Source organism: Lissotriton vulgaris, chromosome 3_2 (assembly GCF_964263255.1).
Source record: "Lissotriton vulgaris chromosome 3_2, aLisVul1.2, whole genome shotgun sequence".
NCBI lineage: Eukaryota > Metazoa > Chordata > Amphibia > Caudata > Salamandridae > Lissotriton > Lissotriton vulgaris.
In genome coordinates, this window is record NC_141690.1 from 205,122,150 (window position 1) to 205,266,328 (window position 144,179).

The 144,179-nt window shown below is 44.8% G+C and overlaps 1 protein-coding gene across 1 annotated transcript; it reads left to right on the forward strand.

Moving 5' to 3' along the window:
• Positions 1-22,560: 22,560 nt before the first annotated feature.
• TMEM129 (transmembrane protein 129, E3 ubiquitin ligase) lies at positions 22,561-93,274 on the forward strand. The gene is made up of 4 exons (XM_086964228.1): positions 22,561-22,815; positions 31,585-32,059; positions 76,185-76,344; positions 90,137-93,274. The coding sequence occupies exons 1-4, from the start codon at positions 22,611-22,613 to the stop codon at positions 90,383-90,385; spliced, it is 1,089 nt and encodes a 362-aa protein (XP_086820354.1). The 5' UTR covers positions 22,561-22,610; the 3' UTR covers positions 90,386-93,274.
• Positions 93,275-144,179: the final 50,905 nt, after the last annotated feature.

Sequence of the window (144,179 nt, forward strand, 5' to 3'; positions counted from 1 at the left end):
TAGAACCTTTACAGGTAGAAGAGAACACATTTCTGAAAAAATTATTGTGCCTCCCGACATCCACTGCTAATAGTCTGGTTCACAAAGAATTAGGACTACAACATCTAAATGATCTGTTATTGTTGAGACCTTTGATGTTATGGCGTTCGGTCTGGATGAAAGACGAAACCTCATTTATTAGGGCTATTATTGAGGATTGTCTACGTCTAGACTATTTTCTCAAAATCCCATGGATTAAATACATAATTGAATCCTTTTCCAGTGTGTTTGGATTAAACGTTACATTAGATCACTGTTCTGCCTCGGATTTCTCTAAAGAGAGTCTGAAATTAACTTTTTTAAATCATTGTACAGAAAGACGAGCCACGGATGATCTTAAACTTTCCACCTGTATACGTTACAATCAACTGAACGAATTTGAGGGCCTACACCCCTACCTCCCCCAGGTGACCAAAGGGCAACATCGGTTTGTCCTCACCAGGATGAGGATGGGTACGGTCCACTTATTGGTTGCATTTCCTGAGATTAAGATGCGCCCTATAGGTCCATGTCGGTGCGACAATTTTTCAGAACAAAGCACAGAGCACTTTCTACTTGTATGTAACCTCTACGGTGAATATCGTAAATTCTTTTTAAAACCTTTATTTATTAAATTTGGAGCAAGAAGTATCAAAGCGGCAATGAAGTTACTTTTTAATTTGCAACACCCTGACATCTGTTTTTATACGGCTAGTTATATACTCAGGGCCATCAGCTCTAGGAAAAGCATGATTTTTTAAGCTATTAATTTTAAAGTAATTTATTTATTGGAAACCTTTTTAAAAAGAGCATTATTTGACACGTCATATGTATTTTACTGTATTCTTAGCGGATTGCGATTGTCATGTGTATTTTTTCTTTTAATATGTATTGTATGTATGTACTTTTATGGACATGATTTACATGTTTCCGAATAAAGTTTTTGACTTAAAGTTTTTGACTTGACTTGCCTAATCCAGTCCAGTTCCTGAGCACTTTGTTTTGGAGACTCTGGCTTCTTCTTTCAGTGAGCAGGGCAGAGACATCAGACACTCCCCAGGAGGTGGAGCCAGCATTGTGGTGGCAGAGCACAGCCCTATGGAACAAGTATCTATGACTGGTTAGGTAGTGACTGGGGACTGGCAATCTTCAGAAGTGATCTTAAAAGAAAATGGGTACCCAGGTGTGATGAGGTTATTTTTTTCTGTATATGATTAGTCATATCCTCTTTTCTTCTTTGGCTGTGTTGATCACTGAGCTGACATAGCTGCTTGAAGGAAGACTGGAATTTCTCCTTGTATTGCCCGCTGTCCTCTGTGGATGGGGTAACGTCCCCTGCATGTGCAAGAAGATGAAAGAAATTGAAAATCACCCAACACATTTTAGTGACAATACCTGCATAAACTACATCAATAAATGTATGTGGATCAAATGATTGATAACTCCCAATCTTATTCCATCTTTGCCACACAAATGATCTCTGTGAATTCCTTCACTAAGTAGCCTATTGATCCTCTCCACTAAATCATTATATTTTGGAGAATGTACGTTTGTTTTCCATATTGTGTCCAAACAAAAAAGAGTTCATTTTGTGGGAAACAAACTGTACAGCGTTATCTGAAATTATGATTTTAGGAAAATCTTCCCTGTAAAACCATTCCTTAAAGAAATGTATCACCATTTCGGAATTACGCTCTTTGACAATTTGCCAATCAGCCAATATAGAATAATTATCAACTAACAAAACAATCAGCCCGATTCATGAAATGAAATTGCGCTCGCAAACGGCCAGATTCTGAGAATCTGGCCCTTTGCGAGTGCGATTTTTGCATTTGGGATTCATCATCCCCATTGCAAAAATTGCTATTTGCGAAGTCGCATATTTGCGAGGAATTGGATTTAATGAATCTCTAATAGAGATTCCTTAAATGTAATTCATCACCCAATTTGAAATTGCGAATTCGCAATATTTGGTCGCAATTTACCACGAAATCTGACTTCGTGGTAAATTGCGAAAAAAGAGTAAAAAGCACTTTAGTGCATTTCTTTTGCATGTTACACACACACATGTCCTTTGGACATGTGTGTGCGCAACACCTGTTTGAATTTGCATTTAAGGGGTGCTACAGGGTGTCCTTTGGACACCCCTGGCACCCTTTAAATCGCTATCTTATTTGCGATTAGCAAATTGCTAATCGCAAATAAGGAATACTCCCCATTCATTCCTATGGGCCTTTTGGCCCATAGGAATGAATGGGGAGTTATTCCTTATTTGCGATTAGCAATTTGCTAATCGCAAATAAGGAATGTGTAGGAATCGCATTTAATTTTGCGATTCCTACATGAATCCCGTTTTGCGGGTCTGTAATAGCGATTCCTTATGAATCGCTATTACAGACTCGCAAAACGGGTCTTTGATGAATCTACCTGCAAGTGTTTATTTTCATTTCTCAGACAAATAAATAGCCCCTAAAGTTTAACTCCTATCAATTACCAAGCTGTAGTTGGGTACTTAGCAGTATGCAAAGAAGATCTGGCTTTAGAGTTGTACTGCCATACTGGGCGCTAAACTGGAGTGGGGCACTGACCTCAGGGGTTGGGGGGGCTGTGTTTAGCAATAAATTATTATTTCAAAGCACCTGATGCAGTGTTCCGTGTGCTTCCAGCTTTCAGGCAGCAATAAAAATGTAAAGATAACTTGTGATTAATGTTCCTGCTAAAAAGAGAAATCTGAGCTTTTTCTAGTGGCAGTTTTGACTCACCATTAAGTAGCACAGAGGGTTGCCTGCTGAAAAGAATAGATTTTTATTTTATGAGGATAGCTGAGTTTATTTGTAAAGCCAGCCTTTACCAGCACCTTAAAAAAAATGAATGTATTTGAGAGAGGGGCTATGGAGAGATGAGGGGCACTTTTTCTGGGTGATACTGAGGGAATCTGAGGAGGAGGCCTTGAGGGGGCACCAAAAAGGATTGTTGCACTGGGCGTCACCAGTGCTAAACCGGCCCTGATGCAAAAGAGTATGACTAATCTTCAAGGACTTGTCGGAATTGAAACAAATGGTAAATTCTTCTACAACATTGTTCATCATACCATCTAGATATGGCCACCAAAATCTAGATCTGACTAATTTTCTTGTAGGTCTTTCCCCTAGATGTCCAAAATTCACCTGTCTAATGATTTTAGGCTTGATATATCCTAGTGGAATAAACTTGTCATTTCCAAATTAACGAGAGAGGCCCGAAGTGTCCAAGGGACAGGGTGCCAACACAAACAGTGTAAGAAAAAGAATTCCCTTCGATCAATGTTGCTAAAAGTCACCTTTCATGCCATCCGTTCATATCTCATCCACACTGGTACCAAAATAAAAGGACCCCCACAGTTATCAGTGTAAACACACGATGAAGAGAGCATACAGATATGAAAAAGGATATACAAATGTATTGGTAAAAAGAGGTTAAAAACATGGTCATAATAATCACATTCATGATCAACAATCTATTATAAAAACAAATTGTAAACAAGAGACAAATTTGTGTGAATCATATTGAAAACATCCAAGAAATTAATTATTTGGGATCAATTAACATAGTCAGGCAAATATCAAAAGTACTCAGCACAAAGGTCCCTCGAATTTAATTTAAAAACACTGGCGTCGAGGCGTTTCGGTGTGCTGCGTGATAATCTCCACCTTTCTTAAGACAAAAGAAGCTTATGTGTCTCTTAATTTCTTTTCACGACATAAAAAGACCAGAGTTATCTAGAAAAATAGAAATACAAACACATGTAAATCAGTTATCCTCATGAGACATCATTAAAACATTGCGATAAGTTTACCCTTATTTATCAACTCAAAACATAAGAAGAAATCGTTGCAATCAACTTCACAATGAATCAAATTAATAATGTTGCCCACTATTTCTGTTGAAAACGTAGCACTAGGCACAGTTATACAATAAGAAAGATACATTGCCCTAGGCATAGTACCAAGATCGTCACACCGTGTCCCATGTAACGCTCCTACATGTTTACACTCATAACTATGTAAACGGTGATCCTATGGGCACCCAATGTTGTCACCTCTTAAAACAAAATCTCCCTTGGTTGTTAATAATTCCAGAAAGGTTGCAATTCACTTATAAGGACATTTCTTAACAGTAGATCCTTAACTAAAGTCAAAACTACTTCAACCAACTTTCATGTTCACAAGGGATTTCTTACTGGCATAGAATGTGGAACACAAACCATACAGAGACAGGAACACATGCATGATACAACACTTAATGGGGACAACAGCCATAGAATACAGGAACAGTAATTAGGACACAGGAAAAAGCAAGGGATGAAATCTCAATTAATGGTCTAGATGTAATACCTAGGCAGAGTGCGCAACGTGATTGCTGACACCCTACTGCATGCGAGCACTTTGGAAGAACATAATGAAAGACTAACATACCTAACGAACAAATTTGAGACAGTGAACTTCTACTCAACAAAAGGATATGTAAATACCTTCAACCAGACATAGAATTATTCAGGTATAATTTTTTTTGTGAAGTAATTGTATTTGTAAATAGTATTTTTAAAGCACTTACTATTCCTGACGAGGCATTAAAGCCCTTCGCGACAAATAGCACGTTACTCCAGAGCTCAAGATTAGAAGTGACCCCTGACCTCAAGAGAGTGAGAAACCAACTATGAGGGAGAAAGGCCCCCCCTGAGTTACTTTTAGGTCCAAGAGGAAGGGGAAAAACATCAACTACTAGCACAAAATACCTCTTTTTCTGACCTGTATTACTTTCTGTGTGACCTGAACAGGTTCTAATATGCCAATACGCCCACCGATATTATGCAACACCTTCAAGGTTAAGACAAGCAATGATTTGTTCTATATTTTATTACATTATTAACATGTTTTCTTTGTGCATTAAAAACATTTTTCAGTTTACATTACATTATTTTTGTCTTTTTGTATATATTTTTAATAGGGAAAATACAAACATACATACATATATACAATACAGTGATAATCTCTGCAAACAGTTGCATCAAAACTCATGGCTTACTCAAGCCTAATTACTTTAGGTATCAATATTTCTTAAATCCGCAACAACCTATAGTTGGTTCATTCTCACCACACACTCACACTCATTCTATCTACAGTCATACTATAAATACATTTCACAGAGACACAGAAAGCAATATAGGTCAGAAAAAGAGGTATTTTGTGCTAGTAGCTCATGAAGTGAGAAATATTAAACAACAAGAGCACCCTGGAATATCTTGCAGGATGGAAGCTTTTTGTGAATAGTCACATATTGGTGAAAGTATATTCAACATCTCACATCACTCACAAACCCCTTTGGAGGCCCTTGGACAGGGGTCACTAACAGAGATTGTGTTCCACAAGACTAAGGATGCGCTGTGCCCTGAAACGACTATGACCGAAATAAACCTCAGTATTCTCCACTTGAACCAGTGCCACCAGACTAGGAGGGTTTTCGCTCATAAAATATGCCAGTAGAGCAATCAGTGAGACAGCACAGGTACTCACACGTTAAAAAGGAAGCAACAACCCTCCTATGGAGATGCAGACATTTTCATACGTACCTGTATAGGAGCCATTTGTATGTGAGTACTGAACATAAATAGCTGATTCCACCTTTCAAAAGCACAGCATCCAAACCACCCAGTTGAAATGAGAAGTGGGTTCTTCAGTTATAAAAATACTTGATGACATCATCTGCAAACCGGGACAAGAATAAAATGATGGACTACCTCTCGCGCCATCCAGAAGAGGCAACCAGCGATGAGACACAAACAGAGGAATATGTAAGACTTGTCATCATCCAATCCCTGCCTAAACCACTGATGCTTCAAGAAATGTCAAAATGCAACTTCATGTGTTGTTCAACATTCTAGAAGAACTGTCAGTGACAGAAGAGGGATCTTACTGAGAGGAAGCCGAATAATCACCCCGACAGCAGTGACATCACAGATACTGTAATTAGCACACTCAGTACACCAAGGTGTGCTTAAAACAAAAATGCAAATCAGGCATACGTTCTGGTTCCCAGAGTTTGGCAAACAAGCAGAACAAATGGTGTCCTAAAGTCTAGCATGCCAGGACACCTTGTGATGTGTGGGGTGCCGCCCTAACCATCCTACACCCATCCAGCCAGAGGAGATGCTATGGTGGACCTTAGGTTTGATTTTGTGAGTCTGTCCAATGGCCTAGTGAACATTTAGTATTGGTGTTGGGCTACTACAGCAAATATACTGAAATGTAAGTTTTAGATCAAATTCAGCTGAGGAAGTAATTCCTAAATTGGGAAAAAATGATAGTCCAAAGGACAATCAGGAAGCCAATGGCCCTTCTTTCAAAGGCAAAGAGTTTGAAAGGTGCCTCAATTCCATTAACATCAGTCATCAAAAGGTTCGGTCACAATGGATGGAAGCCAACAGCAAAGCCATGTGCTTTCGGTGAACATTCACCAAATGTATACCAAACGCAGAGATGGAGAAGAACAATGAAAAGTGGGCTTTCTACATATTCATTTGAGATAACAGGAATACTCCACAGCAACTCAAAGCACACATGCCGCCATGCTGTTAGGGTATCACCCAGTCAACACTATTCAACACATTGAGTCTCATGAAGCCACACAAGAGAGACAACCTAACGCATCCCCCAAAAATAAACCCTTCCTACATGTGAAAACAGCAGCAAGACAGAACCCACATAAATTGGAAGGAGAGGTTGTGTGCATAGAGAGGGGTAAACGTCGTTTACAACGCAGTGTTTACACCGCACAACCTTTACCACGCTGCCATTACAACGCAAGTCGTTACTACGACTTGCGCTGGATGGCGCTGTTGGTTAAGGAATATTGTAATTTTATATTCCAACACCTTCCCTACTGTTACGTGGACTGGTGTTGGATTATAAAATTATAATATTCCTCAATCCGCGCCCTCCAATGCAAGTCGTTGTAACGACTTGCGTTGTAAAATCCGCGATGTCAAGTACCGCGATCAAAATGATCGCGTTGTACTGACATACATCCATGGAGAGGAGAGAATGCATTCTAATGATTACTGGTAACTTGTTCCAGAGTAAACTGAGAAACTTACATTAGAGCAATGTATTATGCGACCGATTATAAATTATGATTTCATGTGAGTATTTGTAATTCTGTGGGAGGAAACCCAAAGAGGCCATTTACAACAAGCCTATAATTGAATCCCATGCTGGAATATTCTGAGCGAGGCGCACAAGATTTCCAAAATCTCTGCAGCCATTTTGAAAAGCAATCCCATAAATTCCACGCCCAGCAGCACTGCGCCCTTTGATAGACAATTGCAGTGGAGACTAAAGCTTCCAGAGTAGCCAAAAGCTTCACTTATCTGAATCACATTTGGCCACTCCAGTTGAGCGATCTCCCCCAAGACCTGTGGAAAAAACAAGAAACAAGATAGGTGCACTTCAGTTGTTATGTGCAGAGACAAAAGGCTAAGAGGCGCTTGATAAAATAACAATCGTGTGCTAATTCACTTCACTAATATCAGGTAGGTATAAAAGCAGTAACTATAATCATTAATCTGAATAGAAGTACTGTACAGAGTAAAGATAGAATTTCTTGTGATATTTACTTGGAAAAGGTAACCAAGTTAACAAGTAGGAAAACTCTTGAAAAGAAGTAAAATGATAAGAATTGAAACAACAACTGTGTTATAGCAAACAAATGATGGACGGAATGCTGACAATGCAAACATTCTCCCCCAGTCAAAATATCTGGGTTAAATCCATTGTTCTTTTGCCCACTATGCCACCCCAGTTTGGACCCAGCCATATGCAAATCAGCCTTTACCATGTGCCCACTACGCCACCCCAGTTTGGACCCAGCCATATGCAAATCAGCCTTTACCATGTGCCCCATGGGAACAGTCCAGACCGAACTGCCTGGCCAGGTCCTCCCTGGACCGGAAACAAGCATCCTGGAACCGGTTTCAGGGGTTTCAGGGTATGTCACCCTTCTTCAGCCAGGCTAGCTTGAATCCAGTGGTACAGTGAGCAAGGGACCCATGTCTGGGAATACCCATCCCACTTAAGGCAAACAGTGTTATAGCAAACAAATAATGGGTGGATTGCTGACAATGCAAACATTCTCCCCGAGTCAAAAGATCTGGGTTAAATCCATTGTTCTTTTGCCCACTAAGCCACCCCAGTTTGGACCCAGCCATATGCAAATCAGTCTTGAACCAGTGCCCCATGGGAACAGTCCAGACTGAACTACCAGGCCAGGTCCTCGCTGGACCTGGCCTCCCTGGACCGGAAACAAGGTTTAAGGGTATGTCACCCTTCTTCAGCCAGACTAGCTTTAATCCAATGGCACAGTGAGCAAGGGGCCCACGTCTGGGCATACCCATCCCACTTAGGGCAAAAAGTGTTATAGCAAACAAATGATGGCCGGAATGCTGACAATGCAAACATTCTCCCCTAGTCAAAAGATCTGGGTTAAATCCATCTTTCTTTTGCCCACTACGCCACCCCAGTTTGGACCCAGCCATATGTAAATCAGTCTTTACTCTGTGCCCCATGGGAACAGTCCAGACCGAACTGCCAGGCCAGGTCCTCCGCGGACCAAAAACAAGCATCCTGGGACCGGTTTCATGGTATGCCACCCTTCATCAGCCAAGCTAGATTGAATCCAGTGGCACAGTGAGCAAGGGACCCACGGCCAGGCATACCCATCCCACTTAGGGCAAAAAGTGTTATGGTAACAAATGATGGACGGAATGCTGACAATGCAAACATTCTTCCCCAGTCAAAAGATCTGAGTTAAATCCATCATTCCTTTGCCCACTACGCCACCCCAGTTTGGACCCCGCCATATGCAAAACAGTCTTGACCCTGTGCCCATGGGAACAGTCCAGTCCGAACTGCCAGGCCAGGTCCTCCCTGGACCGGAAACAAGCTTCCTGGGACGGGTTTCAGGGTATGTCACCCTTCTTCAGCCAGGGTAGCTTGAGCTTGAATCCAGTGGCACAGTGAGCAAGGGACCCACGTCTGGGCATACCCATCCCACTTACGGCAATATGTGTTATAGCAAACAAATGAGGGACGGAATGCTGACAACGCAAACATTCTCCCCTAGTCAAAAGATCTGGGTTAAATCCATTATTATTCTGCCCACTACACCACCTCTGTTTGGACCCAGCCATATGTAAATCAGTCTTGACAATGTTCCCCATGGGAACAGTCCAGACCGAACTGCCAGGTCAGGTCCTCCCTGGACCGTAAACACGCATCCTGGGACCAGTTTCAGGGTATGTCACCCTTCTTCAGCCATGCTAGATTGAACCCAGTGGCTTTTTTCCAGTCCAGGGAGGACCTGGCTTGGCAGTTCGGGCTGGACTGTTCCCATTGGGCGCAGGGTCAAGACTGATTAGCATATGGCTGGTTCTAAACTGGAATGGCATGGGGAGCAAAAAAACGATGGATTTAGGCCCAGATCTCTGTACTGAGTTGAATGTATGACATTGTTCTGCATTCCGTCCATCAACTGTTCTTTTTGCATTTGAAACAACAACTAGCCTAGACTCTGTGAATATCCAATAGAGTGTTTTCAAGAGACTAACAAGTTAACAAGTTAAAGAAGTCATGTTTCAGAACACGTTTGATGACTGTAACAGCAAGAGTGCAAACAAGCATCTCAATTATAATGCACCTAACGACTTTGGCTACTTAAGAGTCCCAAACAAGGACAATCTGCTTATAAGGTAATAACAGAGACAAGTATGTAAGATTTAGCAACCTGAATAATTTAATATTGAGTAAATAAGTGAGGTCTTAAGTATGTTATCCTTTCCTGCCATTATTATTATTATTATTATTATTATATTTGGATTTATAGAGCGCACAGCTACCCGGAGGTTTCCCGGCGCTAGGGACCTAATGGGTGAGTGTACCAGCCAAGAGACTCAAGAAGAGAGCAGATTATTGGTTAAATAGCCAAGTTTTAACCTCCCTGCGAAACTTAAGATAGCAGGGTTCAGTTCGCAGGGCAAGAGGAAGGGAGTTCCATAAGGAAGGGGCCAAGCAGGAGAAGGAGCGACCACCCACTCTGACTCTTTTGATCCGAGGGACCTGGAATCTATGCTGATTGGATGAACAAAGGGTGCTGGGCGGGCAGTACTGGTGAACTAGTGATCTCAGATAGAGTGGAGCCCTGCCAGCATTGACTCTGTGCATAAAACAGAGGGCCTTGAATTTGGAGCGGCTTTCTATACGGAGCCAATGCAGGCTTCGTAGAGAAGTGGAAGTGGGAAATTTGTTAGGAAGTTTGCAGAGCAGTCGGACCGCCATATTCTGGACTGTCTGTAGTTTACGGGTCACTTCCTTGCATGCCCCCAGTAAGAGAACTTTGCCGTAGTCCAGTCTGGAAGTAATTAAGGCCTGGACCACAGTTTTCTGAGTCTCCTGATGGAGCATCCAGATAATCTTTCTAAGCCACTTGATGATAGTGATGCATGTAGAAAAGGTTTTGATCACATGCTGCTTCATGGACAGTTGATCGTCAAAGATGATGCCGAGATTTCGTGCTGTTCTAGAAGGGACGGGAGGTGGGCCCATTTGCGCCGGCCAGTGGTGGGGACCCCATAAGGAAGTATTGTGGCCAAACAGAAGAAGCTCTGTTTTCCCCCGTTCAATTTTAATTTGTTTTCATGCATCCATGTGGCGATGTTACTGAGTCCTACACAGAGGGATGATGGAGAGAGTAGATGATCGGAGTGTCGTCGGCATACGAGTAAATGGAGAGCCCAGCTTGCTCCGCGATGGTGGCCAATGGTCTGACATATAAGTTAAAAAGTAGGGGGCTCAAAATAGAGCCTTGAGGGACGCCATGAGCAGATTTATGAATTTGAGAAGCAGATGAAGAAGAAAAAGCTTGAAAAGTGCAGTCGGAGAGAAAGCTCGCAAGCCAGTTGAGGGCTGAGCCATTGATGTCAGATGACTTAAGAGCTTTCAAAAGGATGGAATGGGAAACCGTGTCAAACGCGGCACTTAAGTCTAGCAATATAAGTGCCACGGTTTCCCCTTTGTCCACTCGGCATCAAATGGTCTCAGAGACCCCCAGCAAAGTTGATTCAGTCGAGAAGCCAGTCCTAAAGCCGGACTGGGAGTAGTGAAGAAAGTTACTAGATTCCACATGATGAGTAAGCTGTGTGTTAATGTGTTTCTCAAACATTTTTGAGAAAATCGGGAGGAGTGAAATGGGACGAAAGTTGGATGGGTTATTAGGGTCAGCATTCGCCTTTTTTAATAGGGGCACTATCATCGCATGTTTCCATGCAGAGGGCACTATGGCTTCGCTGAAAGAGGTATTGAGTAATTCCAGGATGAGGTTAAAAGAGGAAGTGTCCAAGGTTTGTAGAATTTGTGGGGGGAAAGGATCCAGTGGGGAGCCAGATTTGATATTACCAATAATGTCAAGAAGTGTAAGGCTGGTAAGGGGGTCCCAGGTACAGATCTGCTGTGAGGGGTGTGCGTCCTCTGATGACTTGGATACAAAGGAGATTGCAGGATCCGGCGATACAAAGGAAGGGTGGAGGGGGATCGGGCCTCCAAAATCAGTATAAATGGTGTCAATTTTGGAAATGAAATATTCTGCCAAGGAGTTGCATTGTGATTTGTCAAGGCATGGGGCTTTGGGTTGACATGATGCACCCGAAAGTTCCTGTACAACCTTAAAAAGAGCTTTTGGGCGATTTTGTGTCTTGAGTATAGTTAAGTTAACATATTCGGCTTTGGCTGTATAGCAGAGTGAGTGATATTTGGCTAAGGCAGTTTTATAGATCTGCTTAGCATCTGCGTCATAATGTATACACCACTTGCGCTCAAGGTTTTTGCAGGTGGTTTTCTCTTTTTTCAGCGAGTCTGTAAACCATGGGGCAGGCGGGTGGTGCAGATTATACTTATGCTTACGCTGAGGTAGACACGCGTTAGCAGCAGAAGTTAGCCAATGATGAATTACAGCCTCCTCCTTGATACTGGTAACATTTGTGAAGGGCCTAGTGTCCTCAAGACAGGAGTTACATTTATTAACATCCAATTTTTTCCAGTTTCTGGATATTTTTGGTTCAGTGGGGATTACTGGGTTTTTAGAAAAACGATCAGTAGTAACGGAAAAATCTACCTTATAGTGGTCTGACCATGAGATGGGTAAGGACGGCCTACATGTTATCGTATCTAAGTTGGAGAATATAGGGTCAAGTAGGTTCCCAACCTTGTGAGTAGGGCCAGAGTTATGTAGAGTGATGTTCAATGCCGCTAAGTCCTGCATAAGATTGGTGCTAATGGAGCAGGATGTATCGTTCAAATGTATATTCAAATCCCCAATGATCAAGAAGTTGCTGGCATTCAGGAGTAAAGGTGCTACGTGCTCAGGGAAGGCAGTGGCCCAGGTACAGGCTGGGCCAGGTGGGCGGTAGATAAGAACGCCAGAGAGGGTGAAGTTAGGAGATATCAAGAATTTAAACAAGCCAGCTTCACTGTTTGGCATATCCAGATCCTCCCATTTACAAGAATATGTTCTGTTGAAGACTATAGCTATCACACCACCCTCTTTTCCCACTTGATTTTTACCTATATAGGTATAGTTATCGGGGAGGGCAGATGCTATGTCGGGGCCAGAGCTGTCATTTAGCCAAGTCTCTGTAAGAAATAGAGCAGCTGGTTGGGAGGAAGTGAGTAGGTCAAAGATGTCTCTCTTATGTTTGGGTAATGACCTACAATTTAAGCTGACGAAAGAAAATTCTTGAAGGGGGTCTAGATGTTTAAACATTAACTGACGCCGCGGAAAGTTACATGTGGCTATGTTGATTTGGGAGGGAAGAGATAAGAGGGAAAGGTTGCAGTCTGGGCAAGTGGTTGGAGCCTGATAACAACACAGGGGTGGGCTCCGTAGGCAATGTGGTGGCCTAAGGCTTAATAGAGCATCTTTAGAGTATGTAAGAGTTAACATAAGATGTTTAACGGGAGAGGGATTGGCCCCTGTTCCAGGCCTGTCGCGGATTAAAAGATGAAGACCTACCTCAAGCATAGTCAGGTAGCAAATGTTCTACAAATGAGTTTGAGGAATTTGACAGCTGTGATCACCTACGTGTCGGATATCTCTCACTATTATTTTTCTAATCCTAGTACCCTTTCCCCTTCAGCACCATCCATGAGCGCATGTATAGTTGTCAATGCTGTAGACTATAGTTGGGTAAAAGTGGTGTAGTTTCGTACATCTCTCCTTGTAGGTGTGGTGTTGGGCCTCAGGCCCACATGACGCTGAAATGAGGAACGCAGATACTGGATCGGTAGTATGGTAAACTGGCCACGAGCACGTGCACCCGGGCCTTTTTATTAGCGGGGCCACGTCACTCGTGACACCCGTGATGGATGGGTGTGGGGGTGCAGTGTGTCCAGACCTCAAGGGAGTGGCTGGAAGTCTAGCTTCCTGTGGAACACCAGAATTCGTCCCGCAGGACATTACATTCCTCCCCAACTTTATTGAGGAACAAACAAAGTGCTAGTCCAACCTGTGGTGATAAAACAAACAGTTAACTAGATACCACAGGGTCCATCGGTCTCTAGAGTCAGGCGGCAGGACGACAGCAGAACTGGGCTGGTGACATTGCTTGCGGCAGAACCTTCTCTGCGGCATCCGTAGTTTAACCTAAGGGCGCAGGACACAACCTCTGGCTTGGAGACATCCACTGCATACCGTTTGTTCGCTGAAGATGACATGTCTTGCATGGCTTTCGCTTTGCTGACGTCGGTGATGGTCTGTGGTGAGTTCTAACAGTTCCTTTTAGTGGGTTGCGTCGTGAACATGGATGGAGTCCCAAGTGAGAATTCATAGAGGTGTTGCTGGGACGACTGTCCCTGTTGAACTGCTTGGCTGTGACCGGTAACCTGTCGGTGGGGCAATGTCTCTTCTTGCTCTCCCACCAGTCTACAGGAATACAATATATACTGGGGCATTATCGTCTATTTCATGTACTAGTTGGAAACGGAGGTCATATTAGTCCACGAACACCTACCTATGTAAGGTGATATCCAACTCCTTACTACTCGTGGAACAGTTCTTAACGATTTTTCGGGATCACGGATTGGACTACATACCATATGAATTTATATTGACTGTTTTATAAATTGAGACTGCGTGGCGACATTGTACGCCACTCAAGTGACATTGGAGACTGAATTCAATCATCCGGACACTTGGATACACATTACATTTAGTTTTGCTGCCTTGAAAAAGTATATGTAAGTTGAAACACGTGTCGGCAAGCTGTGTGCTGGGAACTTTTAATGAAGTATTTTGAATAAAAGAATATCAAGATCATCGCATGTCTTGGATCCCCTTATATAAAAATATACTTTGCCTATCTCTATGTTCTGTTCTAATGTAACTACATTGATTACAATAGGTTATTAATACTATAACGAGAGGTGTGCTGTTAAAACCCTTATTGATTGTGTAGATGTTGTAACTTGTCACTTGGTTCCTCCCACTTCTCCCTCTTTCCCCCCTCCCGCTTCCCTCCCGTTGGTATGACCCGTGCTGTCACTTGAAGGCAGCTGTGGAATGTTGGTGAATTACGATCCTGTCAAGCAGGGAGCACCCATGAGGAATTGAACTTAATAAATGGTATTGAACCCTACAACGTGTGGACCTCGTTACTACATTTTGGCGACGACGGAAACGGAGCTGAGCCAGGGTCAGTGGGGTGCTCTCCCCTGGAATTTTTCAGCTTGAACAAGGAAAAAGAAATGATTTGAGGATTTAGCTCGGGCGCTCTTGTAATTGTGATAGTGAAGAGGTGTAAGACCCGAGTTTATGAGCTTCGGAAGATACTAATGTTCATGAGTTGAGCAGCTGAAGCTCATGAGGAGAGCTCGCTATCGCCGCGCTTTGAAGGTGAAAATATGAGCCTGGGTGACTGACTTGGAAAAACGAGCTCTGGGAAAAAGTCGAAAGTCTGTGTGGAAATGAAATGGTGAGAGGAGCAAGAGCCAAGTTAATTGTGAAAGTTCACGAGGTGAGCAGTTTCAGCTTAGTGAGGAGAGCTGAGCGGAGCGGGGAACGGATTCGGAATCGTTGACGGCGTTTTGTGAAATTTACAGGCATGAAATCTGTGAAGGAAGAAAGTGAAGAAGTTAGAAAAAATGAAAATGAGTTTGGTAGTAAAGGAAAATGTAAAGTTACTCCAACTAAAAGACTAAAGGAGGAAAAGTGTAAGCCTATTCGACACCACTTTTGGAGAGAGTGGCATGAAGTTACATGGTGTGAACCCATGACCAGAGGTTCAGGTGCTGAGTATGGAAAGAGATCCGAAGGGGGAGGATGGTCTAGACCAGACAACGATTATGATAAGGTGTATGAGGTCTGTGTGGTTACAAGGCGCAGACGCAGTGCGGTCTGGTCCAGGAAACTACCCAAGGAAAAGATCTTAAAGTTTTGATCTCTCACCTGCATGGAAGGTGAAGATACGTTGGAGAGTAGCCTGGAGCATAATTGTAAAGTCTTCCCAGGTGTTTGGGAAGTTAAGAGGAGACTGTGGAGGAGGGTAAAGAGGCACACCACAAGGTGCAACGCTCCTCCTCGAGGTAAAACTTAGGAACTGACTGGTGGCTTACTGGCATAGCGGAAAAGCAGCTATTCTAGGAATCATTTACTCTGCAGCATCCGCCAGGGAAAATCTGTTTTCCACTTGGGATATGGCCTGGACTTTTGGTTGGCCATCACAGAACTGATAACTCTCTTTAACACCAATACCTCCTGGGTAATATTAGAACTGAGGATTATTATAACTTTGACTTTGGGTTGGCCATCACAGAACTAATAACCCTTGTTTACAGTAGTACCACATGTGAAATATTAACTGAGTTTATCTAGAAGCCTGAAGTGTTGGCCCCGGGACATGACGATGGGGTAGTTATTTTCTACCAGTGTCTACATTATTTCCTTGAGGACAGACACATGTTTCATTAGTAGCATTATGCCTTACTGTTTCTCGTTAGTATTTTAGGGGCTCGGGGTGGACGGGAATTGTGGGTGTTAATCTCACGCCTTACCCTTCCCTATCAGATTCTACCGGGATATTCTGGGGATTCATTGTCTTCTCACGGTTGATAAGAAAGGGAGGGGAAGAGTAGTTAGAGGCTCAGGAATCTTCCCTGTTCCTGACCTCCTCCACCCCGCCCTCACACAGACTGTTTTCTGGTTTAAAGTGGCTCTCTGCCAAAGCTTTGGCAGAGGCCTTTGGTTCATCCTTCTCTATGTTCCAGGATCGTACAGGGGATGAGGTCTTCCTTGCAGGACCCGCTTTTAGGCCTCTTTGTGTAGTCGCAGTTATCTTCTCTTTTCTTGTTTCTGTCTTTCTCTCTCCTTCTTTCTCTCTTTCTCTCTCTCTCTCTCTCTCTCTCTCTTCTATCCACTCCGCTCCCCATTACATATGCCCCCTGCCTTTTCCCCTTTGTCTCCCTAGGGAGGATGATGTGTTGTAACTTGTCACTTGGTTCCTCCCACTTCTCCCTCTTTCCCCCCTCCCGCTTCCCTCCCGTTGGTATGACCCGTGCTGTCACTTGAAGGCAGCTGTGGAATGTTGGTGAATGAGAAATTTCCTAGTTACCACAAAGGAAAGTTTCAATTCTATTAAGGAGGCGGAGGCGAGGATTTTGCTAGTCCTTTCTCCATTTTATTGGACAGCAAGTTAGAAGTAAAGAAAAAACATCACATCCAGGACTACCCAAACCAACATGGCAGCGGTAGCCCTGGTAACGTAACAACCAATCAGTGTCCAACAGTTCGTATATATGGAGTCCCAGCTGTTAGTCCTTCCTCTTTCGTGGAAGCTGCCGCAGGGAAGAAGTCATCTAGCCGCTAGTCCGTCTTTTGATCGGAGCCTAGGGAAGAGAACAAATAATAATATCTCGTCCAGAACAATGTCGAAGAATACAAGAACATTGCAATGGAGTAACATAACGAAATACCGATAGAGCTTAATCAACATTGCACATTTTTTATCAATGAGAACATTAAGAAACTCAGAAACAGGTATACTCCCTTAGACGAAGGTACAAATCACATTCCAGTTACGGGAGGGCGGCTCGATAAGCCTGGGTGGGAAAATCCTCGCCTCCGCCTCCTTAATAGAATTGAAACTTTCCTTTGTGGTAACTAGGAAATTTCTCATTCTATGTCAGGGAGCGGAGGCGAGGATTTTGCTTGTTCAAAGCTTACTCACCACCAACGATGCAGCCTCATGGATTGGCTTAAAGTAGAACTTTTTGAAAGTCGAATCTGAGGACCAATCCGCTGCATTCATGATATCCTCCAGGCGTCCACCTACCTGAACGGCCTTGGAAGCCATTGCACCTCTAGTGGAATGAGCCCCAAAGTCTGTGACGCTAATTCCAGCCTCAGCCATTATCCACCTGACCCATCTGGCAATGGTGGGAGAGGAGACTGCCTTGAATGGTTTCTTGACCGCTATAAGTAATTGCCTTTCGCCCGGAGGGCGGAGTTCAAGAGTAACATCCTCATATGTCTTAAGGCAACGAACAACACAGAGTTTTGGCGAATCTGGGAAAGCCGGGTAAGTTACTGACCTGGTATTACATTTAGTCCTCCTAGAAACAGTAAATGTAACCCCTTCTGGGGTAAAAACCCTGGCTGACACGTCCAGTGCACGAACATCTGAAGCCCGCTTACATGAGATCAAGCAGAGGAGAATCGCTAATTTGGCCGAAAGCTCCTTGCGGGAGAGGTATTGATTATCCTGCCAGGACTTTAGGAAATTCAAGACCACATTAACATCCCACAGACCTGAATAACGAGGTTCTGGGGGACGCGAAAGGCGAATACCTTTAAGGAGTTTACAAACCCAAGGGTGCTCCCCAACCGGAGAGCCATCGACGAGGGCATGCCCAGCAGAGATTGCCGACCTGAAAGAATTAATGGTGCTATACGCCAATTTCTTTTTGAAAAGATCAGCGAGGAAGTTAATCACGTCAGTGACCGAGGAGCCCATGGGATCCAGGTGTATTCCCACACACCAACGAACCCATCCGTTCCATGCTGATCTATACCGCTTAGTGGTGTTAGGAGCCCATGCTCCTCGAAGGAGGAGCTCAGCGTCTCTCGAAAGCGAGTCACAAGACCAACGTCCCCTGAAATCCTCCATGCCATGAGATGTAGATGGCCCTGGAGAACCAGTGGATGTGGGTGACCCAATGGATCCGTTAGAATGAGGTCGAACGACGGAAGTCGAAGAGGTTTGTCCCAGGACAGTTCCAGAAGAGAAGGGAACCAGCATTGAGCTCTCCAGATTGGCGTTATCAGAATCAGAGAAGCCTTCTGCCGGCGGACCTGAGCCGCCACCCTCTGAATGAAAAGGAAAGGGGGAAACGCATAAGCTGGAAACAGGGACCAGTCCTGTAGGAAGGCATCCACTGCTTCCGCCCCCGGATCCGGTTTCCAGCTGTAGAAACGGGGAAGCTGGGCGTTCCACCTGGACGCAAACAAGTCCATTACTGGAAGACCCCAAAGGTCCGAAATTCTCTGAAAAACAGAAGGATCCAGTCTCCAGTCGCTGGCGTCCCGGAAATTCCTGGATTGCCAATCCGCAACCGTGTTGAGATCGCCCGGGAGATACTCCGCCGTGACAGAGATCTGGCGAAGAAGGCAGTAGTTCCAAAAGTCCTTCGCAAGATCCGCTAGGACCTTGGAATGCGTGCCTCCCAACCGATTGATGTACCTGACCGCAGTCGTGTTGTCCATCCGAAGAAGCACACAACACGAGACCTTGGTCGAGGTGAAGGATCGGATCGCAAACGAGCCCGCAAGAAGCTCCAGACAGTTGATATGGAGGTGAAGTTCCTCCTCCGTCCATCTGCCGCCCACCGAGAGGGAGCCGCAACGAGCGCCCCAACCCTGGCGACTGGCGTCTGACTCGATCACCAGATCCGGACGGGAACCGAAAATCGCCTTCCCGTTCCAGGCATCCATGTGATCTAACCACCAGAGGAGTTCCGAACGGGCCTCCAGATTCAAGGAAATCAGTTCCGAGTAAGTAAGACCCTTGCGGAGGTGAAAAGCTTTCAGTCTCTGAAGAGCCCTGTAGTGAAGAGGGCCTGGAAAAATGGCCTGGATCGATGAGGAGAGTAAGCCCACAATCCTGGCCAGCTGACGGAGGGATATTCGATCCCGCCGAAGAACCTTGCGAATCTCCTTCTTGATCTTGGAGATCTTTTCGGAAGGAAGGTGAAGAGTCGCATCCGTAGTTATGATCATAAAGCCAAGAAAAGACATTTCCTGACGGGGAAAGAGGTCCGACTTCTGGGCATTGATGATGAATCCCAGAGACTGAAGGAGGGTTATAGTAACCTGAAGATGATGAAGCAGGAGGTCCTTGGACTGACACATCAAAAGAATGTCGTCCAGATAGACAATTAGACGAATCCCTAGGGTCCGGAGATGCTCTACTACAGGGCGCAGGAGCTTGGTAAAGCACCAAGGTGCTGAGGAGAGACCAAAGGGAAGCGTAAGAAACTCGTAAACCTGATTCCTCCACAGAAACTGGAGGAATCGACGATGAGGAGGAAAGATTGGAACCGAGAGATAAGCATCTTTCAGGTCCAAGCGAACCAACCAATCGTTCTGTAACAAAAGGTCCCTCAGAAGATGGATGCCCTCCATCTTGAAGTGTCTGTAAACCAACCACTCGTTGAAGGAGCGGAGGTTGATTACTGGTCTGAATCCTTTGCCTTTCTTTTCCACCAGGAAGATGTTGCTGAGGAAACCGTTTGGATGAAGCGCCGTGGGAATAATGGCGCCCTTTTGCAACATCGCCTGAACCTCTAAATCGACAAGTTCTTGGTCTGATACAGAAAACACTAGAGGACGAGGACGTGAAAGCTGAACAGGGGAACCGTAGAATTCGATGTGAAACCCCTGAACTGTTTCCAGCACCCAAGGATCTGAAGTTAATGACGCCCAGGCCTGAGGAAACAACGCTAACCTTCCCCCCATTTGAACTAGAGAGATTATTTGAAATCTTACCATTAAATCCTCTGGAGTTGGACTGGGATCCACCACGTCCTTTGCCTTGGCCTCTGCCTCCTCTGGAGGGGTAAAAGGTACCCTGTCGTCCATCGTTCCAGCCATTATTACGTTTGAACTGGCCTCTATTGGGGCCTTGCTGGACCTGACGGCCGGAAGAGCGACCCCTGCCTCTGCCGGCCCCGCCAAAAACCTTTCTGGGGAAGAATTTTTTCATAGAAGCCTGCGCCTTGTCCAGAGCCGAAAAGGTTGCTACAAACTTCCCCAACTCCTTAACAAAGGGGTCACCAAACAGAGCACCCTGTGCTATAGGACCTGCCTCTGAAGACGACAATTCCCCTAATTTCGGGTCAATCTTAAGCAGTAAGGAACGTCGTCGTTCTGCAGAAAGCGCGCAATTTGCATTGCCAAGAAGGCACATCGCCCGTTGCGACCAACCAGCCACGTCATCAACGGACATCGGTAAGCCCGACTCCTTAGAACGTTGGGCCGTTTCAATAATTTTTGTGAGAGGGCCCACCACATCTAGAAGCTTGTCTTGACAGGCTTTCCATGACCTATCAATACCCTTTTTAGGATCTTTAATATATTTTGCAAAGAAGGTACACAACTTGGGGTCAATCTCGGGGGTGCAAGCCACTCTAAAGGGGAGGGAAGGGCGAAGGCACTCGGAGCGTAGAAGGAGTCGGACATCCTGAGGCAAAGGCTGTCGAAGCTTAGCTGCGACATAATCAGCAGTAGTCTGCTCAGGAAACCACTCCGATGACCTAGGTCTTACAATGGTGGATGGGTCAAACATATTAGGGGGTGCAAGATCCCCTTCCGAAAGACTAGGAGCACTGGGCTTAGGGCGCCAAGATCTGCTCGCATCAGAAAAATCGTCTGAGGAAGCATCCTCATCCTCATCCACGTATTCGTCCTCCTCATCATCTCCCTCAATAGGGGACCCTTCCTCCGGGTCAAGGTCCTGGGTGGTAAAACCACCAGTCTCTCCGGGTGAGTCATCCCCCCGGTAGGGTGCGCTTCTAAGCGTGCGCGCACTCTTACGGAATACCTCAGAAAGTTTACTGAAGCCCTCCAGGTGCCCCGCGTCACGCTTCCTGGCCTTACGTGGTAGAGCACACGGAACACCACTGGGCCCTGCCCCACTGTCCCCAAAGACACCAGCGTCCGTCTTAAAAACATGGGCCGACAGTCTGTTTACACTGTCCTGCAGAGGTGCCAGAGCTTGGGCTATCGCCGAAGAGAGAAGCCTGTCAACCTCTGCAGGAGGGTGTAAAGGGGTCAGTTGTGGCTGAACAGTAGGAGCCACCATCTCCACGGTTGAAGGACCGGACTGCATATTAGCAGAAAAACTGGTACCCATACACAAACACCCCAACTAATTACAAGGGGAAATCCCTTCACACAGGTACCAAGCAGGCTAACACCAAAGAAAACCTGAAACACCAAAATTCTGACAGAAATTATAATCAAATTTACAAATTTTTTAGTCAGAAAATACTTCTTGCCGACAAAAACGGCGTCAGTGTGAGGGAAGAGGCCGAAAAATGACAGAAGCGCAGTGCCTCAGCGCGTTTCTACTCAAGCGCGAAGAGCGCTGAGGAGAACAGCTGATCGGCGTCAGAAGCCGACACCAAGATCGCGCACGCGCGAAGAATGAACGCTCGGGCTTAAAGCCTACCGCGTTAAAGAAACACAGCCTACAATAAGGCGCAGTCAAAACTAAACAATCGCTATCAAATAAAGCTGTCAACAATCACACAAAATAACTGCCACGACAAAGATATGAAGAGCGTGACTTATCTTGCCGAGGCAGCAATGGAGAAAGAGGAAGGACTAACAGCTGGGACTCCATATATACGAACTGTTGGACACTGATTGGTTGTTACGTTACCAGGGCTACCGCTGCCATGTTGGTTTGGGTAGTCCTGGATGTGATGTTTTTTCTTTACTTCTAACTTGCTGTCCAATAAAATGGAGAAAGGACTAGCAAAATCCTCGCCTCCGCTCCCTGACATAGAATTACGATCCTGTCAAGCAGGGAGCACCCATGAGGAATTGAACTTAATAAATGGTATTGAACCCTACAACGTGTGGACCTCGTTACTACAGTAGACTCGGAAGAAACCTTGACTGGGACTCTTTTCTCTCTTCTTCAGGGCAAGAGAGGCAGCTATAAAATATTTTCCTACTATGAACAGTAAAGAATTCGTTTATAGAAAAACTAGCGAAAACCACAACCAGACACCAATCCTAGTTTATTCATGGTGAAATACTTCTTGTTTGAATCCATGGGCACTATGTTGTTTTTAAACCATTTGGAAGATGGCGGCCGCGTTTACGATTTTAGGTATATGCTCCTGCGCCTGGTCTGTGCTTTGGTGCCACAGCGGAGACTACAAATCCCGACGTGCTGAGGGCGGTTGCCCCTGCTGGCCGGAAGTTTGTTGGCTGTTTGTGGGACCGTAGAGATGGAGAGCCCTGAACTTACCTTCACTTTAGCATACGTGGTTTTCAGCGTCTGCTTCGTCTTCACACCCAACGAGTTTCACACGGCGGGGATAAGCGCCCAGAGCTTGCTGTCAGCCTGGTTAGGCTCCGAGGACCTGTGTTTTGTGCTGTATCACATGCGGCGCACAGCAGCTGTCCGTCTTCTGCACTCATTAATACCGCTGGGTGAGCACCCTTATTAGCAATCGCCTCTATTACAGAGGCTCAAGACTATGGCATTGCGTTTCTGTCAGAACCTGTGTTAAATTAGTTTCGAAAGAAAAAGTAAGGAAGTTGATAGTTTGGTAGGTACATTGTGTTTGGCCACTCCTAGTGTTTTTTCGACAGCCCTTAAGATTACTTGTAACTATTGTAGCCAGTCCTTCCAAGTTTCCCAGGCGTTCGTCTGATTAGCACTCCGATGCTTCATTTTCTTTGCATTCTGGAACGTGTAGTCATGTTTAATCCCACTAGACAACTAAGACTGCAAGACCCACAACGACAGAAAACTTGGGACTGCAGTAGGTGGTCACACATGGATCCGGGAAACTTGGCAGTTTGTGATAAAAAATGCTAATTAGAAGCTGTATTCTAACCCTCTAAGTCAGCTTTGTACCCGTGATTCACAGTGACCACTTGTACTCCAGTTCTTTGGCTATCTCTAGTGATCGAAATTTTCACCAAGCATCTGATCAAAAGCCTATCACGATCCGTCTGATCAAGGGCGTCCCATACCATTAATTACCATTCGTTACCGGTGACGCCATGTAACGCGGATTGAGAACCTCCACTATTTCTTGTAGCATCCAGCACTACTTACTTTCTATTTAACAAACTGGTGAACTAGAGGTTCCTTCCCAGTCCCATTAATTAAGAGCCTCTCCTCAAGAGATCCGCTTTCAAATATTTTCTGTTACTATCCCTATATTCTATTGAATGTCAATGCTATGTAACGGCTACTCTCTTGTATGCTGTTATTCATTTACTTTATCAATCTACCTGACAACAAGAGTAATTCCACTGATCCAAAACTTTTGCCATTTCTGCTGAACCTGTGCTTTCCAACAAACCTTACTGAAAATATCCTTAGTGTCACTGATTCAGTACCCTCCAATACTGGTATTCTAGAACCTTTCCTCAGTACTGCTGAATGAGAAACCCTGTGTAATACTATAGATTTAGCTCCGCCTCTTAATTAGCTGATTGGAATACCACTGATCAAAAGCCGTGTACAACACCAGTTTTTGTCACTCCAGTACTTCTGAAATAGTATTGCAATACTATTGATCAAAAGTTCTTTCTCATAAGTGTGAAGGATAGCCAGTTTCAGTACTGCTGATTTCCCAACATAAGATCAATTGCCTCCTCCCTGCTCAGTACTACTGATTGAGAGGCTTACACCGTGCTGCTGGTGAATAGGCTCCAAAAATACTACCCCTAAAGAGGTAGTTCATCCAGCAGTCCTAAACCGTGAGCATGTTAATGATATTCCTGCAGGTTACTTTTTTTAACAAGAGCTAACCCATAATCATTTTATTGGGCTCTACCGAGTAAGTAGCACTTTAAATTTCAGGGCATCAAACCTCAAAATAGATATAAAACATTTGGAACTCTTCAGAAATCCTGCCTTGAAGAAACTAAGACCTAGAAGACCATGAACAAACCGTGTGTGTGAGAAACACAGAATCCTTCTTTGTGCGCTGTTTGAATTATATTTAAATTAGTGTGGAGGTTTGTCTTCTGGTGCATACAAAACTTGGTTCTTCCAGTACAGCAGATATATATTATCAATATCGGGGCATAAACCTGACCTCAAAGCAGTCAATAGTTAAGAGGTGAAAGGTACGTTGTTAGCTGAAGCAGAGATCCAGGAGTTGCGTTTTACTCCTAGTGCCACTACCTTTTATGAGCAACACTAAAACACATTTTGTTGAAATATGAAAGTTGCTCATTAGCTGGAGGAATGTGGCAAAGACAGCAACTACACACTTAAGTCGGAAATGCAGAGCAATTGCAGAATTTTTGTGGCACTGCATGCAGACATGTCAGAAGTTCGTGCGGTGCCTGGGCCATCAAACTGAAGTGGGGTTGACTTTTTTAGCGGTATTCTGTTGTCTCAGGGCAGGATGCCTCAGGGCAGGATAGATCAGCAGAGAGGCCAGCGAAAAGTGTGGTGTGCCACCGTGGTGTAGCACCGCTTCTTCCATACTGCCATCATCCTCGAGCTAGATGAAGATTACAACCCATTGTGTCTCCCAAGTGCCTCTCATACCATATATCAGTTTTTTTTACAGAGATTTTCCAATCCTGTTTATCGAGGGACATTGCTTTGCGACTGATCTATAGCCTCTCTCTAATACGGACCATGAACTGTCCCCATACTTCTGATCAGGCACTACATCACCCAGTATTGGTGATCGAATGTCCCCTGATTTTGCTGATTGAAAATAGTCCTTCAATACACTGGTCAAGTGCATCTCCATGTGGCTAATGAATGCCTTGCACAACTGGTGAGCACAGTTGCCTTTTTCATGTAAGCTCCTTTAGGAATTCCAGACATCACTTGTTTGCTGTAGAGGAAATATGTTCATATAAAAATCTGGTATGGTAAAGAGCTGTAGGCAAATGAAGGCTAAAAGTAGGGCACTCGATCAGTGCTTGAGTTTAGAAGAAAAGAAATAGTGCTGATATCTGTCCAAGCGGGTGACGTGTCAAATTCTTAATTTAAGTGCATTGCACGCTATTCATTTATTAAAATTATTTCTATGGCACACAATCAAATACAGATTTTACATTATACGCTATAAAAGTTAACGTTGGCATTTGGTTAGCAGAAAAGTACGGCTTATCTCCGCTTTTCTCTACATCCTTCCGAGGTTTTGTGGTTTTCAGGTCAATGATAACAGAAAATAAAAATCCCTAAGGGATCTCTCAGCTGTCTTTATTACCAGTGCATGTAAATCCCTCATTGTCAATGCTCACAGTGCCACAGTACCAGTCTCTTATACAAAACATATAACCTGCTCACTTTCTTGCCTGCCTACAGGAATTTCCACTACCTCACACTGCTCTTGGTAGAGAGCAGTCATTGATGCCTCCCTGAAGATCAAGGGTGCTTCTTCAAATGCACTGGGACAGACATACCTCTTCAAGTCAATCTTATTCTGAGACACTGTCATCCATTGCTTCCCAGTTCATAGCTGTGTTAGTATGCTTCATTCATGTCGCTATAAGGTAGGAGTTGTGTCGGTGCTCGGCAGAAAGATACTCTACTTCCTTTACCCACACACTAGTGGTTTTTTAGGTCGAGCCTTGGAAGCGCATGCACTTTAAGGCATGCTGTATTGAGATATGGCATAGAACCTGCCCATCTTTTCATTTGGCTCCTGTTACTGTCGTTTTATAATTGTTGCTTCTCATTCTTGAATAGGATTACTAGTCCCTCCTTGGTACCACCTTGTCTGCATTTGTACCCTCCCATTGTGACTGGACTTTTCACTTGTGGTGTTACACGGTCTGCTTGATCTAGTGGGTGAGAACTATTTTCTTTAATGATCTTCCCTATTCCACCCATGACGTTACAGCGCACCGACACCTTGTATATTAGTCATGTATTTTTACATTTCCAGCACGGTCCACTTTAACTATAGCGACCACACTTCTTTGATTTATGGCGCGGTCCGCATTCACTATAGCTGCTGGGCCTATTTAATTTACAGTGCGGCCGCTTGCACTTTAGCGGCCGTGCTACAAAGGCTTTGATATTTATTTTTACACTTGGTATATGTGCTTTCGCTCTAATGGTGGCAGCGCCCCTTTCTTTAGATGCTGATCACTGCAACCTGAATATGACGAAAAGCATCTAAAGAAAGTTGTGTGGCCACCATTGAAGTGGTCTCGTGTTTGCAAGAGTTTAAGCTATTGTCATTAGAAATGACAGTCCCTTTCATATGTGTTGCTTTAAAAAACGTATAAATAAAAGGTATTATTTACAATGCCAATAGCTTAAAATATCGCAAGACCTATTGCATTGAAAATGTTTAAACTAGTGACACTGGACAATGTAAGGAATATGCTGGTTTACGGAAATGTGAAGTATGTTCTAGGCGTGTAGTTTTTTACAGCCCTTTTGGTGGTTTACTGTAGAGTGGATGATTTCCTTATTGGAGTTGTTGAAACTTAATCTTCTCAATGTGTCACTCAGTTGATTAGGTACAGTTTACATTGAGACCTCTCTAGAACGCCATGGAGTTACCAGTAAAAGTGAGAGGCACGTTTTTTTTGTTCGTAAGGATAGAACATGCTATCCTTTTAAAATTATATATTGTATATACACACATCTTTGGAAATAGACCAATCTATAGGGAAGCTGATGATGAGAATGGGCAATATTTTTAATGTGTATAAATATGGCAATTCCACAAAACCGGGTGAGACACACTAAACCGCCTAAAGGGACACGGTAGAGATGTATCTGAAAAAAGGGGTTCCCTTTTGTGCTACTGTCTAAAGTAGACTATGGGTTTACTTGTCAAGAGCAAATAACGCGCACTAATGCTTTACACGAGTCGTATTGCAAAAAGCCATTTACAATCTGTTGCTGTATGTAGGAATATATGTATCTTTATTTAATGCAATCAAATTATTCGGAGTTCAATCAAAACTAAAGACAAATATACAAAAGTGGGTTAGCTAGAATATCAAGGACTCTGTGCTTTACAGTCCATTGTTGTATAATGCCCTCTACATATACTCCCTGCTTGAAGCTTCTTACTTCCTTGCCTATATTCTTTTTAGTTAGGCCTTGGCTAGACCTGCTTTTCACTGCTTTGCCCACTATGTTTAGTATATTTCTAACAGGACCGTCTTCCTTGCGTTCCAGTTCTCTTTGTGAATGACCATATAGGCAGCTTGTCGCTTAAGCTTGATTGAAATCAAATTGTGCATGCTGAGACCACTGGATTTACCCCGATTGTTCAGGACCTTAAAGTGTAGAAAGGTCAAGGCACTTTAGACTGAATTACAGAGCGTGAACAAAATTCTGTTCACAAGCTAAGTTCATGTGAGTAGTATTAATTACAACCACACCGGGCTATAGGGCGCCATGTTAAGTGCCCTTACTTTCATATGCAGAAATGTAGTCTGACAAGGTAGCAGAACGTATGTACTAGCACATCTCCGCATTGCTTCAATAAGGTTCTTTCTTAATATAAGCATGCATTCTGTATTAGAATTTGGGACTGGATTAATAATTAAAACAGGTTTTTATGTTGGTCAAATAATTGGTACCTGGAAGTTGAGGCGGCTCTTTGCAGTGCAAAAAGATTGATTGATGGGCAGAATGCCAAACAATGTCATACATTCACCCCAGTCGAGAGATCTGGGCCTAAATCCATCGTTTTTTTGCTCACGATGCTATTCCAGTTTGGACCCAGCCATATCAGTCGACCCTGCGCCTAATGGGAACCGTATAGCCCGAACTGCCAGGCCAGGTCCTCCCTGCACTGGAAACAAGCATACTAGGACTGGTTTCGGGCTTTCAGCCCTCATCAGGCAGGCTAGCTTGACTCCAGTGGCATGGAAAGCATGGGACCCATCTGGACTTTCCTGTCCCACTCGGAGTGACCGATGCAAAATAGAACAGTTGATGGACAAAATGCAGAACAATGTCATACATTCACCCTAGTACAGAGATCTGGGCCTAAATCCGTTGTTTTTTTGCTCACCATGCAATTCCCGTTTGGACCCAGCCATATGCAAATCAGTCGACCCTGCGCCCAATGGAAACAGTCCAGCCCGAACTGCCAGGCCAGGTTCTCCCTGGACTGGAAACAAGCATCTTATGACCAGTCTGGAGCTTTAAGACCTCCTCAGCCAGGATGCTTGTTTCTGGTCCAGGAAGGACCTAGCTTGGCAGTTCGGGCTGGACTGTTCCCACAAGGAACAGGGTCAAGACTGATTTGCATATGGCTGGGTCCAAGCTGGGGTGTTGTGGTGAGCAAAATAATGATGGATTAAACCCAGATCCTTGTGACTGGGGGTGCACTATCCAGTATTCCGTCCATCAATTGTTTATTTTACATATGTCACCCTAAGTGGGAAGGGTATACCCAGACGTGAGTCCCGTGCTCACTACACCACTAGATTCAAGCTAGTCTGGCTGATAAAGGGTGATGCCCTGAAACCGGTCCCAAGATGCTTGTTGCCGGTCCAGGGAAGACCTGGCTTGGCAGTTTGGACTGCACTGTTCCCACAAGGAACCGGGTCAAGACTGATTTGAATATGGCTGGGTCCAACCGGGGAACATCCTTTACAACGAAACCCTTACAACGCTCTACCATTACAACGCAGGTTTAACAATGAAAGTAGTTACAACTACTTTCGCTGGAGGGCGCTCTAGGATAGGGAATAGTTTAATTTACTATCCTACACCTTCCCTACTATCCACGGGGACTGGAGTTAGAATAGTAAATGAAACTATTCACTATCCAGCACCCCCCCAACGCAAGTCGTTGTAACGACTTGCGTTTTAAAACCTGCGTTGTAACGGTACGCGTGGTAATACCACGTGTGGTACCGTCATACATCCGTCCAAACTGGGGTGGTGTTGTGAGCAGAAGAATGATGGATTAAACACAGATCCTTGTGACTGGGGGTGAATGCATTGTCCAGCATTCCGTCCATCAATTGTTTCTTTTGTGGTTCTTGCAGTAACTGACATTCTTGAAAAATATTTTTTTATCAATCTCAAGCTCCATAAAAAATGATTGAGGAGTTTGTGGGCTCAAAAGGTTGGATGAGGAATTTTATGACCATATGGCTCTATTAGTTGGACAAGATTTTCTCAGTGTATAATGTTGAAATAAAGTTTATGAATCCCGTAATTAATGGTGGGATTAATTTGGAGCGATTATTGCTCTGGTTTTGCTGGATCGAAGGCATGGCAAGCAAATTTGAGGCTCCCAGGAAGTATACTTGGATGCAAGTATAGCGTATTACATGGGTAGTTGTTTAAGAGTAATGATTTGCACGAATACACAATTGAGCCGTAGCAATTTAACATGTTGATTGTTTGGTAATGAAATTGGGAACGGAATCTGATTTTTTTTTTTTGGTCTTTTAGAAATTATGCATGATATACTATGTCTTGAAGATGGGTTTGAACCATCCTAGGTACCACAGGAGCACCGCATCGACAGCATTTCAATTTTGTTTGCAATCAAACATTTTTTTAAGTTTGTTTTTATGTATGGTTTTTAATTGTATGAGTATCTGGTTTTTAAATTTTAGTTGTGTGAATCTTAGGATACAATGAAAATGTGATGTTTTAAATAAACGCATATGACTTCTGTATGAAATATATAATTTGAGTTATGTTAAATATAGAACTCTTTCTATATACAGCAACAGTATGTTTTTTTTTTAAATACGGTTCTCTATTGTAAAACATTAGTGCTTTTTATTTGCTCTTAAGTAAACCCAGCCTACTTAAGACGGTTGCACAAAAGGAATCCCCTTTTTCAGATACTTATGGCATTTGACATTGAATATTCTGTAAAATAAGTGTAAATTCTGAGACCGTTTTTAAAAATGTGGTAGTTGAAAGTTGATTGTGAGCTTGTAGCAAGTTTGCAATGTTTGCAAGCTAACCAAGTGGTCCGTTGGAGAACCGGGCCTTATGGGCCTGGCGGCGCAGGGCACGCCTTAAATCCCAGAGTTCACCTGCCTTGTCGAACAGAGACACAAGACACTCTGTTGGGCGTAGAAAACCAGGTTTATTAGCTGCGGCTAAGCACAGTTGTCACAGAAGTACAGTGTATATTCTCAGGAGACTGCCACTTTAGTCCGTGGCGCACAATCTTTTATAGCACACATATTTACAATGTATACTCCCAGATTGATAAAACACATTCCTTTTAAACATCATATCTCTCCGCATCTGCACGAGATGCACTGGCTCCCAGTGGCGAGCAGAATAAAATTCAAAGCGCTCACTCTGGCGTTTAGAGCACAAAAAGGGACATGTCCCAACTATCTTAAACTTCGACTTCCCCGTTACCATCAAGATAGACACCTGCGATCAAACTCTCGGCTCCAACTAGCTGTACCACGAGTTAGAAGGGCTAGACTTGGGGGCAGGTCTTTCTCTGTTGGCACGGCGAAACTCTGGAATTCCCTCCCTTCTGCCATCCAATCCGCCACGTCAGAAGCTAATTAAAAAAAATTCCTAAAGACTTGGCTTTTTTTGCAGAAAGCTTAGAACGTCACCTTGCATTCCACTCTGCTGCTGTAGTTTCTTTCAGCGCCGGGACACCTCCTTGTGAGGTAGCTGTTCGCGCTCTACAAGAATCTGTATTATTATTATTATTATTATATACAAAGCAAGCCAATAGGAAAAGTTGGAAAACAAACTATCAGGTGTCCCAAATACGCCCCTCTTTCAAACCCTATGTGTCACCCCTCCCCACAAATTAATCAGTGCTGGTGCCGACAATCCAATTTGCAGGTGGCAGGATGTATTTGTGTGCCTCAAAGGATAGTTGTGTAACAAGAGAATACAAGGAGAGAATAGCGAAGGCCAGTCGAATAAGATAATGTAAGGAAAGAATAGGAGAAGCCAAATAGTCAGTCGAGACTCGGCCAGACCCTGACATCGGTTTCGTAAACAAGGGCAGGGGGTTATTTTTTAACAGAAGAGACACGTAGCAGCTGGGAAAAGCAAAAACACTCCGTTCGCTGTGCTGCCTGAGTGCGGGCAACACAAAATGGCGTCGGACACAAAATGGCGGCTAAATACGGGACGAAGTCGGAAACCGAAGAACCTCACCTGTTCGCTGTAAATTGTTTGCTCTAATGATATCAAAGGTGAAATGTAATTGGCATAAACATGGGTTTAATAGTTGTTTATGATGGTACAAATCTTACTCTTACTGAACCTGATTTCTTTTCTTCTAGGATATTTCATCGGAATGTGCTTTGCAGCCCCTGAAAAACAATTGTATAATGTTTACATTGCTTCTGAAGGTTGGCTACTCTTTATTCTGCTTGCTATGCTGTTACCAGCAATCACCAGTATGTTTGCACTATATTGGTTACATAACCATTGGGATAACCACCCTCTTGCCCGAAAACTTGCCCATCATGCTCTTGCCCATTCAGATTGGAGGGCAGTGGCTTCCTCAGTTAATACGGAATTCCGGAGAATAGACAAGTTTGCAACTGGTTCTCCCACGTCAAGGATTATTGTCACTGATAACTGGGTGATGAAAGTGACCACATACCATGTCTACATTGCACAACAGCAGGATATACATCTGACAGTGACCAATTCCAGTCACCATGAAATCTCAGCAGAAACGGGCACTCCTGTGCAGCTCCTCACTATCCGGGTGTCTAGCATTAATCCCAGTGTGAAGCCTTTCGATATCAGGTAGATACCTTATTATATGCCTTTTATGCTTATTAATGCAAATAAACACTCGTAACTCCATGTACTATGGAATTCACAGCAGCACACTGTTACTAGTATAACTGTATTCTTGCCAAACTATTGGTTTATGTTAATTCGTTTGTAAAATATTTGATGACTAGGTAGGTCTCTTGGCTGTAGAACTACTAATAACTTGAGATGCTGAAAACATGTTCCACGTGGACCTTGAAAACGGCCCCTATTTCGTATTGTTTTTATTTTGGAATTTTTTTTTTCTGAAGGTACTTAAGGAGGATTGTGACCGAAAATGGGGCAAACACTGATGCCAATGACTACACGATTGGCCTTAAACGCACCATGGTCAAAACAAATATTTCGTAACTCTGACAATTACACAGCCAATGACTTTGAGTTGGCTTTTTGGGAGATACTGATGATGCGATTGCATGGCCAAATGATGTTTTGAATGTATTGCTCTCCTTTGTTAGACAATAGAGATTGTATTGTAGACGATGTACAGGACTGAGTCAAATGGTTCCCAAACCCAGGCCATGAAGGTACTGAATGTATTGAATAAGATAGTTTGGTAGAAATATATATATATTGAATTGGTGTATCCTAAATGTGATTGAATAATTCTAGTTATTGCAAGACATTGCCCTTCATCAGTACGAAAGTTAAAAACCTTCCTTGTGATGGCAACGCGTTTAACAAAGAACCTATATTTGGGATGATTGGACAACTTGGCCTCAAGTTTGAATCCAAATTTATGAGTAGATTTGGAGTGGATCACAATCCACCTCTCGGGCCAGTAGTCTTTTCCCACAGGTCACCCTAATACCAAGTTTGGTTTCATCCAAGTTAAATTTGAGCCATTGTCTGCCCTTCCTGTTCAGCTGGGAATCGTATGTTGTAGTGTAGTCCCAAAAGTACCCTCTCATGCAGGCCCTACGATGATTACGGATAACATATACTGTGGGTCTGGTGGCAGATTGACTCTGTGTACACCCCGCCGCATATATTAGCCTATGGTTCGCATTAGCTAGCTCACAGTGCTACTAGAATCTCCTGTCATCAGAGAGATTAGTTTGTAAAACATTAGAACACAGTAACCTCAGACTTGTGGAAAAAATGTATTCCTTTTCACCCAATCATGCTTGCTTGTTTTTGCTCTTCGAGAGATACAGAGAAGAAACAGTCGAACCTGTTTACAATAAGAATTTATTGTATGGTAGTTCTTCTCATGTAGAATAAGTGCGCTGTTACAGCTGTAATAGCTATAGAGCCAGCAGTACAGTGAATAATAAGAAATAGTATCGTTCTACCATTTTGCAACAGTCGTGAACCTATACATGAATATAGGATGCATTTATAAAATAAAGTGCATGCTCCTAAGATGCCTGACTAGATGTACCTGAGTGTACCTAGCATGTGAATAGGTTCCCAAGAGCTAATGAGCCTAATAGCCTGCTTCCTGATAGCAAGAGGTGCTGTATTTATACAGTCTGTGCGTGTGTTGCTCATTGTTCAGTATGAGGATGACGTTTGGGTATTAAACCTTGTGTGTCAGTGGGAGAGGAAGTGTACCTCCTGGAGAGTGTACTCATTAATTATTCAAATGTGCAAAGGATGACGTTTTAGCAGGATCGATCGGGCAGAACCCACCCTCGTCATGAATTCGGTGAATGGTTTACTCCATAAAAGGCTGCAGACCTTAGAAGGCGTTACGTCCATACTAGGCAGGCTTTCCTTATTTGGAGTTATGTCCTTATAAGGTTCGTTCATATGAAATGACTGGAGCTGATGTAGGGAAAGTGTACCATGTTCCCTGGACCTATATTAGGGTACCGATATCGCATAACACCCACTCCACCTAATACTTAACAATAATAATACACATTGTCGAAATACACATTGATAAGTGTCAGTGCATAAAATTAATAAAAAAAGTTATTTAAAATGTTTAAAAAATGTTCATTAAAAAAGTTTAAAAAAAACAAGGAAAAAGGTTCTTTGGTTTTGTTTGATATTGTGGTGAAGTTCCGCAAATTACAGTTCTAAATGAGTTTGACCATACAAGTTGAACTACTGCAAGCGTACTTAGAAGGCAATGCTTCTAGAAAGTGTCAATTTGCAAAGTTATTTTGAAAAGGGGAAAGAAATTACTGAATTTGTTCCCAGCACACGGCGAGCCAAATTTAGATTAGAAGTCCTGACTGGGAGTCATAACATTATGGCTGCCTGCTACAGCAGGGGACAAACACTGCAGTACCTCGTATAGCACGTGAAGTGTGCATAGATGTCACTCCTTGGTGCCGGCAGCTTGCATGTGGGCTTTCCTTGTTGAATTCAAAACATCGTTGTCAATGTTGGAGCTGAAATGTAATTGCGGTTCCTCAAGGAAGGCATGCGCCAAGATGGGAATATGCTGGGGACAGTCTAGCATGGGACCGCAGTGGTTCCACCCTGGAGTCTTAGTCAGCTGGCGTATGTGTTAGATGTCAGACAGATGTTCAACTCTCATTCGCTTCTGCAGAACAGGCACCGGAAAACAAGTCCAGTCCTCAAAGACTGGTCTGAAGGATAAGAACCAAGAAGCATTTAGTTCTCGTAAGCAAGGTGCACCCAGATGTTGTACCATGTGCTCACGGTAATATCTCTCCAGGAGAGCGTTTGCAATCTCGCTGGCGGATGGTTTTGCAGCAGGTAGACGATAATCCGGATACCAGCTACAGCGAGCATGATCAGAGGTAGACCCCGAAAATGCCTCCAAATACGGAGTGTATAAAGTTAGCAATAACTCTGAGGATCGTCTGGAAGGTGTTAAGGAATCCTAACCCTATGGTCTTAAATAGGTATATAATGCTGTTCGTATCGGACATGTTAAAGATAGGTCCCACCATTTCTATGAAATGTAGGGGGCAGTAGGTACGAATTAGTGCTTGTATCTGGTGAGGTCCTTGCAATTTGGAGTTCAAAGGTTTCTCGAGAGGAGCTATAAAACCATGGTTTTCATTCTGCTCAAAGCATCAAACTGTATAAAAACATTCAGTGCAGGCCATACTAGCGCCTCCCTGACTGTATTTGTCGGAGAAAACAATACTTGCACACAGCAAGTAATGCTGGTGTTCATGGTGACCAGATATGCAATGCCTGGAAGCATGCCACACCAACTTGATTGCCCAGAAACTAGCTCAAACTCTGGCATTCTCACTGCAGGCGGTGTTCCTTTCATGTGGCAAGACATATTCGGAACTGAACCATTACAGGCTCCGTGTAAAACAATGTCTTGGCATATGAGAGAACAGCTTAAAGCGTTCTTGCAGTTTGTACCACTAAGAAATACTTCTCAATCCCCACTTCGGCATTGAAATTTATATGGTAAATACCAAGATTTCTTAAAGTAAAGCTAAGAGTTGTTTTACCTCTAAGTGTTGAGGTTTCTTGCCAGTCTAGGCACAATTTCCCAGCACTATAGGATGTCACTACCCCTGGGTCTTCTCTCTGTACATATTGTGGGTCTGGTCTACATAAAGGAAGTCCCTTGGTGATGTGCAAGAACCGTTTGTGACATGTGTTTTTGTCTAAGGGCCAAACCACCCATTCCTTTCAATTGGGGTCTGATCTATTGTACTTCAGTAGTTGATAACATTATAATTTATGATAGTCTGATGAACCCTCCAACATTTCAGCATTAGAAAATGCAGCAGTTTTTTCCAGATCAGATAACATGTTAACTGTGTCGGTGTCCCAATCATCAGAAAATGTACTGGAAGTAATGAAATCACTTAATAAAATTTTAAATACATGATTAATTTTTAAAAGTTTGGTCGGTCCGAATATGTTAAAATCAACTTTGTCCCATGCTATACCATGAGGTATAGGAACAGCTGTGATGTTCACTGATGACAAGTCTCTTTGTTCACGATGTGACAATGTGTCTGCCTTCAGGAGGATGTTGACCTTTCGGGCTGTGGCATCTTATTGAAGATAATGTCCCTTAATAAGCATTCTAAAAGTCAATACTAAATCTAGCCATAAAAGAAAAACATTATCCCAGAAATTAGCCAGAGTTCAATCCCAGGTGATACCAGGTATGTCTTTTGAAGAAAGAGAAGTAAGTTCTTTAATTCTTGCTTGAATGGTGTTTTGGCTGGCGTCGTTTCCGGCTCTGCTTGGATCCAGTGAAAACATATCAAAATTAATTAAATAGCCAGATGCTGTTTGATCAATTGTGGGAATTGCATCGGATTGGTTGAAATGTTGTAATCCTCTTGATGAGGCAAGTTAATGTAGACATCTGCATTTGGTCGAAATGCGAATTGTGAATTCTGATTTTCAACTTGAATGTTCGGTTCAAGTGGAACAAGTTTCATAGCATTGTTGCTCAGTCCTTTATTCCCTACAGGTGGCTCTTTAAACATGATGAGTCTTTGTTTGAACAACTTAGATTGTAGCTAGATGAGGACGTCTGCTACATCGTAGTCCACTGGGCCTACTGTTTAGTATCGGGCACATAGTGTGGTTTGATTTAAGTCCATTGAGACATATCTTTTCTCCTTTTTTCCGGTAAGAGATGAGCAGCACAGTTCTTGTTTCGTGTACTGCAGGGACTGGTACAGGTTTTCTGTAAGAGGGTCCGAATTCCTTTTTGTCTGTAATTTTCTCTGACCAAATCCCCGACTTTTGGGATCCAGACCGGTTTTGCCGTGACTACCATGACTTCTTCAGTGGGGGTCTGTTTTAGATGGACATTGCTTTGTTTCGCCCTGGATTCTTTTAGATCCTGTAAAATAGCTAAACGATCATGGATAACAAATGATTTTTCATCCGCCACTGCGCCTTCTCAATCCAGCTCAGGTACCCACATTTGTGTCCCAAATCCAGCTCAGGTACCCACATTTGTGTCCCAAAGAGTACCTCATATGGAGTGACACATCCTAGTAAGTTTCTTGGCTGCTTGTTTAATGCCCGCTGGACCACATAAGGGTGTATGAACCAAATACCGCCATAGCCTAATACTCTAGCTGTTAAAGACTACTTTAAGTCCTGTTTTTTTTCACTCCACAACAGAATTTCCCTCGGGAAGATACGGAGAACCGCAATGCTATGCCCATTCCTTCCATGGCCTCTTTGCAGCCCCAGAGATAAAAGCAGGGCCGCGGTCAGAGTGTGACGTGCTTGTATGTACCAATAAAAACTCGCAAATCTTTTATAACAGTACGAGCGTCAGCAGAACGCCGGGGACAAACCCATAGGAATCTTGTGCAGGTATCCACTGCCACCATGATATATCTTAGACGCCTCATATGTTTGTAAGGGGCCGCATTGGTCCATGTACATATGGCGTGCATTGGTGGAGCCTTTCATCTACTGGCAGATGTCGATTTTCAAGACGGTCTTTAGTTTGCTTGGTGTGGACTAGGGGTTGCTGCGGACCGGAATAACAGGCGTGGAGGCCGTATATACTTGGCTATGGTAGCTGTTTTTATTGTTCTGAATGACAAAACCGGAGTAAGTACAGAGTTCAGGGTGTGAAGCTGTAGTCTGTTCCCAGGTATCCGCCGGCCGATGGATCTTCCGGAGGTCTTCACGTCTTCCGGGGTGTCGGGATAACCTCGGAGGGAAACAGAGAAGCAGGGGTTTAGTCCTTTTCAGCACGGACCTTCGGAGTACCAGTACCAACACCAGGGTCGTGAGGGAACAGAGATGACCGTGAGGAGGGGGAACGGACAGGGGGTTGTAGACGGAGGGGGAAGAGGTGTGGGAAGGGTAGAAGAGAGGTGCTCTCGTGACGGGCCGGGGTGTAAGGACTATGGTACACCTTATAGGTGCAGTGTCTCTAATATATATCTATATACAGTGCAAGGGTGTGCTATCAGTGCGTTCTATCTCTATACAAGTATTTACAGTTATTCACAAGGGGACACGGAGAAGGTAACAAGGTACTCGCGTGCCCCGCCGTAACTCTCCAGCGAGTTACGGCCGCTCTCCAGCCACCTCCAGAGGACTCCACCACTCCTCGGTCCAGACGTCCTCCAACTCTCCGTCTTCGATCCTCTCACTCCGTCCGCTCTCCTTCACTGGTTCGCTGCGCGCTGTCTCCTGCCACGAGTCAGCTATCTGGAACGCTCTCCTCTCTTCGTCGCCGGCTTTTATAGTTCCTGGTCCGGGGTAGGGGGCGGAACTTCCGGTTTCCCGGCAGGCTGCTTCCGGTTCGGCACTTCCGGGTTCTTGGTGCTCGGGATTCTCCGCTTCCGGGTAGGGTCTTTGTCCGGTCACCTGGTCGGGTTCCTGTAGGGGGAAAAAGAGAGAAGGATTCCTGGTCGTCAGAGACGCAGGAGGGTTAGAGGTCGTGGTATCCCCACTCGGGTGTCGCCCGGTTGAGGTGAGTGGCGTCCCCCTTCCACACTTAGTTAACTCTGGCCACCAATAGCGCTGTTTCCGTAAAGAAATAGTCGCTGTAACTCCTGTGAGCGCAGAGCCCAAACCCTTGTGTGCAGCTAGTATTAACCCTTGCCTAGGCTCCATATTTGGCATTACTCTATCCCTCACTCCAGGAATCTGAGCATATGGAGTGTTTTGTTAATCTAACTTGTAGGAGTATTTGAGTGAAAGTTTTTTAGGTACTGCTGTGCTGCCTTTGCGTGATGCGATGACAGCTATCACTATATCTCCATTTATTCTCTTCTTTGAACGAGCCAGAGCAGACACGAAAGCTGTTCGAACAGCTCCCTTTGCAGCTTCATCAGCCAATAAATTCCCTTAAACGTGCACGCCATCACGTTGATGACTGAGTGTATGGATCACGTGAGTCCTCAGTAGCTCGAATTTCAATTCCGCTACCTGTTCCCATTGCTTTTTGTGCTTTATTGTGCCACCTTTTGCATCTTTAAACCCGTTCTCCTCCCAATGTTGTAAGTACTCATTGTACGACTGACATAGTAAAAGGAATCACACACGATTAGTGTGGGGAATTCGTGATCACATTTACAAGTGCCCGTATCGGTGCTTTTAATTCTGCCAACTGAGCCATGCAGTCTACTAGAGATTGCGTCTTTGTGCAATTAGGATGGAACATGCCATCATGCATGCAACCTTTTACGATTGCATATGCTGAAAAAATATTGCTGCCTACTCCCTATCGCTTGCTGAGAAGATCAGTCAGTGTAAATTATATATTCATACTGATCTAGAGGCAAGATTTCATTTGGTAGAGGATATTCTTGTTCATATTGCAGGAATGCCTGCGTTCAACTGGAATTAAATCTGTATTAATCATCTGTTGCAGTAAGGGAATTAGCCTATTGTATCCATCTTGGATATAACGCTTTCGTATTTGGGATGCTGACTTTTGTAACCGCTTCTAAAGCTGGTACCGGAGTTACGACAATGTGTTTCTCCTGAGCCAGTGCTCTTTTTCTGACTACATCAGTCTGAACGGCTGTCAGAATTTGTTCTTGTGAAGTGAAACACATTTTAGCATTTGTGTACAGGTGTGCTTTGTATTTTTTCTTTTCTTTCGCACAGTGTTATTAATTAATGCGGTACTATGTGCATTTTGGACAGCAAATGTCTGTAGATGAGTTTAAATATCTACAATCTAAAACTAGATGATATGTATTTTCGGGTTTAGTGACCTTAAAAAACAGGATTGTTCATTGAGGAGGTACATATTTTAATGACCCCTTGGTATTCAAGTTGATCTAAGATCTCCCTGCCCTGTTTTTTTACCGTCTTGCTTTATTGGATATTGCCTCTGAGCAATAGGTGAAACTTTTAACGGAATCACGTGGTAGGTAGAGTTCTCATCCCATCATGCATGATTTTTGTACAGGGGTGGAGCTTGGGCTACTGCCCACTCCTGCGCATAAGCATGTTTTAAGTGAACGGGAACATAGTTGGAAAATGCAGGAAAAATTATACTTTCTACACTGAGGCCCTCCATAACGAATGCCGGCAGCCAATTTTGTTTTGCTAACAGGATGTCCTAACCAGATGAAAAGTTCTTACAAAAAAGAGCTTTCACTTTCCTGGCTTGTCCCCCTCCAGCCGGAGTTTTACCTCATGTAACTTATGTGGGATGCTCACCCTGGTGTCTGGTGATTCCACTGTGATGTAATCATTCAACTCCGCTGTCACAAGAAATTCCGTCCGGTTCAGGCGAGCTATTGTTACTTCTGCCGCACCGTCTAGCAAAGTCAGCCCATTCCTCGTTCAGAAGTTGTGTTCTCAGAATTCTGGGCATGTCTGATTTTCAGACCAGCAACTTTTCTTTTTCTTAAATTGAGGTTTTGGATTTTGCTTATCTTCTTTTTTAGAAGTAAATTCTTGAGCGCGCTGCTTGTCTCTGGACTGTGTGCAATCCTCTCTATTTTCTGACCGTCCTTCCCTTTCGGAGATTTTCCTCGAGCCCTGAAAGGAACTAGAGGAACAGTGTATCAGTATCCTGATACCTGTCAGGTTTCCTAATAATATCCCTATTCTGGAGGATATACCTCTTTTCAGAGGGCTCCTGTTAAAGAGTCCTACCTCGGGGCTGAGATCTTTCTTTTTGTTTTTTCTTTATTATCCCACTTCTTTTTAGAAGAAGTAGGTGCTTGGTTAAAATTGTCCTTCTCAGGACTGCCCTGTAGTTGAGGTTTCAAAGCTTTTCCCCCCAAAGTATCACTGCCTTATTCTGCATAAGCAGTGTCAATTATTTTGGGTAGTTCCTTCTCCTGTTCTAATGGAGAGAACTCCCTTAGGCATTGGTGGATTGCCCCTGATGCTGCTGCTTCCCCTTGAATATTAGCTAGTATTATGGCTGACACCTGGTTGTAGTTATTTAAAAACTTTAGGGCAGTTTCTACTCCATAGTCATTTTGTATTTGTCTCAATACAACTGGTACTACTGCTAGTGAAGGAATACCATGTGTTCTGGTATATGTGACAGCAAAGACTGTACCCAAAGAGGTGCAATCCTCTAGCTGTGGTGTAATCCTCATGGGCAAATAGATTAACATTCAGTGTTTTTCAAATGGTGGTGTATTTGGAAATACTGCTTCTAACTGGGTTATCTTTGGAGCTACCCAGAAAGGAATTTGTTTGTTTTGTGGGCACTTTGCCCATTACCGCTTGTAATGTTTGTGGAGTAATTTTTGTACCTACAGTAATCACAACTACTGCAGCTCTGTGTACGAGCTGCAGTAGTTGTGATTACTGTAGGTTGGACCGCTAGTGTCCTTAAGACAATGCGTCCTGTTTCTGTAGAGTTGAACTTCAAGTAGTCAAGTCAAAACCACTTTATTCGATTATTAAAAATCATAAAAGTATACTATACAAAATGTTGTTTCTTGTTTAAAATGGTATAAAAAAACATAAAATTCTATTTAAAAACAGTTAAAAGACAATTTCATGATTAAAGTCAGTCACATTCAGTAGACTTATAATGACAGATTTTCCATCTTTTGTTGGGCTGCCTGTCTAATCCTCCTGCTCCGAATAGACGCGACAAGAAAACTTGCAACACCAAACATGATTACAGGAGATTCTATTAATTGTAAGAACAGTAATGCAGGTATAACCTGTAGGGAATGCCTTCTCTTTTAGTAATGGAAAAATAAACCTTTTTCTAGCTTCATAATACAGAGGACAAAAAAACATAAAATGCATGGTATCTTGGGGGGAGAAATCATCACATGTACAGGGAGCCGCATCCTCAGGCCTACTCCAACCCTTTGAATCACTTAATACCAAATGGATCTGGTTGAAGCGAAATTTTGTCAGTAGCCATCGTTGAAAAGGAATTGTAACAATGGTAAGGTACGATTGCATGGCTAGAGACGAAATGAGCATATAATGGGCCCTGACTGGGTTTACTTAACTTCTGATTCCCGCTCTAGCTCACTGAGCTTAATGAAATTAGTTTTGACCCAACTTAGATCTGCTTTACATAGACCTTCAGGATTGTAGAAAATCTCTGGGCGCCCAATTTCCTTGTTGTCATTTTAATATAGGTCAGCCACTGGATTTCCTTCATTTTATCTAAATTTACCTGGTGTTGTCATAGGTGGCTAATATCTGGCATGTTGTTCCTGGTATCCCTAAAGGACCAAGCCTTCCTCTTGTTTTTATGTGGGGTAGGGCGCCATTAAACCAGAAAATATGTTCCTGGAAAGTAAGTGGAATCGGTCTCCTCAAAAGGAGTGTAGACAGCTTGAATGTCATCATGTATGTAATGATGACCAGTTTTTGTTGCAGCATCAGCTGCTGGGAATATAACCCATGAGTAGAAGACCTCTGTTTTGAAATCTTCATGTGCCTCCTTCGCAAATAATACTACACCTCCTCTGAGTTGTAACCCATGTCGACTGTTTGTCTTAATTTGGGTGCAATGTGTTGCATCTACCTCACCAGTCCTATTAAGTACCTGGTCTAAATCTCCCTCTTGTTCAACCATTGTATTTTAGAACGCAGGCTAACTTTCCAGGGAAGTTTATGAAAGGTTTTATGCAAAGGTTTTATGCACAATTTTGGGAACGTTTCCTTTCAAGCTTGATTAACCAGCAGCCAATACATAGGATATCTAGCCTACTCAGCTGTGGCAGAGTTTTTTCCCACCTACTCCAGACGTCTCTGGGTTTTGTAAGTAGGGTCTCTGATAATAAACATGACCGAGTTACTCCGATACTACAGTTTAGTATGTGCTCCATTTATTTACCACATTGGGCAAACCATATTTGACACTTTGTGGGCCATTAGACAACGTTTGGTGTCATGAAGTGTAGTCCCAAAAAGTACTCTGTCATGCGGGACCTACGAAGATTACGGATAACAAATACTGTGGGTCTGTTGGCAGACTGACTCTATGTACACCCCCGCCCCATATAGCAGCCTATGGTTCGCATTAGCTAGCTCGCAGTGCCACTAGAATCCTCTCCTGTTATCCGAGAGATTAGTTTGTGCAACTTTAGAACACAATAACCTCACTCGTGGAAACCATATATTACTTTTCACCCAGTCAATCGTGCTTGCTTGTTTTTGCTCTCAGTGAGATACAGAGAAGAAACAGTTGAACGTGTTTACAATAAGAATTTATCGTACAGTAGTTCTTCTCCTGTAGAATAAGTACGCTGTTACAACTGTAATACAGTAACATAGATATAGAGCCAGCAGTGAATATAGAATGCATTTATAAAATAGTGCGTACTCCTAAGATGCCCGACTAGATGTACCTGAGTGTACCTAGCATGTGAGTATGTATGTATTTTTATAAAGCGCACATTTCACTATTAGGTCTCACAGCGCTGGCAGAGGGTATGGGAAATGCGAAAGAGAAGGCTTGTTATGCCGTTGCCTTGAATAGTAATGATTTGAGTTCTCTCCAGAAGATTTTATGATTCTGGTTTCATCTTAAAGCCGTAGGCCGGGAGTTCGAAAGTAGGTGCGAAAGAGCTAATGAGCCTAATGGCCTAGAATCTAAGAGCCAATAATCCTGCTAGGATTTAGTCCAACCCCCATACCTGAATAGTGAGAGAGTGAGAGACTCTGTCCTGGTCTTGCGTTGGACACCTCGTAAGGGATGGTTAGACCACTGTCAGCTGGAGCAATGTCATGCCGGAGCCGCAGGGTCTCTGGTCAGTGTATAAGCTTTGAAGTCTCTGTTCCCTCCTGCTTACTTATAGCAAGAGGTGCTGGATTTGACTTCTCATTCTTCCAAGACACTGTGATAGGCTGGCTCGGGGACGGGCAGCGCGAGTATCTCCATGCACATCATGAGGACAAAGATTACAGCCGATATCATGCAGCTGTAGTCTGGGTGGGCCCTTGGCCCCGATGGTCACGCGGCCGAATTTTACAAAACGTTCCAGACACTACTAATTTCAGCTTTGCGGTAGTTACATGAAGAGGCCCGCGAGATGGGCATTCTCCCCCGGACCATGCGTGAGGCGCCTATAATATCCCTATTGAATCCTGGGAAGCCTGTGTCACAATGAGTACTACAGGCCTTTCTCCCTCATTAATGTTGATGCTAAAATCCTCGCAGAACTTACAGCAAACCGTATTAGTCCTCTTATGACTGCCCTTGTCCTCCCTGACCAGTTGGGGTTTGTCCCCAGCGGGGGTACCTCTCACAACCTCTGCACTTTGTACGCTGTCTTACGCGCTATTGACCCCGATACAAATGCTCTGGCTGTCTTTCTTGACGCCACCAAGGCATTTGACTCCCTGGAATGGGATTACCTGGCCTTCGTGCTCAACTGCATGGGATTTCATGCCCTGTTTGTGGTGTGGAACCACCTCCTATACACATGCCATGGGGCCAGTGTGGTGATTAGCGGTATCAGGTCTTCCTCTTTCACGATTGCCTGAGGCACTAGGCAGGGTTGTCCCCTATTCCACATCCCCCCCCCCCCTCCTATTTGCCCTGGTGATTGAGCCCTTGGCCGCAAAAATCCGCCAACATGACCATGCCCTAATCCACCCTGAGAGGCAAATATTGATTTCCTTATATGCAGACGACATTACCTTCTACCTCCACAATCCGGAGGACAGTCTCAACCCCATCTTACTGCTCATTATCCTTTACGGACACCTCTCTGGGGTTAACCTAAATGGGGGTGGGGGGAATCCCAGATTTTTCCTCACTGACTCCACCACATGGTTGACCCCCGACTTTCCCCTTGCATGGTGCGACAACACAATTACTCTTCTAGGATTAGTAATAATCTGCAACAGCAATGAGTTGATGGCAGCTAATTATGGGCATGCATTCGCCCTCCTTACCGGTGAAATCAGGTGGATCGCTATGCCACTCTCTCACCGGGAGAACCTTGCTAATAAAAATGATAATTCTGCCTAAACTGCTTTATCTCTTCACTAATAATCCAAACGCCCCCAGCAGACACTTTTTCAAAGCCTTAAAAACCCAACTCGTCCGGCTCGCCTGGGGTGGAAAGCAACCTAGACTACACTGGAACATCGTCGCTCGACCCTTTAGTGCCGGAGGGTTTAAAAGCCCAGAATTAGAATTATACTTCAGTTGTGCACAGGCCCAAAATGCAGCATATTGGTGAATCCCCCTCCTTACATGCCCCACCTTGGGGTTGAAGACTGATACATGAACCCAACCCCACACTCGGTCTTTCTAAGTGCTCCGGCCATTCCGAGACACCTAGCCTCTACCACAGTAGAATTCACCACCAGCGCCTGGCGGGACCTGGCCCAACGTAGTCATATGCTTCACTATAACTCACCCCCTCCTACTGCCCCTACCTGGCAGACTCTGGAGGGAGGCTGTCGCAAACTCCTCTGGAAAATCCCTATCCGGACTCCTCTACATGGTCTCCTCCAGGAGGACACCCCCTCCCACGTTGTCTCGATTCTGTACCGCTCCACCCAGACAGACTGCACACAGGACCCCCATTGTCCAGGGTGCGCTGGGAGGAGGAGATCGGCTCCCCACCTCTCAGATGACCAATGGTCCTATTGCTGTCAACAGACTGGAAAAATATCCGCCAGCAGTAGGCTGCGCATCATCCACTACAAATACTTACATTGTCTATATTATACGCCTGCACGATTGATGCGCCTCCACCTGCGTGACACTCACTGCTGCAGCAGGGAGGGGGCGGTTTTCCTCCATCTAGCTTGGTACTGCCACCCCTATCAGACGCTACTGGCTGGAGGTGCTCACGGCACTGGACCAGATGATCGGTCTTCATGTTTCCGACGATCCCCTGGTTGCACTCCTTGGTTACACCTGAGCCCTGGCTGTGCCAATGCAAAGATATACCTCTTTGGCACTCTTGCTAGCTAAGCGACGAGTCTCCTGTCGATAGGGCCAAAGAAGGGTGCCTAAATTTAAAGGCTGACTGACCTTACCCTCACAAATAACAAGGACATTTCCGCATACGTTCCTACCCTTCTTATATAGAAGTGGAGTTAGAAGATGGGAAGGGGGCCGCTTAAGTGGAGTAGGCATGACTTTGCCAAAGTGTTGAAGGTTTCCATTATAGACCCAAGTCTGAATGGTTTGTGGTGAGGTGTTGCTAGTACAATGAAGGAAGTGACTGTGTCGTACTTAAGCTCTCGTTAGGAGTGCTCATCATATTTCGATTTCGGTGGAAACAGGAGTTTTGCAATGTTCTTGGAATTAAAAGTTCTGCATGACAGCGGTTCCTTCTGATTTTTCTCCCTGCGGATTTCTTCAGGAAAAATGAGCAGCAATCTTCCCAGAGAAAAGGGTCTGGAATGAGAGAAACTCCCGCAGAAATCAGTGTTCAAAGTGTGATTCCGACAATGGTAGAGATAATGTTGAAGTCTGTAAAAGGGGGCTAGTACTACCCTGCAAAGGAGTCCATCTCCTGTCATGACTCCTCTGACCACTGCTCGCAGAATCTCATGCAGGTGTCCTAAATCCGGAGTGAAAACTCAGACTATTGGGCTTCATCTGAACTCAAGAATGCAATTCCTGTATCAAAGTTTCTAATATTCTGCATTTGATAGTGGAATTTCCACAAGATGCTTTGTTGGGGGTCTATGGTTATCATCTTGTGTCTCACTGATTGTACTCTCCTCTTAGTTTCTTTTGGTTCGTGTCCTACTGTTCGGTTTCCTTTGTCTGATCATCTGTAGTACTGTTTGTTTGTGTTCCCGTTTTCAAGTAGCAATTTTCTGGGGTTGTATCTTGTTTTACGTGCTGTCTTATGCAGTTGTAATTGCCTTTACTTTTATGTTGGCATGCACGTTTCTGGTTCTTTTCTCACTTTCCCATGCTGCTCGGTTTCCTTGACCTTTTCAAATCTCGCCTACCAGATAGCTGAAGCTGTCTGGCTGGAAAAGACCTCTTGTGAGCTCAGCCCACCCATTGCTTACCATTGGTTGGCTTTGTCGCTCATTTGCCTACTTATTGGTTGGCTTTCCTTGTCCAATTTGTGTTAGTCCCTTCCTGGAGCATAGCCTCATTACCATTCTTTTACCTGGGTGGTTTGTATTCTTCCACTGCTCTTTTTTAAGGGAACAACTGTATTCTTTTTGTTTGTGACTGATTAGAGAATGTTATTATTTTGTTCAAAAATTTGTTTGGGTTAAGCTAACAGCTGTGTCCTTGCTTCCACGCCAGACAATGAAAACATCTATGTGTCATGCGATATCAACAGGTTTACGTAAAAGGGATTGTCTGGGGTGTGTAGTAATGAGGCCGGACAAGTTGAGGTATTTCAGGTTGGTTTATTGAAAATAAGTAGTTGAGTCCAGAAGTAACAATGTACAAGCCCCACCAGGAGCAGCCAGCTGGCAGCTCAGCCCATCTAAACTGTGCCTTTCTTGAGACACCCTACATTCCACTGAGCACTATCACACTAACATTCTAGAGGCATTGCATGTGATGAAAGTGGAGAAGGACAAGTATGGACAGAGGTGTAAGATACTACAGTGTGTTTATATTTTCACTCAAAATGGTGAAAGTAGAGGCAAGCCAGGATCAGTGCAAAGGTACTGCCCATCGAAGTACCTTGCACCTGGTGGTGTAAGGTCCCTTCATATTCAAAGAATTTCTCTGCGAGGGCTAACCTAACACATTCAAGGACAAAATGGACGAGTGATGGCATTTATCTCAATGTTTCTTAAGATGGTTACGATCACCTGTAGTGTTTCTTCCTCCTAAGGAATACTGGTGTACAATGCCTCGATATCTATAGTAATATGGCGGTCGGTGCGTGCATAAATCTGTTGATCTTTTACTAGGTGTCGGACATCCATTGTTGATTGGAACCCTCCTGCAATTGACTTGTGGCGGAGGTTTGGTGCGGATGTGCGGTGGTAATTGTGAACAGCTCAATAGTTTCCTATCCCTCCTCTGCTCCCAATAGTCGCTTCTGGTTTTCTTAAAGCGCCTGGACACTCCTCGGAGTAGCTGAAGGCTATATAAAACCATTAATAACATAACATAACATGGTATCATTAAGATAAGATGGCAACTTTGCTACAACTTTTTTAAATAACTAATTGTAGAATTGCAACAAGTGTTTGAATATAGATTCGACTGACTATACTATGGGTCTCCTTGGCGGAGAGTTTTTGTTTTAGTATTTTTTTGTATTTTTGAAGGCTAACAAATTGAGCAATACCAGGGGCCCTAGCTACCAAAAAATCTGCTTCACTGTGTTATTCACGACATTGCATGGGACTCTTCATCTGTGCTCTTTATATTCGCCTTGAGGTGTGGACTTGGGTACGCCAGAAACCAGTTTTTGAAAGGTACACACAATAACACCATCACATTTTCTGATTTAGAAATCCAGATTAAGGACAACAAATTGACAACCAAAGTGTTTGAGAAACCAACAGACAAAAATGGGGTACTCAGACTTGACAGTCACCATCCCTGACCACTTGGGGAGAATCTCCCTTTTGGAAAATATGTTAGAATTAGGCCTAATTGTTCCGATATTTCTACATTTCAGGAACAAGCTGTTCAACTCAGTGATAATCTTTTGGTTTGCAAATACACTAGGTCCAGCATCAAACAGGCGAAAAAACGTGCAAGAAATAAAAATAGGAAATCTTTGCTAGAAACGTACCCTAAAGAAGAAATGGACTTAAAGGTGTTCTACAGTTACTCCTATGTTTGATTTAGTTATGAAAATTGTCACAAAGAACAAGATTTGTTTTACAAAAAGCAGGAAACACTTGGCCAGTCCCTCCCTCCCGTTTCTCTTTCAAAAGCAAAACCAAATCGAGACTTGTGTCCACCAAGACAAAACTCGTTCTGGGACCTGCCCCCTTTCAAGGGACATTTCCCGTATGGACAATGTTCTTTTTCTCCATTTACAAAGTCATATGAGGGAGTCGACCTCGGAACATAGCATCCATGGGTGGTGAAGCACCACGCAAACTACAGCAGGGAAAATGTTATCTATAAGATAACCTGCCCGTGTTGACTAAGATATATAGGCATGACCACATGCAAGATGCACATCAGGATAGGTGGACACCATAGTAATATCCGGTGTAGGTAAAGCAAGCACTACACTTATGACTACACACTATCTGTACCAAAAATCCTCAGAAAAGGACTTGGAATGGAAGTGTTAGAAACATTTGATCTTAGCTAAACCGAAACAGTACTCCGACTTCTTAAGAGGGAACAACACTGGGTGTATCATTTGAAAACAAACAACTATGTACCCTGTGTGAGAAGTTGGCCTGATACAAAGTGCTCACTAGAATAGTGAACATTATATATCAGTCCAAACAACCCTTATGGTGATTGGTTGTAAGTCAACCTTATGGACCAGCTATCCTAGTAGCGTGGATACGAGCAGTCTTCGGGCTAAACTCTAGAGAGCGTAATAAGCCAGCTGTTATACCATCACATATACCCCTTGAACACCAAGTGAAAGGACACCACACAAGTGTTATGAAAATAAACAGAGTATTTATTTAGATCACAACAGCCCTGTACTCTTTATGAGGACAGGGTACTAAGCACACAACAAAACTCTTACGAAAATACTTTAAGTTGCACAATTTACACAAATGCCAGAGGGTCACGGGAAACCATATACTCTGAAAGTGGAATGCGAAATTACTAGCAGGTAAGTACTATACTAGTAGGCTTTTGAATCGCTAGGACTACGTTACTGAACCTTCAGATTACTAGTAGGAGACCTAGGGGACTCGGGTGCAGAGTGTGCACTCTCACGCGGGATGCGGGACAAAGTCTATGGGAGCTAGTAAAGGCAAAGTTAGTGTTCTCGGGCGAACCCGATAAGGTAGATCGAAAACGACAGTGGATCCTGACCCTTGGATAGTGAGGCTATGCTGGGGCACCGAAATGCCGAAGTTACCTAGCCCAGGGGCTGCAGCTGCATAGGTCTCAAAAGACGTCGGGAATCCTCGTAGACGAACCAGGAGCCTGAAGAAAGAAGTTGCTGGCAGGCGACCAGTGACGATTGTTCGAGTGATCCAAGCCTGGATCGAAGATGGATGACACCTGAAAGCAGAGGGGACCAAGTTCGTGACTACTAGCCAGTAGTCAGGTGGCACCAGGAGGGCACCGGATGGTAGTCACCTCGGCTAGGTGAGTGGGCGCGCTGTGCTCTGCAGCTCTCACGGACCAGGAGGAGTTGTCGGCGACCAGGATGGAGGTGCGAGCTGTCCCACGATGGATGATGCTGTCGACGTCGCTGGACCCAGGATTGGGGCAACAAGTCTTGGCAAATTCAAGCCCACGCGGTGGACCTAAAATGGCGTCTGGGGTGGACCAGGAGGGTCCGGGGTGCTCCTCTTTTGGAAGGGAGCAAGGGCCAGTCTGGAGCAACCAGACCAGCAGCAGTGATGTCGGCGGGCGTCGTTAAGAAGGCCACAAGCCCGCGGGCTAGTAGCCAAACAACGCGGTGAGCAGCAAAAAGCAGAAGGGCCCCGCGCAGATCGTGGAGATGCTGGGAGGCTGGACTCCGGTGCTGGAGCTGCTCAGGGTCGAGGCTTCTTGGACCCCAAAGCACTCACCAGAGGATCCCTCGGCGGTCGTGCTGGATAGAAGTCGTGCAGTTCTGATGATGGCCGGTCCCTTGAGGTCTCGTCGCACCTACGGTTCTCAGCTTAGCTGTAGAGGTAGGTAGAGGTCAGAGGTGCCAGGGAAGCCGGGTCTCGTCATGCTGGTCAGTCGGATTCCTGAGGAAGGACGTGCAGCAAACCGCAGAGTTCTTAGATGGTGCCTGCGGATGCAGGGTGACTACTCCTTAGCCACAAGGGAGAAATCTTGAGAAGAAGTCGAGATTTCCTTTCCTAGAAAGTAGTTTCTTGATTCAAAGATGATCTAATTTGGAAGGGTCCCCGCTCCTGCCTTTATCCTAAAGAAAGGGGTGGGTACGCGACTAGGTCCTGACCTAGGGGTGGGACCAGGAAGGGGGGTGGTTACACCCCTCTCCCATGCCGGACTTTCCCCAGGCCAGGGGCTGGTGTGCCCCTGGAACTGGTTCTAGCCGGCAGATGCGTAGTGAGCACCGGGGTGCCACTCTGCTGTCACCTTCCTGTAAAGCCCTGCCTACCCAGGATACACAAAACCCTGTCTGGGATGGTGCTAGCACCGCCCCTGACAGGAAACCCTTTGTCCAAGCTCTCCTCGCTGGAAGGACTCCCAGCAGCAGGAGGTCAGACTCGTGTCTGTGGTGGCAGCATCCATTTTGTGGAGCTGAGGCTTGAGTTAACTTTAACCGGGGTTCACAGTTACATACATGTCGTGTCCCTCCAGAAGGGTGGAATGCTAACCCCGTCGCCAAAATTGGTGAGGGGTTAGTATTCCAATTCGTATGACACCTTACTCGACATGTTTTGATAAAGCAATACCAGAGATAGCATTTAACCGCGAGGATTATAATGCACTTAAGAGTATATGGTATGCGTTATCATGGAACAGCTATTAGGACTTGGTTCCGCAAGCTGCAAACGGCTCAGCTCATGCCAGAGCACCATTTCACACGATTCAAGCACTCTGCCTTCAGGATTGTCAAGGCCTGCCATAGGAGTGACTGATAGGAATCTGTGTGTCCATTTTTAGGGTTAGATATAGGTATACTATATCTAAAGCAAAGGGTGATTACACCACCTTGCCCCAGCTGTCGTGCAGCCAGTTGTGTCAGATTTAGATGGCCATTCAGGGGTGGCATAATACATGCTTCAGCCCCTGGTAGGCCCTGGGTACACCTATGCCCTGAGTTACAGGGTCTGATAAGGTGGCCCAGTACCAATTGGAAATGTACCTAAGGTACATGGAATCCATTTTAGAGAGAGAGCAGTAGACCTGGGGTCCTGATTGGCAGGATCCCAGGTCAACTAAGTCGGAAAACCAGCAAAACACCAGGCAAAAAGTTGGGGGCAACCATAGTCCGGTATCCACCTTCCCACACCCTGGCTCCAGGTTGCCAAGTGAACTGGCCTATATGTATGGGAGACTTGAATAGGGACCCTTATCAACTAATGAATGCACCTACCTCCTGAAGCCTTTTGATGCTATCCACTAGACAATATGGTGGAGAGGAATATATGAAATACGGTTACTGAATCTGTTGCAAAGGGAATTAGTTATTGAGCGTGTCTAATGCAACACCAGATGGGCCCCCTTAAAGAAATGCACTATAGTTTACACTCATGTGCTCGGTCTAATAGATCTTTCAATCACTGCCGAAAGTACTTGATCATAGTTCTGTTAGTGTTGCCGAGTAATGTAGGTTCATCTTCACGATATTGAGTGTTTTATCCTTTAATTACAGTTATGACTAATCGGTACGTAATTAATTCAACAAGTTCCCTACAGGAAACTCGTATAAATGGTAAGAAGTGTTTAACACAGTTTATTTTTCACTTGGATTTTATATCTGTTTAAGAGTTTAATTAAATATATAGGCATAGTATACACGCTGCACCACGGAACTCTTAACTCCTATAATTGTAACTCGGATCACAGGTAAGACTCTCCACATGGTTCAATTTCTGTGGTAGTGATGTTCACAAAATACACTAGCACCATGGCTATTTGAAGTTGGAAAAATTAATGTCTCCCCCCCTCCTCCCCCCCCCCCCCCCCCCCCCCCCCCCCCCCCCCCAAAGGTTTTTGTGTAGTGCATGCAGAATTTTTCTATTTCATATAGAGGACAGGGGCTCGGGTATTTGTTTATCAGAAAGGCAGTGAGTGACCTGAGGTTATGGGCCTTCAATGGGATAGATACATATGAGGTTACAGGAGGGCGTGAGGTCTACTGCCTCTGTAGACGCTCAAGGCAGTGTGCATAATTTTAGCAATACCCTGTCTATGGGCTGATAGGAACATATGAGTCACTCATGCTTCAGATGTGAACAGAATGGGCCTGGGGCTCTATAAGGTAAAACTAGACCCAGCTTCAAACTCTACTTGCATAAATGCCTTTTTATGTAGGTATTTACAAGGGTTTTGAAAGGTTGTAACCGCAATACTTTGAAAGGTTCTTCAAGTTTTAGAACATTGGTACTGATACCGACAATTTTTATTTTATTAGGTGCAACAAATGATGCCTATTTTACTATTGGAAAGTTTTAGAATTTGCTGTATATTTTTGCAAAGTTTAACTACTCCTGCTGTGTTTAGTATTTTATTTTCTGTAGTTTTAAGCCCAACTCAGTACATCTTCTTTCATTTTTAGTGTGATGCAGCAAAGATCCGCAACAACCCTCAAACTCATCCCACTTGACTCCGGAGGAATTTAGTTTTTTACTCATCGTGGGGCCCATAGCACCGCTAGTCACACATTCACACACCACACTGCCCCTGAATCAGTGAAAAAGAAGGCAAGCTGCTGGATAGCGGGGTACCTCTTTAACCAAAGTTCTATATTCTATACATTATATACATTTCAGAAAATCATTTAACTGTTTATAAGGAACAAAATATCAAGATACTTCGCGATTTGGTCGATGGACCAACTAGTAGTAGTCTGTTGATGGTGATTAAGACCAGCTCAATCACAGTATTCCTATAACTTTTAATATTCCCTTTTGTCAGGACTTTTATTCCAATAAAAACACTCTAGTTTAGATTTATAATTTAGCTACTATGATTTAGGAAAGAAATTAAACATTCTATTAAAGAAGCACCAATCTAAGCATTTATTTAGTACATGTTAATAAAAATAAAATTAGAAAAGCATATTACCAATGTGTCATAGGTAGATGACAGCCCACATTAAACAGGTTCCCAAGCTGACTGTCTCTCGATTCTCCTCAATGTCTCCCATCTGACATAAAATCTCTGCAACCAGTCATCTTCTCTGCCCCATCAAAGTTAAAAACCAAAAATATTTCAAAGTCTCTTGCACCATAAAAATCGTTCAAACCGACAGCATATCGTGGTGCGAAATAAAAATTCATGGAACCAACTTTTAACCTCCTTTGCACTAGCTCTTTTATACCCTTTTTCCGAACTATCTAACTCAAATTTGAAACATTTCGGGTCCATAATCATTTCTTATTGGTCATTGAGGGGTGGTGATGATCACCTCATGTCCTCCTTGTTCAAACCAGTTCGAAATTTTGCCATGTCACTCAAGGCTTTCTCATGATTTTATTATTCAAAGTTTGTACTCGTCGTTCAGTCCTTGTATCATGTGTTCATAATAAAGATTCTTTGACTTCCTTTCTCAGGCTTTTAGATGCAAGCATCCTTTGGCACATCTCCTGTTCATAGGCCAAGCTGGTCTCGACATCTCTCGCTCCGAGCATAGGTCGTTTACTCATACTTCTTATATACACTGTGCATGCGTGGGGGCCATCTTTTCGGCATTCTTTTTCTCGTTTCACTTAAACAGCCATTTTCAGACTAGGCAGCGCAGGTCTCAATGGGATCTAATGCGAAAATAAACACAACAGAAATTAGATTTAGAATTTTAACCCTTATGTTTACCTTCCACTATTCTAATTAGCTCCGTTAAATGTTGCCTAGCAAAAGCACACAAATAAGCATCATTTTACCCACCATCTGCATTCTTTATTGCCACAAAAAGAACTTCTAATATAATAAATAATACCAGTATTTGTAAAGCGCACAGCTACCTCCGAAGTGGTGTCCCAGCGCTGGGGGCCCTCGGGAAGAATAAGCGAGCTATTGCCCAAGTCACATGGTGCTGGGCTAACCTGGCGCCGGGGATCGAACCGTGAACCCCGTAGTCCAGAGTCAGGCACCCTGGCCACTGCGCCACACCTCTTCCACTAAGCACAAATACACATGCTTATTCAGTTAAATCTACAATACCGGTGGCTAGCCGAGCCAAGATGGTGGACGCACTCTAAGAGTGCTCCAGGACCCCTCCACCATCAGCCCGTAATCCTAACCCAAAACGACCCATCAGACAATACATCTTCCTCCTTACCTGATGTGGTGATCTGGCTAAGGGTCTGAATGTGTAAATCTCCTCATCGGGACCCCTGAAACTGTGGATCGGCCTGCCGTGTATCCTGGCTGAAATGGTGGCCTCAAGTCTATAATCTTTGTCTTTCCCGCTGCAAGCAGCGGCGGCCTCGGGAACTGAAGGGCTCCTCGACGCTGACCCTCCACCCCCCCCCACCCCCCCCCCCCCCAGCCCCCTGGGCCCGGCCTGTTGCAGGACTGGTTTTTCGCTTCCCTCGCTGGCTCGCACACGGCCGCTGGCGCCCGTCCCTCCAGCGGCACGGCCGCTTCCCTGCGTGCAGTGCCTGGTGGCCCGGGTGAGGGAGGCGCGCTGTGACAATCTGCTGCGTGAGTGACGCCCGAGGCTGTTGAGCCTGCCCATGCACTGGCCCCACTTGCGAGGGGCTCACAGGAGCGGCTGCCAGATCGGGCGGCGGGAGCTGCTGGAGGTGACTGGGAGCCCGCCGCTGGACTTTGAATTCTACCCTCCTGCTGGCTCGCGTGCGGCTACTGGCACCGCCCCCCCGGAGGCGCAGCCGCATTGCTGCATGCGGTGCTGGGCGGCCTGGGCCCCATCTATATCGGGTGGCGGCTGCCAATCTAATACTGGACTTTGCCTCCTGTTTCCCCTTGTTGGCTCTCCCCCGGCGGCTGGCGCCGGCCCTCTGGAGACGCAGCGGCCTTGTCGCGTGTGGTGCTGGGCGGCCATGAGAGTGGGGAACGACATCACTGCCTCTGATTGTCCCCCAGCGGGACCCTAGTCTGCCTGGGGCCGCGCTGTGGCGGCTGGCGCCTGGAGTGATGCCTGGGACCACCAGACCGCCTGCGCCTTGCCTCAACCTGCGGATTGTTCAGAGGAGCGGCTGTTATATCGGGCGGTTGGAGCTGAGGGGAGTAGCTGAGGATCTGGTGTGAGGCGCGCACTGAAGTGGGTAAGTCCTGGCGGCGGTGGGGTCCAGGGACAGTTGAGTGGGGGCCACCCGCGAACACAGGCAGCCACTGTGGGGGGGGGGGAGGGGCGGCCCAAGTGGACCCCCTGGCTCCATGGCCTGACTGACTGTACTTCTCGGAGGGTACACTGCATGGAATTCGAACGGATAAGGCACTGATATCACACCCCTGGATGCAGGCTGGTCCAGGACTCCATATCTGCCATAGAACCGAGTGGCGGCAATCACGTGGCGGTTCCTGTACCGCCTTGGTGGACACGGCTGGACTGTTCTTGCCCTCGAGACTGCGTTGGTGTGGGCGTGGGGGGAGTGTCCCTACTGCTGCACCCTGATTGTGCCCCCCCCCCCCCCCCCCCTCCCGGGACAGTGGGATTGGCCGCATACACCAGGCTGCAGAGATCCGGTCCGGACTGCATCGGCGTTGATCGCTTGACCAATTTGACTCCGTGCCACCTATAGAAGCGCACAGGCTGTCCACTGTAAGACCCGCCTGCGAGGGGACCCGGGCGCCAAGACTCTCTGAAGTGATATGGGCAGGACTTACAGGTAGTCGAAGGCTCCTGCCACCCAAACCAAAATGGACCGTTTCAGTACCCTGGTGCGTCTGGGGGGACTGGGAAACAGGAGCCGCCGCCCTCAGCTGAGTTATCTGCTATCCTGCAAGCCATTCACGTCTCGCAAACCTCTGTGGAGGGTGAGCTCGCGGAGGTGTGCATGGATATGACTCTTTTCCGGCAGGATCTCCTAAACGCCAACGCCCGGATCAAGGAAACCGTATCTCCACCGTGGAAGACGATGTTCAGCAACAATCTCACTCAGGAGCTGCAACGCCAGGCAGAGGATGCGGATAAGAGGTCCCGGCGCAATAATCTCTGCCTGGTGGGTTTCCCGGAAGGGGCGGAGCAGGGCCGCACTGCGGACTTTCTGGAGAAATTGCTCAGATCATGGGTCCCTGAGGGCTCACTCTCTCCCTGGTTCGCGAATGAGCGGGCACACCAGTCCCTCGCTCCTAAACCTCTTCCGGGTGCAGCCACCCGACCTATCATAATGTGGTTACTTAACTTCAAAGACCGGGATGCCATCCGTCGGAAGCCTGTAAACAGCAATGGCTCTTGCACAAAAATCGTACTATCATGATTTTCCCGGACTACACCTGCGAGGTCCAAAGCCGCTCCTTCGATGTGAAAACCAAGCTAAGGACGTTCAACATCCAATACAGTCTTCTCTTCCGGGCACGCCTGCGGGTGGTATTTGCCCACAAAACCTTAGTTCTTCGACAGTCCAACTGAGGCCTGGACTTGGAGACGGAGGAACGCCCGTTGCACACTGATGCTCGGGCTCCGCAGCAGGAAGGGGCCGGGGGTGGTCCGGCTTGCTTTTCATCTCCTGCTCTCTTGCCCCAATGCAACCGCAGGCGCCGTGGACTGAGACAGACATGCTCGGACTCCCCGCCTGGCTGCCCCGTTCACTCAACACTGCTCTCTGATGACCCATCAGATGGGAGACGCTCCGGATCCTCTGACTACTTGGCTCGTGGGGGCGCCTCGCCCCAACCTTTCTCTCAGGTTCTCCCGGACACAGAACTCTCATGTAGCCCAATGCTTCTGAAAGACCCTGCTTGAACTCGCCTCTGCATGCCGGGCCTGGCTCTGCAGCCGGAGGGTTCACCCAGTTCTACCGTATTCCTTTCTTGCCTGATGGTCTCGTTTAAGTGCATCCTCAAATGAGGAAGAGGCCTCCACGCTTTCCCATTCCCAAGTGTTTTTAGTTTGGTCCACTCTCTGGTTCGTTGTTAGGGCGACAGATGCTGCCGTTCAAGAAGTGTAGGGGGGTGTGGGAGGGTGGGACCGTTCTCCCAAGTTTTTTCCTTAGTTCTGTGTTTTTTTATGTTTCTTACTTTAACCACACCAATATTCATGACATACCTTGCCGTACACCTGACGAAAGTGACATACCGGATCTCCCCCTTCAGACTTGCAGTCGCATTGTCAGCCCAAACACTATGTGCAACACGCCATTAATAAACGCCCCCTCCTGCGTATAATGTCCTGGAACATTAATGGCCTCCTGGACCGCCTTAAACGCATAGCTGTCCTGCTGGGTAACCACTGCCCTTTCCTACTGCGATACGGCTATGACAGTGTGGCACTTAGGGTTCCCGTGAGGTGCAATCCTGGTAAGACACTCCCTTTCTCTGGTGACTGTCCAAAGTACTCTTGATGCTCGGTACGTTCATAGCAGTCAGTGGCACAATAAATGGCAAACCGATTTAACTTGGTGTCCCTTTACTCACCTCCTCGATGCTGATAACAACTTTAGCTAAGTCCGCCAACCTCCTGGCGTCACTGCCCCTCGGTCCCACAATCCTTGGAGGCGACTTTAATTCGGTCTCGTCACAAGACCTTGACACGACAGGCCCGCCATCCCCAGATAGAATTGCACAGGCCAAGCAGCTGCGTTCTTGGTCAACCTTATTGGGCTTGTGTTACGCCTGGCGACTGTGGCATCCCCACTCTAAACAATTTAAACGCACCTCAGCGGCATACCATACACATGTTCGTATTTATGCCATTTTCGTTCCTGCGATGGACTGTCTTCTGATTCCGGACGTCTTGCTTCTTCCGAGAGGTATCTCGGACCACTCGCCTGTGCTGATCCGTGCGGTCCCCCACCCCTGCCACTGGCCGACAAACATGGAGGTTAAATGCCTGTTTCCTTCAAGACAAGGATTTTAGGAAAGTGGTGCGGGAGGAGCTCACACACTACTTTCTCTCCAACAAGGGCTCGGTGTCCTCCCCTGGCAACCTGTGGGAGGCGGGCAAGGCCACGATCAGGGTGGTATCCAAGGGCCGACTCAAGCGACAAACCCAATTGGAGCAGATTACCTCGCGAGCGGCCCAGGCTCTGCGCCTCAAAGAGCTGCAGTCCGGTCCCCAGTTGCCTCCGACACAAGACTTCTGACCCGGCTTCGGTCGTAGATCAAGCAGCTATCGCTGGACGCGGCAAAACTCCTTTGGCACTCCTCCATGGCCAGGGTATATGGTTGGGGCAACAAGAATGGCACACTCCTATTTCAGACAGGTCGCAATGCCGGGCCCCAATGGAAATGGCGCATACTTTATACTATTATCAACTATGAGACACAGTGTAAGATATATTCATATATACATCTTTTCCAGATAGATATATCTCAACACAAGCCGCAAGACTATCAGCACGCAAGTTATCCCGTCAAAAATTACTATTGGTGTCATAATCAATGTGGTGAGTTAATATTGAGAGCTGAGTAATCTATTTCTAAAAAGATCCATCATAGAGTATTATATTAAAAAGTGACCTTGTGTCCTATCTCTGTAGGAGTCCCTCCTTGTATTGAAACGGAAATGCAGACTTGAGCTGAACTCTCAATAGGATTCCTCTTAAATTTGATATTGAAAAGGGTAAGACTACTCTAGGTTCTGGATATTGTGATTAGAATACCACTCTTGTGATAAGTGCTAATAGGATGTTGGATATTTCTGTTCGTTGACACAAATCCCAAATAAGGAGAAATGTTTAAGCTTTCTGCAGCTTCTTGAATGATAAATAGATAGATAAATACAATAACAATGCACTATATGAAAGATCTCTGATAGTACATTCATAGACCATAACAGAGACATGTGAAAGGTTTTTTGAAATCTATAGGATGACAAAGGATATCCTTATAAACAAAAATGAAATGAAAAGTATGTAGACAAAATTATAAATGTGATTTACGGAGTGATGAAAATTGAAAAATGATATGAAATTATATTGTAGATAATGATATAGATATATTATCTGTTATTTATTATTACAGATATCCATACAGAGCTTATCATTTATTTGGCAACAACATCTGTTCTGCAAAAGGTCCTGAGGAAGGTGGTTCTGATCCCACCGAAACGCCTCGACCTTGCGTAATAGATCACGTTACAACTTGTGATCCCTCAGACTCAGAATAAATTATGAATGTGTTTAGTATGTGTGTGTGTGTATGAGACAATGGTGTGAATGTATTAGGTTCTTTTCTCTGTATGGTATGTGTATTTTTATGTAGTATATATGTCTCTTTTTGTAAAAGGATTTCTAAAAAAGTAATGTACAAAAAACAAAGAAAAGAAAAATGTTTTTTATCACAAAAAGTAAGAAATAAAACTTATAAACTAAAATGAATAAGTATATGCTGTCATTTAATGTTGTAGTTGCTGATTTAAAATAGTGATTTTGTCAAATGTGAAAGTGTAGCGTAGTTCCTATTTTCCCAATAGGCCCTGCGCATTGGAATAACATAAACAGTAGTATCGACCAGGCCTCCACTGACTATGCTAAACTTAATTGGGTTTGTTACCAACTAGCTCAGAGGTCACTGGAAACTTTCTTGACTGAAAAGGAAGTGATCAGCTTCCCTGGCACAGACAAGAAGGGATTCAGTTTTCCAACAACCGTGCAACATGACAACTTTGCTCCTCAGATCAAGAGTCAATCTCTAGGGTCGTGTGAAACAATAGACAGTTATTTTACTCAGTCAGGTTGGTGCAGTTTACTTTCACTATATGTAGAGAATAGAGAGACGGGCGTTTGTCAATAAAGGGTTAACATTTATTAAACAGTCTTCTCGTACAAGAGAAATGTATTGCCACAATTGCAAGACTTGTTATGATAAAAAGTACGTACAGTAAGATAAGTATTGCGAAATAATACTGTAAAAGCATTGATATGGTTTCTTAGCCATACAATGGTTTAAAAGTAATAAAACATATATACATTCATATATACATTAGGCTAAATTACTCAACTGGTGCTTCTAACTACGCCTACCCCAGTGTAAATGTAAATGTACATGTATTTATATAGTGCAAATCTCCCACATCGCAGGCATCTATGCGCTTGCTTAGGGAACCCGTCCTGGTATTCCCCTGTGATCTACCCCGGCAGGGTATCCACAAGGTGAAAGCCAGGCATTCCGCCGCGAGGGGCCGTTGTGGAGATTAAGCAAGCTATTGCCCAGAGTCGCAGTGTGAACCCATGAGTCGAGTAGGCACCGGAGCGAGAATTATCGAGTCCGTGGAATTATTGAGCCCAACCCCCGTCGGGGCGGGGAATTGAACCCTGGTCCAGGGCCGATCTCCGCTTCCGGGTCTGCCGCCTCTAACCCCTGAGCCACACTTCTCCACAGTGTACCTGACCTAAGCCTAATACTTGGGAGGGGAGTAAGTAAGTAGCTTTAAGTTAAGTTGGTTTTGCCAAGGTTTGCTTCAAGAATTCTCTCTCAAGGGTTTAGTCAACACCATACCTCTGGAATAGAATAATGGAGGTCTGGTATCTCCCTCAGGGCTCGATATCCCAGTCACCTGCAAGGGTAGACCAGAAACGCTGGAGCTGGATTTCTCGGCAGGAGAAAGGCAGCGTCTCTTCTTCAGCGCGTCGAGGAGGAGAAGGAGGGGGGACAGCGTCCGCGGGCAGCTTGCATCTGCTGGGCTCTTGCAGAGGGACGGCTGTTCAGCTCCTAGGTTCACCACACCATCGTTCACTAGTTAGCAGCGATAGCAGTAGCGATAGCAGCTATGATATCTTCAGCATGACAGCTTCTTCAGCTTCAGCGAAGATAGCAGCGATGGCATTGAGGCAGCTAGCGTTTGTTTAAGGCAACGTTGGTAATATTTATACCTGAAAGGTGCCTTGTTTGACGTAAGTTTGCTGGACATAAGACGTCAATAAGATGTCACTAGGAAGTGATCGTCTATCAGTGCTCATTAGAGTTCTATTACTAATCAAAACACAGCAAGCGGGGATTTCCAGGTTTGCTGAGTTTTTATCTTGTTGAAGAACTGAGTGTTAATATAGGAATCTCAGATAGTGACTTCTGCTCTGTCATTGCATTAATTGGTTGCAAAGGAAGTGGCAGAGAAAGCTATTCTGGAATGTGGCTCTGTCCGTTTGAGGCCAGAGATGAGTTTCTGAATATCGCACTTGAACGGTTATGCCAATAGAGGGAATAAATGGATTTATAGCCGAATAGGGGCATAAGGTCACAGTATCGATCAGGATCCTAGATAAGCACGCAACACCCACTCCACGGATTCATGTCCATCAAATTACTAAAACTAGAGCAATAAGATGCATGTGTAACATTGCCCACCCCAAAATACATATATGCATTTGAAATAGGCGTATATTATAATACGTGAAAATATAGGTACTGTACGTTTTTTGAAGCATAGAAATCATTCAAAAATTATTGCATATGAAATCAATGAACGATTATGCAAAATCTGAAACAGAAGAAGGGCGAGATAAATCATCACATATAAATGCATTGCAATAAATGTGCTAGAGGCTGGTGTAAAGTTATTATGTCTCTAGATGTGTTTAAAAATAGAAGTTGAAGCTTCTGTTCTCTAAGAATAGTTTTTACTCTAAGCAAAGAATTTTTCGTGCCAAAAAGGGTGAATATTAAAAAGTGTTCAATTCAAAAGAATTATTGCATGAACGGGGAAAATAGAGTTCCAACGCTTTTAGCAGTTTTTGTTGTTCAAAACTGAAGGCCGAATTCAGAGTTCGTGTGTCGGAAAGCTTCTCCAAAGTTATTGTTTCAGTTCGGGTGAGAACATCATATCAGACAGGCTCTCAAAGAATTGGTCTACAAAATCAGGTGACAATTCAACCAAATTCGATAGTGCTGTAACTTGGCAGGTGTGAGAATGATTGCTGTCATCATAGTCGGGATCAGCAATGCTCACTGAAGGTCGTACCTGGGTGATGTTGCGTTTGTCACTCGCTCCACTGTTACCACCTAGTCGTAGCACAGGAGTCTCAACGAATGCCGTCATCAGGATTGGTAGCCGCTGGGGACAAAATGCGTGAGCCGTTATCGGACTGAGCAAAGTATCGACGTCCATTGGTACTGCTGATGGAAGTGAAAGACAGATGTCCAACACGCACTCATCTCCGCATAGCATACATCGAAGTACCGGTAAGATACAGTTCTGCCATATAGGTCTGAATGAAAGGAACCAGGTCATGTTTAGATCTCTCAGCCTGGCCAATCCAAGGACTCTAGTTATTCTGTCCCGGTGGCGGATTGCTAGGATTGTCTCTTCCATTCCCATGGGAGCTATGTCTGAGCTTTGGCTTGCCATAACGAAGCAGGATGGTCAAAAATAAAATCCCTGCTACAAGTCCCAAAAATAAGGGTATGCCGCCAAAACTAGAGTGGACAAAATTAGGAACGATTCCCAAAATTGCTTGAAATGGTGTTAGCAGTCCCGTAAAAATCGTCTTAAATATGCCTGGGATGCCTGTGGCACTAGACATGTTAAGGAGTTGGCTAAGCATTTCTACGAAATGCACGGGGCAATTTGTTGATAAAAGTTCATGAACCTCTGTAGCTGTCCTTGCAACTAGAAGATCATACGTCTCTTTTGATGACGTTATGGGCACTGTTGTCTGCAAAAGCACAGACTTCATTTTGCTTAAAGTATCAATTCGTATAGAATAGAGATTCAGACGAGGCCAGATGGGAGTCTGTGTCTGCAAGCCCGCTCGGAAACAATGCCTGCATACAGCATTTGACCATGGATGTTACACTTACTAGATAACTTTTTCCTGGCACTAGGCCACAACATCTGTGATCCGTTCTAAGAATGTAACTCCCGTTAGCAAGTTGCATAAAGAAGGGCTCTATCTGAGTTGCATGTGTGACTAGCTGGTGGCATGAAAGGTTGTTAGAATTACCTCACAGGCTCCGTGTAAATTAATACCCTGACATAAAAATATACCGCTTAGTGAATGTTTACAGTTTTCACCACTAAGAAATACATTTTTGTCGCTGTCACTGTAGCATGAATGTGTGTATGGTAATTTCCATTCTGGTTTTACATATCCTTTACCCAATCTTTCATACTGGCCAGTAGATATGTATTCAAGGCACTTTTTAAATCGGAAAGTTGTTATCGGAATAGTGATAATTCCGTGTATTATCCATTCAATGACAGGACTTTCTGACATTGTCAATGGTAATCTCTCAAGTTTTTCGATGCTCAGGATTGTATAGTCTGCTCCTTTCTGTGCCAAACTGATCTGTTTATCAGTAAGGTTAAAAATGGAAAATAATGACGTTGTGTTGATTAAACCCCAAGGTACATAGCCTGAACGAAGATTTTGCAGCGTCCAGCCCAATTGTACAATAAAACTTAATTGAGATTGGCCATGCTGTAATATTAGCAAGTCTCTGTCTATTATGTCAAAGGCAGAAGATACAATATTGTCCAACGAATATATTCTGGAGGACAGAGTCATTAACCCATTGTCCACTACAGAAAGTGATTTTTCCAAATTAATACGATCAATTTCTCGTATTTTTTCAGCTGTTTCAATTTGTGTGACTTTCCAAGCCTCGTTGTACGCAGCATAGATACTGGTCGCTATGAAACGCTTTTGACGCTGTTTGCGTGGTCCAAGAATGAAATCTCGCAAATCAGCACCATCTTTTAGTAAAGACAAGTGTTGCTTAATTTCAGCCAGTGTGGATGTTCCTAGCCATTCGAGGCAGAGTTTCCCTACACTGTATGTTGTTACTATCCCTGGATGTTGTCTCTGGGAGTATCTAGGGTCTTGTCTGGTCATTTTTAACCCCTGTGTTTTGTTCAGGAATCTATCTCGACAGCTGTTTGTGTCAGTAGGCCAGATTAACCACTTTTTCCAATCAGGATGCGTTCTGTTCAAATGTAAAATTTTTGTTGAGTCTATCTCAATATCTGTTGTTGTATTCTCAGGTATTGGCTTTGGAATAGACGGTTTGTTAAGGTCTTTGATCTTAGCTAGGCCAAGACAGGATGTTTAATGGATTGTGTCATTTAAAAACATCATTTGTTCAGGTATCATGCAGGTTCTGAATAGTGCTTCAAGACCTTGTACCTGCCAATCTTTTGTACCCCAAATGGTTTTCGTTTCAATGTTATTTTTCCAATAATCAAAACCGTCATTATTTTTTCATAAAATGCTTCTGAATATATTAATTTAGTGTTTGTCAGCATTGTTTTCATTCCTGTTTTATCTAACAGTTTGTAATAAAACGTTTCTGCATCACTGGTGTTAAACCCTGAGAAGTATTTGAATTTCTCAAAGAATGCTTTAGAACTGCTTTTAGGTGGTGTAGCACAATGTTCCCATTGATTATACTTAAAAACATTTCTAGGCTGTGCAGATTTATGCAAATAGTGATCGCCATAATGTGTATAACAGAATAATTGCTCATAACTAGACGAACCTTGTAAATCATGTTCTGTAAATCTAACTGACATTACTAAATCAGACATCCTGTCATTAATACTGTTAAAGTCCCAATCATCAGAGAATGTACTAGTTTTTACAAAGTCACTTAAGGAAACCTTCAGTTGATGAGGATACTTCAGGATCTCGACAGGACCATAGATCTCATAGTCCATTTTCTCCCATACTACCCCACCAGGTATTGGAATTGCTGTGACATTTACTGTTGACAGTTCTCTTTTCTTCACGTGTGATGATCTGTGTGGTTTCAGGACTAGGTTGATGTTCTGACTTGCTGTGTCCATTCAATTGTAATAAACTTTCCTAAAATTAAAACTAAAATTAGGCATAGTAGGAGTATGAATACCCCTGAAATAATCAATCCACGGTGAATCCAGATATAATTCTTTGATTTGTTGAAGGAGTCCTGTTGTATTTTCTTTTGAAGTCTTTTTTGTTTCTGGCATCACTTCGGGGTCGTTTTGATCTTCAGAGAAGTTGTCGAAGTTGATGAAATAACCAGAGGCAGTTCTGTCAATTGTTGGGATTGTTCTGTCAATCTGTCTTTCGGTAGCACTTTCTGATGCCACATTATTGTAGACTGGTGTTTCTTGATGACGAACTGTTTCAATCTGTGTCTCAAGAGGCACGAGTTCCAGGCATTATTGCATAGTCCTTCTTTGTGCTCTGCAGGCTGATCGAATGTGATTAGTCTTTCAGTTTGAACCTCTTGGATTGTTGCAAGTTTGGGTATTCTGTTGTTTCTTGGGAGTCCACTGGGCCTACTGTTGATTATAGGCCACATGGTTGTGGTTTACCAGGTCGATAGACACGACTCTGTTCTCCTTTTTACCAGCAAGGGGCGGTAGTACTACTGATCTTGTTCCGGTGACTGCCAAGACAGGTACTGCTTTTCTGTAAGAAGGCCCAAATTCCTTCTTCACCGCGATTTTTTTCTCTGACTAGATCACCAATCTTTGGAATCCAGACAGGCCTTGCTGGGGCTGTTGCTTGTGGTGCCTCGTCAGTGGTATCTGGCTGTTGCTTTAACTTTATGTTGCTTAAGGATTTTCTTGTTTCATTCAGTTCCTGTAAAACAGCCAAACGATCTTTGATGTCAAAGTCTGTTGTTTTTTCTTGTACCACTGATACCTGACTATCTAAGTCCTGAATTCTCATTCTAATTCCGAACAATAGCTCGTATGGGCTGAAACCTTTTAGAGATTTTCTTGGCAAATTGTTAAGACTGGACTGGACACTTATTAGATGTTTGACCCACCCAGCGCCTGAACCTAATACCTTCGCTGTTATGGATCGCTTTATGTCCCGGTTTTTTCTTTCAACCACACTATTCCCTTCGGGGTGCAACGGACAAGCATACCTCAACCCAATTCCCATGCTGGCCATGGCCTCCTTATAGGCTCAAGAGCTGAAAGCAGGACCCTGGTCAGAATGGAACGTGGTAATTGCGTATGTGCCGATAAAGACTTGCAGATCTTTTATAACCGTTCTAGCGTCAGCCGAGCGCTGGGGCCACATCCATATGAACCTCGTATAGGAATCCACTGCTACCATGATATATCTATAATTGCCGTCCCTTTGTAGGGGACCACAGTGGTCCAGGTAAACACATGCAAATGGTTTATCCGAGATGAAAAGGAGTGTCTGCGCTGGTCGTTTTACTGTTGATACTTTTATCCTTTGGCATATATCGCATTCTAATACATACTTTTTAGTTTGTATTCTCAAGCGAGGCCACCAATATCTCTGTTTTAATAGTGATATTGTTGCGGAAACGCCAGCGTGTGCAGAAGCAAGCCCTTCGTGTGCCGCTTTGATTAGTCCTAACCTGTGTTCCATGTTTGGAATTACCCTATCCCCCACTCCAGGGATTCGAACAAAAGGAACATTATTTGTATCTGTTGAATATAAGTACTTTTCTGGAAAGCCTTTTGGGAGTGTTTTCTTATCATTCTTTACTGACGCACTGACAGCTTGTAGAATATCGCTGTCTATTTTTGTTTGTGATCGAGTTATCGCAGCTACGGAAGCCGTTTGCACAGCTGCCTTCGCGGCTTCATCAGCCAATGAATTCCCTGCAACGTGAACGCCATCACGTTGATGACTCAGTGTATGTATCACGTGAGTCTTTTGTAGTTCTTTCTGTAAAAGAACTACCTGTTCCCAAAGCATTTTATGCTTTATTGTGCAACCTTTTGCATCTTTGAAACCATTTTCCACCCAATTCTGCAAGTATTCATTATAAGATTGTACGCAATAAAAAGAATCGCACACTATTAGTGTGGGGAATTCGCGATCGGTATTTTCTAGCGCCATCTTAAATGCTACTAATTCAGCTTGTTGAGCCGAGCAATCTCCTAGAGATTGTGTTTTGGTGACCATTGGTCTAAATTTACCTTTGTGCCAGCGACCTTTAACAATCGCGCACGCAGCACTGTAAGCTTGCTTACCCCCAACTGCGGGTTGTGCTGATCCGTCAGTATATATAATACTTCCGTATTCTTCGAGAGGCAGGATTTCAATTGGCAGAGGACATTCATATTCATATTGTAAAAATTCCTGTGTTTTTAAGTTGGGATCAAATTCGTAAACTATGTCTGTTGCAGCAAGAGAATTAACTCACTGAATCCATCTCGGATGCAAAGCTTTAGCATTAGGAATGCTTGCTTTAGTTACCGCTTCTAAAGCCGGTATAGGTGTTACGATTACTATTCGTTTACCTTGTGCTAGGGGCCTTTCTTTTGCTACAGCAATCTGAACCGCAGTTAGAATTTTCTCCGTTGAACTGAATTTTATTTCAGCCTTTGTGTACAAATGTGATTTGTAAGATATTGGTACCTTTTCTCCCTCATTAGAGGTTAGGTACGTGAATCCGCATCTTCCTGGGATGACTCTGATTACAAGACCGCGTGTATTGTCACGTGTATCTATTTTTGTTTTTGCTAACATGTCTGTTTGCAGTGATCTCAAAATTTCTGTGTGTTTGAGTCCAATTGATTTGTTTAAAATCAGGTTTAATTAGTTCGTAGAGAGGTTTAACCCTCTCTGCGTAATTTAGAATGTATGTTCTTCCAAAATTCAGAAAACCTAGCATGGATTGTAAATTCTTCAGCATTTTTGGAGCTTGGAGTACAGCGCACTTCTCTAAGAAGTTGTCCGCTAGGCTTTTTCCTTCACTTGATAACTCGTACCCTAAGAATAGTACTGTCAGATGGGCAATTCGAGACTTTTTAAAGTTGAATTTGTAACCCTCTGCCGCGAACCCAAGTATAATGGTGTTCACTCTTTTCAAGTGAGTATCCAAGTCGTCTGTGAGATAAATATCATCTACGTAAGACAATGCCTCATCATCATATATTTGTAGTAACTCTGTTACCCTAGCTGAGAATAGTCCCGGGCTGTTCTTGAACCCCTGTGGGAGTCGACAGAATTTTTTCTGCGACCCAAATGCTGAGAAAGCGGTCAAATATCTGCTTTCTGGTGCAATGTTTTGACAAAAGAAACCATTAGATATGTCTAATGTTGTTTTATATTTTTTCCTAACTGTTATTCATTAGGGTTGCACTATGCGAGTTTTGTACTGCAAAAGTTTTACAACATGCATTAAGATGTCTGTAGTCCAAAACTAGACGATATGAATTGTCTGGTTTGGAGACAGGAAACAAAGGATTGTTCATTTGAGAGGTGCATGTTTCAATCACCCCCTGGTATTCAAGTTGATCTAAGATCTCCCTGACTTGTTTTTTAGCTTCTTGCTTAATGGGATACTGCCGTTGGGCAGTTGGTTCACTTTTTAACTGGATTTTGTGAGGAGGAGAGTCCTCATCCCATCCTACATGATTTTTATATAATGCCGGTGCCTGGGCTACTGCCCATTTCCTTGCATAAGTATATTTTTTGTGAATCGGAATGTGATTCGAGAAGGCGGGCATAATCACTTCTTCGCCACGAGGGCACTCCCTGACAAACTCTGGGGGCCAATCTTTTTCAGCTAACAGAATATCATAGCCTTTTGAGAGTTTATCCCAAAATAGACCCATTATTTTCCTAGTCTTATCACCCTCTATACGCAATGTTATTTCGTATATTTTATGGGGCTCGCTAAGTCTGGTGTCGGCAGTTTCAACCTGAATGTATTCATTCGTGTCCACTGTCTCCAGATGACTCATCAAGATCTTGCGGGCTATACTGATTTCTGCTGCACTGTCCAACATTGTCAATGCCCACTCCCCGTTTTTCAACTGGGTCCTCAGTATTCTCGGCATGGTTGATTACTCTAATACTGGCTACCTTCTTTTTTGGAAATTGAGATTTTTTACTCTGACTAGGTTCCTTGTCTTTGGACTTGGTGTGCTCTCCTGGGTCTGACCGTCCTCCTCTTTCCGATTTCTGCGAAAAAGATCGAGGGGGACGTGTATCAATACTTTGATATCTATCAGGTTTTTTCAAATTATCCCTATTTCTAAGGTTATATCTTTTCTCAGAGGGCTCCCTCTGGGGAGACTGGTGTTCTCGAGTCGGAGTTCTTTCCCTCCGTCGAGGAGACCTTCCTCTGGACTGGAAAACTTTTTCCTTGGGAGTGGATTGTTTATTTCCATCCCAGCTCTTTTTAGGAGTATTTGAATTATTTTTAATAAATAATTTTTCAGGATTTTCGAGCAGTTGGGGTTTTACTGGTTTCCCACCCAAGCTGTCTCTACCTAATTCTTCATAGCATTTCTCTATGATTCTGGCAAGCTCAACTGGCTGATCTGTTATATCTGTTTCCTTCAGCTTCTGGCGGATCGCCACAGATGCTGCTTCTCCCTTTATATTGGCTAATAATATAGCAGAGACCTGCTTGAAGTCTTTCAGTAATTTCATACCAAGATTTAAAGCGGGCTCTGGACCGTATTCATTCAAAATCTGTTTTAGCACTTCTGGTATTACCGCCATAGACGGAACACCGTGTGTTTTTGTGTAAATGGAAGCAAAGACTGTACCCCAAGTGTCGCAGTCTTCCACGTGTGGTGCGATTCCCATAGGAAGGCAGATGGTCCAGATTCTGTGTTTCTCAATAGGGGTAGTATCAGGAAATACTGCCTCTATTTGAGTGATTTTCTGTGCTAACGAGAAAGGAATTAGTTCCCGTTTTACGGGTGTTTTCCCAAGACATGATTGTATGTTCTGTGGTGTAATTTTATTAGTGTTCCCCTGACGGGGGGTCAGCTGTGGTACATTAACAGCTGGTTGGACTGTTGCAGTCTGCATTACATATTGGACTAATTGCCTATGAATTTTTATAAGTATTTTTAGCTGTGCTAACAGCTCTTCTTTAGACATTTTTGCAATGTCCAGATGTGGTGTGTAGCTGGCTAAAACCGGCCACGTTGCTCCTGGTCTACCTAGTGGACCGAGCCTGGTGATATGATCATTATGTTTTAGGGCGCCATTAAACCAGAGCAGGTGCTCTTGGAATTTTAGTGGGATTTCAGTCTCCTCGAAAGGAGCGTACTCTTCCGGAGGTTTCTCTATTTTGTAATAGTGAAACTCTTTTGTTCTAGCGTTTGCCGCTGGAAAGTTTATCCATGAATAGAATACCTCTGTCTGCCGATATTCGTGTGCCTCGATCACGAAAATTACTGTACCACCTTGAGGTGTCAGTCCGTTTTCTATAAGTTTTAAAGTTATAGATTTTCTTAAATGTGCCGGGATGATTATTGCATCCGGTACTGTATCATCGGTACCCTGCTGAGCCGCATCTGCTGCGCCCCCAGTGGTTCCGTTTTCTAAGTCTGACATTTTATAAATGCAGGCTTTGCAGAGTAGGTCTCCAAGGAGACAAAGATTAGGTGCACAATATTTTGGAACACTGTATCCTTCAACGTTGAATAAACCAGAGCTTTACATAGGAATCTCTTCCTACTGAGTTCGGGCGGATTGTAACCTTTCACCCACTCCAGACGTCTATTGGAGTATTTACGGGAGAAAGGGGTCTGTGTGAAATATGCACGACTGAGTTACTCTAACGTCTTGCGTTAGTTTATGGCCTTACCAAACGTTGGGCGCCATGTAGCGTAGTTCCTATTTTCCCAATAGGCCCTGCGCATTGGAATAACATAAACAGTAGTATCGACGTAGAAGTGCGGATCTTCCAGGCCTCCACTGACTATGCTAAACTTAATTGGGTTTGTTACCAACTAGCTCAGAGGTCACTGGAAACTTTCTTGACTGAAATAGGAAGTGATCAGCTTCCCTGGCACAGACAAGAAGGGATTCAGTTTTCCAACAACCGTGCAACATGACAACTTTGCTCCTCAGATCAAGAGTCAATCTCTAGGGTCGTGTGAAACAATAGACAGTTATTTTACTCAGTCAGGTTGGTGCAGTTTACTTTCACAATATGTAGAGAATAGAGAGACGGGCGTTGGTCAATAAAGGGTTAACATTTATTGAACAGTCTTTCTTCTCGTACAAGAGAAATGTATTGCCACAATTGCAAGACTTGTTATGATAAAAAGTACGTACAGTAAGATAAGTATTGCGAAATAATACTGTAAAAGCATTGATATGGTTTCTTAGCCATACAATGGTTTAAAAGTAATAAAACATATATACATTCATATATACATTAGGCTAAATTACTCAACTGGTGCTTCTAACTACGCCTACCCCAGTGTACCTGACCTAAGCCTAATACTTGGGAGGGGAGTAAGTAAGTAGCTTTAAGTTAAGTTGGTTTTGCCAAGGTTTGCTTCAAGAATTCTCTCTCAAGGGTTTAGTCAACACCATACCTCTGGAATAGAATAATGGAGGTCTGGTATCTCCCTCAGGGCTCGATATCCCAGTCACCCGCAAGGGTAGACCAGAAACGCTGGAGATGGATTTCTCGGCAGGAGAAAGGCAGCGTCTCTTCTTCAGCGCGTCGAGGAGGAGAAGGAGGGGGGACAGCGTCCGCGGGCAGCTTGCATCTGCTGGGCTCTTGCAGAGGGACGGCTGTTCAGCTCCTAGGTTCACCACACCATTGTTCGCTAGTTAGCAGTGATAGCAGCTATGATATCTTCAGCATGACCGCTTCTTCAGCTTCAGCGAAGATAGCAGCGATGGCATTGAGGCAGCTGGCGTTTGCTTAAGGCAACGTTGGTAATATTTATACCTGAAAGGTGCCTTGTTTGACGTAAGTTTGCTGGACATAAGACGTCCATAAGATGTCACTAGGAAGTGATCGTCTATCAGTGCTCATTAGAGTTCTATTACTAATCAAAACACAGCAAGCGGGGATTTCCAGGTTTGCTGAGTTTTTATCTTGTTGAAGAACTGAGTGTTAATATAGGAATCTCAGATAGTGACTTCTGCTCTGTCATTGCACTAATTGGTTGCAAAGGAAGTGGCAGAGAAAGCTATTCTGGAATGTGGCTCTGTTCGTGTGAGGCCAGAGATGAGTTTCTGAATATCGCACTTGAACGGTTATGCCAATATAGGGAATAAATGGATTTATAGCCGAATAGAGGCATAAGGTCACGGTATCGATCAGGATCCTAGATAAGCACGCAACAAAAGTAGTTGGGTCATGAGGGAATTTTCTTTTAATGGCGCAGGCCTTTGCCGCTTACTACCACAGGCTATACGAGGCCCGGGCCCCGACCCTATCCTTTACGGACCTGATGGACATGGAGGGTGGCTTCATTTCGCGTGTGGACATCACAGTTCAAGCCGATCTGGACGTCCTGTGAGGAAATAGGAGACTCAATCACTCTTGTTTCATCCGGTAAGACACTGGGTCCAGACTGACTTCCCCAGGAATACTACGCCCATAACAGGGACGTTCTCATCCCCCATCTTGATTCACTGTTTCGCAGGAAACTGATAGAGACTGATAGAGCCACCATTGTGGTCCTTACGAAATCCCAGCCCCCTTCACAGCAGTGTGCAGACTACCGCCCCATCTCCCTCATCAACACTGAGGCAAGGTGTTCGCCACCCTCCTTGCCCATTTACTCAAGCCCCATCTGTCTGTTGGTCCACCCCGACCAATGTGGGTTCATGCCCTCCTGCGGCACCCGTCACTGACTTTGCAGACTGCACTCCGCCCTGGCCCATCGCCATCTCCTTACCTCCTACCTTGCGCTTCTCCTGGTTGACTTTGAGAAGGCCTTCGACTCGGTGGACTGGGGCTTCCTTCAAGATGTTCTTGACACGATAGGACTTGGCCCCCACTTTCGGGCCATTGTCAAAGTTCTGTATGCCCTCCCTAGGGCTCGCGTTCTATTAACGGGGTCCTGTTGGAGCCCTTCCCGGTCTGTTGGGGAACAAGACAGGGTCGTCTCCTTTTCTCCCCTGCTCTTTGCTTTAGTGATTGAGCCCTTGGCGTCCTTATTGCTGTCTTGTTACCGGGTGCGGGGATGGGAATGGCCCAGCGCTGAGCCAGATAAAATTGCCCTCTTCGCAGACGACTTTCTCATCTACTTTGCAGATCCTGCCCGGTCTGTCCCAATTGTCTTCGTATCTTGTAGTCCTTTAAGCAGGCCTACGTTTGAATCCCAACAAATCTGCCCTGGTTCCCCCTTCACCTCTCCCGGTAATGCTTTGACTGGCAGTCCAAAATACCTTTGCGCCGTCAGTTATTTAAATATCTGGGCGACCCTGCTGGAAGAGTTTAGCTGGGCCTTCAATGTCACTCCACAAGTAAAGCGGGCCATGGCGGATCTCCAGCGGTGGGAGTCGCTCCCCCTCAACCCCATGGGGAGGGTGACCCTCTTTAAAATGATGGTGCTCCCCTGCTTCCTTTACATACTATAGAATACCTCCATGTGCTTTCCCAGGGCCTGGTTTCATGAACTTGACGGCTTAACCAGCAAGTTAAGGGCCAAATTAGTGCTCAGCACTTGCAGGATCCCATCATTCGACGGGGGTCTGGGGAGTCAACTTTATTTATTCTACTTGGCCACACGACTCCTCTCCATACATGACTGGTTCAATGGGGGGTGGTCTGATCCTGCTTATAGGCTCGAGCTTGGGGAGCTGGGCCTCGACAGGATACAATCCTTTCTCTATGGGACCCTGATTTCATCCCACTTTCCAGAGGTGACGCGCTCTGTATCACTGGCCTGGCGGGCTGCACTGCGGCACACAAACTGGACGCCTGCATTGACCCAATGTACACCCCTGTGGAGCTGGACCTGGCTCAGGGAGGTGGTTGGGCTTCGGGGTCTGGAACCTTTTAGGTATCACATAGCTTGGGGACGTTTGTGTGGGAGATCATATGCGCTGCTTTGAAGACCTTCAGACCAGGTACTTGTTGCATCATTCACAATTCTTTCGCTACCTCCAGCTGCGGCATGCCCTCCACTCACACCTTGCAACAGGCACGTGGCTGCCAGATCATAGTCCGCCTGAAGCACAGATTATGTTTGGGGGACCTGGGGACGGGTGTGGCCTTTCCCGCATTTACCGCACACTGATTAACACCCCAACTTCCCTGGACCGACTGCGGACACAATGGGATAGCTGGGTGGGCCCCTTGGAAGAAGAGGACTGGCGGGATGCCCTTATTGCCCCTAGAATGGTCACAGCCTCTGCTAGGCTACACTTAGTGCAGCTCTTACATGCCGCATATCTCACCCCTGTACGCCTTCATTGTGCGGGAGCTTAGTCAGTCCTCAGCCTGTACCAGTTGTGGCCAAGATTCCGCTGACTTCCTCCACATGGTTTGGGCTTGTCCCCTCCTTGCAGGATTCTGGAAGGGCATCTAGGAAGAACTCTGAGGTGCTGGAGTGGGGGTTCCACACGACCCTAAGCACACGATTCTGGGCATCACTGACTTGCTAGCTGGGTCGCGCAATGAAAAACTGTTTCTCTGGTTTTAGCCAGAAGGGACATTGCAGACGCCTGGAAGTGTCCTGACCCCCCCCCCCCCCCCCCAACCGTGGGGCGTTGGCAAATTGGAGTGGACTGGTGCGCCGCACAGGAGAAAGTTATGTACGCGGCACGTGGTTGCCCAAGAAACTGCAGCATTTGGGGGAAGTGGGTGGGGGGGAGTAGTCTAATCACGGGGGGGGGGGGGTTTGATTGTTTCCAATATATTTTTGCTTTATTAACCCCTTCACTGCGGGGCTAATTTCCCCGCGGTGCGGGGGGGGAGAGGGGCTGCGCACGGCGCCGCTGTGCTCATGACGAGCCCAGGCTCGTCATGCAGCACGGTGCTCGTCATGAACCCGCCCGTGCAATGGAACGCTCAGCACAGCGGGGAAATTAGCCCCGCGTGTGAGCGTTCCACGGCTCATGACGAGCCCAGGCTCGTCATGAGCACACGAGCACCGTGCTGAAGGGGTTAATGTCTGTACGCTGGGTGGCGGGATTCTGTGACTGTATTCTCGACTATTGAAATATGGTGTGATTTGGCTGGTGTATGCCTTTTGTAAAATGAATTAATTGGTTTATAAAAAAAAAAAGAAATCTACAATACCACAGCTCTAGATTAGTATGACTCGTTTGTATATATTAGTATATTTTATTTCGGCAAAACAGCAATTAGTTTTTCCCTGTATGGTGTCGACTTCACGTGTATTTTGTTGAATATTTTTACATCCTTCATTCTATTAGTATTATCTTGGTTATGAGAGTAACTTTTCAAGGGGTACACAACATTTTTCTCTCCCCTGCTCCATCAAGTGCTAAGTGTTCTATAGTTACCTGCAGTAAATATGAAAGTATGCTTTTCTGTCAAAACCGTCAAGTAGGGGCAAATGAAGTGTTTCAGAAAACGGATGTAATTAGAGTGATGACCTCTCTGCATGTAGCTTTCAGTTTACTAGTCAGTTTTGCCAAACGCACCTTTCTCTGGTAAATTTCCTGAAAGGATGTCTGTTTGATTCAGTGAGACGTTTAATAAAGCACGCTGTGTGATTTAAATTAATGAAATATTTTTGCTTTAAGCCTGCACAAATTAATTTCGTGTTTATGCTTTTTTTTTTCTCAGGTTGAATTCTACGGAATATGGCGAGCTAAGGGAAAAACTTCATGCTCCAATCCGCAATGCTGCCAATGTCGTGATTCACCAAACCCTTAGTGATATGTTTTTAGAAACATTTCGTTCACTTGTGGAAGAAAATGAGCCCTACCTCTTGCCTACAAATCAGGTATTGGCTAACAAAGTTCATTTCTGTATACAATGAGTTAGAGTTTGTGATGAGTGGGTGAATGAAAGACGTGATCTCCACTATTGATACTCTTCTATTCTTTTTCCATCTCTTTTGGGTGTGAGGTGAATGTATTTTGTCAGATGCAGACCTCCAAGACCACAATCCATATTCGGGTTCTGAAGTGTCCCGTGGTTTGTGACCAAGGCAGTACTCGTAATAAAATACTCACGGATGTGTATCCGACACCACACAGCTGTTTTCTGGGCTTCTATATATTATATCCATTTTGGCATCCGGGGAATGGCGTTTTTAAGCTTGAAGGTGAGAAGGAAAATCAGCTGAGATGATGCAGTGGGAAGCAAATAAGTCATTGATGACATTCTCGGCCTAGAATGGTAGAACTTTGTCAGCGCTGACCGCCTTAACAAGTCATTGGAGCCATGTGTGATACTGTCAGATCTACACAGCTCCCAACAGGAGAACCTGGAGATAGAGGGAGTCCCCAAAGAGACAAACTTAAGCACAAGAGCATTCAAATAGCACAGAGTAAAGTTGCCATCCTTATGTGATTGTAGTCCAGAGAACCTGCAAAGCCCCCATACACTGTGCACCTCAAGTACATTTCCAAGACAAGTCATGGTCATTCCAACAAAGACTGGCGATACACAACCCTAACATGCAAATAACAAACCGCTGCAGGGGCAGATCATGTTGCAGTACAGCGGCGGCACACTAAAGTAGGCAAATGTTGCTACCCCACCAGATTGTATGAATGAGGCCATACCCCCATATTTCATTCCTCAATACCCTGTTATACCCGACATTACACCCGATCTATATAAGCGAATTTTCCTAATCTTAATGCCTGTGCAGTAATTTTTGATTAATGATTATTCCTGAAATGTAAGCATGCATAGTATTACTGATAACCTGTTGAAATACATGAACTTAATAAATCCATTTAAACAAAGTCAGTGGAGCGATCACTTTCTGCAGCTAAGGGATATCTTAATAGATTTAGATGGCCTGTGCAATTTTGACCTCCGGTTAGTTGGTGTAATCACCACAAGAAGGCTGGAGTTACCTGCACTTGTCTTCAATGATAGAATGGCCTTATGATTATTTGGGTTGGCCAGTATTTGGTTCCTAACGGTTGGCTTGCAAAGCAGTTCACTTTCATGTGGACTCATGCTTTTGTGTTTGTCTATCCTGTTGGCTAGCATGAGTTAGCTGTAGCATGTATGAAATCTATATTGATCAAATTACCAGGCAGATGCCAATTGGCAGTAGGCCATTATCTTATGTTTATATACATCCAAGTGCACATGTTGGGACTGCTCTTGTAAGGTACCTTTCCATTTTATTTACTGTTGCTTTGAGTAGAGTATTTTTTCCAGCTGCAAAATATTTGTACTCTTTGCCCAGGATGTGACGTTTTCTGGTTTCTTTAGAATTTCGAAAAGGTGGTTAAAAAAAACTACAGACATTTAAGTTGGAGGAAGCTTCATCAGAGGCTCTCTTTAGGGATACTATTATGGCTTTTGATCAATCCCCATTGAGTCTTTAATATCCGGTTACTTATACCTGAGTAGACGTTTGCTGGATGGTGGAGTGGCTATGAAAGAACAGATGGGGATCTGGGAGGTTGGCAGCTGGTTTGTGGATCAGGCAAAGCAAGTATTTCTAAAGCTGGAAATTCCATTACTCTAACTTCTAAGGTTGTTTCGAGGACGACTCTTGGAGGAAGAAGAAAACCACAGTCCGAAATGAATGTCTGATCTATATATCAACTACCCATTTTCCAAGCTTTAGGTGTGAACCCGATTTTATACAATGAAGAAAAGTGTTGCAGTGCCCCAAACTACCTACCACCTGTCCATGAAACAAACTTGAGTGGGGACCACCAGGTTCCTGGTGGTACTGAAACGAAGAGCTCGACCTGGAATGTACCACCTAAATATAAGTAGTCTGAACCTATGAAATTCAGAGATTTAAATGCTATACATAATGCTTTAAAGATAGTATATTTTGTTTTCATAGGGAGCCAGTGGAGCACATTAAGTGCCTGTGTTGCCGAATTTAGTTTAGGGAGGTTAAACAGAAGTTCAGAGGCTGAGTTTTGCAGAGTTTGTAAATGAGTTAGCAGTCTTTTTTGTAAATGTAAGTACAGTCCTTTGCAATAGTCTATACGAGAAAGGACCATTTCAATGGCTACTATATTTAGTAGCTTGAATAGACTCGGATGGAAAATCTTTTTTTTTTCTTTAATGGTTTTTAAAGCCAAGGATGATAACTGCATTCTTACACATGAGCCTGTCACCAAGAGTGAAAGCAACGTTTTTTCCTTTTTTTGTAGAGACTGGCAAAGTCACTCATTCTTGTGGCCACCAAGATGAGGAAGTGTTGTGCCCAAACAACATCACTTCTGTCTTGGATGATTTTAATATAAGTCTATTACTGCCCAGCCAATCACTAACCGCAGACCTGCAGTTCCCAAAGGTCTCTTCTGTGCTATGATCAGATTTAGAAAGTGATACCACAATTTGGGTATCGTCCGGGTAGGACACTAACGAAAATCCAAAGGATTTCATTAGGGCAGCAAAGGGGGTGATGTATAAATTGAATATTGTAAGGCTTAGCGATAAGCCCTGTAGAACAACAGCGGGCAGAGTATATGGTTCAGATATGAATTTGCGAAGAGTCACTGATCTCGTTCGCCAAAAAGTGATAAAGCAAGGCCAAGTCTGTGTCCTTAATCCCCAGCTTCCTCAACCGGCCGATCAAAGCTGTTTCTGAACTGTGAACAGTGCAGAGACCAAACTGGCCCATCCAGAAGATTGTTTGACTCAATAAATGCAGTCCGTTGTATATTGATCGCCTTTTCTGCCAGTTTGGCCAGAAGAGTAAGCCTTGATGTGGGGTGATAGTTGATAACATCTTGGGGCTCAAGGTTGGACTTTTTTTTTTTTTTATGAACGGTAAAATAGAGGCCATTTTTCAAAGTTAATGTTAATGTAAGGCTGTATTTATAAAGTGCACTGACACCGGAGGTTTCCTGGCGCTAAGTGTAGGAAATACACCTGTAGTGAACATATGGTTAAATAATTTTGTTACCTGTTCGGCAATGATATCTGGAATAAGCTGGTTGATAAAGGGTGGACATCAGGCTACTGGAGATCCTGAGTTAGTAGTGACGATCAAATTGACTGACTTGTTCCAATGTCAGGCAAACAAATTCTTTAAAAGTAGTAGAGCAGTCTTGTTAGTTAAATTCTCTATGTTCAACAATTGGCCTCTATTTTGGCTATGAGCATCAAATCCGTCATAAAGGTCTTGACCCTTTTGTCAAAAAGATAGCTAATGAATTACAGAAGGCCTGATTGTGTTCAACTAATGTAGAGGTAAGGTTTTTCTTTAAAGTATTTCGATTTGGCCTCAGTAATAAGTAGTTTGTATATTACTAAATATTGTTTTTCTTTTTCTTTTTCTGCTAAGCTGTATTCTTTCCTCCACACCCTTTCTTGCTTTCGGCAAAGTTGTTTACAGGCTCTGAGTTTTTCATTAAACCATGGAGCTGAAGGTGTTAATATTTTAGATAGTGTGGATTTAATAGGCACTAGAGAATTAATTGCAGATTGCAGTCATTTTTCAGTCCTTTGATGTAGTCTCCGGATCTACAGCCTGATTCTAATAAAATACCTTAAGTTTGATTCTTGTAATTTATTCCATGGACGGGTAGTTTTTGTGTTCATGACAGTTACTGATGCTGTAAAAAAATATGGCAATAATTATTGCTTTATGTTCAGACCAAATCGTGGTGAGAGTATCAATGAATTTTAAGTTGAGATTATTTTGAAGACTACATCAAGAGTATGACCTGCTGAATGAGTTGGTCCCTCCACAATCTGCAGCAAACCAAAACAGGACATGGTATCTATTAATTCCTCCTTATCAGTACAATATTCTAGATGATACTTGAGATCACCTAAAATAGTGAAATTATTTTTAAGTGCACAGGATTCTAACATAGAGCTAATATCTTGAAAAAATGTAGATCTAGTTCCAGGTGAGCAGTATACCAGAAGCCTATTAAAGTATTTATCTATTTATTTATTTTGGGTGAGTTAGCTGTTAAAAAGAAATGCTTCATAACCTTGCAGGTTACTGGTAAGCATGGCCAGCAAATTTATTTTTCTGAATTATTGCAAGTCCGTCTCCCCTCTTGCACAATCTAGCTAGTCTATGAATCATATGGTCCAGAGGAGTAGCTGTAATCCTGTCCAGGCCAGATATAGAGTTCTGTCCAGGTTTCGGTGACCAACACATCATCAATATATGGTGGCTATCTAACAAAACAGTAAATTCAAAAGTCTGTTTTAGCAGTGACCTGACGTTTATTAAAACGCACAGTATATCGGGGCATGCACGTGTGGCTTCTATCAAGCCAAGTTGGTTGGGTGAATCACAATTTTTGGTGTTTAAGCATATAAGGTAACCGGGTATACATATACTGTTACTTATATTTAACTCTAAAGCCTTGGTAAATTTGCCACAGTCCAATTTTCTTTTACCTACTTGAAGTGCATGTAGTGTGTCTCTTGTATAAATGATCAGTTGCATTGGCTGGGGTGGAAAATGAGCAGGTGGATGGGCCCCGGGCGCAGGTGCTCTTGCCTTTAGTTTGCCTTTGGCGTACCAGTGACGCGTCCCCTGTGCGGACGCGCTTTTCTGTTTAAGAAGCCTGTCGTGAGGATGGGTGTATCCAGGGGCGTGGCAGAGTTGTGATTTATCGCAGCAAGATCAAGAACAGGCTGGAAAAAAACTTCTCAAACTGGGGTTCAGCAACCCCTTCCCTTAGTCACAGGCCAGTGGGGACTGGTAGAGGAAATCCAACTTAAACAAATAGGGAGTAAAGTAAATCATAAAATGAATAAAAGCAGTACAAGCCTGTTAAAGTATGGCGCCCCCAAGCAGCCAGGCACTTCCTTAAAAGCAGCATAGTGTGCTAGTATAAAACTAAAAAGGGATGGGGCTCGCCAACCTCACTGTTGCAAAAACAGCTAGCGGGCATCTGGTGTGTAAACCTTCCCTCTTCACCTAGAAGACTCAAGTTATTCCACAACATTTCTCCAGGACATCTCTATCTGATTGAATATAAGGTTCAATATTGAAAATCTGATTTAGCATCAATCAGCATAGGGAGCAAACCTGGTTCTTCGTGACTTTATCTTGCTAAATTTAGGTCAATGAGCGAGCTGCTTAAGTCCCCACTATTTGATAATATAGGTAAGCATTGTAACCAGAGGAATATCTTTGTACTCCCACGGACCTCTTATCTTTTTTTTTTCTTTTTTCTTTTAATATAGATTATCTTCATTGCTATATTGTGTTTTTTTCCTGTGATACCACACGAGTTTCATAACGGATGTTTAAAAAAAAAATCGGTGCAGATTTCTTAAATGCTGGGTCTACAGTGTCCTTTTTGACAACTGTGGTACCACCTTGGCTTTTTGTCTGGAATACTTGGGTATTATATCGGACTGTTTTTAAATACTTTTCTTACCAAGAACATTTAGGGCATTGGTACCCCAGTAAGCAAGCAACAGGCGCAGTCCTCTGAATTCTTTCTGACCAATGATGGGGGTGATATTATTACAGTAGACCCATCGGATCAATCTTTCATTCCATGTTTATCTAGAGGGGTATCTTCATTCAACTCACCCAGATCTCCTTGCTGGCAAGTTGTGTTCAATGGCTGTTTCCTTAATATGAAAACGAAGCGATGTGAGGAATGGGTAAAATAATCGAAGCCACTGGTAATTACTCATGCTGCATTCCAGTCTTTTCTCAATACACCACTCTAGACCAGCCATATGCAACTCCGTCCTAGTCCTACTCCAAACGAAACAGTCCAGCCTAACTATTCAAGTCCAGTTACATACAGGCGTGAACACGGGCAACTCGAGACTTGTTTCAACCTTTTTTTTGGGCCTGGTAAGTATGAAGCATGTTAATGCTGTCTGAATGATTGTCGGTGACTAAGATTAACTCTAAGAACCTTCGATCTCATAGACCACTGATTTTTCTAATTGTAACCAGTTAGTAGGCCATCATTGGGTTTAGTATGTGTAATTTTGTTTGTGCCCTAAACACCACACATAATTGCTTGTTCCAAATATTTAATTAATCTCTGGGAATTGTGAATGGCCTGCATATTCATTATTAACTGGTGGCATTTCACCCTGACACCGGTCAAAAAGTTGAATATTAGACCATGCACAGCAGCTGCTCTTGTATGCCCTCAATCACTCTTCTGCTGGTTATAGTTTGTGGATTACCTCTTATGCCATATATTTGATCACTTCCCCATAACCTTTGTTTTGTACAATCCATCATTTGCCTCTAGGTGCTTGCACCTCAGGTTTTTTGTGGAAAACCAGAAGGACGTTGCTCATATAGAAAGTGTTGTGTAGAAAATATACAGTTTTGTTTCCCTACCATTGTACTGCCTTGTGAGTGCTTAGTAGTGGGAGTAGTACTTCAGGAGTATATGCTTGTCGGGTAAATAGCGTGAAAAGTACCAATGACAAAATAAAACGTACAGTATTTTTGTACAATATTAAAGTAAGGCAAACTGCCGTTCTTGGAGTAAAAGAAAAAATGCCGGGAAAATGTATTTCAAATACTAGAGTTCAGTTTGCTGAAGATAGCTCTGTTAATGCGGCTGGCCTGGCTTTTGAGTAATGAACAAAGTTAATTTCTATCCCTGGGCTATAGCATGGCGAGGATCTCTCCTTTACTTAAGTCAATGTTCTACTGTCGACAATAAGAATGATGCCTGTAAATAATAGTCATCCTTTATCCACCTTAATGCTGCCAGGTCACCAGGCCCTGATGGAGCTGGCAACGTTTTCCCAGACTTGTCCATTATTTCGAAAGTGACACCCATTGGAACTTTATGCTGAGACATACTCATGTTGCATTGATCTCTAACATGCTTTAGGGCTCCATATTCTGTATCTCAGCCATAAGGAACCACTTGTGTGCTTCTCTTACAGACCAGGTTTACTCATTGTTTTGCTGAGGTAAAGATATTGGCTACACTTGCAATCAGAAGATTGAATCACACTGTTCTGTGGTAAATTTCTGCGGACCATTCCGAATGTAGACCCAAGGACTCTATTGCTTTGCACCTACTCACTCTTAATGGTTTACTAGGGTGTCTGTAACAATACCAGTCCCAGGGATGTCTCTACTCTAGAACCTAGTACTCTTATGACCATGTGTTTTGGTAGTTCGTTTCACACCTGTGGATCCATTGGGTTTGCCATTTTTTATGTCCCTTACCCACCTGTTATGCGGTTGAGTAGCTGCCAGGGTGCGCACTAACCCATGAATTGTATGGCTTTTCCTTGTTGCTAGAGGCACAAAACGTGGATGCCACTTTCCCCAAAGTTCTTTCCTCTAGTGACGGAACTGCTCTCCTATCTAATTACACTTGGGTTTGGTCACTTGGGCGTTCTCTTAGCCTCCATCAAATAGTGCCTTTCTATGTACAGAGGAACTATTGCTATTTTACTAACCTGCTTGCTTCTCTCCCTGTCTCTTCAGATGATCAGTTAGGGAATACCTCGGTTTGAAAATAAACTGTACTAAACCCAAAGTTGCTCTTTGCCCAGAGTGTTTACTAACTCTAATCTATTTAGCCTTCTGTCGTCAAAGACGACTCTGGCATCTTGGGATGCTTGTGAGGAATACCTGAGGTAAAGTTTCTGAGGTGAAGGTCTGTGCCCACCTTGGGTCATTGTGGCAAAGATATCCGTCTTTGAGAGGCTGTCTTTATATATGATAGGCAGAATCTGCTTGATGACAATGGGGTTTCTTCCTCTCTTCCTTTTTCGCTTTCATAACATCCACCTTGGTAATTCTACGCTACTGCCTCGCTAGTGTTCTGATGTGGGTCTTTCAGTTCTGTCCTCTGAGAAGTAATTTTGAGTGGTACATTTGCTTGTGGCCTGTCTTGTCTCTCAATGCTGTCTGTATTGCACAGGAGTTCTGTTGCATATGTGGACTTGGTTCAAAGAGGTTATTATTATTATAAACTTGTAAAGCGCATAGCTATCTGAAGGCATTCCAGCGCTGGTAGTGTCGAACAAGAGCAGCAGTAAGGATAGCTTATAGTTACGGTACGATATTCTGGTAGAGCCAGGTTTTAAAAGCTTCTGAAAGGGGAAATGCTGTGTTACTGAGTGCTAATAGAGAGGGAGGGCATTCCAAAGCTTAGCAACATTGTATGAAAAGGAGTGGCCTCCATATCTTTCCTTTTTTATTTGGGGTACTCCAGGCAAAAATAAATTGGCTGAATGTAGCCTTTTTTCTAGGGTGATAGAAATAAGGGAGTGGTTATGAGCAATGCATAGTGATCTAAACTTTTTATTCTTTTGGTTATTGGCAGCCCGTGTAGGGTGTTAAGTGCTTGGTTGGCTTATTGGGTTATGGGAATGTTGAGTAGCACTCTGGCTGCACAATCTTGTGTTATTTGCAGCTTTCTTGTAGTTGTCTTTAGGGCCCCTAGATGGAGAGAGTTACCTTAGCCGAGGCGGGAAAGAACCAAACCTGGACCATCAGTCTCCTAGCTGTGAAAGGAAGCAAAGGTAGGATTTTACAAAGCATGCCATAACACGTGGCAGCTAATTTCACTGCTTGATGGTCACATTTAAAAGTTTTGTAAGCCACATGCCAAGGCTTATATATTTAAAAAAAAAAATTTTTAAAACCTTTATTTTCAAATAGTGCACACAGCTATTCAGCCTTACATCCCGGAGGCTAGGCAGCATCTCGAAGAGCAATAGAGCAAGGTGCAGTTATCCAGATAACAGAACGTATGAAGGTTATGATTTTTCATTTTTTATATTTTATGAAGAAGGAACAAGTACAGAAAGAGGCGCCAGAACTAGCGCTAGAAAGAAGGCAATCAAACCATTACTTAATGGGGCCTAATCAAGGAGTCGGCTAGGCGCAGCGAGAACAGTGAGATTCAGAACAATATGGATACACAGATCCACGGGGGGAGGGAAATACAGGATAGCAGTGATACAAAATCGTCAGTTGGAGTTATAGGCTATGGGGTCAAGTGTTCTTCCAGTGGGGCGGATTCTGGTGGTATGCAAATGTCACCCCTATACTCGTTCCAAGCCCCCCACACCTTCTGCCATTTTTTGAGTTTACCCCTGGCTACATAGTCTTTTCTCGGAACATACACCAATCCATGTTGGCCTTCCACTGTACGACTTTCGGGGATGTTGTCGCTCCCCACATTTGTGCAATGTCCCGCTTTGCGACCATATTCCCAAGGGTAACCCACTGGGTTTCTGCAGTGTTGTAATCCGTTGGACCCCAGATATTCAATAGGCATCTCCGGGCCTCCGCGTGTACCGCCTCCAGGAGAAAACGATCACACTGCAGTCCCAAATGATATGCATGAAGGTGGCGAGAGCGCCACAGCCACGCCGACAGAGGCCGTCAACCGAATGTCCCATGTGTATTAATCTGGGGCCAGTGACGTAAACTCTGTGCAGGATCTTCAATTGCACCAATCGATGCCGGGCGGGGATAGCGACCTCCTTGGGGGATGACACCTCACATTGCCAATCCTCGTCGTCTATCTCTATCCCGTCCCGTACCCATTGATCTCTCACCCCCAGGAGAAGGTCCGTACGAATATTAATTAATTTTTTGTACGTCAGGGAGATAGCGCTGTCCGGCATGTGGCCATCCAGTACCCGGTCTTCCAGGGGAGAACTTTCTGGGATTGCCTCGCCCTCCGGCATGGAGGACAGGAGTGCATGTCGCAGCTGAGCGTACCGAAAATATTCCGTTCCACCCAGCTGGAACTCCGTCTGTAGGTGGGCAAAAGACTTCACTTCCCCACGCAACATCATGTCCTCCACCCTAGATATCCCGATCATGTCCCACTTATCGAACCCCTTGGTGTGCCACAATTTACCCAAAATCTCGGAGTCATAAAGTGGAGTTGCCATCGTGAGCCTGCCTTTCCATCCCTGTGCCTTAGTGATCGTTCTCCGGATGTGCACAGCGGTTTTCGTTGGCCCAGACATCCGCCTATCAAGAGTTCTCGTATACAGCGCCCTATGGTATTTCCCGCCATCCAGAAGCCACCGATCCATGGCGTAACCTGGACTGTCCGCCGGGCCGTAAAGACCGTGATTAATGGGCGCCAACTGGGAGGCCCAGTAATATCTCCGCACATCGGGCAATGCTATGCCCCATCATACCACGGGAGCGTAAGCTTCGTGATAGCAATACGTGGCCGCCCATCCCAGAGCAGGACACGTTGCAAGCTCTCGATTTCCCCGAAGTATCTGGCCGGGACCGGATCTTGAGTATTTTGTAGAGCATACAGGAACCTGGGCAGGGACATCATCTTGAATAGCGCTGCGCGCCCGAGCAGGGAGAGAGGGAGCATACGCCAGCCAAGGCTTATATTAATTGCTTTAGGGGCAGGAGGAGAGCCAAGACAGATTAGCCACGCCAGTCCCATATCTGAAGTACCTGTATTGCCCAGAAGAATCCGCTCAGTTTTGTCTCCATTGAGCTCAAGGCAGGAATAATCCATCCATTCTGCCATTTCAAGCATTCATCAAGAGAGGGTTAATTCTTCTGAGGATGATTCAAAGAGATAACCAGTTGGGTGTCATCCACATAGGTGACTGTTCCAATAAGGTGTAACAGTGTCCACTAGTGACCTAATTTATACATTCAACAAAGTAGAGCTCAGTGAAGAACCCTGTGGTTCCTCGCATTAAAGCAACATGCTATCTGAGAAATTGTCTCCTTCAAAAACCTGGAAAGTTTTTTATCAGCTAAGGACTATATCGAGGTGATAGTCCTTCCTTCCCACAATTCTGACATGCATTAGTCTGTTTATCAGAATGTCTTGGTTTACGGTATCAAAGATCAAGAAGAATAGCTACTGATCCTCTCTGATCAAGATGTCTCTTGGATTCCTCAACCACAGTAAGCCAAGCGGTTTACGAACCATGAAGATGTTAAAATGCTGTTTGTGTTGAATGAAGTAAATTGTGGTATTCTAAGTAGTCCAATAAGGTATAATTAATGTTTTTCTAAAATTGTACTGATCCCAGGAAGAGGGGAAATCCACTCAAGATCCCTGGATCTAAATTGGGCTTTTTTTAAAAGAGCTTTTACCTTCGCACAGTTCCAAAATAAAGTTACTTGATCTGTGGAAATAGATAGTTTAATCAGTTTGAGTAGAATTGGGAACCATACTTCTGCAGCCTTGATAACAAAAAAAAGCGGAATCGGATATTAGGGGTAGGCTGATTTTACTTTGGGAAAGGATTTCTGAGAGCTCCTCTGTTTAAGACACAAAATTCCTCCAGCAAATGCTCAACATAAGGTGGAAGATTATCATTGATGAGAGGGCTGCCTGGGCATGAGATAATGAAAAAGTATCTATCTTTTTTTTGTTTTTTTTTCTGTCTTTTTAATTGAAAACTCCTGGGAGTTCATTACATCATGTTAGGGTCTCTGAAAAAGTATCTGGTGTTAAAGGCTCAAGTAGACTTTTCGCAAGTCAATAGATTTCCCGAGGGGAATTCGCTGCCAGATAATAAAGTTTAGTACATAAAGTGTTGTACTATAGTACCCTTTAATAAAAGGGTTAAAATATAGATCAGCGGTGTGTCGATTCAGTAACAGGATCGTCCCGTATCTGTGACGGCTCTCTGGAAATTGAACTATCCTGTTTGTTAATCTAAATAACCAACGGACTCTGAACCGCCTGAGACACTAAGCGACACACCGCTGATCAATATTTTAACCCTTTTATTAAAGGGTACTATAGTTCTACAATTGATGTACTAGAAGAATTATGTGATTGACCAAAGGACTGTACTAGCACAGTTTGATGCTGGTGTTTCCCTCCAAGAATACTTGGACAGTGCTCACTAAAATACTGTGCCCTGAAGAAGCCCTTTCTAGGGCGAAACGCATTGGCTGTATCTACATGTCAAAAGAATCTAAGAAATACAAATCTTTCTACGTACAAAAGAAACCAGTGAAATAACTGTTACTGAACATTGAAGTATCACCATATAAATTGTATTGTCTCATCTTTCTGTCTAAAGTTTAATAAGGCATTTAAAGCTGTCTTTGACAATGATAGCAATAACGCCACCCTTCTTAATTCCATGATCTCTTCGCTGGATATAATAACCAGGGGGAAGGTTCTGTATCTCTGAGCCAGAGTTCTTGTTGAGCGTGGTTTCCGTTAGGAACTTGGCATTTGGTTGTTCCTCTTCTATAAAAAATAAAAGGTTCAGAGAAATGTTTTGCCAGCGACCTGCAGTTAACTGAAAACATTTTGTTAATGTGAGTGGTCTTAGATTTAGGTTGGGTCCTTGGCATGGGGCGAGTGCTGAAGGAACAGTGATTACAAAACAGATCACCCTTGTCTAGGCAAATAGAGTGTAGGCATATCTCATTACAGTCTGCGCAACACCCGTAGTTGGATAAAGAAATACACAATTTTACTCTCTTGTAGAGAGCCAGGGTTACTGTCCCATGGCCCAGGTCGTATGCGGATGGCTGCAGATGCGCTTGCCAATGGCGCACCAGCTTTGCGTCCACACAGCCGGTCTCATTAAGTAGAGGAGACCCAGCGGTAACCAAAATGGCGCCTCCAGATGTCCAAAGTGTTAAAAAGTGCACCATGGCGTATTTTTAAAAACAATATAACTGATCGTTTTTTTAAAGTAAAATTCCTAACATTTAGAATATCAATGCTAAATGGCACTGTTGACCCCAAAGCCTAGCATTTGTCTATCCTTACCCGTGGCTTTTTTACCTCCAGTTTGACTAGATTAGGGTCTGTCTATACCAGGCAACCAACCCTCCAGTATAAATTTAAACTCCGATCATGCAGTAGACAATTGAAACGGAGTATGGAGATTATAGGACTTTCCCTGTTGCTTGTCTTCTCGAGGTACATCATTCTGCATGATCTCTGAATACTCCTTTATGCACTCATTCTAGTTTCAGGCATTGTACACCATGTCCTCCTATATGAAGTGCCTCCTTCACTATCGTTGGAGTTCCTAAGCCACATGTTCATTGTTGAACTCATTCCAGGTGTATATAGTTTGCTTACCTTGTGGTTGTATTGTATAGTGTTGAAGTAGGCTGGCGCGATGACTCATGCCAGACTCAGATATGTGATGTGATTTACAGGACACAAGTTCAATTCTCAGCAAGACCGCTTCATCCTTCCATCTTTCCGAAGCCACCCAGTTGGGTATCATTAAATGGGTTAATAACCTCTGCAGACGTGTGGTAGGAAACTTTATATAACGCAATTTAGTATCATTTTTATAACCATGTGACTTAGTTCTCACTGTAATAGTTAACACCTCAAACATGCTATCCACCTCAAAGACTGATCAAAATGTTATAAATGAAGATACCAGTCTAATGAGAAATGGAGAGGGTGGGCTGATCGGAAATGTGCTTGTAAAAGGTGAGTAGAGTTTCTCTAGGATGGTAGTTAGACATGGTGTGCATGGGAAGAAGCTTGGAGTTGTAGCAGTGGAATTGGGTATTTGATCCTGCATGTAAACTGTGCTTAATATGGTCACGGTGACCGCTTTACACTTGGAGGTGGATTGATTGCAGTTGGGCATTTTGTGAAACAGTGCAGCAATGAATCCCTGGCTAATTAATGAATTGTCTTTTTCTTTTCTGTTTAAAGGAGCTGGAACCATGCATTGGCTGCATGCAGATCAATGCCAATATCAAGTTGGTGAAGCTATGCAGGGACCCTAATGAAGGAGAATGTCAGCTGTGCTACTGCCGTCCTATGTGGTGCCTCACTTGCATGGGCAAGTGGTTTGCTAGCCGACAGGACCAGCAACATCCAGAGACCTGGCTCTCCAGTCATGTGCCCTGTCCTACATGCAGAGCCAGCTTCTGCATTTTAGACGTTTGTGCTGTGCGATAAATATATATCTCAGACCATTCTGGGCTAGGCTGCCATATTCTCTCCCTGTTGGACTTTGCCTTCTCCTTTTCTCTTAATTCTTGTGTTTTATGATGATACTTGCCCAAAGAGTGCCAATGGAATGGGGTTTGAGCACTCACTTGAGAGAGTGGCTACTTTTAATAACCCGTTCAGCGTTTTCCATCTAAGCTGGGAGTTCTGCAGTTGACCGTGTTGCAGCAGCTATTCAGAGAGCCATGCTCTGCCTTATTCCACAGAGCTGACAGTGGATACATAGGAGGCTCTATAGTTACACTTCAGACTCGCGTAGCTTCAACACTTAGAGGCACAGTTGGCCTTAAATGGTTACGACTGAGGGACTACTTGAAAGCGAATAGTTATTATGAAGAATGTGGTTCTTAAGCAGACGAGTTGGATACCTCTGATTCATTTTAAGGTATTATTACTTGTTTTCTTTTCTGAAGAGTAGCTGTAAACATTTTAGATGCTCGAGTTCGGTTTAATGGCTTCCCTGGCTTCTGTTTCAACAGCTTTCACAAAGACAGGTGAGTGAAACTAAAGAACATATGTAAATGTACCTAACTTATTTTACATATAGAATTGAAAACTAGCTAGGGCACTTTTTTCTCCATGATCTTAGATGTGCACAAATGCTAACCAGGTTTAAAATTGAATGTGGACTTTCTTCATTGCTTTGGATTAGAAATTGGTAGAGGGAATTGGAAAGCTAACCTAATTCTGTAACGTAGATGAAGCATTTGTTACAGGCCAAAACATATAATATGGTTGGTTATCTTCTAGAGTACATTTTCTCCCACACTTTCCTCTTTGAGGGAGAAAGTGTTTTGTTCTAGATTTTTTAAATATTGCTATGCACGTCCCTAATCACTCATGCTTTTAGACTATCAGGGATAGCCTGATAACATTTCAGTAACTGTGATCCTTTATCGGTGCCAGCAACCACATGGATTGGTCTCAGTTAACTAATTCCCATGTATCATTGTGTTCCAGAAGAGCTTTGTCAGACCAACCAAAGCAGTATTGGGCTAAGCAACTGAACATGGTCAGTGAATGCTGAACATGAGCAAATCATTGTTCTTTGCAATATCGACAATAGAATATTTGAAAGGGGTTGTTAGATTTTTTTATTTTATTTAATAACATAAATGCATACTAACAAGCATTCTCTCCCTCTCAGATTTAATTTTTATTGCTGTGTATTTTTGATAAAAGTAGCATAATAAGCAAGTTACTCGCTGATAAACTAGCTCAAAGAGCTATAGTGCAGCAAGAACTGCATGCAGGAGGTTTCTGAACTCTCTTGGCCAGTGTTATTCAGTCAGTGCAGTAAGAAGTGTGTTACCTGAATGGGTGCAACGCAAGTATGTTGTCTTTCTGATTGAAGCAGTTTTCAAACCTATTTGAGGAGGGCAGCCCTATGAAAGATTCACACATAAGTAAGTTTCGCTTTTTAACGAGACTGCCTAGATATTTGACGGGACATTGGATCTTTGAAGAGTGCCTTGTATTTCTGCTGGTTCATATTGGGTTTATGGCTTAATGATTCTAAAGTACAAAAATATAGAAGGGCCTAGGAAATGTCCTGGACTTGTTTGAGTTTAGGGTTGCATCGAATAACCATTTTTTATTGAGGATTATTTTAATTTTCTTTGGTCTTCAATCTCTGGTAGTTAGGGAGGTTGATACTTTGGGTTTTTTGTGACAACGTACTCTCTAAGGAAATATATAGGAATCTACAGTTCATAATTTGAAGGTATATTGCTCATTGTTACACTTATAAAAGCATACGCCCCTTCATTCTGTAAATATATTTAATTAGTTTTATAATATGGCTTTGAATCTGACCGATTTCTGTATTGATCACATTTGGGCTGGTTACCACAATTGAGTATTGGATCTCATTAAAACCATTGTTATGTATGACTCTCACTGAGGCCAACAAGCGTGAATACAAGATTCTGAATATGGTTATCTGATAATGGAGGAACCTTGGTAAGTGAAAGTTGTTCCTTACTGCTGCTACATCATACAAAAATTCCAGAGCAAACAGCACAACTTTGGGTGGGGAGTAGGAGGAAATGCAGAGGATGGTAGAGATGGTTGTCAGTAGACCAAGTATTGTTTTTATATACTTGGTCTGGGTGGATTGAAGCGAGGATCATGTTATGTGAGTGGGTGACATGTTATCAGGTTTTTCTTTTCCAAATTTAGGTTTTGAGATGGTTGAAAATGCAGTGGGTGGTGAGACGCCCTTTTATTAATATTTTGGGGTTGGGGTTAATGTGGAGGGTGGTGTGGTAAGGGGGTTGACGGAGGGACGTGATGGGGAGAAGGTGGTCGGCGTGAGTGACTGGCCACCAGGTATAACAAAGGCCATGGGGGTGAGGCAAGTTAGGCCATGGTGTGCTTGACGACCTTATGACTGCTGGACCCCTTCATAGCTGTTGAAAACTGGGTCATATGATTTGAGCGGTGAAAACTTAACCTACAGTTATTGATGGTTAACCATGAATAATGAAGATATTTTTACCTTTTGAGTTCTGGATGGCATAACCAGTTCAAGCTTTTCTCTAACTATTTGACACTCAGAACCAATTAATAAAAAACATCCCTTATTTACTGTTACCCATCTATACATTTCGATTTCCTTTATTTTATTTTCTGAAGCATAGAAGGATGGGTTCCTCTGCACAGGTAGAAAAGTTGAGTTGAAATAGTATCTGTGAATGTGTTTGATTATAATACCTTTCATTCTGTCAATATGATCTGCTAGTTACTTGTTGCAAATCTACCTTGAACACTTTAGTGTCTCCCACATTTGATATAATATGGGGAGTGCATAATAAAAAAATGCTTTTCTTGGCCTCAGTCTAGGCTGTGTCTCGCCACATGCTTCTAAAGATTGATTTGATGGAATTCTACTGCATTTACTCAGTGAGTTATCGTGAAGAGATTACGGTTCTCCTGTGTAGCAGTTGGTCAACACAGTTGAAAACGTGATCTGATTGCCTGATAATTAGTATACCAGCACATTTCTGTGACAATTTGGTTTGATGCTAGGTTTCTTGCAATTTATCTCCTATACCATAGAAAGAAAATAATGGAAATGTTTTTTGCTAATAACTGCCAATTTTGATTTTTTCTTCAATTTAGCTGCATAATTTTGTGGCGGTTTAAAGCGTATTGGCTCTCAGCAAAATGTAAGTTTACTGTTCTAGAAATTTGAAAAGGAAAAAACCTGCTGGCATTTACAGGTGGGTACTTACTTTAAAATGTATGGTGTGGGGTTTGATGGGTTGTAGAGAAGTATTCACACTGGAATAAGATGGTATATGTTTGTCAATTGAAAGTAAACTCACAGATGGTAAACTGTGGTGGGTGAGGGATGACGGAGTCAACGGATTGATGCTTGCATTCAGCACTTCAAACTGCCTCTTTGCAAAAACAGATCATGTAATATCTTGCCTAGTTCCTTATTTATTCTCACTAGGGCACCATACGATATTTGAGGGTGTATCGTAGGAGATGGGTGTTTTGGGAGTTGTAACAGACTTCTGTACTCAACAAAGTACCATATCGGATACTTGGTTAAACATTCTCCATAGCCTGTGTCCCGAGCAGAAGTTTACTTTTCTGTGTCAGGCTACTGGTCTTATCCACCCTCTTTAAAATTCTCCGGTTGTTTTTGAGATGTTATTGTGTAGCTTAGTCGCAGTCAGTAGCAAGTCCCCTTCTCAGGCTCTGATAGATGACGATGTAAAGTAGGTTGGACTGGACCATTTAAGATTACTTCGAATGTGGGTGTAGTGAACTCTGTGTGTGTTCTTCCAAAAAAGTAGTATTTATTTTCAAAAACCGAGATTCATAAAATTAAATGCCAAGAGAATCTCAATTTTATTAAAGACATGGCAGCTAACATTATTCATTTATCTTTCAATGCCTCTCCACGCAGCATTGCATCATAACACAAATACAATCGCGAATAGAACAATGGTAACACATAAAAGGTCCATATACTGAACAATCGTCCCATTTAAAACTTGCTCTCCTTTCCATGGATAAACAAGGAGTAGATAACAGACATTCCAAAAAACAGCTAGAAGGAATGGATAACTGCGTATTATCTGATAGAAACAGTTTGAGAAAGCGTTCAAAGGTGAAAACAAGGACGCAAGCCACAAATGTAAAATTACAATAACATTCCTTAAAAAAAGTTGATATAAAAAAACTTATTTTACAGATTTTTTTTTAATGTAATAACTCCACCCCAACAGAAAGGAGGCTAGGGAGGGATAATGTTAGCCTAATGCTTTTAAGTACTCGACCAACCAAAACAATATTTCCTACACTCCTGCCAATAATCTTTCTGGGAACTTCAGATATAGCGATTTGTAGCAGTTATTAGTTAAAACTTGGGCCCCTAGCAAACTGTTAAGCCAGAAAATTAACCACTTCAACTACACGAGCTTCCACGTGATCCAAGTCCCTTTCCAAGCACCAGTGTACCCAGATCTTCCATATTCCCTTATACCTGTATTGGATGCCTGGAGCCCAGGGTTCCTTGAGGAGCTCTTCCTTGAAAGGCCTGACCTCTTAAGATCACTGAAACTTTCATTGCAAGACGGCTCAAAGACCCTGTCTGGACCAGAGGGTGTGCTCCTTCATCTGCCTTTCAGCAGACCCCTCATAGCAGGTTGAACAAATGGTACATCGCATGCGAGTTCCAAAGTCATTGAGAACCACGCCTGTGAAACCCAAAACGGAGTTACCGGGGTTATAGAGCATCTCCTCCTGTCTGACTTTCTGAAGGACCCATTGAATTACTATGAAGGAAGGGAGCGCATATCTATTCGCTCCTTTCCAGCTCTGAATGAATGCATTCACCTCTAAATCCCTTTGGGTCTGGCATCCAACTGTAGTACTCCTTCAGTTGAGACGTCAGTCTGCTTGCAAATAGATCTATCTCCAGGGACCCCCAAGCTTGGAGAAGTTTCCTGAAACAGTTCTCGTTCAGCTTCCTATCACTATTCCTTCAAAAATCTTGATTTCCAGTCCGCAGAAACAATTCAATGGATTTATTACCTCCTAGGCGATTTATATAAGCTACAGCAGAAATATTGTCAATTTTCAGTAAAACTACCCTGCTTTGTAAACTATGCCTGAAACTCATGAAAGCATGAAGTCCTGCCGTCAGTTAGAAGTAGTTTGTGTTGTAACCTCTGTTTGACCACAGTCCACCAGTCTTCTGTACGTACACTCACGCATGCACTCCAACCAATTAAGCTTGCAACCGATTCTGGAATGAAATCTGGCAAACAACCAAAAATTGCCCAGCCATTCCTAGTGTCTAAATTGTCCAACCACCAAACCCTTTCTGTCCTTGCCTTGTGATCTAGTGACACCATGTCTCCATGCAATAAATCTTTCCGGAGAGTTTTTGCTTTTACCCTTTGCAAAGCACGGTAGAGTAAGAGGCCCACGTAATATATCTTGAATAGAAGGCAGTAGCCCTAAGTCTTGCTACCTCCCTCTGTGGTAAGGAATCCCGACTCAAAACATCTTATTTCGCTCCGAATCTTAGCTATCTTTTTCAAGGGAAGGAGTAGAAGCACATTCACTTTATGTATTGTACATCCTAAAAATTCTAGTGAATGAGAGGGAATAAGAATAGATTTCTCTTTGATTACAAAACCTACTCTTTCTAGTAGAGAAATTACCACGTCCAAGTGTTTCAAGACGTAAGAATGGCATTGGGACATGACTAGGCTATCCTCCAGGTAAATGAACATTCGGATATTGCTTTCTCTGAAGGAGGTTGCATCTCTCATTACTTTGGTGAAAAACCAGGGAGCTGAAGAAAGGGCGAAGGCGAGAGCAAAATTGGTAAAGGCGACCCCCAGGTGAACTGAAGATAATGTTGGCAGCCCTTGGCCATGGGCATCATGAATTAGGCGTTCTTCACATGCAACTTCCCCAAGCAGTCGTATTTTTTTAGCAAAAGATCTCCTAACAAATAGATCCCCTCCATCATAAACCAAGAACATGTATAATACCCTTAGGTTACAATGGATCTCCAGCTCTAGTCTTTTTTTTCTCCACCAGGAAAAGGGTACGTACGAAGAATTTTTGCCCGAGGAGGAGTGCTGTCTGTGGACCCACATAGACTCACCTACTGCGGTGAGGGGAACGGCTTGTTGTACTGGGGCTCATATTCCATCGCCGTGAGGGGAACGGCTCGCAGCGCCAGCACCATCGCAGCCGCCATGAGTACAGGGACTCCAACCCCCAGGTGCCCCGGCGGTTGTGGCGCGCGAGTGACACCTTAAGAGCGCCCGGAGGCGCTTGAAAAGAGGAGCGCCGAGCGCTCATTGGGAGCTTTTTGCCAGAGGAGGAGTGCTGTTTGCGGACCCACATAGACTCACCTACTGCCGTGAGGGGAACGGCTCGTTGTACTGGGGCTCATATTCCATCGCCGTGAGGGGAACTGTTCCCTGCGCCAGCACCATCGCAAGGGCAGGGACTCCAACCCCCAGGTGCCCCGGCGGTTGTGGCGTGCGAGTGACTCCTTCAGAGCGCCTGGAGGCGCGTGAAAAGAGAGGAACATCTCTCGCCCCGCGAATCGCGTGCGGGAGCGCCGGGGCTATGCCTGGGACAAGGGTGAGCCGTCTGTGGCCGTCCGGGGCAGGCTGTGGATGGGCTGGGTCAAACCCCTTACCATTGACATAAGGAACTGGACGATCCAACGATTTACCAGGTACTGGTGCTCCCCTGCGGGTATTAAAGAAATCTATTGACTGATAAAGTCGAACAATGGGTAAGAATACCCCTATGGCTACCCGTTCAAGTACTAGGGATAAAAAATGCCCTAACGCACCTTTGCCAACTTTGACCGCTATAGACCGTATGCTACAAAAGACTAACGGAGTCGTTGTTAATGCTATTGAAAGCACGGAGAGACGGCTCTCGTTGCCCCCTAATATGTGTCTACCATCATTGGCTACTAATGAAATGGAAATGCTTGTTAACATTTTGGACTCTTAACTCATGGACTCCCATGCTGAGTTTCCAAGGCCAGTGGGAAACCCTGGTTCCCAGTTATCACAGACTATGCCTCTTGTACCATCACCTTTGGGAAATAGGTTGTGAACAACGCCCATACTACAGCCATCAGGCCTGTCAGAGGTGCCATCTAATCCTATTACCGATGTAATTAACCTTGAGGGCTCGGATGCCTCATCGATCACTAATTGTGACATTTCTGTTAGCAGGGACAATGTGACCCTCCCCCAAAAAACAAGAGGGCGAAAGTGCACTTAGTAAGGAAAAATGTACAAATAAACAGATGGGGAAAAGGAATGGCAGACGTAAAAAACATACGTTAGCACTAACTGTACAAGAACAGGGGGAGGCATCAGTGGGCCATTTAAATGTGCCAGAAATAAACAACCCTGGAGAAAGTGATGTAACCAGTGTAGATATGTTACCACCAAATCCTGTAGGTTTTATGCTCTATATGGAGCAGATGTTGAGATCCTTAACTTTACCACTGTTGGAGCGAATAAAAAGCCTCACTAATAAAATAGGTGATTTAGAAAAGCTGGCCCTAGGTAATTCTGAAATACTGAAAAAGCTTCAGACTAACGGTTTTGCTGGGGAGACCACATGCGTAGGTAAAACCCTTAATGCTTCTGCTATAGCTAAGGGCCTCTCAAAAACCAGAAATAACACACACTCAGGAAACAGAGGGTAGTAAGCAAGCCAAACGGCTACCTATAGCTGCAGTAAATACTGGGCAGAAGCCAAAAAATAGTGTTAATGAAGGGGTGGACACAGATCACGACTAATAAATCATGGGGACTACAAATTAAGGCAAATCCCCCAACAGATGCAGCAAAAACTGGCTGTTATTCAGAAGTTTAAACAGCCACGCATAGATTTACCACCCGAGTCCATGCCTTACACAGTAGTATTGGTGGGGGTCCCGGAGCTTTCAAGCGAAAGAAGCTAAATTTACCCTGAGCTACGAAATAAGGTAGTATTTTGGTTGAATTCTCATAGACCACTCCCAGGGCACATACAAACAGAAATCATCTTCGTGCGTAGAGTGGGATGGGTTGGGCACACACAAAAAGATTTATCAGGAGATTGTATAATCGTCAATTTTAGAGACAGGCGTGCTGTTAAACACATTTGTGGGTGGAACTCATTTGAAGGGACTACAGGGATCCAAACATGGGATCTGTCTAGATTTTATTCTTCTAGGAGTTTAAAAACAAGCATACAAAACCCTTACTGGCATGGAGAAAATTGGGAAAATCAGTATGATAGGTTTAATATCCCAACCTATAATCGTTTTTCTACTTTACAAGGGATGGAGGGTACTGACTGACTTGCAACAGATTTATATCTCTCTGCCCCTGGAACATTGCTGAGCAAATGTGGTACTAGCCCTGTTTTAGTTAAGAAAGTTGTAAACCGGATACAGGGTGGGGATTGTGGAGGTTGTATAGACCCTGGGACAAGTAAGCAGAGCTTAAGTGCCATGAAACATGTAGGTCTAAATGGAGGGGATATATTGGATGTGGAGTGTGACCTGGGGACTGGGTCTAGTTCATGGAAGGAGAATTCACTGGCTTTGGTGAGCTGGAATATTGCTGGTCTGAGGTCAAAGTTGGAAAACGAGATGGCTCCAGACCATGATAATGAGTTCAGGACATATTTCTCCCCAGCTATAAGTTCATCTCATGGGAGGACAAAGGGGGGTTTATGTACCTATGTGTCTAATATGCTCTCTTATGTTAAGATTGAGTTTGTTATAAATAATGGGTATTATCATATCCTGAAGATTTCTTTTAACACAGTGTCCTCTGTGCATAGTTTATATATATATATAGTAATTTATATAATAATGTTCCGCTAGAGGAATTGGATAATACTTTTAAAATTCTAGGAAGGGATATGAAAGCGCTGCTAACACAAAGTTATCTGGATGTCTGTGTTATTTGGGCTGGAGACTTCAATTGCTCAACATGTTCTAGGGCTGAAAAGGGCACCTGTGGTGTCATGCTTGATAGCGAAACTGCTCAGCCCCATTTTGAACATACCAGGTGTGGAGATATTCTACACGAGATCTTTTTTGAGAACGATATGGGCTTTGCAAATAGGTTGGTGAGTCCGGAATGTCCCTTCGTCCCCACTTTTTGTGGTAGAGGTGCTACATCCACTATTGATTATATAACTATATATATATATACACTACGGGACATGATTGATACGGACCTTCCTGATATCATCTTCCTGACTGAAACTTGGCTACAGGACACCGATACTGCCATTATAAATCTGGCCTTCCCCTCCACCTATACGGTGTTTGTTCTGAACCGCTCGACTAGGGGAGGTGGTATAGCCATGGCGATTAAATCTTGTTTCCCGGCTGAGTGGAAGGCTTTGGATCTGCCTAGGTGTGAAAGCGCCTTGTTCAAGGTAAAGGCTAGTCATCAATTCACCCTCAGCGGCGTGCTTATCTATCGCCCACCCGGGAATGACACTGCTTTCAAAGCCGCCCTTGCGGACGTGGTTAGCTCGCATGCTCCCTCATGTGCCAACTTCAACATAGTAGGTGACTTAAATATTCATCTTGACCAGACGTCTTCCCCTTCCATCAGCTCCTTGCTGGCGGACTTGGAAGCGATGCAGCTAAACCAACTGGTCTCCTCTCCCACCCATATAGGAGGACATATACTCGACCCCTTTTTTACCACCTTAGCTCAGGCTAGATCAGCTGACCCGATGGTGGTGGGCTGGACTGACCATCTGCTGGTTAAAGTGATATGTCCCCTTGACAATCCTCAACTTAAACCTGTTGACAAACAGATTCTAAAGCGCAATTGGCGCAAACTTAGGCTAGAGGAGTTTGTCAGGATTTTGGAGGCGCAACCACTAGGCAAACTGCAGAATGCAGAACAGGGATATGAACAGTTCTGCAACTGGGTCCTTACTGCCCTCGACTCTTATACCTTTGCGTTGGGCAAAATGTCATGCTAAAAATCGTAGCCCTTGGTATAATGAGACTCTTGCCGAGCTCAAGAGAACCTGCCAGCAAGCTGAGAGGGCTTGGAGAAAATCTTTTGATCCCACGTTAAAATCACTGTACTTTGCTCAGCTTAAGACCTACCACAGAGCTATATGTCAAACCCGGGCCGCATATTATGCAGCTGAGTTTTCCAACAGCCCTAACCCCTCTAAGTTAATCTTAAAGGTACTTAAAGACCTGATGGGGAAACGGGCCACCTCGCAAGTAATCTGCACGGACTCGCACTGCGAAAACCTGGCATCCTTTTTCGTAGAGAAGGTGCAGAAAATCTACCGTGGTTTTATTCCATCTGCTCCCGGGGATACTCCGAGTGATGTGAAGGTCTCGGTGTCCGAAACTCTGTCCACCTTGCCGGCCATGTCTAACGGGGTATTTGACACTTTGAGCCTCAAAATTAAATCTGGCTCCCCCTTAGACCCACTGAAGCCGGAGCTCTTCGCCCGTCTCCCGCCTCTCTGTCGGGAGCCCATTTTGGATCTGATCAATCTCTCCCTCAGTGAGGGTATGGTTCCGCCATCCTGGAAGCAAGCTGTGGTCAGCCCTATTTTGAAGAAAACCAACTCTGACCCCTTGCTTCCGGAGAACTATCGGCCCATCTCCCTCTTACCTTGGACCGCCAAGGTCACTGAGGCGCACGTGAATTCCATCCTGTCTGCACACCTCTCTCGTAATAACATTCTTGACGAGAGCCAAAATGGGTTTCGCGCTCAACACAGCACTGAAACTGCTCTGCTCTTTATGATCGAGCACTTGCGGTCGGTGCTGGACGCGGGGCAGACTGCGGCGCTCCTATTGTTAGACCTGAGCGCCGCGTTCGACACGGTGTCTCATGACATCCTGTTGCGGCGATTGGAGGAAGTGGGTATTGTGGGGAAGGCTCTTCAGTGGTTCCGCTCCTTCCTCTCGGACCGGTTTTTCAAGGTAGCCATTCCACCTGGCCAGTCCTTGCTTCACCCTCTGGAACTGGGAGTCCCTCAGGGATCTGCCCTTAGCCCCACCTTATTTAACTTGTATGTGAAGCCGCTGGCTGCTGTCGTCAGGCAATATGGCCTTACCATGACATCGTATGCCGATGACACGCAGCTGGCGGTGACACTCAGTGGGGACCCTGAGGTGACTGCGCTCAGATTCCGGGCAGGACTTATAGCTGTGGCTAGCTGGATGCGTAATAATTGCCTACAGCGTAATGCCAAGAAAACCGAGGTCCTGATCGTAGGGAAGCAGGCGGACCTCTGGGGAGATCAGTGGTGGCCTTCCGAACTAGGGGCAACCCCCTTCCAGCGGCCGAAGTTAAAAATCTGGGGGTCTGGCTGGACTCTAATCTATCTTTTACCAGCCACACGAAGAAGACAGCAGCTACCTGTTATGGTATTCTGCGAGGACTGAGACCAGTCCTCAAATTCTTCGACCCTCCCACTCGGCAACTGGTGGTTCAGGCCTCCATCCTTTCCCGGATTGACTACGGGAGCGCCTTGCTGCTAGGAGTCAACCAGGCGGAGGCCACTAGGCTTCAGAGGGTGCAGAACGCTGCTGCACGGGCCATTGTTGGCCTTCCGAGACGTTGTTCGGTCTCGACTGTTCTGACCTCTCTTCACTGGCTTCCGGTCAGACAGAGAATCAAATTCAAGGCTCTCTGTCTGACATTTAAGATTCTGAAGCTTTCTTCTCCCCCCGCCTTGGTGGGCCTCATCTCTTCGTACGTCCCCACGCGGTCCCTCAGATCTGAATCACTCCATCTGGCGAGTAAGCCTAGGTTCAGGCTGAGTAGGATGGGAGGACGTTCCTTCCGTGTTCTGGCGGCTGATTTGTGGAACTCCCTTCCTGTGCACATTCGCGCCCTTAATAGTCTGACTCTTTTTAGACGGGCCATCAAAACCCACTTGTTTTCCCCTGTTATCTGATTTCCCCTCTTTTCAGCTCTGATCTGTTGTGTTGTGTACATGATCTGGCGCCAGGACGCCCCTTTGCTGGGGCAGCTGTTGCGCCTAATAAATGTTATTAACATAACATAACATAACTATGACCGTGAGGCATAGGGGTATGCTTCAGTCATTTACTACCCTTGATAACTCACTGAGTGACAACAATCCCCTGAGATTAATAATGTGTAGGCATCAGACCACTTCAGGTAGAATAAGAAGAGCGCCTAATGTACGAGTGGAAAATATCATTATGACCAGAAAAATGGCTATTCCTTAAAATGGTCAAATATAGTACCTGCAGATTTGCTTAATAAGTTAGTGAGGATTACTAAGCCACAGTTTCAGGCTTGTACAGATCCAAATATGGACGATGGCAAGGTTGTAAACAACTTTTGCCTGATCATTGAGCAAATCAAAAAATTGCTCTGGGTTGAAACAAAAGGACCCAAAAAGACCAAAGTCAGCTGGTTTGACGCAGCCTGTACAAAGGCATTTTCAAACCTGAAGCATGCACTACATGCTCCAGAGAAAGATAGGATGTTGGTTAAGGAGTGTAGATACATCTATAAGCAGGCACGAAGAAAGAGTAAAGAGGCCATAAAACAAGAGCTTTGGAACTCCCTGTGTGAGGCCTTGTTGAGTCGAGATATAGCGGCTTTTTGGAAAGTTGTAAACTCCCCTTTTCTGAATGATAAAACCACTGGTACAATAGAGGTGGCAATAACAGAAGCTGAATGGGTGAAACACTTAAGTGAATTATATTCTGAGGAAGGTTTAGTAGCGGACTGTACATCTTATGAATCGCCAAAAGGAGAACAACCCCTCTATAAGAACACCCTGGTACAAGATTTCACGGTAGAAGAAGTTAGTGCCAGTATAAATGCAAGCTTGGGGGGCAAAGCACCTGGCCCTGACGGAGTACCGGTGGACCTCTATAAAAATAACATTGAGCTATGGGCCCCGATTCTTGAAAGGGTCTTTAACTTTGCGTTCCAGTATGCTTCTTTTTCATCTTGGCAGGAATCATTGATAGTCCCTATTTTTAAAAAAGGTGACAGACTCAGCTGTCAATGTTATAGTCCGATTTCGCTCTTGGACTCCACCATTAAAGTTTTTGGTAGAGTCATTTTAAATAGGCTACAACTATGGGCATATGAAAACAGGATAATAAGTGATCTGCAATATGGATTCAGGAAGGGGCTTTGGACAATTGAGCAGTGTCTGAACTTATATATTTTAAAAGAGAAGTACACAAAGGTTAAGGGAGGTTGTCTGTTTTTAACTTTTGTAGATTTAACCTCCGCATTTGATTGCGTATCACATAGTAAGCTCTGGATGGTTGTGAAAAAGATGGGGGTGGATACAGCAATTAATTTTTTAAGGGAACTATATCCGGGCGCATCTGCAAGAGTTAGATTTGGAATAGGGGGGGAATGTACTGCACCCGTTGCTATTTCTAGAGGTGTGCGACGAGGCTGTGTGATGGCCCCATTCCTTTTTACACTTTACATAAATAACCTTGAGGCAACTTTGATAAAGGAATGTAGGGATTTGCCGATGGTGAGGGAAAGACCAGTGCCTGCATTGTTGTACACCGACGATGTGGTTTTAATGGCTCGAACCCCACGGGCCCTGCAAGCCTTGGTTTCCTCTTTTGCAGACTTTATGAACGGCTTAAATTTAAAGATAAATTGCGCAAAAACTTTTGCTATGACTTGCGGTACAGGCGCAACTAAGGAGAAGAAAGTTGTTCTTATTGGCCAGACCCCAGTTGAGTTTACCCCAACTTTCTCCTATCTAGGAGTTTTATTTGATTATACTGGAAACTGGAACACTACTATTAAGTCTAGAAAGTTGTTGTTTTGTAAATCCATAGCGGCTCTTAAAAATTTCAGTCCTAAATTGGGCAAAAAACCCATGGGGGGGAATGTTAAATGTGTATAGGACTACTTGCGTAGCTATAGTGACCTATGGAGCGGTTCTATGGGGGTATGCCAACGTGACATCGCTGCAGGAGGTGGAGAATCTTTTTATGAAACAACTTTTGGCTCTCCCTAAAAGTGCCTCCACGTATGCTTGCCATACAGAACTTGGGGAGCCATATTTAGAAGATATTATAAAGACAGCCCCAATACTGTTATGGCATAGAGTTTGGACAACTGATGAATGCCGGCTTAACCGCCTTATCTTGAATGATGTGTTAGGCCTGGAAAAGAAAGACAAAATTTCCTGGTTGTCGTATGTGAAGCAATTTTTGTGGATTTAGAAATGGTACATTATTTTAATGACCCATTATCTTTATTTAACATTTCAAGGAAATCCTTACAGAAAATGTGTATGGTATTCCTCCAGGACCGGAGAGCATTAAAAGAGTTAAAAAAGATAACTGTGGCTGCTCATCAACAAACTGTGATCTCAAGTAAAATGCAGCCATATCTAAAGCTGACACCGAGCGAACATGAGAGGTTTTTATTAACCCGTCTTAGGTTTAATTTACTGTTTCGCTTATTTAGTTACCCCAAAATGAATGATTGGTCGAAACAGCTGTCAAAATGCCCTTGTGGTGATGTATCAGAGCAATCAGATATGCATATTTTCTTTTGTAAATTTTATATGGATTCTAGACGCAGATTAGTTATTTCCCTACTGAAGATCATGTGTGTTAATCGTTGTCGCCCTGCCTTTTTAGCTGTACAGCAATTGGATAATATTTTAACTGTCGTATTTATTTCCTCATTTTTAAAAAGTGCTCTTAAAGTACGCAAATTAATGGTGTTATGAACTTTGATGAATTATTTATTGGGAGCGGAAAAAGAAAATAATGAATTTTATATGGACTTATGATAATAGGTGTATGACCTACCATTATTATTGTACTTTTGAGAAGGTATGTACTTGCTAAATTGTTTATTCTGGATTGTGATTTTATCTGTACTTTCATGGTCATTACGTTTTTAGTAGCCGAATAAAGAAATTTTGATTTGATTTGACTTTTTGCTTTTTAACTCCACTTCTGTAATAGCATCTTTTACCAACCTAGACCTCACTTCGTCTACAATCTTTTTTTGCTCTGCTTTTAAGATCAACTCCCTTGGGATGGTAGAGTCAAAGAGTTATTGGAAAATGTATTCTGAAACCCTGCAGGCTTTGTAACCCCCAAGGATCCTGAATAATCGTTTCTCAAACATGGAAAAAACGCTTGAGGGTAGCTCTCCTCCCCCCACGCTCCCTAAGCTCTACCCCTCATTCACCCACTCTTTCCTGTAAAGAAGGAAAGATGATAGTACTCACTGTGGAACCTTGGCCACAGGGTTTATCCCCCCTCCCTGATAACTGCCTCTCTGGGGGTAGAAGACAGATGCTGCGGCCTCTCTGGAGGGCAGAAGACAGATGCTGTCCGGCTTGGTACCCTCTACTGTAGCATCCTCTTGGGGTCTATAATGATAGAATTGGGACCTTTGTAAGGCTCAGCCGGCAAAAAGTGCCCTTATGCCAACCCGCCCAAGAATACCTCGGGTGAAAACATTGTGCATTATGCTCTGAGCTTTATCAAGAGTGGTGAAAGTAGCAACATATTTGCCCAGGCTCGTGACCATAGTTTTACCAAAGAGAAGCCCTTTTGGGGTTTCTGAGGCCTCTTTCTCAGTGAGATTCCCAGTTTAGGACTAATCTTCATAAGGACTGCTTTGCATCTTTCAGCATTCAGACCATTGTTTGCCATTGGAGCCATAGCATGCTGGCTCCAGCCTCTCAGTAGGTCAAAGTCTAGGGGAAGCCCCTCAGTCTAAGCATCTTCAGACATGTCGATTCTCCTGGTCTGAGGGCCGACAACATCTAGGAGGCGGTCCTGGCAAAGTTTGAGGGACCTTTCAAACCCTTTTCTGGGGTGTCTGCCCATTTCGAAAAGTAAGGTGATAAGTTCTGGGCCAGGTTCAGAACAAGGCACACCTTGTTGTGAATAACCGGCCTTGAGCATTTGGCTTTGAGGAGATAGCGCACATCTTTTTCCAGTGGATTTCTGATCCACCTTCGAATAAAATTGCTCAAGGGGGCCACCACTCGCACTTCTGGGATATTTGATGTTGTGGGGGGGGAAACCTCTCCTCGTGTTTTTAATCTCCTCTTTGGAAGAAAGCCAACTGAATCCTCAGTGAAGAGGTCCTTCCCATCGATATCTCCCTGGTCGTGGTTGAGGACATTCTTAACATATATCTGATCCTCATAATTTTGGTTCCCAAACTCAATCTCTTGAGTATCCAATCTCAATCTGTGTGCCGATAGGGTCACCCAAACCCATGGTGATGCACCGGACACCTCTTTTTATACCGCTGAGGGCACCACTCCCTTTTGAGGTGCTTAGACCTTCCATCCTTTTAGGTTCTCGGACCGATAATCCCCTTTGAGGTGCTTTGACCTCCCATTAACATTGAGAGCATGGACCCTTTCTCTAGATCCTTTGTCTTCCTCTGTTTTGCCTTCCTTATCGGTCATCCTCCGAAATGGATCATGTTTCATAATCTGAGCCCCTGTTGTGCCTTTTCTTACGCATTCTCTGGCTAATTGTCCTGCATACGCAGTTACGCATCTCATGTTGGATTAACCTCTTAATTTCTTCATTAATAAAAGCTCTTCTCTGATCAGACGTTGTGTGCAAAAATATTGTATTTAAATGGGGGCTAATAACCAAGGCTCGCAAATCGCCCAAACAGTGGGTAGAATTAAGCCCAGGATGTGAGAGCCCTCACATTGATATGGGTCAAAACAGGCGGCAAAAGGGGCCAAACCCGTTCAGGGCAGGCTCGTTAAACACTGGCAAAAAGCAGATTCAAGAAATACTGTATCCATCAACTGTTTGACTCAGAGCAGTGTTCCTTGAGCATGGCAGTGTTCCATTGTGATCTAAAGGCAAAATGGGGGTAATCTTGCGGGAACAGGCAAGTTTGACTTAACCGTGCCTCAATTGTTGAACTCCAGCTAAACCCTGCCTCACGCATCAGTACAGGACTTTGGGACATGTGCGGAGGGCCTCTGGAGTGGAGATGGGTGCTTCCTACAGTGAGTGCTGCACAGCAGGTAGGAAGGGAACCCACGACCAAGGGGCAAAGCGGTCGGAGGAGGTCTCTGCTTACAGAGATGCGGCCTCTTCAACTCGCGGCCCAACTAGAAAGGAGGGATACGGCAAGGAGAAAAGACCTGTCTGAAAGTCCCAAGGTGAGTCAGGAGCCCAGGGCCAAAATGGAGCTACTGATTTAGATGGCGGAGTGGAGGGGAGAGAGGCTCTGCCCAACACAAAGGTAAAAATCACCTATTGGGAGAATCTTTCCAGAAATTGGAAACAAAGAGGGAAATGAGCATAAAGTAACGAAACAGGCTATAAATAAAGGTTATGCAAAGTTACAGTTAACAGTAAAAGAAGAGTAAAGTGCTACTTATCTCAGCGAGGAGCAGCCTTCAAAAGATGATGATTATTCTGTGCATCGACCTTTTGTGATGCCATTTTTCTATTCTAGATTGTATCTGTGTTCTGATGTAGTGTACATCTAATTGCTGTGTGGAGTGGCATTAGGAGAATTGCATAATGGTAGCCTCTGGTCTTTTAACAAAACTGTTGATGCCTGCTCACTTTCAAGTAACAGAACAGCTTTTCTTTTGAACAACGCTATAGCTATTTAAGACCTACCATGATCAGATTTAATGTAGTATCTGGAGAGAAAAGGGGCACATTTTTAGCATTTGAAAAGTATTGCTTACGAGTTTACAAGTGAATAAAAACCTATGCTGGTAAGAAAGCAGGATAGAAAGTCAGCGGTTTACCAATTTTAATGCTGAGTTGGTGTTGGATCCGATGTCATTTTACGACGCATCTTTTAATTTCCATTTACTTCATTCACCTGATCATTTGGCACAATATGTTCCTTTCAATAGCACTTTAAATGATATTTGTGAACTCCAAAATGGTGTACAACACAAGTTATTAGGAAGGCGGATCGACCTTCTAGGCATGCACGGTTTCTTTACACAAAATTTTGTGTAATTATGAAAATTGTTCACAATTTAAAGGTAATGAAATATTGGCAGAAACGCACCCAAACTGCCTAGAACATGGAAGAACTTGACTGTATTGTGTGCCTCTGAGTAGTGCACAAGTTTCCATGCAAAGATTCTGCGTTTAGGATCCAATTTGCAAAGACTTTTGGTATGTAAATTGTGCTTCGCTGCAGAAATACTTTCATTTAAACGTAGAAACTCAAAGTTTTATCACATAATGTGAATTTGCCCTTGGAATGGATTTGCTGATGCATAATACTATATCCGCATGGTATGATGATATCCCTGAGCAGATCTGCATTCGACTGCGGGGATATCTACCTGAATTGATGAAACCCCCAAACCTGTGCGTAATCATGACTTTGTGGGAGCCATGTATCTACTCTAGATATGGTTCAGATCTACTCCTGTCAAGGTCGGGAGAAAATCTGTGTCCATAGAGAGAATGTGGAATAGAGGCACGTATCTTTCATCCGTTTAAAACCACGCATTGGCTCAGACTTGATGTCTGCACTTGTAAATTACAGCCAACTTGTTGACGAATCATGTTCAACTATGAAGGTGTGGTGTTAAATATAGATCACAAAGGGCAGGAACCATGCCATATTCTCAGCCTGATTTATATAGAAAGTGGCTATCCTGAAAACCTGCAGTGAATCCGACCCACTTTGACTTCTGTAGGACTCTCCCCGTTAAGCGATCTGATTTCCATGTCTACAGCCAAAGTTTGCATGCATGCTTCCTATCACAAATGCATTTTGGTGTAAGTGCCATTTCAGAAGATTGCAGCAGTGTCCTTTCCTTTCCTTTCTATTGTCTGAGTTCCTTCTCCCTGACTCCAGTGCTCTGCAGTTGTGTTTGCCCCGCAGCTGCATGAATTTGTGCTCTAGGTTGAGGAAACATCGAACTCATTTGTAGCAGGGAGAGGAGAATGTCTTTGTCACACTGCACCAACCGAGGAAGCTATGAACAATCTATGGACTGCTGCAGTCTTAATGAAATGAAAAGACTATTTGTAAAGCGCGATGGCTACCCTAAGGCACTGCGGAGGTTGGGGCAAAGGCAGAGCAGCAGGGTATTAAACAGGTTTGTTGAAAAGCCAGGTTTTCAGGAGCTTTCGGAATGTCAGTAGTTTGGGCTCTGATCTGATTGTGAGGGGAAGCGTGTTCCAGAGCTTGGCAAGGTTGTAAGAAAGTGAGCGGCCTCAGCACCTAGCTCTCTTATCTCTGTGTACTGTGGTGAGGCAAGAGGCTCCAGATCTAAGGTGTCTATTGGGGTGGTTGGTGGGACTTGTTCCCCAGTAGGACCAGTGGGCGATGCAAATGTCCTTGAATTCAATCTTTGCTTTTACTGGGAGCCAATGGAGGTCCTTCAGTCGGGCTTTAACAGAAGCTCGGCGAGGGATTTGAAGAAGGGTCCTGGCTGCGCATTTCTGGATAATTTGGAGTTTGTTTAGGGTGGACTGCAGAGCCCCAATGTATAGGGCGTTCCCACAGTCCAAACGCGATAAGATAAGGCCTTGCACAATGATCCGTCTTGAGTGAAAAGGGAGGAGGGGGAGGATCTTGCGCAGTAGTCTCAGGAGCCCAAAACAGATGGCAGATAGCTTGGCAGCTTGGTAATTAAAATTGAGTGACTTGTCCAGCCATATGCCAAGGCTTTTGATTAATTCTTTGGGTGGAGGGGGACAGCTCAGGCAGGGGGGCCAGATAGGATCAATGGTCTTGTCAATGGTGTTTCCAAGGAGCATGAGCTCTGTTTTTTCCCCATTTAACAACAGGAGGATGTCATCCATGAGGTGACTGCTTCCAGGCATTTATAAAGGCCATGGTATGAGTTGAAGGGGGGGGGTCTAGAGCCACCACTAGCTGTGTGTCGTCCGCATAGGTGACAATTTTTGCTCCAAAGGGGCGGACGACATCAGCCAGTGGGCTCATTTAAACATTAAAAAGGGTGGGGCTTATGGAGAAGCCCTGTGGCACCCCACAGTTCAGGGGTTTGCTGGGGGAGTTATGTTCTTTTTCGAATACCTGGAAGGAGCAATCTGCGAGAAAGGTCTTAAGCCAGGTGATTGCCCTTCCTGAGATGCCCACCCTGCTGAGACTGTGGAGTAAGATGTTATGGTTTACAGTGTCGAAGGCAGCACTAAGGTCAAGGAGAATGAAGGCCGTCGAACCAACATTGTCCAAGATCCTTCTTGCCTCCTCCGTCACCGCAACCAGGGCCGTTACGGTCCCATGGAGGGGCCGAAAGCCCGTCTGAGATGGGTCAAGTATAGTGTTTCACTCCAGAAAATTTGTCACAACTGAGTTGACCTACTTTTCTAGGAGTTTACTGAGCCAAGGTAGTAGGGAAATGGGTCTGTAGTTGGAGGGGTTGTTCTGATCCAAGCTTGTTTTTTTTAAAAGGACCTTAACAATAGCTTGTTTCCAAGGGGGTGGGACGGTGCCGGTATGTAGGGAGGTGTTGAGCAGGTCCAGAATATAGTGGGTGAGATGTGATGGGTGATCGGGAGGAGAATTTGCAGAGGGGCCGGGTCATTTGGTGAGCCTGATTTAACCTGCTGCACGATTCCGTCTAAGTTGCTGAGGTCCAAAGGAGGGAGGTGTTCAAGTGTGACTGGGGGATGTGGTAAGGGATCTAGAGAGCAACTGGCCAGAGGGGCGAGGTGGGTGAAAGAAGAATTAATTGTTTCAATTTTACGGAGGAAGAATTTTGCTAGGTCATCGCAGTGAGCATGGACATTGCCATGCTCCTTATGTGTCTCTGGTAATTGAAGGAGGGATTTCACTATCCGATAGATTTCCTTAGGTGTCGAGGCTGCCTTATTCATTTTTTCCTCAAAGTATGTTGCTTGAGCTAGTTTGATGCTGGTTTTGTAGGTTTTGATTGCCACTCTGTTTTACTTCCCGTAGGTCGGTGGTATACCATGGGGCAGTTGTGTTCCTACGTTTGGGGTTGATGTTTTTGAGTGGGAGCACCAGATCGAGGGATTTAGTGATCCAGGTGTTATAATTCTCATTATCCAGTATTATGGGTGTTTTTCATAGATTCACATGCCTGAATTATTCCCCGTCGTCGAGACGGGAGTCTCCGGTACATAGAATAGTAATGTCCTATAGACCTATATAGAGAAAAATAGGCCTAAGGGCCTCTCCTTAGTAGCCTATCTATGTCCTTTTGTAAAAAGGACCAAACTCCAGAAGGTAGTTAATCAGCTATCACCTCCCTCTAGATCCTTCCTGTCAGGAGCCTCAGTCTCTCAGATTTTCTACCGCACGTTGTGCTAGGGAGTCTCCACCGGAGTTCTCCTCAGGTTTCCTTGTTCAAACTCTTTTCTTCACAGAAATTGGATATTTTCTTCATAGTTCTACCATGGCTGATCAACAGAAGAAGGGTCTCTTCAGAGCTTGCTCTTCTTGTGGTAAGAAGAGGCTCCATATTGATAAGCATGACACCTGCTTATACTGTCTTTACCCGGACCATACACTAAAGGAGTGTAGAATTTGTAGAACATTCTCTACAAAAACTCTAAAAGACAGAGAAGGACGACTACTACTCTGGCTGGCTGAACAGGCTGAAAACCAGAGACAACCTGGAGTCTTCAGAGGACGGTGAGATAGCTTCTGTTTCCTCTAAATTATACTTGAAGAGGCCAAGGGTTACTTCCCCTAGCCCTACAGAAGTTCCTCCTAAAAAGACTGCCAAAAAGTCTTTAGAGGCAAAATCAACAACGTCTGACAAGGAGGTTCCTGCCTTCAGGAAGCCGCTTTCCTCAGCGCAGAAGAAGACTGTGTCTCCAGTCTGTTTCGACGACGGCATCGTCAGCCTTCTCATAGACTACGACGACTACTCCATCGTCGACGGCGGGTAAACCTGTGCCGTCGATTATCCTCATTAAAAAGCCATCGCCGACGATAAAGATTTCTTCGACTACATCAGTGTCGACGACTAAGCCAAGACCGTCGACGCCTTTGCCGTCGACGAAGACTCTCTCGTCGACTAGCATGCCGTCGACCAAGACATCGACGATGAGGACACCATCGACGAGCGCACCGTCGACTAAGGTGCTGTCGATGAATATGCCGTCAACTAAGGTACCGTCGTCTAAGGCACCAACGACGACGATGGATATTCAGTCAACGACGACACCGTCGACGACATAATCGTCGACACTATGGAAGCAATCGGAGCTGATTTTTCTGTCGACGGCTGCCATTCAGCCGTCTACAATCTCCCCGTCGACGACCGGGCCATTAACACCAGCGGATGGCTTTCATCAAACCCCTCTGGGGGAAAAAAGGGCACAAAACAGCCAATAACACCAGACTTAACGTCTCCCAGTAGGGTGCAAAGGTTGCCCCCAACTCGCCTACTGCAGGACTAGGATTCAGATGAGGATCAGGACTAACAGGCCACCAGTCCTTCAGACCTAATAGTGAAGTGCCAAAGCACTGATGATGAAGGGGATGAGGTGGAATTTACAGAAGAGACTGTGCATTCACAAGTCCAGACGCAAGTCACGCCAATGGTATGCCTTCCAGCGTCTATAGTTTCAGACTTGCGGTTCTTGATTCAAGACTACAAGCAGCGATTTCCTGAATCGTCCTCTGCTCCATCAGTGGGAACCAATCCAGCTGTATCTGGACCGACGCCATCTCTACGGCCTAGACCACCACCATTAGTGATCCGTCAAGAAAGAGAGCCAGTGCAGGATATCCCATCTTCTGACGAGGAAGTTGAAGAACCGGAGGATGGAGAGATCCAAGATGACCAGTCTGACCATAGAGACGATGAAGACTACATCGCTCATTCTCCTGCCACACCTGAGCCCACTTCCTCAGACTCACCGCCAGTGGACATTGGAGGATTTCACAACTTAGTGGAGAGGGGGGCCAAAAGATTCCATATGACTATGGAATCTCATGAAACAGATTGTTTCCTATATGATTTTAAAGACCCGGTTAGGAAAACAACCAGATCAATTCCTATCATTGACCACATATGGGAGCAGGGAAAACAGTTGATGCAGACACCAGCCTCAGTCTCAGCAGTGGTACCACGGCTAGACTAAAAGTATAAGGCACCAACAACAGCGCCAGCCTGCCTTACTGGTCATCCCAAGCCAGATTCCGTGGTTACCCAGGCGGCACAGAAAAATTCTAGGAATCCCTCATCTCCATTGTCAGCTCCACTGGACAAGGAGGGCAGGAAACTAGACAGTATTGGCAAACGCTATTCCACCACGTCGGCCATGACTGTGAAAGTAGCTAATTCCATTGCGCTACTGGGCCGCTTCAACAGGCAATTGTGGGAGGATATTGCTCCATATCTGGCAGAGATACCAGACAACGTGAAAGAGGAAGTTCAATAACTCCTCAAGGAGGGCCGAACATCAGCATCGGAACTTATTGATTGTGCGATGGATGTTGCAATGACCGGCTTCTGACCGCTGGCAGGGGCTGCGGTCTTGCGAAGGCAGGGGTGGCTCAAAGCTACTTCTTTCCGTCAAGAGGTCCAAACTAAGGTACTGGACATGCCTTACGATGGCCAACACCTCTTTGGAGAGAAAATCGACGAGGCCCTACAAACGATAAAAAAAGATACTGACACGGCAAAGGCGCTTGGCACACTACAGTTTAGGAGGGGGCAGGGGTAGAGGTCAATACTCTTACAAAGAATCTTACCAAAACAAATCCTCATACTCCTTTTATCAGGGCCGGTCGCAATACCAACAGCGACAGCAGCAACAAGGTCGCCAGACATCGTATGGAAAGTCCAACTACAGGGGAAAAAAAACAAAGGAAAACCACTGGCGGACGCCAATGACCTTCTCCAGCAGCCAGTCCGTCCACAACCTCATTTTTTCAAACTTTGAGGAAAACTGACACACTTCCTCAACAGTTGGAGATCAATTACAACAGATCGGTGGGTGCTCCAATTGATCCAATTCGGACATTCGTTGGAATTCAAATCAATTCCCCGACAACTCCTCCTCGCAAAATGCAACACAGGAATCTGCGATTACTCCTTCAAGAGGTCTCTTCCATGTTGAAGAAAGGAGCAATAGAGAGAGTACCATCAGCTCACAGAGGAAAGGGATTCTATTCCCGCTTCTTTCTGATACAAAAGAAAGGGAAGAAATGGAGGCCCATCTTAGATCTCAGGGCACTCAACGCATTCTTGAAGAGTCAATCGTTCCGCATGGTTACGATCCAAGAGATTTTGGGGCTACTAGAGGAAGGGGACTTTATGACGTCTTTAGACCTGCAAGACGCATATTACCACATCCCTATTCACAAAGGCCACAGTAAATTCCTCAGATTCGCAGTGGCGGGCCAACACTATCAATTCTGTGTCCTCCCATTTGGCCTCAAGTCGGCACCTCAGATATTCACCAAGTGCCTTTCTCCAGTAGCGGCTTTCCTACGACAGCATGGACACCAGGGCCCATATCTGGACGACTGGCTGGTGAAAGCACCATCTATGGCAGGCGCAGCCAAATCCTCCAGCGCCTGTCTCAATCTTTTCCAGCACCTGGGCCTGACGCTCAATCACGAGAAGTCTACTCTACAGCCCTCCCGAGTTCTTGCCTTTCTCGGGGCGACATTGGATACGGAACGTCCAAAAGCATTCCCATCTCAGGAGAGAAAGCACAAGCTTATCACTCTAGCCACCTCAGTGGCCTCGAAGAAAACTTTACTGGTCCGTACTTTAAAGTCCCTCTTGGGGATGATGTCCTCGTGTATCCTGCTTATTCCCCACTGTCGGCTCAGAATGCGCCCTCTGCAGGAGGCCTTGACCAGGCAATGGACTCAAAGCACAGGTTCTTTCGAGGATCTATTTGTGATAACTCAGCAAATGACCAAGGCCTTACTCTGGTGGCGGTCGATCACGAACCTCTCACAAGGGCTACCGTTCCTGCTTCCTGCAGCCCCACATGTAGTAACAACGGACGCCTCCCTAGAGGGCTGGGGAGCTGTCCTTCAGGAGTTGCAGATCAGCGGCAAGTGGACGGACCAGGAAACGCAGCTCCATATCAACCTCCTGGCGCTGAGGGCAGTTTTTCTAGCTCTGCAGGCTTTCCTACCGCGCATCAAGAACTCCCCAGTGCTCGTCAGGACCGACAACACTAGGACGATGCACTACTTGAACAAGCAGGGAGGAACGCGTTCGCTCACACTATCTCGCGAATCGCAGAAAAATTGGAACTGGCTTGTGCTCCACAGTATCACGTTGAAAGCGGAGTATGTCCCAGGCAAGGAAAACGTCATAGCAGATGCTCTAAGCAGACAGAGATCTATGTCCTACGAATGGGAGCTCGACCAAGAGATGCTAGATCACATCTTTTCGGAGTGGGGAACACCGCAGATCGACCTTTTTGCCACCAGGGAGAACGCCAAATGCCGCAACTTCGCAAGTTGGCATCCCCAGTTAAGGTCCCTCGGAAATGCATTTTCCATCGTTTGGCGCAACGTGTTTGCGTACGCCTTTCTGCCATTCCCACTGATACCAAGAGTCCTCAGGAAGATGAAACAGACTAGAAAACTCCCTCTTGACCTATAAATACTTTTAACACGGAAAATACCTCACAAACACAGGGCATATACAAATGTATCTACACTTATATTTGCATTTTTAGTTATTTTATTTCATTTTTTCGTATAAATACAGTAATTATAAAAATTGATTATTATACAAAAAAGCTCCAAGATAAATTCTTTCAGTACATTGGAGCCATAACTGTTTCTCATTGATTATCCAATATTATGTAAAATACAAAATTAATTACACAAGACCAGGTAGAGAGCCATGCATACAACCACATACATACTTACTAAACATACATTCCATTTCAAAACAAACATAGACATCCTATATCGTTGTATCTGTTGTCCAGTATAAGACCAGAATCATTAGATCTACAAATGAAGGACATTGGTCTAAAATTGGTCGACGCGTTTCGGTGGAAAAACAGCAGTGAGGACCACCTTAATCAGGACCAGCCAGAGACAGTTTAATACAGGATCTCTACACCTGGAATTAAAGTCTGAAAAAATATACACAACAGAAAAAAGTTTTTTACTAGTATGCCCTGCAAAACATTTGTTTGAATGCATATACATTTGAGACACCAGAATGGACCAACACACCCATCCAAGTTCACACAATCTCACACCCCATAGTGTTACCTTATAACCCAAAAACAGAGTGTATTCTCCCAACTGCCACAGAGAGACGATTCCTTTTATTCACAGAATATTCCTCATCCCAACTCTCAAGCTAGAAGTCTTATAGGACAATTACCTTGTAAATTATCTTGCCATGGAGGTATTCATAATCATACTAAGTTACAACCCCAGCGTGATCTACTGTGGAAAAGACATATACAACCCTGTTGGTCACTACATTTAATAGTTATCACTATGCAAATGAGGAAATGATGCCATTTTCGATTACCTGAAGGTTTCTACTAAATATGGCAAATATCTGGGCTGTTTCCATACTCTCCTCAAAACGCAGGGAGATGAAGACCGAGCACTGCACTCTGATTCTGATTGCCCCATTCTGGGTGAGGCAGCATTGGTTCACGGACCTCCTTCGACTCTCAGTTCAGCCTCCAATCAGTCTGTGTCAACATCCATCCCTGCTCACGATGTCCAACGGCCAAGTACAGCACCCGAATCTGAAATCAGTCAGGTTATTGGCTTGGCTCCTGAGTACAGAGAGTTCTGCCAGCTAGACATCCCGTAGGAGTGCAAAGATGTCCTCGCGAAGGCAAGAGCGGAGAGCACAAACCAAACCTATTCCTTAAAGTGGAAACGCTTTTGCATCTGGTGTAAGGACAAAAGTCTACATCCCTTTCAGACTACTCTGGAGCAACTACTACCATATCTGCTACACCTGGCACAGTCGGGCCTTGCGCACGCCTCCATCAGAGTTCATTGGGCGGCGATTTCACGGTATACAAGAACTTCAAAAGGGCCCTCTCTCTGGTCACACAGGTTAATAAAACAGTTCCTTAAAGGACTCTACAGATCCTTTCCTCGGCCACGGAGGGTTCCACCAACATGGCATCTCAATGTGGTCCTCAACCAATTGATGTAACACCCTTTTGAACCCATCCACAGGGCAGACGTCAAATACATCTCCTGGAAAACAGCCCTCCTACTGGCACTGACCTCAGCAAGAAGGGTCAGTGAACTACAGGCTCTTTCCATACAAGATCCCTTCATGCAGTTTAAGGAAGACCGAGTGATTTTAAGAACTAATCCTAGATTTATTCCTAAGGTCCCGTCGGACTTCCATTTAAATGAGCCTGTAGTACTCCGATCATTCTTCCCAGCACTGCAGCTGAAAGAACTCTGCACTCTTTGGACCCGAAAAGGTGTCTTAAATTTTACCTTGACAAAACAAAATAGTTCAGGAAAACAAAACAGCTATTCATCGCTTTTAGTAGGCCAAGGAAAGGCATGCCGCTTTCCAAACAAAGTATTTCAAGATGGATATCTTCGGCAATTGCCTTTTGCCACTTCAGAGCCGGACGGCCATTGCACTCAAGTAAGAGCTCATTCTACACGAGCTGTGTCCGCATCGGCTGCACTGTTCGCTGGGGTGCCAATACTGGACATTTGCAGAGCGGCGACATGGAAGTCGCCGCATACCTTCACCAGGCACTATTGCCTGGATACAGAACTGATGCAGGATGCAGCAGTGGGCCAGGCTGTGCTTCGCCATCTATTCCAATGAGGTGAACCTTCCTCCTTCCTACCATCCTTCGCTGGTATGCACATTTATTTTCTTATTTCTTATTTATTGATGGCTCATAGTCGCATGATATGTATTATCTAAAGACTGGTATATGCTGTTCCATCAGAAATGTGCATATTGTATTGCTTGCTACTCTGATTCAGGCATGTGAATCTATGAAAGACACCCATAATACTGGATAAGAAATGCATTACTTACCTGTAACTGCAGTTATCCAGTATTGGTGTCTTTCATAGATTCACATGCAACCCTCCCGCCTCCCCTGGAAGGACTCACTTATCTCTCTAACAGTATTACGCCTACCTAGCTTGGTGCGTACGAAAATCTGAGAGACTGAGGCTCCTGACAGGAAGGTTCTAGAGGGAGGTGATAGCTGATTGGCTACCTTCTGGAGTTTGGTCCTTTTTACAAAAGGACATAGTTAGGCTACTAAGGTGAGGCCCTTAGGCCTATTTTTCTTTATATATGTCTTTAGGACATTACTTTTCTATGTACCGGAGACTCCCGTCTCGACGACGGGGAATGATTCAGGCATGTTAATCTAGGAAAGACACCAATACTGGATAACTGCAGTTACAGGTAAGTAACGCATTTCTTCCCCTCTATGGGGTTGGAGGTTAAGGGCGGTTTGGTCGATTCAAGCTTCGAGCCATTCTGGCTGGGGAAGTTTGGACCAGTTATGGGATTTTTGGACTGTTATGGGTTTGGATAGATGGGAGTTTGGGGCAGTCCACGTGAGGGGCATAAGAAAGTGGACTGTCCAGGGGAGGGGAGAAGGGCTTCCAATTTGTAGGTTAGGGCAGTTACTGAAGATAGGGTCCAGGAGGTGACCTTTTTGATGGGTGGGCACGAGGACCCGTCATAGGAGTTCGAGGGCGTCAACACTGGAGGTTATTTCCCTGGCGTTAGGGTCGTCAAAGTGAGTGTTAAGATGTCCTAGGAGGGTGACGTTTGCAGGGCTATAGGCAAGGTTTACTATGATTGGTGCAAGGGCAGGAAGGAACTGTCATTGTGTCTCAGGGGGGTTGGGGGGCGGTATAAAAGTATACCCGAAAATGAATGTGTGGAACTGAATTTTATTGTGAAGGGTAGACTTTCACTGTCTGGGATAAGAGTGGGGAGGCTACCTATTTCATAGCATGTCTTGTGGATTATTGCTAGTCCACCCCCCCCCCCCCCCCCTTTCTGTTTTGCGATCGTTACGCAGTATTTGGTATCCTTGGGAAAGGGTTTAGACACTGTCTGGTTCTGATTGTTCGTGCAGCCATGTCTCTGTAAGGAAGAGGATGTCAGGTTTTATTATTATTATTATAGTTAAGTTTGTAAAGCGCTCAGCTACCAAAGAGATTTCAAGGGTGTGATTGGGAAGGGACCTGCAGTTGAGCAAAAACAGGAAGTATTTATGCCTGTTCCTTCTCTTGTTGCTGATCCCGTCAACAGAGGACCTACATACCCTCCTCTGCAATGACCAAAGACTGAGTGCATAATCTTGAAGTTGTACAATATTGGGAATGACACAAGTGTACTGTAAGATCTCTACTTAAAGAATGTTCCGCCTTGTGATATCTGTAGTTTACTTATTCGATAGAGCTGGAGAAGTGAGGACTGGGTGAAAACTTACCCTACAAGGAGGCTACTTTGTGATCTGATTAGATGTGCTGAAAAGGCAGCCCTCTATTGGTGACATCTTTGTCTTACCCAGGGGTAGCACAGACCCTTCTAATCACCAGGGTAGATCATATCACTTTGAGAATTTTCTTCTGTTTGTTGTCACTCTTCCAATACCTTGCTAAATATGCCTCTTTCACACACCAATTTTCAGCCACAGTTTGTGGCAGATTTTTATGGCTGTAGGGAGATTGTTATGCATATTGATGGCTAGGCAGTGCCAGTTTAGCACATGGATCACTACAGCTGCTAAATACAACTTTTCGTCTGTTCAACTTAACACTTGCCTTCAGGCCACCGCCTTCACTTCCGCAAATTTCACAGTCCCTATATTGTCTTTTTAAATAACAATCTTGTTTTCCCTTCAACTTTCTCCAAGGAGAGATTGTTTTATTCCATGCAATCTGGATATCTGGTATAAAATGTTGCAGTTTACCGAGATTACCGGGCCTTTGTGGGGAGTAGCTGGACTTTGTTTTTAGTTTATCCCACGGAATAATAGTATTTGAGCTTTAGGAGTTCTTCTGTTTCCTTATTCCAGTTTATAGTATACATTGATGTCTATTTGCTAAAGTTATTTTCAAATATAATATGGCTGTTAATATGTAAAGTTTAACTGTGGCTGGTCTGCTCTGTGGTTAGCCGCATGCACAATTTTAAATTCAGAGTACAGTACACTGGGTTAACAAGTGTTTTTTACTTTCTTAGGATAAAAGTGCAATTCATTGATTAAATTTGATTTTGGAAAGAAGTAATTGGGCTTACTTTTAAAAAACTTTTAGAACTGGTATGTTTGGCCACAGAGAGATGAAAGCCATTCCAAAAGATGTACATGCACCACAATCCGACACTACTGAACTGTGTGATCCTAGTATGCAAATTCCTTGATTAATTCCTTCTTCAAACTGCAAAATGTCCCTTCCCCACAATAATTTTCTATACTGATCAATTGTACACGTGTGTTTTTGTATTAAAAATACATTTGACGGAACAGTCAGTGCTTCTAAAAATTTCAATTTCCGTCTGTGTTTCGAACTCTTGAAATTCTTATTAATTTTCAAAATTGCAACTGTTTGTGACCTGGATTGTATGCAGGACATGTTGTATTATATTGCACATGTTGAAGGAACTAATTGTCCAGAGTGGAGCAACGTCCCTTCACAAATAAGCACTTCAGACAGACAATCGGGGCACCCTAATCAGGCTGCCCACTCTGTAGCAAGTTTGTGGGGAAGAGCCTGTCATGCGGCAAAGAAGCACAATAAGTTAAAGTGCCTTTAACAGCTGCCAACCTGTAGGCCCATTAGCCTTCTAGGTGGGAGTCACTCTGGTTGGTTTTTCCCTTTATATGGGCTCCCCCTCTGGTCCTGTTCAGCAAGAAAAGATGGAAGAATATTTTGGAACTCCCTGTCTTCCCCAACTCCCCTCTGTGGACCTAGTATTTGCTGTGTCTCACCCCCTCCTCCCTTTTCCCTCCAGAGCTATAGTTCTGGATGCTTTGGGCTACTAGTGCATCTCAGTGGCAGCCAAATGTCTTGGAGGCTTGAATTAGGAGGGCACCCTAAACAGGATTATGACAACCGATATCCTGTAGCACTTTTTATCAGGTTTGAGATTAGCAGACAAAAGCTAAATTACTAAAAAGACAATGCTTGGCGACCAGATGAGGAGGTAATGGCTGGGCGGGAAATGACAGATGGTTATGTTTGATAGTAAAGAATAAGGGGTATACAATTTAACAAGATGGAGATTGGGATGCAAATTCCACCAGTAAAAGTGTTCAAACGTTCAGTGGTCATATGCTTTAAGAACAAAACAAAAAAATGCAATCCTTGATTTCCTTTTGGACTGTTAGGCATTTATTCATGTCTTTAAGCAGGAGAAGTGGGATAGGGCTTTACTAGGACGTAGAGGAAAGCGCAAACAGGACGCCACAGGATTCCTTCTGAGCTTAAAAGCAACCTGGCCTAAGTTTGGTTTGTATTTATGCCTATGCGGTTACTCGCAGCAGGAACTATGTACAAGCGGCCACCTGAGAGGAAGAGGCAAGATGGGATCTTGTCTACACTGCATTCTGTACTGTAGTGCTGCTGAATGTATCGCTATACCCTTTATACAATCAGTGCTCCACTGACTATGGTTGGATAGGGAGTTTGTTCACGTGGACAAACCTGTCCCATATTCAATTTCCTGATCTCTGGTCTCACTCCTCTAACTTCCCAAGGCAAACTACTTTAATCCAAACAGCAAGAAAGGAGGAGCCACTAAGTGATATTCGCACCTCTTACCTATCACAAACCACCACAGAAGGAAGGTAGACCACCGCAAAACGTGATTCAAATAGGGATTATAGGAGATGAGTGGGAGAATTACTTATAAGCAGCCTTTATATGCAGTTTTTAGGTGATGCAGTACTAGAAGAATGCTTAAGGACTCTTCTCTTACCATACAGGCATGGGAAATCCTTGAGGAAAGTGCAATGGGTGATACACTAGCGAAAAGGAGTTGTACCATCTGTTTCTAGATTCCAAATTGATTCCATCAAGAATTATAAGTCGCTGCAACTTAATGAAATCCTCTTAATTTGCCTTTGAAAAATCAGTTTAAAATCAAACCTTTTGGACCCTTATGTTATCTGTAGACCAGTGTTCTTGACCGTGATTGCTCCTGCTAGAGGAATCGCATGTATGCTTCAGACTCTTTTTTTCCTCTGAAGATCTGTACATGGAGTCGAGCACTAGGTGCTTCCCTGGACTGTTCACTTCTTCCAGACCAGTTTTCACACTTCAGTTTAACACATTTTACATAATCTAAATGGTCTTAAAACTGTGAAGTTGTGGCTAGAAGAACTTGATCTTTCAAGGGCGCTGTGGGTTTTTTGAGTTATGATGGTCTTACTTTAGACATTAATTCGGCAATAGTAATTATTGCCTGGTGTATAGACTCCTGCACTTTTACATCTTAAAAGGTCAGTCGCTTCAGTCTTAATGCCCATTTCACCAGAGTACGGGCAACATTTGTAGCTTCCCAGAGACCCGTTTCAGTCACAGCCATTTGTAAGGCAGCAACAGGCACACCTTAGCCTTTCAGAAGAATTGCTCGCTGAACACACCTTCTATGAAAGATGCTGGTTTTAGCCGGGAGGTTCTGAGAACTTATTTATTTGATGCTTGCTTGAGTGGGTCGTCCCCCATTCCCAGTGTTCTTGGAAATTAAATCAAATTCCTAGCTTGTTGGAAAGGTGGGAGAGCCGGATGATGGAACCCACCTTACCATACGGTCTGCAAATGCAATGCTACCACTATGCATACCCGAAAAGAAAAAAACATGTAGGAGCTAGTGTAATGCCCAGTTTTGTTGAGCTAGGGGTGGGTTTCATGCCCATATGAACGCTTTTGAGTGTGGGTTGGGAGGGGTGTGGGGGGTGGGTGGGGGTGAGGCAGGGGCCTTCAAACCCTATCTAGGCTTGCCAATCGGTGTGCAACCATTCTGTTGAAATGTGACATGCGTGCCTCCTCACTGGAAGAGCTGGTAAACCTCGCCTGAGCAAGCATTTATGGAGGACTGTTACAGGCTTGCCAGTCGATGTGCAAAGATAGAATATTTCTTTAACAACTTTTGTTTTTTCAGATAAAAACTCGGAATCTAAAAATAATAGTTAAAGGGGTACTCACAAGGGCATTGGGCTTAACATAAATGTTCAATTGCAGTACGAAAAGCTATGTTACTTTTACATGTGACAACACAGTCCCATAAATTACTTCAATCTTTGTCCCATTCTGCTGTACTCTAAATCATCCCAAAGCTTTCTGACCGTTTTGATATCTTTTTTTTTTTTGTTTTTTGCTTCCAATAGCCACTTACTGCGTCCCCCTTTTCTTCTTTTTTCTTTTTTTTAAAACCTTTATTGCAGCATTCATAAGGTACAAGTATGGGCCTACAACCACAGGGGCCGGCCGCTAAAAGAAGTGAGACCTGATATATCAAAATATAACGCAGCTCCTCAGCCGACAACCCTGAGGTCCGGCAGCGATTCAGGATAGATCTCGTACTGTAACGCATCGATAACTCACAGGATATAATAAAGGTTTCATTTTATATTATTTAAATAGGCGGATCAGGTGCCATACAATCCAGCAATAGGGTACGGGGGACAAGCAAAGAAAACAGGATATGCAGATAAGAAGTCCTTCATGGGACTCTGGCGTTAAGACTTACGATTCGGAGTAAACAATAGAGAAATGTACATTTTCGTGAACGCCAGTTCTCAGGGCCCGCCCACCCAGAAGTACGACGTAACGTAGAAAGCAAGGGCACTAAGTACCAGGTCTCAATGAGGCAAAATGGAGCACAAACCATACTGATCCTAAAGGAATAAAGGGAAGGGAGAAAAGAAAGGCCATAGAAAATAAAAAAAGGCAAAATAAAAAAAAAAACCACCCTGCACCCCTGCCGATGGCTATAGCCTAACCCCACTAGCAGCGTGCCTGTCGCCCCATTAACCTAAACCCCGAAGAAAGAAGAATGGAGGAGGGCATAATCGTACGATGTTCCCGACCCCTTAGTCCCCCCGCCTAACACCGATCCCCCCCCTGTCGTAAAGGACGGATGTGGAGCTACTCTTACAAAGAACCACAGGGGGTATCATGATACATCGCCCAGCCTCTCTAATCAAACAATGTCAGTTCAAGCATCAATAACAGTAGTTCCAAGTCGTCCCGATGCAATGGACCTAACCCTGACCCTTCCGAAGCAGCACACAAACCCTCCCCAGAGAGACCCATGAGCAATCATACAAGTCATAAATGAGAAGGAAGCCATCGAAAGTCACTCCATTACCACTTGTAGCTGCTAACTCTACGAAAAGTCCAAACAGAAAAAGTTGCAGTTCCCTCGCCGGACCGTCACAATGTTTCTCACCCCGGGATCGTAGAATCTCTACAGAAGGGAGCGACCACCACACGATGAGGGGAGAGTCCACAGCACAGGTCTCCGGGGGGGGAGGGACGCCACACAATACATCCAAAGTCGATGGTGATGTAAGGTACAGTGAGACACTCATGGCCTCGGGGACACAATCTTCCAAAGCACCGTCAGTTGGTTCTGATATTCGCATCCCTACTCGTTCTCTGACGGGGTCCTCACACAAAGTCAAAATGGCTGCTGCTGGAGTGGCTGTAGATTGTTGATTCAACCGTAGGGCAGTGTCCGGTACTCCGGGCATCCGAGCAGAATCCCAGTTAAACATGCATCCATTTTAGTCCAAGACACATCCATTTGTGAGTGAAACGCCCAAAGTTCTGACAGGATTGACCTTAACGTTAGCCCAGATGTTGTGTGATCCATATTATCAAGTTCGGTACCAGACACGATAAGCTCCCCGGGTGAAACTGGCATTTTCGGGGGGAGCGAACAGGATCACGAGAGAGCAAGCGTGGACGGTGACCTGTCGTTATCCACAGCCGCTGTAACCGGGCGGAACACCGCAGGCCGGGGTACCGACCCGCCGAGTCCCGGCAGGAATCTATGTCTGGTCCGCGGGACGGGGGTCCCCACCCTCAGTCACAAGCAGGTCACCTCTCTCTCTCGATGCTGGGAAAGGAAAACAATCGCCACCAAATTCGGGCATAAAGGAAGTCTCCACTGCGATCGACCGGACCCTGCCAAGGTCCCCAGCCGATGTTGTTGCACTGCTGCCCGGCCTTGCAGATACTTGAGGCCCCGGCTTCACCGCTGGAGCAGGCCACGATTTTCAACTCTGTAAGTTCGTCAAATCAGCCGATAAAAACGTCGGGATTTCGCCATCAGAGTGAGGAACACTTCATACAAGCAGAGGCTGGGCGTAAGATCAGGATATTGTACAGGATCTTGCGGCGGAATACGGAGATCGGCGGAGCCGGGAACCTAAGCAGCCATCTTTTTTGCTGTCGTAGCTCCTCCCCTCGTCCCCCTTTTCTAATCCATCTCCATCAATCTATCCCTACTCGAAACACTAGTAAACACCAAAGCACTTGAAAGCACAAATGTACACAACTAATCCACCAAGATAAAAAAAAAGCACATATTGCCAATCTGCTAACAAATTAACTCTAATTTTCGGTTCCGAAGTAGTGTGCAACTTGCTGTAAAGCACTTCAACATCTCATCTGGGTGGTAACTGTTATATAAATACTTTTACAATTACAATATAGGCTTTGTGCATTCACCCCCAAGGTCATTAAAAGTTTATGTTCGAGGCATGTGGGCTGCTGAATTCATATCTTGTGCATAGATTGCTGCCTAGTGTTGGGTCTGGATGCTTGCATCTTGTTGTCCTGGAAGAGTCTTCGAAGTATCATGAGATAGGTGACTTCTCCCCTGGACTACAGTGCGCATGGGCATCTTCTCCATCCTCAGATTGTTTTTTTTTCCGCCATTGGGTTCGGATGTTATACCTCTACTCCAACTTCGGAACCAAAACTAAACTTCTTTAAAAGGCCAAAAGGCCTTCGACTTCGACGGTATTGTTCTCGCTCGGTACTTCTTGACTCAACCAAACTTTCCATCTTGATTGGGCCGTTGGGCCTTTCGACGCCACGTGGGCCTGCTGTCGATGGAAAGGAGCCCGTTCAAAAGGTGCCCACAATGCCACTCCAAATTCCCGTATACTGACAAACCTACAGTATGCAACAAGTGCTTATCACCGGAGCACAACAAAGAAAATTGCCCAGCTTGTGCCCAATTCCGTTTGAAGAAGACCATCCGGATTCGACAGGCCGCTAGGCAAAAGATGCAGCGACAGGCACCGGAACCGGAGAAAATCTTCGATGATGAACACTACCTCCCAGAAGCGGCGAACTCTAATCTAGAGATGGTCACCGTCGAGGACCAGTCAGACTCCAATGACCAGATCCTGCCGGGGCAAACCGGGAGTACACAGCCCCCAACGCCGCTTATCCCGAAACCGAAGGCTCCGGTCGAAACATCGCCTAAAGGCCTCAGCCGAGATCGACAAGCTCCTTCAGAAGCCCTGCCTTCCGGCTCGGCTCCGAAGCCAAAAACAAAGCTGTCCGATAGCCCAGGTCCAAGTAACGTTCCCCCCAAGAAGGTTGTCTAACCCAAGAGGGTCGTCGAACTGAAGAAGGCCGTAGAGCCAAAGGTCGTCAAGCCAAAAATCGTCGAGCCGAAGGGGGTCGAACCAAAGAAGGTCGACCAACCAAAAAAGGTTATTGAGTCAAAGAAAAGCCTCCAACCAAAGCGGGTCGTCGATCCAAAAGGAACACACAACCCAAAAAAAGGCAGTCGATCCTAAAAAGTGTGGATCAACACAAACAGGATCACACCACAAAACCCGTCGAACCGAACAGTCATCGAGTCGACAAAACATTGAGCCTAAGAAAGTCGTTGAGCATAAAAAGCGTATCTAACCGAAAGCTCCGGTCGACCCGAAACAGGTCGCCGACCCGAACAAAGTTGGCGAGCCCAAAAAGACGGATAAACCAACAAAAGACGTCTAACCCAAAAAGGTTACCTACCCCAAAGCAACAGTCGAGCCGAAAAAGACTCCACAACTAAAGGCCCTTGAGCCAAAAATTCACAAACAAGTCAGTAAGCCAAAAACATCGGCGCCAAAGACACCGACAGTGGAAGAAGAACTCTTCCATCCCAATCCGGAATCAGAGGAACCATCTAAACTGTATATAAACCCTGAGACTGGCAAAGTTACAGTTTATTACCGGAAAAAGAGACCATTGGACACACACTCCTTCCCCTGTTCCTCCGAAGAAAAAGGACTTTGGGACTTCTCCCTCTAGGCCTTTTACTCCTCCTCTTTTCTATCCCAATATGCCTTTTGTGCCCTACTCCCCTACACATTCAGACTATAATGATGAGGATAGCATGGGGGAGAAGATACTCAAGATGATTTTAACGAACCAGAGGATCCACAGGATGGCACATGGGAGGATCAGAATGATCCATATGACACACAACCCATCCCTGACACCTCCCCATACCCTACAAAGTCGTCGCCTACGGACGAAACCATTGTGTTTAACCAACTGCTAGATAGGGCAGCAAAATACCACAAGGTCAACATGCACACTGACCCAATAGAAGATTTTCTATTTGACACTTTTCCTACCTCTGAGAAAAATGTCAGGACACTTCCTATACTGAAAGGGGTACTAAAACACGCGCCAGATATATTCAAAGATCCAGTGTGAGGAAGAGCAGGAAGAGCAGGATATACACGCCGAAATACCTACATCGGAATGTCTTTCCCCGTCTCCTCTCATGTTCTTGCAGAGTGTGCCTGCGGGGAGCTGGCCCTTTAAGGCGACGGGCTTTCCAGACTCTGAGAGGTCACGTGGGGCGGAGGACTTCAAATGGGAAGCCCCCGGGTATAGCCGGTGCTCAGCTGGACCAACGGACGAAGAACACCACGGGAGGACGCTTGCACGAACGTACTCAGTCTTGCCGTCGGACCGAAGCCTGCACAAAGAGAAGACATCGGATTTGTCGGCTGGAGTGGAGAACCAAAGGACGGAACGAGAGGACGACACAGACCGGCAGCAAGACCCTACCTGGCAACGCAACAACTCGAGCCACAGCCCAGGAGGGACGTGGCTCCACAAGGTACGGGGGCGTATTTCCTCGGTTTGGGGTCGCACACCTGAGGGATCCAAGGGCGGGGAGTAAGCGGGAGTCTTTGAGCCGCAACCGTCCTCAGTGTAAAGGCAGTGCAAGCGGATCACTGGTGTTGGTAAAGGTGACGATTCCCTCACTTCCCCACAGCTCCTGTGTCAAAGTTATAGACGGAGAGCCCCCTCCTTACAGGACTCTTTTTGTTTCTTCTTTTCCCTTTTGAGTATCGGTGAGCGACCGCCACCAGTCCTGATGACTAAGACACCCACACCCTTAGAAGCACGAGAGAAGTGGTGAAATCAACCACAAGTACCAGAAGGCTTTGCACCGGAAGCGTGCCCCTCCTTTGTTAAGTGACTGTTTTTGACACAAAGACTATAGTATCATTCTGTTTAACAATAAACCCGTTGAATCAGATACTCCTGCATCCTGGTCTGCTTCTCCACCACCCCACACGTGGTGTCAGAAGTGAGATCTTAGGTCGCCTCTGAGATGGAAAATCTTATCCAACAGTTAATTCCGGGCCAGGAAAAGTTAGAATGGGCGGTGGAAAAACAGATGTCTTCTGCCAATGCAGACCGGGAACTTATAAAAGACGGCCTAGCAAACCACGCTGATCAGATGTTGAAGGTGGCTGATGACCGTAGGGATCTAACCACACAACTACAAATACGTGCAGGTACTGGTCCTAATGTGTCCCTTCAAAAGTATGCCACCCGAGAGGACCCTGATGCCTTTATTCTAAATTTCGAGAGGGCAGCACGGGCCTCTGGTTGGCCCGAAGCTAAATGGCCTTTCTTCTTTGCTCCTCTCCTGACAGGAGAAGCACAAGCTGCTTACCAAGTAGCTAACCCCAATGGTAATACCCCATACAAGGACATTAAAGAACTGATCCTAGACCACATGGGTATGGACGCTGAGGCCTACAGGGTTAAATTCAGGAAAGAAAGCGGCACATCCTCCGACAAACCCAAAACCTTATACTTTAAACTAAAAGCAGCTGCTGATAAGTGGTTACAACCCCAGAACCATTCCAAAGATGAGATTATGGCAATGATATACTTGGAACAATACCTCGAGGCTCTCCCATATCCTATTCAGAGGTGGCTCAAACAACATCACCACCTTAGCCCTGAACAGGCAGTAGAGATGGCCACAACATTTTACAGAGGGAAACCTAGGGCGTTACCTTGGGACGCAGATAAGATTCCAAAACCCACAGGAAGTATGGTTAAACAGGAAAAGAAACCCGTAAAACCGACCCTAGAGTACCTGACGCCGAAACCATTCAAGTTAGAGCCTCCTCCCCTTCGCAATCCACAATGTGTTGAATGCGGTGAATGGGGCCATATCGCTAGGAATTGTAATCGTAGATGGAACAACAGTAAGAGCTCTACTTGATTCAGGTTGTAAGCAATCCATCATTCTGAAATCCTTAGTGCCTCCTTCTCATGGGGTAATGAAGGGAACGGTTCCCATTAGGTGTGTCCATGGGGATGTAAGGACCTACCCCTTGATGGAAATTCCAGTGACACTTCATACAGGACAAATATTGAATGCTAGGCTTGGGGTTGTCCCTACTCTACCCGAACAGATGATAATAGGTCAGGACAACCCGTCCTTTTTGTTTCTTTTACAGGAAAGGTTACAGAAACACCCATATTCCCCATCATCCCATTCCACACTCCTCACTCAAGATCTCTGGCTCATAGATACCAGTTTTAGGTATGCTCAAAAAAAGACCCAACCCATCGCTTAGCTTGGGAACAGGCAGAACAGGCATCTCCAACATATCCGTCCTTTGTAATACAAAATGAATTGTTGTATAGGATTGGAAAGCAGGGAGGCAACCCTCAGCTATTAGTACCTCAGGTATTTAGAGAACAGGTCATGTTTTTTGTGCATTCTCACTTGTTGGCTGGACATAGAGGGGCACAAAAGACAATACAAATGTTGTTACAACACTTTTACTGGCCAGGAATATTTTCACACGTTACTAAATATTGTCAAGAATGTGAGGTTTGCCAGAAAAAGAACCCCTATACACCTCCGGCGGTTCCACTGCTACCTCTTCCAGTTGTTGGTATCCCGTTTGAAAGGGTTGGAATGGATCTTATTGGCCCCCTTCCACGCACAAAAAAAGGACACCTGTATGCCTTGGTCGTGGTGGATTATGCTACAAGATATCCGGAAGCCTTTCCATTACGAACACCTACAACCCAGAATATCTCAGAAAATTTGATGGAACTGTTTTCCAGGGTCGGGTTCCCTAGGGAAATTCTTACTGATCAAGGGACACCTTTGTGTCCAAATTGATTAAGCAAATATGTAAAACGTTGGACATCTCCCACATTAAGACCTCAGTCTACCATCCCCAAACGGATGGCTTATGTGAACGATACAACGCTACTCTCAAACTGACCCTGAAGAAACTCTTAACGGTAGAAGGAAAAGAGTGGGACATGCTGCTTCCACTGGCCCTATATGTAGTACGGAGCCAAGTACAAGCAAGCCTAGGTTGTTCTCCCTTCCAACTACTGTATGGAAGAGAACCCATGAGTCTCCTTGAAATAACTAAAGAGGTGTGGGAGCAAGAAAAGGAGGAAGAAACCAAATCCTTTCTAGACTATACCAGAGCCTTGCGCTCTAAACTGCACAAATTAAGGGACTTTGCTGATTCCGATCTTGAAAGAGCACAAACGAAACAACCATTTCTGTACAACAGAGGGAAGAAGTGGAGACAGTTGTCAGTAGGAGACTGGGTTTTAGTTATTTTGCCTACTGCAATAGGAAAAGCAAAGTCCGGTTGGCAAGGCCCCTATAAGGTAACAGAAAAAGTCGGACTAACATCCTAGCGGGTGCAAGTCAACCCCAGAAAATGTCAACTGTACCATATAAATCTGCTCAAAAAATGGCTAGGGCCCCCTCCTCAAGACGTACACAACGTCGAAAGCCTCTCCTCTGGTGTGTCAACACTGAACCAACTGGTTCTTAAGTCTGAGTTAACCACGGATCAGGTACACTCCCTTCAGATCGCCCTAGCCCCTTTTGTACATATCTTCTCGGATTTGCCCGGGAGAACTACTCTAGCAGAACATACTATCCCTACTCAACTAGGGGCAATAGTGAAACAAAAGCCCTATAGAATACCGGCCGCTAGAAGACAGGCAATAGAAAAGGAAGTAGAAAGCATGTTGGAGTTACGCGTCACCAAACCCTCAAATAGCAACTGGTCTTCACCAATAGTCTTAGTGCCAAAACCGGATGGCTCTGTCCGATTTTGCATTGACTTTCGCGCTGTGAACTCTATTTCTAAGTGTGATTCCTACCCTATTCCTAGGGTAGATGAGCTTATAGAAAAATTAGGAGAAGCTCAGTTTATCACTACTCTTGACCTTACCAAAGGTTATTGGCAGGTACCACTCAAACCAGAGGACCAGGTGAAGTACGCTTTTGTCACCCCTAGCGGACTTTACGAGTTTACGGTCCTACCTTTTGGGTTGCATGGGGCACCTGCCACATTCCAGCGACTAATGAATCGGGTATTGCAAAACCACTAGGACTATTCGTCCGCGTACCTGGATGACATAGTATTCAATTTTTCAATTTATAATCTTTATTCGGTTCTTAAAAAGACACCATAAAAGCACAGATACAAAATACACACACAGGTTAAAAAACAACAAATGGTATTCAATTTAAAAGTATAAATATTAAGATTTTCTGTCCTCAAGGAATGGGCCAGGGGATTTAAAAAGTTTAAATGTTCAAATCAAGTTAGGGGCCAATTTCTCTGGTGTTCCTTAGTCTTGTTGCTATTCGGATAAAGTTTATCGTACAAAACAGGGCATAGGCGTCCTCCGCTTCCTGTAGGAATCTCAGCGCCCGTTTTGCGTGTTTAAATTTTAGCTCTTTCAGGATCCCCACCAGGAACTTGCGTCTTGGTGTCGTGTAAAATGGGCACAATAAAACAAAATGGAGGGTATCCTGCGGAGATCTAAGATCGCAGCCGCAGGTACCCTTCTCCTCCACTGTGTGGGTAAACCCAGATGGCACCGCAAGGATATGGTGTAGCATGTTAATTCTGAAACGGGTCATGAGGTAGCGATCCTGCGCATTGTACATAACCCTCAGGTAAGGTTCCATGCCTTGCTTCACAGTGAGTTCATTGTAGGAGAGATTGGTGGGTTTGTGCTTCTCTTTTTCTGCCCTTGATGTCTTCAGCTGTGTAAGAAAAAGTTTTTTAACCAGGGTCTTGCTCTCCGGGGTTAGAGAGTCGGGGGATAAGAAGTAGTTAGAGCAACCAATCTCTGTTAGCGACTTCTTGACATATTTCAGCCAGGGGATTGCGTGACCTTTGTCTCTTTTGAGGCAGTCCTCAATGATTTGTCTTGTAAGGGCCGCCTCTGGGTTGGTCCATACTTTCACCCATGCCAATAGAGGTTTGGCTTTGATTTTATCCTCTAAAAAGGATTCTCCTACCTCTTCGTGTATGATGTGGGCCGATACGCTCTGTGGAACTTTTAGTATTCTTCTTAAGAATTTGTTCTCTTCAGTCTGAAGCGGCTTTGCTTTTTTGTCCAGGAAGCCCCACACTTCTGCCCCGTAGCTTACTTTCGCACAGCAGATGGATCTGTATAAGTTCAATATTTGTTCCGGGGACCATTTCCCTAGTCTTTGCCCATACCCCATGATTGCTCCTACTGAGGCTGCCAGTTTTGTAGTGTGCTTTTCAATCAAGGGTTTGAACGTTAGGTCGTGATCGAATAACACCCCCAAATACGTTAAAGACTTGACCTGGTCTATTTTGTGTGACCCGATGTGATAAGTAAAAGTTCCTTTTGTGGGTTTCCCGGCTGACATAATATAGGACTTTTCCAGGTTTGTTGCCAGGTCCAGTTTGTCCATGAACCTGACAAACCCGTCAATTAGTTTTTGCAGTCCCAAAGGTGTTCTAGCGAGCAAAACCGCGTCATCGGCGTAGAGTAGTACGGGCACTGCTCGATGACCAATTTGGGGTGAGTCTACTTTGAGTTTGAGGAGGTCCTTTTCCAATGAATTAATATAGATAGAGAAAAGAAAGGGCGCAAGGATGCATCCCTGCCTTACTCCACTATTGCAGGTGAAGGGATCAGTTTTTTTTCCCTCCTGGCTGTACCTTACACTTGCAGAGGTGTTCCGGTGGAGATTTTGTAGGGTGTCAACTAGTGATTGGTCCGCTCCTAGTTCCTTTAGCATGGCCTAGAGCTTTCTCCTGTTTACGCGATCAAAGGCCGCTGAGAGGTCCATAAACCCCATGTGGATTGACCCCCTCCCGGCGATGGTATATTTTGCGATCAGGAGGTATAGATTTAGGCATTGATCGGTGGTAGATCTGCCTTTCCTGAAACCGTATTGGATTTCAGAGAGGACTTGTTGCTCCTCGGCCCAGTCTTGCAATCTCAATAAAATGACTCGCCCCAGAACCTTAGCTGTCACGTCGATGAGGGAAATGGGTCGGTAACATTGGGGGTCATCACAGTTGCCTTTTTTATAGATGGGGACTATGGTCGCGGTTGACCAGGACTGAGGGAGTCCTGCCTCGTTTAGCACCCTAGTAAGTAACAGAGCCCATAGTTCAGGTCTACTTAGGAATAGGTCTGGTGGAATTCCGTCCGGAACCGGCGCTTTGTTTTTGCTGACATAGTAATATTCAGCCCAGACTGGGACACCCATTGTGAGAAGTTGGCCTGATATGCAGTGCTCACTATTCTAGTGAACACTATGCATCAGTCCAAACAACCCTTATTGATGATTGGTTGTAAGTCAACCTTATAGACCAGCTATCCTAGTAGCATGGATACGAGCAGTCTTCGGGCTAAACTCTAGAGGGCGTGTTAAGCCAGCTGTTATACCATCACATATACCCCTTGAACACCAAGTGAAAGGACACCACACAAGTGTTATGAAAATAAACAGTGTGTTTATTTAGTTCACAACAGCCCTGTACTCTTTTGAAGGACAGGGTACTAAGCACACAACAAAACTCTTACGAAAATACTTGAGTTCGCACAATTTACACAAATGCCCGAGGGGCACGGAAAACCATATACTACAAAAGTGGAATGCGAAATTACTAGCAGGTAAGTACTGGACTAATAGGCTTTGGAATCGCTAGGACTTGACTACTGAACCTTCAGATTACTAATAGGAGGCCTGGGGGACTCGGGTGCAGAGTGTGCACTCTCACGCGGGATGCGGGACAAAGTCTATGGGAGCTAGGAAAAGCAAAAGTTAGTGTTCTCGGGCGAACCCGATAAGGTAGGTTGAAAACGACAGTGGATCCTGACCCTTGGATAGTGAGGCTATGCTGGGGCACCGAAATGCCGGAGTTACCTAGCCATGGGGCTGCAGCTGCATAGGTCTCAAAAGACGTCGGGAATCCTCGTAGACGAACCAGGAGCCTGAAGAAAGAAGTTGCTGGCAGGCGACCAGTGAAGATTGTTCGGGTGATCCAAACCTGGATCGAAGATGGATGACACCTGAAAGCAGAGGGGACCAAGTTCGTGACTACTAGCCAGTAGTCAGGAGGGCACCGGATGGTAGTCACCTCGACTAGGTGAGTGGGCGACGCTGGGCTCTGCAGTCTCACGGACCAGGAGGCGTTGTCGGCGACCAGGATAGAGGTGCGAGCTGTCCCACGATGGATGATGCTGTCGACGTCGCTGGACCCAGGATTGGGGCAACAAGTCTTGGCAAATTCAAGCCCACGCGGTGGACCTAAAATGGCGTCTGGAGTGGACCAGGAGGGTCCGGGGTGCTCCTCTTTTGGAAGGGAGCAAGGGCCAGTCTGGAGCAACCAGACCAGCAGCAGTGATGTCGTCGGGCGTCGTTAGGAAGGACACAAGCCAGCGGGCTAGTAGCCAAACAACGCGGTGAGCAGCAAAAAGCAGAAGGGCCCCACGCAGATCGTGGAGATGCTGGGGGGCTGGGCTTCGGTGCTGGAGCTGCTCAGGGTCGGGGCTTCTCGGACCCCAAAGCACTCACCAGAGGATCCCTCTGCGGTCGTGCTGGAAAGAAGTCGTGCAGTCTTGAAGATGGCCGGTCCCTCGAGGTCTTGTCGCACCCACGGTTCTCAGCTTAGCTGTAAGAGGTGAGTAGAGGTCAGAGGTGCCAGGGAAGCCGGGTCTCGTCGAGCTGGTCAGTCGGATTCCGGAGGAAGGACTTGCAGCAAACCGCAGTGTTCTTAAGATGGTGCCTGCGGGTGCAGGGTGACTACTCCTTAGTCACAAGGGAGAAATCTTGAGAAGAGTCTTGAGTTCCTTTCGTAAAAAGTAGTTTCTTGATTCAAAGATGATCTAATTTGGAAGGGGGCCCGCTCCTAACTTTATACTAGGAAAAGGGGCTGACCCGGTGACTAGGTCCTGCCTATGGGTGGTACTAGGAGGGGGGTGGTTACACCCCTCTCCCATGCCGGACTTTCCCCAGGCCAGGGGCTGGTGTGCCCCTGGAACTGGTTCTGGCCGGCCTATGCATAGTGAGCACCGGGGTGCCACTCGCAGTCACCTTCCTGTAAAGCCCTGCCTACCCAGGATACACAAAACCCTGTCTGGGATGGTGCTAGCACCGCCCCTGACAGGAAACCCTTTGTCCAAGCTCCCCTCGCTGGAAGGACTCCCAGCTGTAGGGGGTCAGACTTGTGTCTGTGGTAGCAGCATCCATTTTGTGATGCTGAGGCTCGAGTTAACTTTAACCGGGGTTCAGGGTTACATACATGTCGTGTCCCTCTAGAAGGGTGGAATGCTAACCCCGTCGCCAGAATTGGCGAGGGGTTAGTATTCCAATTCGTATGACACCTTACTCGACATGTTTTGATAAAGCAATACCAGAGTTAGCATATAACCGCGAGGATTATAATGCACTTAAGAGTATATGGTATGCGTTATCATGGAACAGCTATTAGGACTTGGTTCCGCCAGCTGCAAACTGGCTCAGCTCATGCCAGAGCACCATCTCACACGATTCCAAGCACTCTGCCTTCAGGATTGTCAAGGCCTGCCATAGGAGTGACTGATATGAATCTGTGTGTCCATTTTTAGGGTTAGATATAGGTATACTATATCTAAAGCAAGGGGTGATTACACCACCTCGCCCCAGCTGTCGTGCAGCCTGTTGTGTCAGATCTAGATGGCCATCCAGGGGTGGCATAATACATGCTTCAGCCCCTGGTAGGCCCTGGGTACACCTATGCCCTGAGTTACAGGGTCTGATAAGGTGGCCCAGTACCAATTGGTAAATGCACCTAAGGTACACGTTGTAATTTAGTGAGAGAACAGCTAGGCTGTGGGTCTGATTAGCAGGCCCACAGCCAGAGAAAGTCGTAAACCAGTGAAACAAAAGCAAAAAATCTGGGTGATCATAGGATTGCAGACCCTACTCTCCTATACCCATCTACAACACTGTACCCAAGTCTTTACTGCTCTTCAAGCCGCAGGCCTACATGTTAATGCAAAAAAATCAAAAGCTGGATTTAGAAAGGTGAAATATCTAGGCTATCTCTTGGGTAATGGAGTCATAGAGCCTCAATCAGAGAAAGTGAAAGCTATAGTGGAGGCCCCTTTTCCATCTACAAAGAAAGAAGTTAGGGCATTCCTGGGACTCCTTGGGTGTTATAGGCACTTCATACCCCAGTACTCTGAATTAGCAACGCCCTAACTAATTTACTCCAAAAGAATGTCAAGGATAGGGACCTTCACTAACCCCCACCTGATGTAAGGAAGGCTTTTCAAGAGTTAAGAGGCTATAACAACTGCCCCTGTTCTACGATCCCCTGAGTTCGCAAAATCTTTCTTACTACATACAGACGCCTCTGAACATGGTCTGGGGGCTGTTTTGTCCCAAACATCAGCTGAAGGCATTGAACATCTAATCCTTTTCATCAGCCGGAATCTATTTCCTAGGGAGCAAAAGTACCCTATAATCGAGAAGGTATGCCTTGCCATTAAGTGGGCAATTGAGAAACTACGGTATTATCTGGAGGGCGCCCACTTCCTGCTCTTTACGGACCATGCACCCTTGCTGTGGATGAGCCGCAATAAGGGGAACAATCCGCGTATTCTCCGGTGGTTCCTCTCTTTGTAACCTTACTCTTTTGAGGTTATCCACCGGATGGGTATGGAGAATGCGAATGCTGATTTCCTTTCCCGTTTTTCATTGTTCCCCGAACGTGAACAATCTAGGGTAGGGGTGTGTGAGAAAGAGCAGGATATACACAGCGGAATACCTACATCGGAATGTCTTTCCCCGTCTCCTCTCATGTTCTTGCAGAGTGTGCCTGCGGGGAGCTGGCCCTTTAAGGCAACGGGCTTTCCAGACTCAGAGAGGTCACGTGGGGCGGGGGACTTCAAATGGGAAGCCGCCGGGGATAGCCGGTGTTCAGCAGGACCAACGGACGAAGAACGCCACGGGAGGACGCTTGCCCGAACGTACTCAGTCCTGCCGTCGGACCGAAGCCTGCACGAAGAGAAGACATCGGATTCGTCGGCTGGAGTGGAGAACCAAAGGACGGAATGAGAGGACGACAGACGGGCAGCCAGACCCTACCTGGCAACGCAACAACTCGAGCCACGGCCCAGGAGGGACGTGGCTCCACAAGGTAAGGGGCGTATTTCCTCTGTTTGGGGTCGCGCACTGGAGGGATCCAAGGGCGGGGAGTAAGCGGGAGTCTTTGAGCCGCGACCGTCCTCAGTGTAAAGGCAGTGCAAGCGAATCACTGGTGTTGGTAAAGGTGACGATTCCCTCACTTCCCCACAGCTCCTGTGTCAAAGTTATAGACTGAGAGCCCCCTCCTTACAGGACTCTTTTTGTTTCTTCTTTTCCCTTTTGAGTATCGGCGAGTGACCGCCACCAGTCCTGATGACAAAGACACCCACACCCTTAGAAGCACGAGAGAAGTGGTGAAATCAACTACAAGTACCAGAAGGCTTTGCACCGGAAGCGTGCCCCTCCTTTGTTAAGTGACTGTTTTTGACACAAAGACTATAGTATCATTCTGTTTAACAATAAACCCATTGAATCAGATACTCCTGCATCCTGGTCTGCTTCTCCACCACCCCACATCCAGCCAGAGCACGTGTACTCAATCCCAGGGTTGGCAAGAAATATAAGGCGGCCCCTACAGACCCTGCTCATATTAAAGGCCAGTTGCCTTTAGACTCACTGGTAGTAGCAAACGCTCGCCAAAGAGCTAACTCTCAAACAACAGGAGATGCTTCACCTCCTGACAAGGAGTCTAAAATATTGGAAGCCTCAGGCAAAAGAGTGGCCTCACAGGCTTCTAATTCATGGAGGATCGCAAACACACAGGCTCTACTAGCTCGCTATGATAGAGCACACTATGACCAACTTGAGGGTTTACTGCAACACCTGCCAGAACCTTACAAAGCTCAGGCTAACGACATCATACAAGAAGGCAAATGTATTACCAATGCTTCCATTAAATGTGCGCTTGATGCAGCCGACAACAGCCAGGTCCATTAATACTATAGCGTATTACTACGCAGACACGCGTGGCTACGCATTTGAGGTGCAATCCACCATCCTCAACCAACCAGTTAATCAAGACTTCCTGTTTGGCCCTGCAGTAGATACCATTTTAGATCAAATGAAAAAAGATACCGAAACTGCTAAATCTATGGGCGCACAGCAGTTTCAACAACACAGAGGTTCCTTTCGTCGCTCCTCCTACAGAGGCACCGCACGAGGCAACACTTCACAGACTTCCTCTACATATAAAAGCAACACCAAAGTTCCTTTAACAAAGGCTCTAACAGGGGAGGTTATAGGGGCAATAATAACAAGGGCAGAGGACGTAGCGGCAATAACACCAGAGCCTCCACTGCCACCAACCCGTGACTTCATCACACTCCCTCCAGACCATCTAACATCAGACGTAGGCAGAGTCAAACAATTCCTACCAGTCTGGAACGCAATTACCACAGACAGGTGGGTGAGACAAATTATCCAATATGGTTATTGCCTGGAACTCACTTCTACTCCACCCAACATACCACCCAAACATTGTCCTATGTCCAAAGAACACATCACCCTGTTAAAACAAGAGGTAAAATCCATGCTACAAAAGGGGGCCATAGAGCTAGTCCCTATTCAACACCAAGGGACAGAAGTATACTCACTATACTTCCTCATTCCCAAAAAGGACGGGTCCCGCAGACCAATATTGGACCTCAGACTGCTGAACCAATACATACTCTCGGAGCACTTCCATATGATCACTCTACAACAAGTGCTCCCGTTACTCCAGTAATGCGACTTCCTAGCAACATTAGACCTCAAGGACGCATATTTTCACATACCTATACTGCCAGCTCACATGAAATACCTCCGGTTCACAATAGAAGGTCAACATTAATAATAATAATAATTTTGTATTTGTATAGCGCACATATCACCCCCAGCGGGGTCTCAAAGCGCTTGTACGCATACCGCTGTGGAACCCATCCTGGCTATCCCTATGAAGTGCCCACTCCTGGGCACCCCCAGTGTGAAGCCAGGCATCCCAGCGCTGTTTGGGCCGTTGTGGAGATTAAGCAAGCTGTTGCCCAGAGTTGCAGAGTGGGACCCATGGTTAGAGTAGGCACCGAGGTGAGAATTGTCGAGTCCGCGGACACTGAGCCCAAGATCCTGCTGCGTCGGGAATTGAACCCTGGTCCCGGGCCTGACCTCTGCTTCAGGGTCTGCTGCTTCTAACCAGTGAGCCACACTTCTCCACACACACATTATCAGTTCAAAGTTCTCCCCTTCAGGGTAACCACAGCCCCAAGAGTATTCACAAAATTTTTAGCGGTAGTAGCTGCACACCTCGGAAGGCAACACATCCACATGTTTCCATACCTGGACGATTGGCTCATAAAAGCAAACTCGTACGCGCAGTGTGCAATAAGTCTTATCACTCCAGCTGCTACACCGGCTGGGTTTTTCCATAAACTACCCAAAATCGCATCTACAGCCCTCCTACATACAGCAATATCTGGGAGCTACAATAGATACCTCAGTAGCAAAGGCATATCCAAATTCAACCAGGATAGCCAACATGCAGACTCTCATTCAAAGATTTCAGCCACAACACTCTTTGCCAGCTCGAGTGTTCATGCAGCTCATAGGCAAGATGGCCTCCTGCATATTCATTGTCCCGCATGCCCGACTTCAAATGCGTCCACGACAAGAATGCCTAGCACGGCAGTGGAACCAAGCTCAAGGACAACTGAAGGACCTAGTGTTGGTAGACCGTCTCGCTTACAACTCTCTGCAGTGGTGGAACCCACAAAACCTTTCCAAGGGGCGACAGTACTAGTTGTGGAACCGGCTCTTGGAACAAACAGCGGACGCATCACTGACCGGTTGGCGAGCCCACTTACTTCAATACACAGTCCAAGGGCTCTGGACAATCAAACAAAAGAAACTGCATATCAACCAACTAGAGTTGCTAGCAATATTTCTGTCATTAAAAGCATTCCAGAAATACTTGTACAACAAGGCTGTGTTGATCCGGACGGCCAACATGACAGCCATGTACTACATCCAGAAACAAGGAGGGACACACTCTCCACAGCTGTCCCACTTAGCACAGAGCATGTGGAGGTGGACAATTCCAAGAAACATTTTTCTCCTAGCAGAACACCTGCCAGGGAAAGACAATCAAGTAGCGGATCTGCTAAGCAGACACCGCCAACAGCTACATGAATGGGAGATTCACCCCCAAGTTCTCCAGCCATTCTTCCAGAAATGGGGGCACCCAGAGATGGATCTGTTTGCCACAAACGAAAACTCAAAATGCCAGTACTTTGCCGCCAGGTTCCCACATCCGTTGTCACAGGGCAATGCGATATGGATGAACTGGTCAGGCAGATTTGCGTACGCTTTTCCACCAGCTCCACTGGTTCTGCTGGTAGCACGCAAACTAAGTCAGCAGTCACTCACAATAATCCTGGTTGCTCAGACATGGGCACGACAGTCATGGTACACAACGTTCCTGGAACTTTCAGTAGTTCTCCATCAAAAACTGCGCCTCTCGCCCCATATTTTAACTCGGAACCTTTGAGAAATCGAACACCCAGATCCCAATCAGATGAACCTAGCGATCTAGCTCCCGAGGTCTTAGAGTTCGGATACCTTAACTTACCTCCTGATTGCATGAACATTATCAAGGAGGCAAGACGGCCAACTACTAGAGCATGCTATGCAGCTAAATGGAAAAGCTGTGTAATTTATTGCAACAATAAATAACCAAATCAATCCATTAGATGCTTCCATCCAAAACGTTATCTGTTACCTCTTGCATCTTCAAAGATGCAATCTAGCATACTCTTCTATAAGGCTACATCTTGCTGCTATAGCAGCATACATCCAGAAAAGGCAACACCTTTCCCTGTTTAGGGTACCACCAATCAAGGTTTTTATGGAGGGTCTTAAAAGGATAATCCCTCCAAAGCACCCACCTTCACCAGTCTGGAACTTAAATTTGGTACTTACCAGACTTATGGGACCTCCTTTCGAACCACACCACTCATGTGAATTGCAATTTCTAACATGGAAGGTGGCATTCTTGATTGCCATTACCTCCCTCAGGCGAGTACGTAAGCTTCAGGCACTAACAATTCAAGAACCCTTCATGCAAGTACATGCGAACAAGGTAGTACTTAGGACCAACCCTAAGTTTATGCCAAAGGTCATATCCACTTTCCATATCAATCAATCAATAGAACTGCCAGTTTTCTTCCAAAACTCAGTCAGTAGCCGAAAGAGCCCTACACACACTAGATGTAGGGAGAGCTCTGCTATATTATGTTGACAGGACTAAATCATTTCGAAAAACAAAGCAACTGTTTGTTGCTTTTTCACCGCAACATAAAGGTAATCCCATCTCAAATCAGGAATAGCCAGATGGATAGTTAAATGCATTTAGATATGCTATCAAAAAGCTAAACGCACTCTAACAGTTCCCCCAAGAGCACACTTTATGCTTAAAATGGGGACATCCATGGCTTTCTTAGGGAATATTCCCATTGAAGACATATGTAGGGCAGCTACATGGTCTACCATACACACTTTCACTGAACACTATTGTGTAGACGTGCAATCAAAGCAGCAAGCTGCTGTAGGCCAGGCTGTCCTTAAAACTCTTTTTCAGACTGCTGCAGCTGGCACAGGTGACCACTGCTAGAGGAGATACTGCTATGCAGTCTATGCACAAGATCTGAATTCAGCAGCCCACATGCCTCGAACGGAATATGCTACTTACCGGTATGCATCTGTTCTTGGCATATAGGGCTGCGGACATTTAAATTGCCCACCCACCTCCCTGGTGCCTGTTGCAGCTGCAGCATTCTCTCTTGTAATATTATCTTTTGCATGGCCATCTCTTACTTTACTACCTCCATCTCTGCCACAATGGCGAAAAACAATCTGAGGATGGAGAAGAGGCCCATGTGCACTGTAGTCCAGGGGAGGAGTCACCTATCTCGTGATACTTTGAAAACTCTTCCAGGACAACAAGGTGCAATCATCCGGACCCAACACTAGGCGGCGATTTATGCACAAGATATGAATGTTAGCAGCCCTACATGCCAAGAACAGATGCCTACTGGTAAGTAGCATATTTCTTTTCTCCAAATGCAGAACGTTGATTGATTAGGATTGTTGGATGCTGCATGTTGCTGACCATAAAGTGAACTGTTTAGGCCTTTTTCCTCTATCACATATGCACAAGCACTTCTGAGCACTTTTCTGCACCTAATTGCTCAACAATCAAATGTTATTAATGTATACATGCTATTGATCATCAATAAAATTTGAATTTTTGTTGCATCCAATTGCTTCTGTGTGCATTAATTGTGTGTACTTTTCTCGTCTAAGCAATGATATTTACCCCTACCCTTGAATCGGAGGATATTGACTACATGTTTAGGATCAGGATATGCCGATTAAATCTGTTTAACCTCTGTTTTGCATTATCCGATAGGACCATTTTGTTGTCTGTATTGCATTGTACACAGGTCCTTTGACTGCGTGGGTTACCCCATTGTTTTGTAATGGTAGTTTGGTCACCACGATTTCCATCTGAATCTAAACTGAAGGGCTCGACCTTCATGATTGAGTGTGTGACGGTGATTTCACTAGCAAGGGTTCCCTTTATGGAGACACAGGAATGGAAGTGTGTGATCTTTGCTAAGTGATACTTGTACCAGCTATGACTTTTTGCGAGAGCCTATTTATTGCTCTTAAAAGCCACAATTAAAAAAAATATTTGACGGTCTACAGCGCCAAGACAGAGTGCTTCAACATGTCCCATCATAACAAGAGGCCCAGCATCAAATCCCATCTGTCAAGCCAGTTCTCCAGGATTTGAGCAATTCTTGTAATAAGTATTGCTTTTCTCCTTTTACGGGCAATACTGGAAGCTCAATTAACTGCAAATGTCATCCTTTGGCTTTGGTGTAATGATATCCAAGTCTTCGTGCTGGAAGTTGGAGTGGTGTGGAACGCCTCATTCAGCTAGCACTTGCATCACTCTGAAGCAGCTTCAAAAAGTCTTAAACCAATAATTAATCTACTGATAAAGATCAGTTTTTTTTTTAAAAACGTGTTT

Bases quoted from the DNA above. Each gene is read 5' to 3' on its own strand.
- TMEM129 (XM_086964228.1), top strand. From the start codon at position 22,611: ATGGAGAGCCCTGAACTTACCTTCACTTTAGCATACGTGGTTTTCAGC. The intron at 22,816-31,584 runs GTGAGCACCCTT...CTTTTCTTCTAG, and splicing joins GCACTCATTAATACCGCTGG to GATATTTCATCGGAATGTGC. The intron at 32,060-76,184 runs GTAGATACCTTA...TTTTTTTCTCAG, and splicing joins GTGAAGCCTTTCGATATCAG to GTTGAATTCTACGGAATATG.